Here is a 144,179-nt window from a genome sequence, read left to right as displayed (position 1 = left end):
CCTTCCTATCCTAATTTCTGCAAAGGGAATCATTTGTTTGTATCTACACTTTGGGTTGTACCTATTCAGTGTAAAAACAGAAGAAGAAAAGCTGTGAAAAGTGTTTGCAGTACAGACATTTTGGTGGTTTTATGGATTTGTTACCCAAAATCTAACAGAATAAAAAATACTATTCATCTGCAAGCTAAGGTAGTGGTGCATTAGGATTTGTGCATTAATTCTACAAACCTAAGAAAAAGCACTACACAAAATTATGTGATTTGATGGCAATATAGAATCACTATTGTGATTCTAGTGTGAGAATCTACAACCAATATTAACTTCCCCACTTTAGAGAGGTTCATTGTCAAGTACTAAAACAAAGACTCAGGTGCTTGTCTATGACAACATATAAGGGAGTTATTTTCTGCTTTGCTCAAAAAGCAAGACAGAGCCCCTGGTGCACTATAGAATCTTACTGCTCCATCATTAAGCAAAATGCACTCCACTGCATTGCAGGAAGAAGGCAGCAACATACTGCACACCCTTCTCCTGGTGCCATAATTAGACAGCAGAACAAAAATGCACATCAGAATCTGAGGGCATCGACTGAAAAATTTTAAGCTGTCAAGTGCTTTTGGCACAAGCTTTCCCCACCAAAGTTAACTTCCTCCTAAACTAGAAGAGCTCGAAGGCATAAAATAATACACACCATAATTAAGAGAGAAAGGTCAAAATTTGCAATTCTGCTACTTTGTTTTTATCATACTGTAAGTACAGAATAAAAATCAAGGCTGCGCTAGCCTGAAAAAATATATATTAAATCTAAAGGAGTTAACATCATAATACTTATGCTACATTCACATATTACACCAGCACAGGGAAATAAAGAATGATGTAAAGCAACACTAAGTTCTAGATTAATGGAATATATATAGAAATGATATATATATAGAAACTGAATATTTGACAGTGTAAATGGTGCCCTATTTCCAAATAAAGGATCTAACCTAAGTAAAAACTAAAGTATTGAATGTCCAGCTATAAACTGCTGTGTATCACAGAATTGTACCCTGGCAGCACCCTTCTAAAAGGACTGGAATTTGTGCTGTCCTTATTATGGTACAGCAGAACTAAGAGGGGAACTTATATTCTTCAAATATAGACATTTGCTTAAACAAGTGACTTCTTAGTATGAAGAAAGACACAGTGGTGATCTCTGGAAGCAGCTGCCTTCCCTTCTCCAGGAGGACTCAGACAGCACTTAGCTCTGCCTTCAACGGGTCAGTGCCTGCCTGAGCAGGCTTGGAGACAACATCCTGGAGCTCTCCTGTGCTTCAGATTCTCCATGAAGCATGTGAGCACCTGCTGTCTGCCAAACAATGAATTCCTTGTATCTGCACTGGGAAACCCAGAAAACTGTGAAGCAGAAAGCTGTATGGAGCGAGGGGAATTGTGCATTGCTCCACAGCAGGCAAGAGAACATTTTCAACCAAAAGTCAACTTCAGACTTTTATTTGGTTGTGGGCTTGTCATTCCTGCTCAGGAGGAAGTTATGCTGAAATCACAGCCCTGCCTTCTCCCAGATCATTGCTGTGGACAGCATATTCCTTCCAGGAAACGTGAGGGAAAGAATCCATGTGCACCTTAGGCCTTCCACTTCCATCAGAGCAGTAAATTGGCTCCAAGATAACGAGCTCATTACACAATATCTCCCTTTCCATACCCATCAGAGTCAGAAGGTACCAAACCTCCACAATATTCCTTAGAAGAGAACTGAAAGAGGGTTTGTTTTTCCCCTGCAGGAAAAGGGCACTAGCCTATTGGCAGGAGTTTTAGCCTGCACTGGAGCCAGCTATTATATACTGTTGAACTAATCTTACTTTCTTATGATATTGTCCACTGTAGAGCCCCAAGTCAGCATAAACAGGAAATGGGAAATTATACTTTCTGCAATGATCCTACATTTTAACAGCATTTCCTAGTAGCAGCAAATAGAGTTAGAGAAGAATTTGCTTAGAGAAGCAGGGACTGAAAAAACCTGCACACTTTTTCACCCCCATTTTCAGTGTCTGCAACTGAGCTAACGTTTCAGTGTATAATGCTGGCCCAGCACACCAATAAATTTTGTAGCTTGAGGGTAGATGATAACTTAGTGCCATAGCAGAAACTATTTGCAATACAGCTACTTCTTATTAACATCAATTAATATGCTATTTAAAACAAGCAATATACTTTACTTATAGTGCTGAAATAACTAAACCAAGTCATGGAAGGAGGCATTTTTCTTGCAAAGAAAATATCCCCAAGGAATTTTTAATTTCAGTCCTAATTTATGTGTCTATCATGATGAAAATACTTGAAAGAAGTTATTTTTCCATATATGAAGCCTATCAGCTGTCTATTACTGCCACAGTTTATGAGTTTTAATACTGCTATAGTTCATCAGGGAATAAAGTGTCTCAAAGATGGGAAGGGGACAGAGAACACTATATAATCAGTATTCTAAGTAAGTACCATTGTGTTAAATGGCCTTCTCACTCTCTTTGGTATAGAAAATTGAATTTGAAAAGCAAATACAGAGGCAGAGAGTAGCAAAAAATTGTTCTGCCTAGAATACAGAATGCAATCATATCCAATTAAAGTCAATAAATATCATTTGCTGGTGCAAGCCTAGGAAAGAACAATTTGTACAACAAATATTTTGATAAATAATTTTTTATATAAATTTACCTTTTTCCTTAGCTATTGATTACCATTAGAGAGCAGAAAATATTGACATGTGCATGAAACCATAACGAGCTAAAATCACGTTTCAGATAGAGTATCTCTGGTTTCTGTCCGTGCTTAGAATTAAACAGAAATGCTCAGGTTCTGCAATAGATTCTGTAACTGGCTCTGCCATGGAGCTGTCAAGGTTGACTAACCATCCAAGACATCATTCTCGTGTAATCTCCCTGAGAAGCTGTGACAGTGCAGAGATGCCAGGCTGTGAAGGGGATTTACCCAGGCAGGTTCTGCTGATTACCAGGCTTCTGGGCCACCCTGGCTTCAGATACAAGAAAACAAAATCACAGTAGAAACTTTAAATCACACCAGGTCATTGACAGAGATTGAGAGATCAAGTTTTCTTACTGCCAAAGTCCTGAGCTTTACTCCAGTTTCCCCCTTTGCACCAGTGCCTGGGGGCTGTTCATCCTCTCAGGATGAAGAGCCTTACAACTCAAAATTAAGGTCATAATGTACCATTTAATATTATATTCTTTGTACAGACAAATCCTCAGCCAATTCAAGTGGGGGAAAGAGAGAATCTTTACATTTTCTATTAAGACTAAGTTCACTACTAAGTACTTTGAGACTACTAAACTAAAAATGAGCAAATTGATACAAGTTCTAAGAATGAAAAAAAACACTACTGATAAGTTGAGAATAAATTTTTATAAAGATCTCATAAAAATCATTCTTATGTCTGTTTTATAAACATTTTGAAGAAGCATTATGAAAATTCATCCAAGAATGTTGTTTCAAAGCAAAGTAATATTTTAACTGTGAAAAAAAACCTTCCTTTTCTATTTTGTGTGACCAGATGAACAGCTAAAATGTCTAGCACCAAGCTAGTCTTTATAGGCTTGAAGAAAAAAAAAAAAATTAAAGAAAAAAAACACACACAAAAAAAATTTTTACAAAAACAACACAGAGGAAAAAAAAACAGAAGACAATACAGAAGTGGTGACTGTTAGAGGAACACACCACTATACTGTTTAAGGTAAATGTCAAAACCTGATTTACAGAAAACATTCCGTCAGTCTGATCCTCTCTATGAAGGACAATATTCTCCAGCCCTACACCTGGGTCCTTCCCCTCTTTCCAGCAGGCCTGTTGAAGAAGTTAGTCAAGGATTTTTGGCACCCTTTTGGAAAGGGACCTATCAGAACAACAGTGGCCTGCAATTAATTTCACAGATGAACTAAAGCACAACAGGTTCTCATCCTACACCTCTGCCAAAGAAAGCTTCCACCCCAACAAACGTTTTGGCTGAGCTAGAGAACATTCCTCCTGGATTATGCCGTGCTGGTTTTACAGCAACAGAGGCAGCTGAGGTATGACACTGCTTACAGAGAGGCTTGGGGTGGAAGGGACCTTTCCTACAACCCCCTGCAATAAGCAGGGACATCTGCAGAGAGCTCAGCTTGGTCAGAGACAAGTGACCCATTCCCAGCTGAAGTCACACATTCTGTAGTTCCACCCCTACCACACTGGTAAAGAATTGGTAGGGACATTTGTGCTGTTCTTCTAAGCAGACCCAATGAAATCTAAATCTATCCCTCCAGCTGACTGATGAGTCTATTTGGCAGGTCACAACATTTAAATAAAGGCTTGGTGGTTTAATCTGTGCTTCACTGTGAACTTTCAGAGATGCAGTAACCAAGGGATAACCCCAAGCATTCACAAACCCTTGGATAGTTTACCATTCTACTTAAATTAAATATTCATTTATTCAAGTCTTAAGCTTTAGGAAAGTTCTTATTAACAAGAACAAACAGTACAAATACAAAATTGTACTAAGAAGTACTGATATGATGGGGGCATTTACAGCTCTGTATCCCATTTAAAAATGACCATTTCATGACCAAACTCTGTGGTTTAGTTCTGTCTTGGAAAACAGGTTCAGTATTACACCTAGGTAAGGCAAATGTCTGCCAATACAAAAACATGAGTTTTCAGGAACACATTCATTTCACTGATGTGTATGGAATTACAGTTCTGTAAGAACACTTGAATTCAGGCTGATATAATTACAGGGTGGGAGGGAATATCTTATAAATACTGTAAAAAAATCATTGTTTATTTAAAAGTTTTACTTACTAATTCAGAAAATATGGACAATATTGTACACCTCAGGTGATCAGACACACCACATCCTACAGCAAAAGACAAATGAGGAATTGCTGAGTTGCTGTGGGCTTTGATACCCTGCAGTGGCACACAGAGCCTGGCTCAGTTCCTGCAATACAACAGACCTCTGACAGGTTACTGAATCTCACAGCAGGAGAGTAATTGGGGAATTGGCTAGCTAGAAAACAATTCCACTGTAGGGGAGGCAGGTGGAATAATGATAATTTAGCCCTTCTTTTGCTCTATCACGACAGAACTGAGTTCATTGCAAGAATTGTGCAAAGGCCAGAAAGACACACCCATGTACCCCTCAACAGCCCAAGGCTTTGGCACTCAAGACTCATGTAGAAGATGGAAGTTTAAGTAATGTCTGATTTGAGCCTTGAAACTTGAGCTTAGCTTATGACACATCTTAATTACTGAATTCTGGTTTCTTCTGGCTCTCCCTTTCCCTACACCAGCATCCCACCTTGATAGTGAGACACAGATTTGTTTCAACAAAGCAATGAGAAAACACCAGGAGAAACCTTCTGTAATCAGTCACTGTGCCTTTGCCTGGTTTGTACTCTCAGATGCCACAAGAGTACAAACAGAAAAAGATGCTCAACTTCTTGGTAGCATTATAAAATTTTAATTCTAAACACTGTAAATATAGACACAGTAGCTGTAATTAGGATGAGCCTATGTAGGATTTTCCAACTGAAGAAGTCAAATTCTTTGGTTCTTTTACAAAAAACATACAATTTAATGACAGCTTTGCTGGGCCCCATTAATTATCAGAAAGTAAAAAACATGATCCAAGAAGGTTTTCTAAATTATTTTTAAGCCTCAGCATCTGAGACTTCTCAAAAACATAAGGCCTCCCATTGAGTTCTTTTACAACTGTTTATTCAGCAACAGTCTTTTGGGATTTGAAAACTGGTTTCAGGACTGAGTTTTAAATTTTCGCCCCTTTACAAAATTATTTCCCACAATGTCACTTCGTCTCTGAGAGCCACAGTGCTCAGTAAGGAAATCCAAGTTCAACTCAGAATCTTTGTCTAATTCTTTGTCAAATACTGATTAAAGTACTCTTGATCCCCATACCTCTCATATTTAGAATTATGCTGTCCTTACCCATAAATAGACAGAGGCTGACCAAATCATGCTTCCTAAAGCTCCCCAGAGCTCCTCAGGGAGAACCCTGATATAAAACAGGCTGGTCACAGCCAGTAGAAGGGACATTGGCTTTAAAACTCAGTATGTCCTGAGGGAATATACAGGCTCTTAAAGGCCCAGGTTTTCAATTACTAGCTGCCCAATATCAAGTACCATTATTGTAAGCAGTGAATAAGCAGCATAAAATACAGTTATCAAATATATCTTATGCCCCAATATGGTTTCAAGGCCAAGCCTAGCAAAGGTCATACAAATGTGACATGTCAAAGTTCCTCCTTGGAAAGTAATGTCCTGGAAGTAGAAAACTGCACAGAAAGTTGTTTTGTGGTTTATTTGGGGGCTAGTTTAGGGTTTGGAGGTTTAGGTTCTCTTAGAAAATTTGTAAGGCATGCAGTATTGAACATCCTGGAAAGCCCAGCTTTCCAGGGAAATTTTCTCCTTTTTTCTTGGTAAAGAAAAAGAGAAAGTTGGTTCATCCTTTTGAAGAAGCCTCATAACTGTTCAAGTGATGAATTTATGTTTGGGGAAACCCAAACAATTTCCCAGAAAACAAAAGCTGAATGTGCACATGTGACACTGGCTCATCTCTTCTAATATTTTCTTTGTTTTCATAATTACACACCATTTTTCAAACAGCACAACATAATCTGAGCCTTTCTATATCCTTAGACAAGAGCAAAGTGTCTACTGCTGGGTACTGTGCTGCTTATTTGAGACAAACAGAATTCATTAGAACTGTTTAAACAAAAAGAACATGGAGATCATTTTTTTACCTACAGCTTACAGAAAACAAAAAGGATTAAAATTTGCAGCCTTTTGTCACCTACCTAATTTTGAAGCCAAGTTAACTGCATTTTAAATGAAGGTGGCTCTGCTTCTAGCTGCAAAAAAAAAAAAGCCACACTCTGTGACTCTTTATTAAATTATTAAAATAAATAGAAAGAAAAAGATCTCATACAAAGAATTTAACTTATTAAAAATGTTCTGGAGTATTATTATAATGTAAATGATATAAAAACACAGGATTTGGAAAAAATTACAAGATCTGACATCTTAATTTCTATTAAAAGGATATAATGTTATACCCTCTTATTGTTTAATTTTGTCTAGTCTTAATGTTTGATAGTGTAATATGCAACTTAAAATTTTCTTTTTCTCCATTTGAGGCAAGGCCTGACACCTGCATACTTGAAGGCTTCTGAGAAGCAGGCAATGGCCCAGGACTGCAGTGCCAAGGACATCCTAGGGAGAACTCAGAACAGTGAGGCTGTGCCAGGCAGGGATGCTTGGCAGAGCTGCCCATAATTCCATGATCATCATGCTCTTCAGCAGCCCCCCTGCACCTTTATCCTGCAGCCCTGGTTATTAAACAAAGGCTCTGAAGCAAATGGTAACTGTGATTCTTTCCACTTCCCATTCCAGGAGCACTCAACTGAGGAATTCAAGAGCTTCAATACCAGCACAAGCCATTTCACCTCAGCATCCCTGGGCTTCTGCAAGGCCTGGTCCTTCTCTCCCTTTCTCCCTGCCCTTGTTTCCTTCTAATGCTCCACAACCACGGCTCCTCATTCCCACCACAACACTCAATGGTCCTATTTCTCCAGCTCAGCTCCACCTTTTGTTTTTTGTCCTCATAACCCTGAGAAAGACCAGAGCCTTCAGGGGCATCTGCCTCCCTCTCAAATGGACAGAACAAAAGGAAATATGTTATACATAATAAAAGACTCACATTTACTTTTCATAACTGCCCCTTTGTTATTCTTCTTTCAATCCATTTGAAACTGATACATGTGAAATATTTAAATCAAGATGTTTATGGAAACAAATACAAATACGAGATCCTTCCATAACACAGAAATCAGTGTGAGAATAATTTCTGCAAATCAACTTAGCATGTGGCCTCCTCACATTACAACATCTGGAAAAAACCTCTTTTCTAAGCTCTTCTGAATTCCTGATCATTGTTAAATATTCCCCTTCCTCCCACCGTGCCCCTCTTGCCAGTCCTTAAAAATTCTATTTGCTAAATTTTCCTTTTCTATGGTCTGACAAACATTAGTCAAGGTGGATTATAAATTACTTTATTCCCTTCTTTTTTAAGAGACTTTTCTGCTGGCATTTGACTGATGTAATAATGTTGTTAGTCTTAAAGCTTTAAGCCTCTGGAAAATACTGTAAAAAGAAACATCAACCTAAAGTTGTATTTAATAAAAAATAAAAAAAGAAGGGACTATCTGAAGGGCTAAATTGAATGCTGAGATACATCTCATCCTCTGAGAAGCTACAAAGCTGGTGTCAATCAAACAAGAGAAGGCAGAATGGGAAAAATCCATCTAGAATGTTAATGAAAACACATCTACAGCAATGAGAAAATATGGCAACCACAATTATTGTCCAGCTCTGAAAGGAGCAAGTTTTCTCATGCTCACACTCCTGAGGATTAAGGTGCTGATGGGTTTGTCTGTGAAGTGCAGTCACTGCTGTGCCCTGCTAAAGTGGCAGTGCCTTTCTGCTGGATTTGCACTTATTAGCACTTAGCAGTAAATGGCCCAGGTGCTTAATCTTTGCCTTTCATTATGGTCTGTGTGATGTGACAAGAAGGAATGTTATCATAATTTAAAGACAACAAGGATTATGTGAATGATAGGGTCTTTGAAGGGCCTTGAGAAACCTCTTTATAATGAAAAAACTTCCACAGGCTCCTGAAATCTGCTCCTCCTATAGAGCCATCATCAAGATGGTAAGATACAGCATACTGGACTCATAAAGAGCTTGAGTTATAAATAATAGAAAAAATACATTGATTATCCTTCAGTTTATATGTTATGAAGGATGATTTTGTGTGTCAGTCCAAGAACTTTAGCCAGCTGTTCGAAACAGTGAAATCCAAATCTTTAGTTCTCACTCTTTAGAGCTTTAAACTCTATTAAAAATAGACCCACAGTGATTAGAAATTAACTCAAAATGCTTCAAATCACTCATTGTCATGTGGTAGTCAATTGAATTAGGTTCAGTTTTGAGTCCACTTTTGCTGTTTTACCCTGGAGCAATATTATTGCCAGTGGGGATGGCCCTGGTCTGCAGGTTTCTTGGGAAACCAGTCACTTCCAGAACCACACTCTGGGATGACTTGCAAATGTATTCTTGGCTTCTGAACTGGTCATGTCCCTCGTTTTCACTGAGAGCCCTCAAAAGTACAGATCCAAATTGGTAAAAACTCACTCAGTGCTCTTAACTTTACCAAATCAGGCAATTTTCCCACAGGAAAAAAAAAACATAATAGCTAAAACATAATAGAAGTCTAAAGCCTTACTGCTAAGTCTGGCAATTTTTGAAACTTGAGTAATTCCAGAGAACAAGGCAGAAAACAGGAGAGGAAGAAAGCAACCAAAAATTTTTGGAAGGCAAACAAATGGAGAATGAAGAAATAAAAATTTGATGCAGGCTACCATGATTCCTCAGCAAATTAATGGAAAAGCTTTGATAGATACATATTAAAAATAAATTAAGATGAATAATGACAGCCAACACAGCTTTATAGCCCCCTTTCTTGGTCAGACCTACCTTTTCTTCATGAGAACACAACATGAACATTCTTTTTATATATAATTAAATTACTGTAGCTACCCTAAAGTGCTTCACAACTCCCAGATAAAATTAGTGGGAGATGTAATGGTAATTTCTACTAAACTTCCAATAAAATCAAATTCACTTATTTCTGAGAGCGTGTTGGGGATTAGAGGGAGGTTAACCTAACAAAGAAAAAACAACTAATTACTAATACACCATCCCATAAGAGTATTTAGTCCATTAGTTAAATCTGAACAACTCTCCCACTATTGTACATTCAGTAGTCTTGATTCATTTCTTTCCTTTGCCAAGGAAAATTTTTACAAAATTTGTCAAAATTTGACAAAATTTGTCAACTTTGTCTTATTACTGGGAGGTCTTTCAGTAGTGTCTATGAGTCCATTTTCATTGTTTACTTTAGGAACTTTCTTTTCACATTTTATCACGCTGAGACTGATCTATGACTGATGAAAAAGAAAGTCTTTTGAAATTTTTAGTGAGCTTTTTTTCCTTATTCTATTTAAAAGGCATCACTCCACATCAAGTATGTGTGTAACACAGTATTCCAATGTCTCCCATATGGTTTTGTAATTAGCCTACTCCACCAGAATGAGCAAAATATACTGCAGGTTTTCAGTTGCTTAAGAATCTGCTGTCATCAGAAGTTAAGCTAAGCTCTGATTATCTCCTCTTTGCTAGCCAATAATGCTTATAAATTAAAATGGAAGCTGTATTTAAGATCTGATGAGACTTCTGGCTATTTGGTCCTTCCACTGAGAGTTTTATTTTCTAAATTTCCTTGACTCTTTTCAGCACATCATTCAGAGATTAATCAAGGAAATTTGGTAAGCAGAGTAGGAAAAAAAAAAGGTGGGGATCAAATTAACTGGTCAAAATATTTTCTTGCTGCAGAGTCCTTAAAACCTTTCTTAGGTAGTTGCAGTTATGTAAGTCATGACAAAACATTTTTTAGCAGTTCTCCAAGTTCAGCACAGATGTATCTTCTGCACTTGAAACTAACAACCATTAAACAGCAACAGGTCCAACACCAGACTCTGGGTTCTGACATTCCTGACATGCAAATGTGTGCGACTGTGGCTCAAACCCTGCACCAAGAACCTGGCAGACCACCACAACTCTAACAGGTCAAATCTGGAAATAAGAACCCAAATATTTGAAGATGTGGGAAAAACAAATCTAAGCTCATTGGTAGAATAAATATTTGTCTTTATAGAGATATGCAGCAGAACACCCTTATCATTAAACTTGTTATTCTATCACATAACAAGTTTACCCTAATTGAGAATTCCTTTGATACCAGGAATTGTTCTATATGGAAACAATTAAGCTACTAGCTGGAGTAATTTAAGGCAGTCCTGAGACTGATCTCAGCAGCATCAAGGACTACAATACTATTCTTGCTCAAAAGTACATTAAGTCTATTTGACATATTTGAAAGTTTAGCCCACAAATTACTTTTATATGCACCACGAATCTCCAAGAAGAAAAGAGGTAATTATTTTTGCCCAGGTCACTATACTGATAACTGTGTTTTATTAGTAGTAATAGACCACAATCATTTGTGATCTGTCCAAACAGCTTTTTAACTGAAAGGAGCAATGTTAGATGGGACACAAGGCTGCTCTATTGACTTCTGAATCTTTGCTTTCCTCTTACAGCTTCCAGAATCTATAGACAATGCATGGAATGAACTGGGGAAAAGACCATTGTAATGACTATAATATTTAATTTTTTTCCTCCAGTACTTGAGCAGATAAATTATGAGAGTTCTCACAGACAAGAAGGTATTTTACCCATAAAGGCATCAAAGCTTTCTGGAAAACAGAAAGTTCAGCATGAATTAAAATATTATTTGGAATTAGTCAAGCCTTTTACTAACTTTGAAAATTGCCTAAATAATTAGATACCATCTAGTAAATAAATAATGGATTAAAAGTACTGATTGTTTCCATCTTTTATGAAAGCACAATTATGATGGATCCACTTCTATCAGCTTTCTCACTCTCACCTCTAACACTCCAATATTTATTAGGCCAGCTCAAATTTCCAGCAGCACTGTTCCCTTCAGGCTGTCTCTGATGCTCAGCCTCAAGCTCACTGTCTCAGAGAAGGCAGGAACCATCTCAGAGAACTGAGAATTGCTGTGCAGTTAAGTCTCACACCAGTCTCTCTGTGTTTGTGCTTCAAGGGTCAGATGAACTCCTGGGCCTGTAAATGTTTTGGCATCTCCAAATACAACTGAACTTTGGTCCAAAAATAACATCCTTCCCCAAGCATTTGGACACTAATCTGTGAAGTCAAGTTGCCATCTCCTAAATAAATATATTGGCAATCCAAAGCTACCAAGAGAAAGAAGACAAGAAATAGCATTTCAGTCTTGAAGAGGGAGCTGGGCTCTAATTGCCACCCAGCTATTAAGTGATCTTGGTGCCAGATCATATGGTTTCCATATGTTTTCCCACAGTCAAGACAGTACAGTAATGCCAAACTTCTTTCCAAAAAGTGCTTTGAGAGCTGCTGATGAAAAAGGCGATATAAAAGCAAAATGTTTATTATTATTACAATTATATGAAAGTAAATATGGTCCCTTAAGATATATTTGTTTCCTTTTCAGGAATTTTAAATTCTTGCTGTCTACTGCCAAATCTATGCCACCTGGGTTTTGTTTTGTTGGTTAAGGAAGACTAGGTACAAGAGGATTTCAAACACATTATTGTGCAAGACAATTACACAATAAATGATAGGCACAGTATAGTGCCCAATTTATAAAGACCTAAATTTCTGACACTTCCAGGTAACATTAAGGAGGCTTGGCACAAGAAGAAACTATTTTTAACAAAGAGATGCTGTTGCTCAGAAAACAGAGTGCTTTCATTGCTGGAAGTCACACTCACAGCTCTTTCCACTGAAGTCCTATTGTAGCAGAACACACTCCCCCAAAACACCAACACCCCACTGGAGTGCTGGGAACCCTTCCCAGTGGCTCCAAAGAGGCAGCCAGCCATCACTCGCATGAGTTAAGCAGTGAATGCTTTTTAATGGGAAGATTAACCCCCTTGGACCAATTATTAGCACCATCTCACACAAGAAGCCATTTACAAAACCTTCTGCCTCTCCCAGAGAGCTGCCAAAAACAGCCACTGAGTCTGGGGGCCTAAATCAAGATGGGGGGCCTGGTACACAAGTGTGTTCAAAGCTTCCAAAACAAAGATTATTTGACAGTTTCTCTTTAGAGATTTTGATAATGTGTGAACATCTCAGCAAGAAAAAAGAGCTGTTTTAAATATATTCCACCAGTCACATTCTTCTCCTTCACCATTCTGCTGTAGCTGTGGTTTAACACAAGTTAGTTTGGGAGTCTAGCTCCAATCACCTTTGCTTTAGAGAAATCTAGAAAAAATACTAATTTTTCGAAGTCAAAAGTGCTATACAGATTTGAAATTACTAAGATGAGAATCCAGAGGGTTTGTTTTTTTCTATCAGATCAAAGAGAATGAAGTGAACACAATTCCAGTATGGAAATACAGAGAAAGTCTGAAAGGAAATAAAGAAGCAGCAACAAAACTGATGATTCCTAACTTCAGGAAATAAGATGTAAGGAAGGACTGAAAACAATCTAAAAGCTGAAGGGAAGAAAACCAACAGCTCTGTTCAACAATACTTTGTGAAATAACCAGAGAATTTAACACAGCTGGATTGTTTAGACAGCAAATCTATTGTTCAGTGCTAAATTCAGGGTAATTTAATCCCCAAACTGAACATGACTCTATTGTGGCAGCTGATGCATTTCAATTAACTCATTCATTTTTCTCCCTGAACAATAGTTTACAGGAAAGTGAAGATGTTAGTATCCTCTCAGCTCACCTCTGCTTCATGCAGTAAAAAAAGTGGCTGAATTATTCATTGATGATCCTCAAATCTCATGTCTAGAAAACCTCTTTATTCTCTAAGTTATTATTTCTTAGAATGTGTCAAAAAGCATAGCCACTAATTATAGATCTTCTTAAACCACATAAGCATATAGAGTGATGAACATGAAAATTTTAATTTAATCATCTCAGAAGGAAAATAATCTTAATTCCAAATGAGATCCCAAAAGGTCTTCCATTCATTTTCACAAGTATTTTCCTGCTAAGGGAAGAGACTATGTTCCTGGAGAATTTTCATCTAAATGCCCCCCCCCCACCTCCTCCTCGCAGATTAATAATCATTAAAAGGAACAAAAAATTGGGACATTTAACAAAACAGCAGCTAATGCTGCCCAGACAAAGCAAGGCCACATAAAATTTAGCAGAATGAGGATGGAGATACTGCCCTGAGACAATAAAATAACTGTTGCACTCTGAGGCAAATCTTAAGGTTTCCATCATGCAATGAAACGTGCCAAAACAAGAACGTGTGTGGCCCTATGAGCACGGAAGGCTGTGAGTCTGCTCTGCCCAATTCTTGGCAAGGTCGCTGTGCACAGGACTGAGTGACTGAGTTACTCTGGCTGTCCCACATCTGAGGACAGTCCCTTATCAGCAAGCTGTAAAGTATGAGTCAGTCTCTCCCTACAAAACACGAGTCAAAGGGAACTAAGCTGAAATGTAAATATCTCCATAAAATTTCATCTGCTGTAAAAGAACCTTGATTGGATCATAGAACACAAAGAAATTTCTGCAGTTTTTACATCCAAAAAAAAAAAAAAAGGCAAAACCATGTTAAGATGGCAGCACACTCAAAATGGTCCAGAAGTTTATGGATTCCCTTGGGATTGGTAAAACATTAATGCTTTGAAAGAGAAGAACACAGAGTGTGATGTCCTCAGGGATCAGCGCTTGTTTATACCATGTTAACAGGAAACATCTTGCTTATGCACAAGGACTGTAGTGGTGAATTAAGGAGTTTATTTCTTACTCATTTTAAAGTAAAGTCTTCAGAGCTGCCCTCAGCCAAGACTCGTGTGTTTCTGTCTTGGAAGGAGGAGGGAGAACAAGAAAAGAAGCAAGCAAGCACTGAGATGAGAGTCAGGCAACAAAAGATAAAACCTGCATTTTTGTACTGATGCCATTTTTTCAAGGGTTAATCTCAGCCGCTCACAGGATAACTGCCTCATTTTTGTGGTCTGAACATCCCTCCAGCTACAATGACACTCAATCCCTTATGAAAGCAGGAACGTTGGATCAGAAACTGCATTTGTAAAATGGATTAGCAGAGAGAATTTTAGGGGAAAATGCCAAATAAATGCCCTTATAATTGTTGCAGGCAACTACTTTCAATTCTTTGTACCATTATGTGAATCCCTTATCTCTGTAAAGACACTGACTACCTATGGCTGTTGCATCTCCAACTTTCTTAAAAGACACCCCCCAAACCTTTCAAAATCAGCTCAAGAGGAATGTGATTCTGGACACACCTGATGATCCAGGTCAAAGTGATATAAAAGTGAGGAGTCTCCACATCAACTTCCACATTCTGTAATGTGGGCTGAGTGGGTGATTCTTACAAATGCTGTTAAGACTTGAGAGTCACCAGAAGAACTTGGGCTGGAGAGTTGGCTGCAGGCTCACCTTCCTGCCACACTGCCCTGTGAAGAGGGCACAGTACACTAAGAGAACTTCTCTATAATCCTGCCACACAAAATGCTTAAAAGACATCTCATCCCTTTAACAGGAAGGCCTTCCATTAGAGTGCACAGGCACACACAAAATTGTGGCTGAAGGAATAATACCTAAGCTCCTACTGCTTCTCACCTTCTCTAACAGAAGTCCTAAGCTGATATTCCCTAGGCAAAGCATTGTGCCAAGGTCCAATGGTCATGTCCCTAGCCCACATGACCATTGGACCTTGGCACAATACCTTACAACAGTGAAACCGGCTGTTTCACAGTCCCACTTCCAGTACAGAGACAGGTGACATCTCATAGATGGTACTTTGCCCCTCACATTCATCCTCCATCATTCCTCTCATGCCTGAAGGCAGAACTACAGCTCTCCCACCCATTGCTCGTGTATGTGTCCCATTTCTTCAGAACACTTTTGTTTCCATTAAACTTCAAGCAACTTAGCAAGTCTTTGAACTCCTCCCACTGCTTTTCCACCCCTTCAGCAGAGCAGAAGAAACACAGTGTGCTCCACAAGTTTTAAACAGATTCATAAGAGAACTCTTGACTTGATGTGGTAGAAGTGCTCAGACTTACCAGCATTTCTTTCTTGCAGAAGAAACACACCCTTTCCTAAGCTACCTCAGTGAGATTCTGCCCAATGTACAATCATTTTTCAGAACAAAAAAATTATGTGTTTTCATTTAAAATGTTACCTTATAGGTCTTAGCAGCTCACTTAACTTCTGAATTGCAAACACATCACTTCTTTCACAGGAGAAGCTCCTCAGAGCTGTTTTGTGATGACTTTTGTGAGCAAGCAGCAGCACAACCTGCTGCTGTAAAACCAGGGCTAGGGCTTTGAGTTCATCTAAAATAACAAATCAAACAGAACTAGAGGATGCAGCAATAACAAAATCCAGAGATGTGATTACTGTGTGTTTGCAGTTTGCAGGACAGAAGATACAGAACTCAGCATGAGCACAGCTATGGCTGTCTCTATCCCATAGCTGAGCTCTCTTCCCATGCTACAGCTTTACTCATATCCACAGAAGTTTAAAAAAATAAAAGTCTGTGTCTCCACATCCAAGGATTTAGCCTAGTTATGGCACAATCTACTACTGCATCTCAGCTGAGGACAAACAATGCTATCATTGTAGCAGAAATAACACCTCAGTCCTGCAACCTGAAAATGCACATTCCAAAGCTGGTGTTGGACTCCAAGAGATGGGGAGGGGAGCAGATATAACAGTGGAAATGAGCACGTTCATGAAGCTTCTGCTATCTGTAGGAAAAGCTGAAATACCAGCCACAGTACTTCCGGAATTTTCTCCTACTGAAAGGACTCGTTTTGTTGTTGTGGAGTTTGGGTTGAATGGGTCATTTTCAGTTTGGGGTCTGGTTTTTTTTTTTTTTTTCAGAAAGCAGTATTCTCATGGTTGTTTCATATTCTGTTTTCTGAGTAATAATCTCATAAAAACATGCTGGATATCTGGTTAAAACAGTGCACTCAGTCATTTGCAAACACAGATCATTGCTGAAAAAGTCCAGGAGCAAATATTATTAATGGCACAAAGATTCATCAGAGTTCCCATTTCTCCAATGATTAAGAGGCAGATTTTGACTGTGGATGTGGAGGGTTTTGTTCTCTGAATAAAAATACAGAGGTTTTCTTCGAAACAACACAATGAAATGAAAACTAAGGAGATGAAGTGCTGAAATCTACAGAGCAGTAATTCCAGCTTTAGTCACTGACTGTGACTTGCAATCACAGCAGTTATTGGGAATGAAGCCATATTTTTGGATTCATATGTTTTCCAATCATGCTGTAGCTACATTGACCCCTGCAGAAATGGATGTGTGAGCACATGGGTAAGAAGAGTCCCAGTTTCTGAGACAGCTGCCTTATAAATCAGAATTACTTTTGAAGTGCTATATGAATGCACATAAAACTGACACTCACATGAAAACAAGGGCACCTTCTTATTAGAGAGAAAACGCACAGAGAAAAAGACAAAATCACAGGAAAAAAAAACTATAACTTTTTTCATTGGTCTAAGGCTTTAATTGAGGGGTTAGTAGATTTTAATTAACTTTTCTTTCCCCCATAATCTTTTATTGCCTTTGGTACCTGTTTCTTTTCTAAGTTCTAAATAGGAACAAAGGACCTAAAATAGCAGAGTATTCCCACCCCATTTAAGAGCAGTTCCATCCACTTCTGGAAAATGAAGTGATTTGCAAAGTTAACAGAAAGGGTGACTAATGCTAAACACCCAAGAGCTCAGTGCCTCAGGGAGCTGTCCATCTCTAATTGCTACCAAAACACATTCCTCCATGGCTAAGGGCATGAGAAACAGCAGCAATTCCCTTTCAGTTAAGTTCTATACAACCAGAAAATAGCTATATTTTTTTAAATAGTTACATTTTATTAAAATGCACATTCTTACTTTATTTTATATGGCTTAGATTGTAAAAAGAGTTGCTCAGAAATAAATCCTGCGGCTTGCATTTATAGAATCTCTAAACAGGCAGAATCTCTAAAGCAGAATTATATTTTAAGTAACTAAGAACCAGGTTTCAGAGACATTTTGGGTAGACCCTAATGCCTAATGACAGCAATTGATGTCTTGAAGGGGTATCTAACTTAAATGAGATCTACAGTCAGGAGTGTGAAACACTGAACTACTAAAAAGCCTGTTTCTCAGCTTTTTTTCAGGTAACTACATATTTTTACAATATGTCCCCAAATTACTGAAACTCCAGGTCCATTTAGAAACAAATGGAGTGTGATTCTTAGGAAGCTAAGCAGGCTTTTCTTTCCATTGTTAAACCAAGGCCTGAACCATTATTCCTGCTCTTCCAATCCTGTGGGCATTCATGTACTATTTCTTCATGGGTCTGCTTCAACAGTACAAGCATTTTGAAGTGTAAGCATTCTTTCATACCTAAGCATTTAAAATTTCATGCAAGACTAAATAACTGAAAATCTGCATTTAAACACAGTAAGTGAAATGTTTCTTTTAAGCTCAAAGAACCTAAATACCTTTCAGCTAGTGTTAGTCTCTTTTACTAGAGGGTCAGTCCCTTTTACTAGAGGGTCAAGTATAAATCTGGAACAATTCACTGGTATAGACTAATTTTGCATCTACAACTGTGTTATAGTATACTTTGCTGACTAAGTTGTAATAATAAATTGCAATAATCCAATAAAATGTTCCTTTCTGATACTGACAATCCCAAACACGAGTTAGCTGAAATCTTACTACACCTTTACATTCACCTTCCACAGTTTAGTTTTTTTTTTAATGGATGATAAGCAGAAAAATATAACTTATGTTTCACATCATTCAAAACACAGGAGGGAGGGAAGGAAAGAAGAAAATGCATTAATTGTTCCACCTTTGGATAATCACTTTGAAAACACTGAAATCCTAAATGTGAAATACCTCTCCTGATACTCAGTTTGGTCTCTAGGAGGACAGTGAAGAAGTACCACACCTTCCCCAGTAAATTCACTATATCACTGGGACTCTCAGCTAGCTGATCCTCAGGAAAGTTCTTGGCTGTGTTGCTGCCACGAGGCTACACGTAATTGTGTTAAGCTCTTTAATACAATTTCTGGCAACAGGACTCAAAGAGATCAATAGTGCTGCTTCCTAGGCTCTCAACCTGCTTTTAGTGATTTACAGTATCATCAATGGCCAATAAACCAAAATGCTGACGTGTCATCTCTTCCACATGAGATTTGTCTCTGTTTTCCTTTCACCCTATTGAGGAAAAAGTTTTATGAATGGAAAACATGGATTGTAAGTAATTCAACCTGTCAATCTCAAAGCAGGTAAGGAACAAAAAGGACACTCACTCCATATGAAATGTGTGCCACTTACATTACGAACTTCAAACACTAACAGGCATGGGTGTAACTCAATACCCCTCTGCCCATCCCATTAGTCCCACCTGACTGGGTGGTGATCATGGGCCATATTATTCTGTGTGTACAAGTATGAGAAAACAAAAACATATTAATAATACAAAAATGCATACACTACATTGTCTTAGAATTCAGTTTCATTTTTGCATTTGTATCATGACATCGAAATAGAAATATGATTTTTAAATATTAATTTTAAGAAGTGCAAAACATCACATGATGTAATTTGCAAAAAAATTAAGGATTTCTATGTAATCATACATTTCTAGACCATTTTAACAGAATTCTGCTGAGAGAATGTAAAGCCTGTGTGACATGAAAATACTTCTGGAACATTAAGTTCTCTGCAGAATTTTAGCTAATCAACTAACCAGGCAAGAATCTGACAAACAGGTTTGCTTTTAAAAAGCAATGATGGGAAATGTGAAAAAAAGAGTCATTTTCTACCATTCCTGTTCTGCCTGCAGTACTATTCTGCAAAGCAAGTCTGATGACATTTTACATGACAGCACTTAAACCCAGTGAAGGTTTCAGAACCCCTGTATGACCTGTTTATTCTTTACAAATATTTATCCAATAATAGGCGACTAGCTTTTAACAGTGCAGTAATAACACATCCACCACGTCTAATAAGGATGCACTTTGCTCTGCCAAGGGTCAGCTGTAAAGCTTGTTTTGGTGTCTGTGGCAGCTGCCAGGTATTAACCATCTTTCAGCATGTCTTATTTTGATTATTACAAAATCACTTTGGAAAAGGTTTATATATAACAGAAACAAACAAACAAAAAGTTCTGGCAGGAAAATAAGTATCCCTGCAGAAATATGAGTGGGTATAATGGAATCACTCCATGAACACAAGGTAGATGAGGTCTGTGTTTCTTGTATTTTTTTCCATAAGGCTGGAGTTTTGCTCGGATAAATGACACAGGGAGGGAGAAGAAACAGAATATCACACTGAAAGATAATAAAAGTAACCCAAATGTCCTGACTGTACCTGCAGCTGCTGGAGGATTTCTCTCAGAGAAGCTGAGATTACGTGTTGTAACTTGGACAAGCCTGCACCAGTTTGCTTTGTGTCTAACAAGAAAGATTTTTCATTCCTACAGCACATTTCTGCCTTTCCTTTCTGTCTTTGCAGGCTCTTCAGCAGAGACTGCAAGAAATAATGAATGCTCCCCCAATTTTTCTGGAAATGGGGAAGTTACTTATCCCAGAAGTTAAAAACTTTGCCTTAATCTTAAACAAAAACTAAGGATTGATTTTTTTCCACAATGGTAAACTCTGGCTTTATTCTGCTCCCACTGGAGAAGTTAATTTTCATTGTATTTACGCAAGGCTCAGTATAAATAAATACCTTTAAAATCCAGCCCCCTGATTAGGATAAAGAAATGAAAAGAAATGTGGGAAATGGAAGTAAATCTATGGAAGCAATACATGTGAATCAATAATGCCAACCAGTATTTATGGATCTCATTATCTCAACATGTGCTTTTTAGAATAATTTTAAATTACTATTAAAAATAGCCATAGGTACATTTAAAATTAATATTTTAGAGTTCAAATGGTCTGCATTTGCCAGTGCAGATATGCATTTGTTACACAGCTCTACTAACTAAAGGAACAAAAGGTACTGCAGAATATAATAGCATTCTGTGGAAGAAAAGATTTCTACAGGAAAATGATTCAATTATTCTAAATCAATTATTACAGGAACAGCTACATAGCTCTATATCAATCTCCTTATGTGTTTCTAATTCTTTTGTCTGCTACCTGTAGATATTTAATTGGAATTAATGTAGAAAAATATATCCCACTAGGAACAAGATTCAAATCATTTGGATCATTTATCTTTCTCTAACTTCTCTTTGTGAGATACACGAGAGACCAGTCAAAGCCATCACTTTGTGCAAGCAGCAGCAGTCAGCAACAAGTTTTAAACATAGCTCCAGGCTCCTCTGTGTGGGACAGCTGGATTGGCCACAGACATCATCACCTTCTGGAAGAAACCTGCACTAAGCATAGCAGCAGAGCTCTGTGTCCAACAAATTTGACAGCCATTATTTGATCAAGAGTCTTCAAAAAAATAACAAAGCCCTTTCCAAAAGGAAAGCAGGCTGTTCAACCCTGTCAGCAGGAGAAGTAAGGGCATTTTTCTTTAGCAGAATAGATGCAGACCATATGATGAAGAGGGATAAGGGACACCCCAGACATTAGAGTATTTCTGCCTCTGAAGCCAGCTTTGCAGGCTCCTGTCAGACTCACCAGCCACAGGGACATAACATGTTAACACAAAGTCTGTACTGAGAGAAATGAGAGCCTACTGTATCTGATAAGCATCTGCTAACAGACCACAAGAAGAGCATAACAGTAAGCACTTCCTCTTTCTTTTATCAGAAGAGATGGTCTCCATGCCTCTCCCTGACCCTCCACTTCTCTGGAATCATCAAAGGAGTTATGAAATTAATTTCAGAGACAGCTGCTTCTTGGCTAACATACCAAGGTCCTGCTCTACCTACCAGCCACATACAGCAGGTGGGATGGGGAAAAGAAAAAGATGGGAAAAAAGCTTTATAGAGCAACAGCTCATCCACTTCCATTTCTCTAGAGAGATCAAATTTTATTCCTATGGGTCCTTTTTTTCAGTCTCAAGGAGTGAAAAAGACGACTTGATATATCTCTGGCAGACCTCATGATGAAAAGGCTCTGTGAAATCCCTCTCAGATTTAGGGCGTTCCCAGAGGGCTGTGCAGCAGAAGTTACAAGGGTTTAACAAAGGAAACAGGGAAAGAGGGAAAGAAAGACAAGGAAAAGGAAGCACTAAGGAGATAAAGAAGCAGTTGAACCAAAGATAATGTTATTCATTTGCATGCTATGCTGGAAAATCTCAAATCTCAATCTTACTCTGATGTCCTGAGGTAAGAACAAAAAAAAAAAAAAAAAAAAAAAAAAACAAAGGAAGATCTTAGGTTGCATTGTTAACATAACTAGTAACACTGAAAAAAAGCCTGTGAGATGGGAGAGAACTACACACCAATATGTCTCAGTCAAGCTGTGTCAATGCAAAAAAATATTATATATGACTAGTTACCCCTAACAGAGTATTTCTAGTGGTCTCATTTGCCTTCTAAAAGGGCAGCTGACACTTCAAAACTAGCATCACCAGTGGAATCAACAGGATTGCAATCAAAGAGGCAGGTTTTGGATAGAGATTATGATAAAAGGAGAGCCTGGCTCTCCTTCTGATATCAATAAAGCCTTAATATTTTCCAGCCTGTGGCCCCCAATGCCCTGGTGTGCTTAACACTGATGCCACATGTTTGCTGGCACTGATGGCTGCATCCAGTGCACACACTTTCAGCCTATTTATTTTAATTTATGCTACAACACTTATTCTCAGAAGAACAAACTTAACAACTTCATTCGCACCACACTGAAGCAAACTTCCGTGAAACTAAAAAATACCACACTGGTGTTCATATTAATGAAGTTATGAAATATTTCATTAGCACATCCTGGAGTATGAATAATTTCTCACCAAATTTCACTTGGCAGCCTCCTTCTCTCATGTGGCCCATCAAGATAGCGCATTATCTTTCAGCTTCTAGAAAATGGGACTTGCAAAGGATGATTGAAGTGCCAGAGTTGTTTATTCTAGAGAGGGTAAAGGGGCTGTGTGACGATAACCTCCAAATGTGCAAAGGGCTGGTGAACAGACGGGAATGTGCTGCTTCCCATGTGTTTTGTGTATGAAACAGTAAGGAAAAGGATTAGACATAAGGCAAAGATTTCTAAACATAAGGACAGAACAGCACACTGCTTCAGAAGTTTATGTAGTCTCCACCATGGGTAATCTTTCAAGATTGCTTAGACAAACAACTGAAGCAGCAAACAGTTCAGTGGGGGTCTCCTTGGACTGCATTGTTTCCTAAGTTATCTTCTCATCAGTATTCCTGTAGAATTCATACAAGTTTGTCAGATATGGCAAAAAGTAGCACTAATGGATTATATATAATGATCACATTACATGAAGAAGTTGGAAATGCAAAAAGCAGAGAAATGCAGTCTTATAAAGATACAGAACCCCTCTGCACCGGCAAGATCAGGGACTGCATTTCTGGGTACACACACATACAAATACACTCTTCAAAGAGTAGGATTGCAGTGTTGTTCTCCCCTTCCAGGCCATCACTGAAACAGGAATTGCAGTCACTTCTCTTTCAGACCAGTGGGTTAACACCATCTGATTTTTAGTGGGGGCAGAGAAAAAGCCACAAAGGCTGCTTCTGAGAGAGGCTCCTCGAGACCTCTACTATGTCCAGCAGAGCTAATCCCTCAACGCTCTAGCAATTGACATATTGCCTAGCCCAATTAGAAAAGCTGGTAACTCCTCTATGGTAATGTATTTAAGAATGAAATAAAAAACATGGGAAGCTCTCTTTCTTGATGCCCTTGGAGGAGGATGGGGGGGAGGAAGAAACAAACCCATGAACACCAATTCTCTCCCAACTCAGAAAAAGGAAAGGGTGAAGACACGTGTGGAGAACAACATGGTGACCCTAAGATCAGTGCAAAGGAAGGAGGGGGAGGAGGAGGTGCTCTGAGTGCTGAAGCTGAGATTCTTCTGCAAGCCATGGTGAGGACTGTAATACAAAAACTATTTCCTTGTAATTCATAAAGTGTAGGGGGGATGCAGCATTCACTCACAGTCCATGAAAAGACAGTAGTCATGCTGGAGCATGTGGATGCTGAAAAGCTTTGATCTGGTGAGAGGCTTGAACAGAGAGAAAGAGAACCCTTGCTTTCAGAGATAGAGGAAGAGGACCCTTGCTTTTATACTAGAACAGCTCACTCCTAAAAACAAAACCCCATGAACTAATGGTCCACAAAAAAGCAGTTGTGGGAAAACTGCTTTGCCCATGGGAGGGACTTTAACATTGGAGCAGGTACCGGGCAGACTGCTACATGTGAAAATGAGAACCACGTTGGAAAAGTGCCACAGAAAACTGTCTCCCATTAAAAGATCCCTGACATAGCAAAAGAGACTCTTTTACATAAGTGAACTGACTAAAACCCCATGTTTTGTCTCCCTATGTTGTCAGTGGGAAGGAAAGAAGGGCTGGGGGTAGGGGAAGGAAGGTGCTCTAAAGGTTTCTTTTAGTTCTCATTATTCTTCTTTTAATTCTGTTAATCAAGTTTTCTTTAAACCTTTTAAGTTTTGAGCCTGTTTTGCCATTAAAGTGTTTCTTTCCAACCCTTACCTTAAGTCATGCATCCCAATAAAATATTTTCTTTCTGCTTAACTATAGCAGAAGAGAATGAGTGAATGATTTTTGAGAGTGCACTGGCATTTTGCCAGCATCAGCCCCCTGACAACTTCCCATGCATATCACACATTCATCACCAGCTTCTCCTCTGGCTCATCTTGGCCTGATTCAGGCAGGGGACAAAAACCCTTTAGTGTTACTCTACTGATACCCAAAGCATAGCACTGCACAGGAGGTGATAATACGGCTCATTTTTCTTCAAAGTGTCTGTTATTGCAGAGTTACAAAATTGTCAGGTATATGTGCATAACCACAGTCTTTATCTCCCTTTGAACCAGTCTAGGTTTGCATTTATTCTCCAAAAACATTTCACTTGACAAGGGGTGGGGGGAGAAGAGGTTGTATGCAAATTAAAATATTTCTAAGACTTTATTCTCTTCAGCACAAGAAAAAGTGGAAAAACCAGTCAGTTTCAGCCCACATCTTTATTTGATCCTACCTTCTTGTTTAACCTGAGTTATTGGAAAGAAATCCATATTGGAGTATAAAGGCTAACCAGGGATGCGTTCATTACCTCACAACTAAACTGCACAAATAATTGAAATTGACACCACATATCCCTACCCATTAGAAGCAGAAAAATTATCTTCATACTCTTTGGAGTCCACAACAAAGCAAAATACCCAAAGCCAGCAGCATCCAGTGGGATGGGCAGGCATCATCCTGCTGCGTCCTTTCGTCTCTCCTCTGGCTACAAAGTTTTAATGTAACCTCCATTTAATTATCACCTTTGTCTCCTCTGTATAAAGCAATGTCATGAACAGCTTTTATTGCTGGAGTTTACTTCCCTCGTGATAAGCTCTCAGCCAAGAGGCAAAGCAACCATCCGAGTTTGACTTCCCCTCTTCACCCCAGACTAATAGTACTATAACTACAGCCAGATCCAAACCTCTGTTAAAATTAAATCTACCCCTGTGCCCAATAAGTGCCTCCAGCAGGACAAAATAAATCTAGCTAACTATGAGTAATGAAATCATGCTGCAAGAAAATTGAAAATACCTGTCAGTCCACAAGATCAAGTGGTCTCTCTTTTGAACTAAATTCATATATAATCTATAGCCACAAGGATTTTTTTTGGCTCCCCTTCAAACCTACTTCAGCAGCAAAACAGACTATAGTATTTCTGCACCCACAAAAGCATTTTAAAGTCTTCTTTTAACCTTCAAACCACAGTTCAGAGATGTGTCTGACCTAACTCATTTCCTGCAGCTTGGCAAGTTTGAGATGCCCCACGCATTGAGCCCAACAAACACTCAGAGTTGCTGTGGCATCCATCCATCCACCCTCCCTGTTGTCAGAAGCAGCACCCCCTTGTATGGGCAGAGGAGAATCCTGACCACATCCACACTGCTCCCACTGATTGCTGGTTAACAATCAGGAATACCTCAGCTGCACAGGGAAACTGCTACAAGTGAGAGGAAAAATACTGAGCTTTCTAACATCACCCAACAGCTCCTGAATCAAATGAAACCTTTTCCACTGCTACAAAGGAGTTGATATGAAATGGCTCAAATACCTTCCATAATTGCAGTTTATTCTAACTAGAAAATTCACTGTAAAGCCACTCATGATTTAGAGGATATTTTATGTCACGTCATTGCAATAATTTTTACTATGGTGTTCATATAAATATATATGGGGAGAAAGTTGAACTCATTTTTTTACATTTAAAATGTGCCTTACTAGTAAGTTTCTACCCCAAGACGTGGAATGTTCATTTTCCTGGAAAACATGAGGTTAATCCAGCTCTAGAACAGAACACAAAAAAAGGAGAAAACAAAAGAGGAAAACAGCTCTCTGTGACATGCAACTACATGATGTGAATAAGTGAGATCTGGGTTACTTAAAACAGCACAGTACTGCCACTTTGACGCATTCACAAATCATGAGCCAGATCCCTAGGAATTCCAAACATGGCTTAAGAACCATGAATTTTACAAAATTAAAATAGTGTGGACTTCCTGTTATTTCCCTATGTGTACTCAAGCCATCATGATCACATTTCAAGCTACAATTCCCTTATGGCACTCTTGGCTAAAAGAAAGATTCCTCCTTTATTTTACTTTCACACTGAAAGTGAGATGTTTCTGCACTCACTCTAAGGGCTGGCACCATGGCACAGATGTGTTTGAGAACCGGAGGCTTGGGAGAAGACACCTCTTAGGCTTGAACCATGGGACTCACCTCTGCTGTCTGCAAAAAACCCAAAATAATGAATGAAACAAGACAGGAGTGTTGAAGGAGTAAATCCTTACAAGACTAATCAAGGTTTTTGTTCCTCTGCCAGTCATTGTGTTCAAGCATAACTTTGAATTGTGTAAAATTACTTCAGTACTAGGGTAGAACTGATAGAATAAGTAACTATGCCAGAGATACCAACAGAGGTTTTGTAGAGATCCCCAATGACTGATACCAGCTAAGGCCTATCAAACTCACTCTATCTTGTATCACTATAGGTTTCCTGGGAAAGATGTTACAAAGATCCCCAGAGGAAACGATGTGTGCATCTGCTCTGCTGATACCTCTTTGTTCCATGCACTCACACACAAATAGTTTAATGGCACAGAAGAGGTTAAAAAACAGCATATCTAAACCCCCAAAATTATTTCCATGAAGCTCAATTTTTCTTAGTTAGTAAGAAAATAAACTCTTAATCAAAATCAGCATGCCTGTGCTTTTAATTACATCCCCTAACTGTGAGAAGAGCAATTTAGCTTCATGCAATACAATATTAGACTGACCTTCAGAATCAAAATTATATTAAAATGTTATCAATTTTCAAAGACTAATTAAGGAGCACCAAGAAGGTACTCCTTGGTGTGTAAATAAATCTTCTTGCCTCTGAAAGCAGGCCAGTGATTCCCAAGGTGCACAGGCTTCATCCCCTCACTCACCTCTGAGTCTCTGCATTTGTCCCCTGCCCTTGCTTTAGCCCTGCCTGCTGCACTCCCACTGATGGGCCCCAGTCTGAGCTCAGCAGGTTCCTTTGCTCACCATTCCCAGCAGCAGCTCCAGAGAAACCCACATAGACAGCCCTTCTCCTGCTGTCCCAGAGCAGCAGACACAGAATATCCACAGAAGATCACCTGTGAGCCACCAGACCCCATGTTCTCCTGTCACTTTTATCAATCCATGTCACAGCACAAAGCTGATGGGAATTAAACAGCCCGTTCACAGCAGGAACTGTCTCACCCTGCCTGTTTCATTTAGGCCAGTGCACTTTGGGATACTTAGGGGTCACGAGCATGGGACAGAGTGCATTATTGCCACAAAGGAAAGAAGTGGTATTAGCTTTTCTGTAGGGGGAAATCTAATGCATAAGAGCTAAACCTGAGAACCTACACATTTCATGTACTTAAATCCAAAAGCCTGTGCATTTAATGTACCTAAAGATCACCAGTGACTCTTAAAGTTGCACAAGAACCAACCTAAATCAGAATCGGGGCCGATACTGCCATCAGGAGCCTCAACCCACTTCTGAATCTGTTGTTAACATCTCCCAAATAATGACATCAGCTGTGTGGGACATCACTTACACTTTGCTCAACATCTTCATTATAGAAATCTCATTTCTATAATGAAACATCAAGAAATGACATATCTACTGAGATAGTTTCTTCATCAGCAAAGGGCTGATTAGAATTTTTAATTGATTAAATACTTGCAGTTGACTACCATACTTCCATCCAGCCTTCAGAGATGATTCTTGGTTAAATCAGACATATTCTATATGCTTTCAAAACACAACCAGTTATATGTATTCCCTGACAGCTCAAAAGAAACGAATGCAGTTACTAAGTAATGGCTAGAACAGACACATAGCTAAAATATTTTGTGATGGAGAAAATAGTTGGATTTCTCCAGGACAGTCCCATCCCCTGAAGTCATTATCACATATGGACATTCTTGTTACACTGAGTGCCTGGTGTTTTCATGTTCTGTGAACATTTTATTCAACTGGCAACTACAAAACTAAACTATATCACCACCAACCTGGATAGGTGGCTTTAAATTCTCTTTCCTTTTCCTAGACCTGCTACAAGAGACTGTGAATGAGTTATCAACAGGCAGGATGAGATAGCACAGCTTGCAAAAAGTACCTCTTGAAGAGATGATGGCATTTCTGCTGTCCCAGACCATACCAAATTAAATCCATCACCCCTTGAAAACTGTACCCCAAAGCACCTTGCAACTCCAGCAGATGAGCCAGGACTGCACACAGCCAAGAGACATTGTTATGTGCATTAAATGTTTGTTGAGGGCAAGACTCGCAACCTGGGATAATGAATTAACTGTCAAGGGCACTGTCCAAATGCAAAAGATATGATGTAGGCCTGTAACAGCTGAGCTTCTAAAAACCAAACCTCAGAGTGGCTATGAGAAGCAAAAGGGAGCTAAATCCATGATGGCAGCAAAGCCCTGTGAAGACATTTCTAATAACATCCTCATTCCCCTTAAGCTGCCAGAAGCCAGGTGTATTTGAGGAACACAGAAAAAGTTCCAAAGCCAGATCCACTTAGGCCAGAGCACATGAAAACACACAGTGAATAAATTCAGTCACCTGAAGAAATAAACAAGGTATCATTATTATATATTTTTTTTGATCAAGAGATTTATTTTCACTTTATCTAAGTAGAATAGAGCAAAATCCCTTCCTTTCATCAGTTATTTCCGTCCATTTGCACAAGACATTCTAAAGCAGGCAGATATCATCACACAAGTAAAATGTGAGTAGTCCACATCAAGGAAAATACAGCTCTCCCATCTACTTATTGGAAGTTAGGGTCACACACTGATGGCCTGATTTTGCACCCAGACAAAAGCAACTGCTTTAACCCATGTAAACTGCTCCACAAACCAAGAAAATCAGACATTCCCCATTTCTCTTTTTTTTTTTCCCTCTTTCTCTCTTTAGGGAAGACTTCAGGTATTTATTTCCCTCTTCCTTGTCTTTTCATTTGTTTAATTCCTCAATTCCTTCACTTGGATTATGGTAACTGCACTGTGTTAAGAGAGCCCAAGTACAAGACTCAAAAGACCATTCCTCTTGTATGGACTTGATGTCTGCACACCTGAATCCTCTCCAGCTACTGAATTGTTCAAAGGATTTGTGACAGTAGGTATGGTTCTGCATGTGCCTAGAACCATTAGAAAAAAGCCCAATATACTATTTACAAACAAAGCATCCATGTTTTTCCTCAGAATTACAAGGATTCCTCTCATGGAAGTGCTGAGGTTGACTAAACTAGCACAGTTTATCAAATGGCAGCATCATAAACATGAAAGCTCTCCAGGCACTATATTTAGGCTCAACAAGCATCAGATTGTGATTAGCACAAGTCACCAAACCCCATCACAGTGGGAACATTGGTCGTACCCCATTCCAGATGTTATTAATGTTCCTGCTGCCAGTCAAGCCAAAGCTCCTCTCTGCTGAGGCTCAATCAGTTGATATGATTGAGCCTCAATCATATCAACTGATTGAGCCTCAGCAGATGTTCCAAAATATCTGTTGTTTTTAAAAAAAGGAACTTTGTGAAAACTACAGATGTTTTTCACCTTACTATTAAACAGCACTTGGCTGTAGAGTCCACTGTGTGTTCTTGTGGCCAGTGACCAGTTATGCTGCATGGGAAATTAACCCAAAAAATAATTACAGGATTTGCAGCAAGTAAAACAGATTTCAGATAGTCACAAATCTACCCATCCAGCCTATTCCATTCTCAGGTATAATAGCAAAAGGGATGGCCAAGGAACCAGAAAATACATATGCTGAATCTTTGGAACTCCTAAGTCACAGAAAAGGAGAGCCAAGGCAGCTCTCCTTACTGCATGATTACTGACTGAAATCTGTGCTCAGACTTCAGGGCTCCCTTCTACAAAAAAACCTTGTAGCTTTCATCTGGCAGGGCTGAAATCCCTTGTTTGGACTCAACATGCAAGGCTGACCTGCTTTGCATGGTCTCCAATGCCTTGGGTTTGCCCTGAACACTTCAGGAGCAGACTTTCTAACCAGGATCTGCAGTCTGACAGAAACTCTGTTCAGAATGTCTTGCCTTCCCCATATCACTAGATGGGAAGAAATCATGGAACAACCCACATGTGGAAAAGATTACTTTGATTATTAAAAAAAAAAGAAAAAAAATGCAGCAGAATTGCATCTTTGGCTGGTAGAAACAAATGTAATTCCATTAACTGGGTATTTTACCCTCCAGGAGATCTATAACTGTAAAAACTTCCACCAAATAATACCTCACCACAGACAGTGACGTTGCTCACAGATGCCTGTCACTGTCTTTTAATAAGAAGGCAATAAAAGGCAGAAAACCTGCCAACACTGAGGGTCTGAATCTGAAGGAGACAGAATGGGTTTTTCTTTAAACAATGAAAAATGTTGAGCTCTAACTTCAAAAAAATCACTTTATTGATGAAAGTTGGAAGACCAGATGTAGGCTGAATTTTATCCCTATCCTAGCACTACACAGGATAGTGGTATTTGCCTAGGTGCTTTCAGGTGTGTGATTTAAGAAATCCAGCTTAGGCACCCTGCATCACTGCACTCAAGGGAGAAAGGCAGGTGCTCCTGGAGACCAAGTCAGAACAGCTGATTTATAATCCCTGAAGGGGTAGAGGTTCCCCCTTCCTTTGCTTAGTCCAGCATTCTGAGAGCACAACTTCCACACGTAGAGAGCAAAACCACTCATCCTCTACCTCTTATTCCAAGACTCCTGAAGGAAGAAAACCAACTGGCTGGCTGTGCCAAGCACCCTGTCACTTGTAAGCACTCTAAGGAGCCTCTCAAGGGGCACTGATACTGGGATATTGAAAAGTAACCCACTGGAATTAGCAAAGACTTAATGACTCTGCCTATCTCTACTGCAGCTTTTGCCAAGCCTCATCTCTATGATATTTGCCCATCGTTTGAAGATGTGTTTTATCTCTCTGCTATTGATAGCAAAGCACAAAAAGTTATCACTAATCATTATTAATTATTTCTTCTAGGCAGTAATTTGAGAAAAGCTGCTAGCATGCAATTATTACATGCAGTTTTTAGACTTTAATACAGAATTGTAGCTCAGCCTAGGAGTTTAATTCATGAAAGATAACAGAATCCAGGAAGGAAAAACTTAGACAATCACTTGTGGCCTACAACAGGTGGAAGAAAAGGTATCAAAATACCCTCTCACCTTAGGCAGAACAGACAGGCCAACTTCCTCACCACTTTGGCAGAGCACAATGGAGGAATAGAGGCATAAAATGAATTTGAGTTTCTTTGTAAGGTTAAAACTACAAGAATTCACAAACACAGAATTTTAACTTGGATGGTAAAACAGGTTATGGTTAAAAATCTCCCAATAATTAAGACTGTTGGCCATTCATCTACACCCATTTTAGGCTTAGTACACTCTTCCCAATCCTTTTGGTCACATTGGTCAGGCACTACATGTTTGAACACTGGCAATATTTTCCTCTCAATGAAGCCATGAAGACACAGCGGAATTCATGTTGGACATCAGCCAGAGAAATTACCAGAATGAGGTACTAGTGTTTTGTGAAATGAAGACAAGAAGTATCTTATTTCCCTCCAAGAATATTGCATATCAGTCTAAAAACTTAGAGAATTAGGGCTTAGCAGTAGAGCAATCCAAATGAAACACATGATGCAGCTGGCTTTGTGATTTCAATTCTTGGCCAGAAGCTTTTTTTTTGCAAAATCAGCCATTTCTTGATAATTAAAAACCTTCAGCCAGTCATAGCAACAGATTACATAATCCAGGTGCTTGACATTCCTACAGGACTTCTTCTAAACCTTAGCAAAATACAATAAACGCATTTTTTTCTACCAGAACCCACTGTATATCTGCCTTCCAAAAGGAACTTACTGTTATTAGAGCTTAAGTTTGTCAGCAGCTGCATATTAAAAAATGCCTGTGTTAGAGACAAAATGGTTTTCATTTCTTATTCCCATCTGCACTGAAAGTAGAGGCTGTGCCAGTGGAGCAGAAGTCAGTGACTGGATGTGGTCTCCTCAGTCTTTGTGGCTAGACCCACGGAATGCACAAGCTGTTCTGACAAGTTCCATGCTAAAAGAAGGATTTAGCTTGTCTATATTAAGTACTTTATTTGCAGATGGAGGTGACAGGTAATAAGTTGCCCTCTCTCTCCAGTACTTTTCTGATTTAAGCTTTTTGTGTGAAGGAACCAATGTATGCATTGTACATATTCCCTGTGTTAGTCCGTGTCAGGTAGAAAGATATGCTGTGAAACAAAATGAGTTTTCTTGAAAAATAAAGAAGCATTTCCTAGGAACCTGCAGGTTACATAGTCCTGTCTATGCCTCTCTTTTTTCCCACTCCTCTTTTTTTCCTGCCTTTCTTTTCTAGCCTACTTCCCCTCTTTTTCCCCCCATCCTGTTTGCCGCTGTGTTGGTATGAGCAGGATTTAAGAAGGAAGAGTTCACTTGCACCCTTACAGCAAACCAGCCATAATCAGACACTTGCAATAGCAACAGCAATCCTCAGAAGCCAAAACTTGTCCAGCTCAGCCCCCTAGAGCCCTCACTACATCCAGGAGTGACTGACAGTCTGTGCCAGCTGCAGCACCCGGGCAGGCAGCAGAGCTGGGCTGGAAAGAGCCCACACGTTCCCACAAGAAAAGGTGTCCAAAAGGGTTGCCACACTCACTCTGGTGACACCAACCCCTGCCAGTCTTGTAACCTTCCCACCCACATCCTCAGCTTGCTCCTAAAAGTACTTCTGCCAAAACACTCCTGAGTACATACACTCTGCACCTCTTTCTGTCACAAATGTGGGCTTCAAAAATTAAACAGATTTAATCCTACTTCAAGAATTAAAACCCTTCTGGGGGGGTTCTCTCATTTTTGTTTGACTTTGCACTACCATGCACACTTCTGAGTTGTCTGCAATGTAATTAGTGGAAACTAATGCCAGACTGCCAAGTTCTCATGTCTTTAACAGAAAATGTGTATTGCTTAAAGCAAAAGAGTTGGGGGGGCAAGGGTGGGAGCAAAGACTGACATAGCTGCTCTGAAAAATCCTTTGCCTCCTTTTGCTTACCTGCCAGAGGTGAACTGAAGGGGCTCTGTGTTTCCTGTTGTATTTATGACTTCCCTAACACGGAAAGCACTCAAAGGAATGCAGCTCAGGGCTGTTTCAGGTGTTATTTATGCCACCAGCTATTTAAAGGAAATCAGAGGAGCGCGAGGCCCTGAACTCAGGTCTTGCAAGGTAAGAAATTTTCAGTTCTCTCTTAAATAACAGTAACCTCAAAGGACTTAGAACTCTATATTGTTCAAGTCAATGGGAGTTTCAACACTGAATTTTTTGCAAACAAGCCAAGGTCCTAGGAAGTAGTTAATTAACATGTCTCCTGGAAATCTGAAGATTTTCTCTCTCGTGAATTTAGGAGAAGTTTCTTGAATGATTCTCAGATTTCATGTCTGCATATCCAGTCTTTGGCAAGACTAGATCTTCACTACCATTGCATTTCTTTTTTGGCCAGACATTTGTCATTGTAAGCCTGGGATAGCTGTGCTTAGGAGTAAATATTGTGAGACTAGCAAATTCTCTGAAGAGAAAGCTTCCTTGAATAACTAGAAACAGCATTTTGTACTCTAGCTTTGTTTTTATAACTTAAGAATTAGGGTTTGGAAACCTGAATCAGAAGTGTTTGAGCTTGGATTTTCCCACCCTCTCTTTCAGTCCCAGGCAATATTCTTGCTTGGTTTGTGTTTTCTTTGGGTAAAACACTGGCCCTACTCAGTGGGAACACTACCATTTATTTCAGCAAGGCCAGCACTTCCTTTCCAGTCTCTTGGAAGCCTCTGTGGGGTACGTGCAAGCTTGCCTCAAACAACAATTATCTGTACTTCTCTCTGTAAATCATTGTGACTTCCCAGCAGTATTGAAACTGCAAATGTTTCTGCTTTGTGTCTCTCCTTAAGCTGTATTAATTAATTACCAACTGATAGAGGGTTGCAGGAAACTCTCATGAACTTCTGATGAAATAGAAGATATTCCTTTAAACAGCACTAAACAAACCATTGAGGCCTTCCAACAGCCATGACAACTGGAAAACAGCCTTTTTTCCAGACCACATGAGAAACTGAGAAGATTGCTTCCCACCCATGGTCAACTACTGTCTCTCACAGCAGCAAAGGTTTTAGAAAGGGAGCACCCGGGTCAGAGGCTGCGAGGTCACAGAGCACAAGCAGCCACACCAGAGACTTTGAGAGGGAGGCTGCACACACACAAACCCATGGAACCAGCCTCCACTTCCAGGGAACTAAAAGCCTGTTTTGCTGATCAAACCCAGAAAACAGAACAGTTTGAGACTGAAATGGATTTAAGTTGAGAACGTGGCTGGTTCAGTACAGCTAACTAGGCACAAAGTTGATAGTGTTACAATCTACCATAAAGGTGACTCACAGTGGAAAATAATTGCTCTATCCAAGTGTCCAAAGCATCAGGATAGCTATAAGCTGTGTCACATTTCACTTATTTAGGTAGCAGGGAAAAAAATAAGCCTACAATCATTGTTGTTGAATTCTGTTATCTACTGTGCCGTCATCCAAAAACACTTATCAGAAGTCATCCCTCAATTCAGTCACCCCAAAACAGGGTAGGCACTGAGCCTCCAATTTTGTTTGTCTCATCCTCAACCACAGTGTCCATCTATTCTCCCTTCCAAATTATAGTATTTTTGTAGCAAGTAACTTCTCCCCACTGAAAAGGGGATACACAGCCCCTTATTTTTACAAGCAATTACCTTATTCAGTGGCATTTTCATAGGGCTCAGTGCAATTAAATTTACAGTTCAAGGTGATCTCTGAACTGTCAGGTTCAGTTTAGCTCCTGCTTCTTGACTAGGTACACAAAATGCAAGAGGATGTTAAAACTTTTCAAAACTTCTCCTCTCCCCTTTGCAAAATATTTTACCTCCTTAAATTAGTTCTACACTAACAAGACAGGCTTGAAGTCTGAAACTCAGTCACAAAGTTGAAAAATCAGACATCACTGAAAAACCAAACAGAGAAAAAAAATAAAAATAATACATACATATCAGTGAAAAAAAAAGTTGCAAGTCCGCTTTTATGGCAGAGGAACAATATTCTCTATGTGAAAAAAGCTCCGGATCTTTGTACCAAAAGCAAAAGCAGTGAATTGGACACTATCAAGTTCAGAACCATCGATGCCAGAAAATGTTGAATCCAAGTTACAATTTAGGCATAAAAACTTGCAGATGTTGATGGGATTCAAAAAAAAAAAATTACAGGTGGAAGAAATTTCCTCTGAAATTTTGTTTCTACTCCAAAGAAGTAGCTTTCATAAAACATCCACTTCTCCTGTACCACAGGCACTTCTACCACCCAGGCAAAGGCTGCAAAAGATAACCAGATCTCTCTCACCTATCCACACATTTTCTGCGAATTTCTAGTTCGTACGTCTACAATATATTGTAAAGGAAAAAATGTGAGATGCTAACAAGCTGAAATTCTGAAATACAGACTTTTAAATACTCTAGGAAAAATATCATTTTAGTGTTCATATACTCCAAAGCCCTCCTTTCCAAATATCATTTAAATTCCAAACACCAGTAGTGGCTGTGGGAGAAGTTCTTCAGTATTGGAAAGCAGTTATTTTTTCTGAAAAGCCATGGAAAATGACACATCCATATGATACATATATGTGTGATGTGAATACATGCTTTTTCACAGGTTTGAAGCAGCATACACTGAAGCGTCACAGAGTACAACATTCCCTAGCACTGACTGTGAATATCATATAACAGCTTTTCAAAATCTGTCTGGACAAAACTCTGGAGAATTAACTGCACAGAGCAATCCTGCTTTGGCACATGTGTTCAAATGAGCCCTCATAGTCCCCTTCCATCTGTAATTTCTAGGATTTTGCAACTGTTTAGGGATTCTAGATTCATAAATTCCTTGGCCAAATTGGCAACAGGCTGCAACAATTTCCCTCCCTTAAATCAGCTGCAGACCACAGACCCCTCTGGGAGAAGTACAGGGGAATTAGTGTACCTGAGAACTAACCCCATAAGAGGATAAGGTGCAGAGTCCAGGTCTTCAGACACTTCCCATATCCCTCCAGTGATGCCAGCACAGGAACGTGGGTGTGACAGCAAGGTTTGGGTTCAGCATGTCAGTCAGTGCTTCAACACAAATGTTTTGACTCTCCAAAAACAAAAGCATTTTACAAAGAAAGGAAGTGGTGTTTCTACAATATAAACTCAGACACAGTTATTGTGCTGCACTGATACATTAATTGACCATTATTCATGAAATACTTATCTAACATAACTGAAGGATCTAATTTGTTTTATGACAACTTTTATGCCAATAAAAGCCGGGCTTTCAGAAGTGCAAAGGAAATTAAAACATTCAACAGAAGTCATTATAGAATTATGATCATCCTTAAGGTTAACTCTTTGCTGTGTAGACTTCTGCTCATCTGACAAAAGGGACATTAGAAAGGAAAACTCAGCACCTTAATGCAGAAGGTTTTCCCCAGCCCTAATGCCCGAGAGGGGAAGTTTGACATTGCTTACAGGTCACAGGGGATTGTTGAAGTCCTTCTTTGTCCCATTCTCTCTCCAAAACAATCTACTCACAACAGGTCCCACATTAACACGTGCTGTGTGTCAGGGACAAAGAGCACTTCTGTGGGGTCCGCAGTTGCAGCAGGCTCTCCCCAAATCCCCACCTTGGGGCTCTGTGCCTAACTCCATTCACATTAATATCACTTCATGAGCAGAAACTTCACCCCCAAGTACTTCACTCAATCTCCTCAGGGCTTCATTACTTCAGGGTCCAGAGCATATGTCATCAATTATATTGGAGCAAGCAAGCACCAACCACAACAACTTTCAATTAACTTCTCTTCACAGCTGCTTGCACAATGGCCTCTGGAACCAGGGTAAGCAAAGCCTGTGCCAGGTTTTAGAGGGCCTTTCAACTAGGAAGCAGAAGAACTATCAGTTTCATTAATCATCAGCAGTAAGTTTGGTTCATTTTGGCTTAAATACATTTCATACATTCCCTCTTCAGTCTATCTACATAATAAAGAAATGTAAGACTATAGAGGCTGATGGATCAAACCAGTCCAAAACACAGTAGATGCCCACAGAACAGAAAAAGGGAAAACATGCAATGAAATATCCTCTAACACTCACAGAAAATTGTGCAGTAAGGACTCTCCAGTCTGAGGCATTTCCTTTGCATTTGGTTTTTCCTTCGTAAATGATGTGAATCTCCTTTTTAAACCATGTAAGTTTTTTCATAGTCACTTAATCTTTCAGTATGGAAGGCCACAGTTTAACATCACATTATGGGAATAACTCACACTGTTTGCTTTCAACTTCTCACTTCAGTTATATAAGTTCCTGTTAGTATCAGCTACTCAATTTAAGTCACAGCACAGAAACTGATCTATTCAGGCATACTGAAATTATAGAAAAGTGACTTCTGTTCCTTAGTTAAAGAAGAAAAACCAAAACAAAACCATACATACAAATTGGGTGCCTACACAAAATCAAACAGGCAGGAGGCACTTGTGATATGGAAAAAATCACAGTATGGTAATTAAATTATATCACAGTATAGTACATGTCCTTGGCACATGGGTGTAGGCAGTAAAACACTAGAGTGTAAAGGGTGCAGACAAGTTATTTCCTTTCCCTACGACATTTTGATGCCATAAAATAAAATTAAAGGTACTTTGCCATTGCTGTAAATACCAAGGAGAGAAACAAACAGTAAGATTAGTAGAAGAATCATCTTCAGAACTATTGTATCACTTGAACACAACTGCAATATTCTATATTCCAAACATTAGGAGGGAACAGAATTTGAATCGAAATTAAATACATCAAGATGACAAAAAAAACTGTCTCAAGAGAGCCCACAGTTTGTTGCTTAGAATGAGGATAGAAAGGTGTCCTACACATGTATCCATCAGATCTTAGTGTTTTTCCTGGAGCTTAAATAAAAAAGCCCGAGACAGTGAATAAAATTAGAACACAACCAGAAAAACATGCAAATGCAGGATCTCTTAGCTAGCCCACCATGCAATGCAGCCCACCTAATAAATTTTAGCTTAATACTTTTGTATATGATGATATGGGTTATTGGTCATGGGGTATTAACACAATGATGCCTGCAAATGGGAATTTTACGATCTCTTAAAATGCACTTGTCACTTCACTTGGTCCAATTCATTGTTCCTTGCTGTTATGGATAATTATGGGTGCTGACTTATATTAGGCAAAATTACAATTGATGTGAGCAGGGATTTTGATCAAAATGAGCCCTGTTCTGTTTTATTTCATATAAATTGGTGCTAGACTTATTTAAAAGGAAAAAGTAGCCCAAACAAACCAACCCAAAACTTAAACACCTGTTCCCATTCCTGGTCCCAAAGAATTCACATCAGGAGCAATGTTTTCAGTAACTGTCAGTGAGTTTTGGGTTCAGCCCTGCACTTGCTACTGAGCAATGCTAACAGACAAAAGCAAAGGAGCCAAATTTTTTTATTCAAGGATGTTCTCCTGAAATCTGAGGTCACTGCTTACTTAAGATATCTACTGGTATGAAGTCATTACACAAATACTGTGAGACTGCAGTAGTCTGCACCAGCTTCAGTTAGAGCCTAGCTGTTCTAATACTTTCTGTTTGTTGTGGAAAACTCTGCTTGAGCCTAATTTGCCACTAGATTTGGCCTTGGAGTTCAGAGCACGTGTCCACCACCAACCCACCCCCTTGGTAACCCAAGCACCCTGTGTTGGAGGTAACACATGCACTGCATGTGGCTCAAGCTGCTAGCCAGCAGGAGGATGAATGTATTTACTCACACTCCCTCAAAAGTTATCTTCTAGAATCTGTTTTTTATGTCGCTTGGTAGTCTTCCAAGTGCAAAGGATTAAAACACCAGGAAGTGCTATCTTCCCATTTTCAATTCCTTTTTAAAATGTGGTTTTTTGTGATGCCATCGGATATCAGTAGCAATGCTTGGCAACATTACATATTGCTGTTTAATTGCCTTAAAAACTATTTCCCTGGTAGCATCATTAATAATACTAAGTCTAAATTGGATTAAGCACTACACTGCTATAAAGTTAATTCACTGTGATACTAATGAAATGTCATGTGAGGCTTCCTGTAAATCCAGCTAAACAGTCACTGCCAAGGGTCATTAAATCAATGGCACATTCAGCTATTCTGCTTAGAAAGTATTGTTTTAATTGCTAGCAGGTGATTTTCATTAATGCAAGCATCTTCCATTTTACTGACTTTTTAGGTCTGATGGCAATAGAGCCTTTTGTAGTCCAATAATGACAATACTTTTCCATTTCTAGGAAAGAAATGAAGTTCACTCAAGAAAGTGGTTGAACAGGAATGGCAAAATTTCAATCAGAATATTCCACTACATATTTATAAAACACCCAAGCAAAAGACCTGCTCTGCTGCTCAAGCAGGTCAGCAGGTCTTGGCATGAACATCATCAGAAGCAATGTGAAATGTTACAGATCTGCAGCTCCCACAGGAGATTTCCCATTGGACAGCCAAGTTTGAAAACTCTCAGCACCAGCTTACTCAGGTAGAAAACAGCAATAACACTTCCCTGCCTTTGTGAAATATTTCTAATTCACTGGGGGAAGGAGTGCAACTGACGCTAGAAGTGCTGGACTCAAACACTGCTAAAAATGTCTGCTAAGTGGTTAAAAGTATGCCATAATCTTGACCTGCATATCACACTCTTTTCAGTTTATTTTTTTATATTCTGAGAGGGGACTGTCTTTAAATTCAGTTTTGTCCATGATTCCCACTGTGTTTTTGCTGCTTTCTTATTTTTCCAAAATTATAAGCATGTGAAAAACAGTCTTTCCAGAGTATCCTCTGGCTCTGAGCTTTGTTCATAGCAACAATTCAGAATCTGAAGATCTTGGCTCTAATCTTCAACAGATTCTCAGATTGCAAACAATTGGGGCAGGGGTGAGAAGAAAAACTGCTGACTTAAACAGAGAGAAAAGGTAAACAGGAATGCCCAGAGAAACTCAAGACAAACACACACACACCTACACAGCAGCTGTTACACTTTTCAGATATAAAAGAGATGATACAGGCCAATTTACTGCACAGAAGTCGGGAAAAGTGGGCTTAAACACAAAGGTGAAGTGGTTTCACCCATTTCTGAGACTGCTGGACATTACACAGTTCCCACTACTAAAGCTCTCTCTCAGCAGCTTCCAATTACCTTAATAGCAGGCACAGAATGATGCAGTTAAAGGGCTTCTTGAGAGAGTCACCTTGCATCTGTCCCAAGAAAATTGTGCACACCTGTAAATCAGCATTGGTTGGTCCAGATAGCCTGACAGCCTTCAGTTCCAGCAGCCTCTTTTGAATGTCCAGGAATGGAACATTTTCCAGAATCTCAGCATTGCTTACTCCTGTGCTAGTTAGAGCTTCTGGACCTGGTCTCTCTCTCTCTCTGCACAGTAGTCTGGGCAAGGCAAGACAGCTTTTGGAACACAGTCATGCTCTGCAGCATCTGCATGAACTTGGGGAGGTCTGAGGCTTAGGGAGCCCCTCTTTCCAACCAGCTATAATGGAAACAGCCAAAGCTTGCTGTGGTACAAGGAAAACCATTGCACAAAAATCTGAGTTCTGATCTCTGTTCAGCCACGTACACCTTCAGATCTAAGGGAGACAATAAATAATGGAGTGTAGAATTTAAGAATGTACTCATCACTGCCACAGCACATGTGGCAGTTGAGAGGGCCACGACACAGAGTATCACCACACCATTTCAGAAATCTTCAACCCAAACTGAGTAACACCTTACCTGATCAGAAGGCTTCAGGCATCTGCCCATACAGAGTAACATCAAGCCACACCAGAAGGCTGCAAGCATCTGCCCTCCTTGTTCCTTAGCCCAGCCTTTTATCCCCTCCTGTTGATGCACTGCACCTGTGTGCCCCTCATTGCTAATGCACTGCACCTGTGTGCCCTCTGCTCCCTTTGGTGGTTGGTCAGTGCCCCTGGGCACTCCATGGCTCATTGCTGTCAGTGCTGCTCACCTGCTTCTCACAGCTGTAACCAATTGGGGATGAGGTTTGGCCACAGCCCCACTCCCAATTATCACAAACTGTGTGCCTACACATCACCACTTACTTATTTTGATCCATGTATTCTATATTTTTTGGTTCTACATTGCATAAAAGGGTCTAAGTCAGTTTGAGTATCTTACAATGATTGGTGGAAGGAAGGAGAATTTTACCCCATTTCAGTGAAACTACAAAATCCACATCTCTAACAGGGAGGCCAACAGGGCAGAAGTCTTACTACCACTAAATTTCAACTGTAAATGCTCCTTTCTTCTTAACAGCTCTTCTGTATAATAATTTTCATCTAACTCAAGGCAAGAATAGAGCATCATTTCAAAGAGACTCGATTCAGGGTCATTTTCAGTAAAGACATCACTTTAAATCTTGCTAATCTGACACATAAAATCATTGCTAAAAATCTCCCTTTTGTCTCTAAGATATTCTTCAGCAATGCTTACTCTACCTGGCAGCATTCTTTCTCTTCTCTATGACCCTGCCTACCCAAAGTACAGGTAATGCAAACAAGCTGTAAATCAGAAAGATTTACCAGTCAGATCTCATCTGTGGTTTGTAGCCAGATTTCCCAGTGGGAGGTCAGAGCCATTGGGCAATTCTTAGGAGCAGGTAAAATATCCTTGAACCACCTGTGGAGGATTTACAATTAAGAACCAATATCTTCTCCAGTGAAAACTAACTCTTCTATTAAGCAACAGGACACAAACCTTGCTTCCTAGCCTCACATTCACTTATCAACTTTTAGGGATATTTTAATTTTACACATAATACTTGATTTTTAATATTTTTAGAGATTTCCCTACAAAGATGCAGATTAGCCCAGAACACCATAGTCTGAAATCCTCTCACACCTTCTTTTTTTTTGATAATAGAAGTCCTTCTGTTTAAACATTTGCCCTCTAATTTTATAACCAACTGATGGAGGTCACAGGTTTCCTACAGCTGAAGTCCAGTTTGTGTCAAGTACAGCAAAAATATTTCAGGGGCTGCTGTGGCTGTTTTTACAATTACTGCAAGCTCTCTGCTGGCCTGTGGATGTTTAGTTTGTCTTCTGAGCAGTCAGCATAACCTCTTGTTATAAAGAGGGCAAACTGAATGACAAGGAAGTCAAGGACACTATAAAGGAGACTGAAAACAAGCTGCTTGGCGCTGATTTTGACACCAATACTCCTGGAAGCAGAGGGTGGCTGTAGTGCAAATGTAATATCTTTGCCTTAGCTTTCACTTTATGGAGCTGTTAGGTTTAGCTCATGCTTATAAAAGACAATGCACAAGCTGATTCTCTTTATCGATTTGTATACATATATATATGCTTGCTCACACTAGGAAAGTTAATTCATAAGATTCTAACCACTCAATTTCAGCCCAGTTCTTTAATCTAAAAATCCAGATGAGCTGAGTTTCCTTCTGATGGAACCTATACAATGGCAGTGATGTTCCTATTCTCTCATTCTTTTGACAATGTACATTTAGACCAGACTTAAAAAGCAGTTGGAGCACTCAGAATAAACACATCTATTTGTGTCCTGTGCTGCCTCTTCTTCATTTCTCAATAGTATTCTTTTATCATGACTGGCTTATCAAACATCAACTCCACGTCTCTCCAGAAAATTAAAGGCTGTATATCAAATAATAAACTACTCCACTGTCATCATAAACTACAAGGAGTCAGTTGTTCAGGATGTCATCCAGCCTCTGACCAGAGGCAAGATGAAAGCTGAACTCTGACCTGAAGGAGTGATTGAGAATATACTGTTTGTCACTGTCTAAAGAAACGTAAAACTCCTCCACTGGCATCCAGACTTTCTAAATTTAGTTCCATGCTGAAGTCCTGAGATTAGTGAAACCTTTCAAAGAGGAGATGATAGTGCTTTGTGTTTTATCCAAGGACAAAGCTTAATCATGTTCCTCCCTATGGGACCTTACAGCACACTTCTAAAATAATAAAATTCCGGCTGTGTAAATTTGGACAGGAGACAGTAATTTAGATTTTTTGCTCGTATAAATGGGATCAGCAACCTAAGTGTGTCAGTTCAGGAATTCAGCCTGCTAAAGCACTCCATCACAATATCTGGCAGTTTACCTTCAGATAATTATGGTGCTCTCTCTATGTGTTTTCAAATGCTGACCTTCTGTACATTTCACACATTTCATATGACGCAGGAGGAGCTGAAGTTATGAAAACGTTTGAGTCAGAACTGAAAGCTTGGTGCTGCTGCTGCAAATGACTGGCAATACCTGTCAGCCCGTGTTGGGCTTTGACATAATTTCCAAATGCCCTACCAAGAAAATGAAAATGCAGCGCCTCCTCTAAAACAGCAATTCTTGGCAGTCTCTCTTCCCTGACTTTCTTCATTTTCCCCTCCCCAGCACATGCTAGGAATGAGGCAGTGTGGTGCTCTCCACCCCAAATTTGATTACCTTTTCAGAGGGGAGCCTGCAAGCACTCTACACCAAAGCTTGTCCTCTTAGCACCTGCCTCTGATCTGTTTCTTGCACCTCCATCTCTGAAATGACTGGTGTTAACTTTTAGCTTGGGATCCACTGCTGTAAAATGTGGAGTTCAAGTCAGAGATGGAAGTTCAATGTAGTTGTTGCTTTTCCTCCCACACAGACAAGGTCTAAGTCAATGGTGAAACAGCAAGACTTAAGGATTCAGGAGCGTGATATTTATTCATCTGCCCCATCCCAGCTTGGATATGGGGCTTCAGCCCTCATAATTGAATGTAAATGGAAACCTGAACTCTCTTCAAAAATCCTGGACACACAGCTTTAGAGGGCATCTTCTCTGTGAGGCAGTCTATGTGAAGCTTCCCAAAGAGAAATTTCATTTACTTTTTTTTCTTCCTAACTGAGTCCAGTGTTTTCAGCTCAACCCAGAAACTAGGAAACATGTATATTAAAAAAATTTAAACTATGTAAATTTTAAGGCATTAAGCCCATTATAACTGAGTATTAATGCTTGCTTCCCCTTCTCTTTCACTGCCTGCTTATTTGAGTGCATACTGCTGACACTGCAATGTCAGCATGGGCAGCACTGACTCACAGCAGTGTCACAGTAAGAAACCCTACAAAATACACACCTTTCTGTACATTTATGCCAGGAGGACTATCACTGTGTGTCCCTGTGACACTGCAGGGGTCAGTCAATATGCATGAACTTGAAGAACTACAGTCCCCAAATATCTAATGTTATGAACCAAACAAATGGCCCAAGGTCAGAGACAAAGTCACTTCACAGTGAAACGGAGGGTAAAGAGTACTGACTAAATTCTTTGAGCTGACCACCCAACCACACTTCATTTCACATCCTTCTCAGGAGTCATTACATATCTCTTCAAGTGCAGCATAAAATTTGCTGCATTCAGTGCCTAGTTTTTATTCTCAGACCATATTTATCAAGTCTGTAAACCAAGCTTTGTTGACACTTCCCTCTCCCACAAAAGAAACCAAAAAAAGGAAAGGATGTCTTTTCCCCCATAAGACATTAAGTACTTATACACATTACTAATTTAAAACAGGGGTTTTTTGGTTGGGTGTTTTTTTTTTTAATCAGAGCAATAAAAAATTATCTTGCCAGATTTAAGTTTGTGTTTGGAACTCCAAAATCAGCTTGGTGAACTCTTTAAAGATATTTCTGATAGAAAAAGCCATTGCAGTGATATAACACTGTATGTAGGAAACTACTTCATTGCCTAGCAATTCCCAGCTGCTTCACCATTAAGGTTTTAAATGTCATTTCTCTCTGTATGACAAGCTCAGCAAAATCCACAAGCAACAAAACTGAGTCAGTTCAAAGTGACTTACACTGTGAAATGTTTCTAGTTTTCTACATACATGCAGAATTACAATATTTTTCTTTCTCTCCTTGCAGTTTTAATTACAACACTAAACTGTTTTATAAAAAAAAAGAACAACAAATAAACAAAAATTTAGATTATGTGCTTCACAGTTTATTGTAGTGCAATTGCACCTAGATGACGGGAGCTGATATTCCCTCTGGCAACAGTTTAACCATAATAGGGAAAGAAGGAGTGTATATTTACTTTACTGACTTGGAGGCTGCTGACTAAATCAAAGCCTCAGTATTGACCAGGCACTATTTGCTAATTCCAGGCTTCAGCAGTGAGACCATAACCCTGCACATCACAGAGCTGACTGCTCTAAAAGGCAAAAGAGTCTAAGTTATGAGGTACTAAACCTCACAGACCACAGCACACACCTCCAGTGCAAGCCCAAAAGACCAATACCTTCCTATCTCCCTGTTTTCACCCTGATGTCCTATTCCTCATACCAGCACCATCCTATTATTTCATGACACAGCTTGTATCCAGTGCAAATTTCATATCCACCACTCCTCACTTCCCCATGTGGCTCAAAAGAGCAGTAGATGTTGCATAAAGCCACAAAGGAAAAGAAAAAATATTAACATAGTCAGGGTTTGGAATCCAAGTTGCTGCTTCTCATCAATAAAGTAACACCATTAGCAGTCAATTTTAGTATCCTCCTTTTTGCCCCTGTGTGGGGGGAGTAACAGTGTTGTACCAGCACAGAATGTGCAGATGGATAAATATAGGAATGAGAAGAATTTCATCCTATGAAGAGAGGTGCTCAGAGCTAACTGTCTGAAACTGAGGGATGACTTCCTGATGAAAGATAGAGCCCCCCAGTCCAAGCAGTATGTTTATTTATAAATGTGCCCTGAGTTTTCATAAAAAATCATTAATGGATCTACATGATCAAGAAAATAACACTAGAGCAGGACAGACATTTGCAATGATCAATTCATCAGGCATTGTTAGCCACTTCTGTGCAAACACTCTCCCTTTTTAAAGACAGACTGACCCAATTAATGTTAAAACAGCATTTCAGTTTTCTAAGTACCCATGCCTGGGTTGCTGTGTTACCACATGTACTGCTTTTTTGTACATGACATGCAACTGGTTAGATAATTTGTTCTCTAGATCTGTATGACATTTGTACATGACCATTCCCACAGGCAAGAAATAGAACGGGACCAAAAAAAATTATCCAAGGAAAGAAGCAATCCTCATGCAAGCACATATCCACAAATACATCTCTGAAGAAAGCACATACTTATGCATCAAAAAGCAGGATGCAGCTACCAGTAAGGGAATTATCTTCCTCTTACATGCCCATGTCAAAGGAAAACACTGTTCTGCAGCCACAGTCAATGACCATAGATGCTCTAGAGCTGCAGTGACAGTGACTGAATGTCCATGGGGTAGCGCCCAAATCAAATCCATGATATTTACCAGCAGTGCCCAAAACTTATACAGTAGTCAAAAAGGGAATATTGCTCTGAAACCAGTCTTTCCCATGCCAGACAGGAAGCAAGAGGCAGGAGCTTTGAGCAGGAGACCTCAAACAGCTCAATCTCCTGAAATCCCTTAAAACGCACAATTAAAATATTTCTGTCACCTTCAAATTCCCATTCCCTTTAAAAAGTTAACTAACCCAAATAAATGGAGACCAAGGCTATACTGGCATCATGCATTCAATTGGAAAACAAGTATTTTTAATTAAGAGGAAATTGCTTTCAGACAAAATTAAGGGGGGATGACAAAAGCAGAGAAGGAGAAAGAAGAGGAATGAGGAAAGATGCCCTAATAGCTCTCCTGTACTGGGAACATATATCCTCACTAACAGATTTCCTGCTCTTCAAGAAAAAGCTACTTTGATTCATTTAATTACTAACAAAGCATGAATATGACCACAATATTTTTACTCCTACATGTCCCTGCCATAATTACAAACCCACCAGGTTTACTGACCTTAGCAAGAAGGATATTGAAAGGATGGGACAAAAGCCTTCTTATTTTATCGCTTTTGCTCTAGTACATTATAGTAAATTACAGCAAGGTACTATTTGTAAAAGCTTCACAGCAGAAACCAAGAATATCTGTTGATGCCTCAGTTTATCTTTATACCCATGAAATAGTTTCTATTTAGTATGTTGCTACAAATTCCAACAATTGTAGTGTTTGTCCTAGGCATCATATCACATCACTTACAGGTTTGCTAGTAAGCTCCTGACACTTCTGTGCTAACCTTCAGCAGTGCTGCTAACCCTACAAATCTCTAATGTTTAGCTATATTATTCACAACTTTTAAAGAAAGGATTGACTTTGGGGAAATAGGACAGCAAACAAAAGCCTGGTTTTCCCTGCAGAGAAAATAAAGTCCAGTAAAAAGCATTTGGGCTCCCCATTCAATATGTTCAATATGCAAGGTACCAAACTGCATCCCACTTGTCTTGTAACTCATCCATTTTTGTGGGCTGCTGCCCTTTGTAAAGGCTCATGGCTGGTCTACAAAGTGTATTTGAGCCCTGAAGGTGTGAGCTACTCCTGACCTTCCACAGCTGACATGGGAGCAGAGCTGTCTCTCTTCTCTTAGTCACACACAAATTCTCCTACAGAAGCATACACATATTACACCTCTTTTCGCAGCATGAAAACATTCCTAAAAAATAATTTTCTTACTCTAGTAAGAAAGTATTCCATATTTTGCTAGCAAAACCTTGATCACCAACATTTTATAGAGACAGAGCTCTCATGTGGCAGTGGATAAGGCCTGCTATACTTCTGTATCCTTTAGTACAGCTTTTCATGCTGTAAACCAGACTTAGACCATTCCTGTATCTTAGGTTAAGAGAAACCGAGACTATCCATAAATGCTCTGTCCTAGCCTTCAGCTTATTGACAAAGAGCTAGAAAACCACTCCAAGTAACCCAAAACACACTTTCAGAGGGCTTCACTGCCAAGTCCGGAAAACAGAAAAATACCATTCAACAGTATTAAAATAGAAACAGTTGAAATTTCTTTTTGCTTCTGGTTTGAGTCATACCAGACTGTGCCCTAGAGTAGCAGGTCACAGGAAGAGGTTCATTCATTGGTATTCAAAAAACACAACAGGACAGGAATGAGAGATCAATGCTGGGAACCTGCTTACCAGCAGGGAAGAAACAGATTTATTCTACTATTTTCTTTACCTTTATTCCAGTGGTATCCCAGCAGCTCCAACACTGCTCTTGAAATTCCTCCATCTTGGTGTTCCCCTGATATCCTGTGGCCTACAGAAAGAAGGTGCCATTAAAGGGTGGGGTAGGGTGGGTGAGAACTATCTCATTAGCTGCAAAGCCAGCAGTTAGAGATAATAAGGCACCAAACAGCAGTAATTAGCAATAATAGCAAGCACCTTGTTTCTACCCTTGCTGTTTCTTTAGCCACAACCACCTCCTGTGAGGAGAATTGAGGACAAGCAGCTGAGGGGCGGGGATTGAGGATTTAACAGTAAGGCCAGTAGAGCAAACACTGTAAGTCTTATTGTCCTCTTCCCTCACATTTGTAGAAAGCAACCAAAGGATCTATTTATTGAAAAATCAGACCCAGATGTGGGAAGACCCCTGGCAACCAGAAACCCAATGCTTGCTTTTGCAGAGATTCCAGGAACATCTCTCAGCCCCCTTAAGATCTAAATTTTGTTTCAGCTGGTTCCTTAAGGCCAGGTCCTCGGCACACATAAATCATTCCAAGCTCCAGTGAATTCCTTGTAAAATCACCAACAACAGAGAAGCCGGCCTCTTTTACCTCTCCTTGCAATCCCAAGTGTTTGTTTCCTTTTCATCCAGCAGTTGTGCTGCTGAATGCTAATGAGATGAGAGGTGATTCATTCCCAATCAACCATCACCAGAATAATTAGCATGAGCATCTAACCTTCACTCCCCCTGCTTTTTCAGGTACTACACATCCTCTGCTCTCCACAGATACTGGGATACTGTGTGGAGCATTTCAGCTGTATCCCAGCTGTAATTATTTTCTCAAGTATTCAAGGCATTTTGAAGAATCACAACCACCCCTTAGTGTTCTGATGGAAATGAAGTTGTTATTTTTCTATGTAATTATTTCATCATATTTATTACTTAAACCATCTCTAAGAACAAAAGCTACACAGCAAAAGCAAAGCTTCATTTCACCAGGTGCTCTCCTGACAGTTTGAGGAAAGCTATTTAGGGGGGAAAAAAAGACAGAAAAAAAAACGCTTTTCTTTTAACATCACTGCTCTGACAACCACAAAGGCTGCCTGACATTCTTGATAGCTCTATTTATGATGTTACATTATCCTGCAACTGTGAGGAATGCTGTTTCTACTAACCAGGCTTAGGTCTAAATAGAGCTGTGAGACAAACTCTCTTTTTCCAGCCATGCAACCTCCTGGAGAGTGAACAAAAATGGCATCAGAAACTACTGAATGCTTGCAAAGATGGAAAGAGTTAGTGTCCCCCTTGGTCCCCCACCTGGGGCCCAGTATGTCTCAGGGAGCCTCAGACTGAAAAGTTTCGCTGGTGGGGAAACAGCAAATTTATCACCTAGCTGTGAACAGCTGCAACATACACCACATGAAGAAAGCCATTTCAGCATCTTGGATCCTTTCTTTTATATTACTTCAAGTAGAGGAGACATCCTAGGACATCCATGATGAATTGTGGCCTCTTGGAACTTTAAGACAGAAAAAGTAAGGCAGTAGATTCCAGAACAAGAGAATCAGAGCCTATAAAACCCCAGGTGGCCAGCTATCTGCAGTTACCAGATTTGCTCTTTTAGGCTTTTTTCCACCCTCACACCCCTATCAAATCACAAAATCATGCACAGAAACTTTAGAAGGAGGTTCAGATTTTCTCAGTGTCCACATTCCCACATTTAACTTCTCAAAAAATACAGAGAGGCTGGATGGAGTTCCATCCTACAAACAATACAATAATATTTGGTGTTTGTTAAGGACTTGTCATAAATAAAATATTTACAAACAACATCACAACCATTTTCACTATTTTTCAAATGGAAAAAATGAGCTAAGGGACTTCATAGCAGAGGGAGCTGGAACCAGATATTCCATGTTCCTGCTTGATCATGTTGCCAAATGAATCCCAGCAGAGATAACTTTTTGTTAGTCTCTAGGGTATAAGAAGTTCTGTTAGGAAATAGGCTGGATAAATAGAGCAAGTGAAAAGGACTATGATTTTAAATTCTCTAACTTTTTTTTGGCTACATTTTTTTGTGAACTGGTTTTTTTGGCCACATTCTTTAACTGGTTTAAATCAATTTGCTAGGGTTTTTAGTCCAATTTCTTAATAGAAAATATACAGAATAGAACTGGTCTGATTGTGCCCTCTCTTGCCTAAAATATTCTTTGAGTTTTCTTGTTAGTTTAACCCAAATAGAAAAGGTGTGGAAGTTTCAAAGGTAACTTTATTCCCACAGATCTTAAGACTGGTCCCAGACAGGGCAGAGCTGGAACCAGATTAGTCCTGTCACTCAAAGACCCTAAAATATGGCAGCAGGCAGAAATTACAGAAGAAAGATGACAAAAACATTTTAAAATCTATTTTTGATGTTCATTTGTTAATTTATTGTCAATTTCCTGTTGTCACTGTATGCATGAGTTTACATTTCAGATCACTGGACAATTTGAACACTGAGAGCCTGTCTAAAAGCACAGCAGGTTCTCAGTTCAGAGCTATGTTTCCAAGCACATTAAAATCCATGTAGATGTGCAGCAGTAAAAATAACAGCTTTTAACAGCTATTAACTGGGTTTCTGGATGATGATGATAATTATTAAACAACTAGTTCATCAAATTAAAATAATTTATTTATCAGATCAGAAATTTCCAAATAAGTGAACTTTTAAAACCTTTTCTGTTTGGTAGTTACAAGACAACTTACTGCCAAATTTTCACAATTTTTATTCCGTTACATTCAGAACTTCAGTGACGAAACCTCCAGTGTATTATAAACATTTGGACTTAAATTGACAAGAATTTCCAAAATTATCCCAGAAACCCAACCTTGTCATGGGCTGTATCACAAGAGTGGCCAGCAGGGCATGGGAGGGGATTCTCCCCCTCCCTTGTGAGACCCCACCTGAAGTGCTGCATCCCAAGATATGAAGCCCTACTGATCTGTGGGAGATGATCCAGAGAAGGCCACAAAGATGAGGCAGAGAGCTGGGGCACCTCTGCATTGGAGAAAGGCTGAGAGAGATGGCATTGCTCAGCCTGGAGAAGAGAAGGCTCCAGGGAGGCCTTAGAGCAGCTCCCAGTGCCCCAAGGGTTCTACGAGAGAGGAGAGGACTTCTGACTTGGGCATGTAGTGACAGGACAAGAGAGAATGGACCCACACTGACAGAGAACTGGTTTAGATTAGATATAAGGAAGAAATCCTACTCTGTGAGGGTGCTGAGGCCCTGGCACAGGCACCCCAGAGAAGCTGTGGCTGCCCCATCCCTAGGAGTGTCCAAGGCCAGGTTGGATGGGGCTTTGAGCAATCTGGGATAGAGGAAGATGTCCCTGCACATAAAAAGGGGGTTGGAACAAAATGATCTTCAAGGTCCCTTCCAACCCAAACCATTTTACAATTCTGTCATTTCTGTGGAAATCTTGTGAAGCAGTCAATTTTTCAGTTTCAAAAGCCAAAGACACTCAGTCTAATACCATCATCTGAGGCTGAGGTTGTGTGCTCTGGTATATTTTGCAGTACTGATACAGGCAAGCTATTAGCTATTTAGACAGTTGAGATCCCTCAGCAGTTCTGTTACAAGATGAAAAGTGGAATACAAATGCAATGGTGAGTTCACACACTGAGAGGTAAAAACATGGTTTGTAGAAAGCACTTTTGGCTGGTTCTTTCTTCTGGAGTGAAGTCACAGACACTCTCTTTGTCTGGTTACTACTATTCCAGAGGAAGTGCCAGAAAATGAGTTGTTCAGCTATGCCAGCCAAATAGCTTGAAAATTCACTCCAGGAATTGATCCTCTATTGACAAGGGAATGAACTGTATTACATAATGGGATAGATCCTGCTCACTCTGACTTTGGATTAACAGCAGTGTTGCTGAGATAAAAATGTGACCCCAAGGACCATTTCCAGCTCTCCTTCTCATGATCCATTTTCTTGCAACAGAGCCATAAGGTGATGAAGACATAACCTTATGAGAACACAGGTTATGGCATATCTGAAAGAGGAGCTCCTAGAGACAATGAGGAAAGTTTTTATTCAAACACATGGGCCTTCATTAGAAACAGACAAGGAGAAATTACTGTCAAGCTATTTGCTTTATAATGTGCTCCATTGTCTCTCAGAAATAAAGACTCCACTTTTCCACACTCGCTTGTGCAATTTAGCCATTATCATATTGTACTTGTTGGAATGTCAATTTAAGAATCTAAAATTCTTATTTTTCAATTTTTTTTTTTTTAAATCACGGAGAAACAAATTTTCTGTCTCTTGTTCAGTTTCTCTTTCCCCTTTATTTGCAATTGTTCAATTTCACCATAACTCCAGTTTTTTGTCTCAGTCCCTGGAAATTCCCTGCTCCTGAAGATTATCTTGTCCTGCCATCTAGCGAGCCCTGAGCAGGATAACACACTCCTCACTGAGCCTAGAGACAGCTGAAGAGCTAAAACACGGGGTGGGGGGCTTGAAAATCTTTTTCTCCTATATACATTTGTTCTTTCACCAAACCTACAGATAAACTTTGTAGATTAATGTATCTTTTCCCTAAACAGCAAAACCTATTATTGTAATTCACTGTTTGATTTTGAAGAGGTTTAACAGGTTCCAACTCATGATAGGCAGTAATTTAAGTGCTACCCACCAATATACGTATTATAGGAGATGTTTTGTTACAGGCAGGAGTGTCCCCTTTCAGTAGAAATGTTCCCGGGATGAGGAAATGGGGAGAAAGATTCTGTTGTGCCACTGTAATGAAACTGCCAGGATAATGTTTTGGTAGGTACCAGGCCGCATCAATATTAACAAGAAAAGCTTTTGAGGATAAAAAATATTTCCTGTAACCAGCTGAGCTTCCCTTTGGTTAATAAAACAGATTTCAGTTTCATTTGGACTGGGTGTCCACTGGTTTTACTGTGTTAGATGACTGTGCTATACACACAACCCACCAATAAGTATTTCTTAATATGCTTACTGTAGATCCAAAGCCCATTGCAGTCAATGAAAAGACTTTAAATGGCTTCAAACTGGCTTTAGTCCAAGTCCTTATTCAGTAAGGAATTCTTAATTGAAAATTAAAAGATGCAAGTAAAAAAAAAAAAAAAAAAAAAAAAATTAGGCCTGAAAAGGGGAGAGTATTTTTCAACCAAAGCACTATTCAGGTATGTGTGTTAGGATTAGATTGGAATTAAAACCCTATGAATAAGATTGTCACTCACAGGAAGCAGGGTCAGCCCACAGCTTAAAACAAATACTAACAGGGTGAAATAACCAGTTAGTGCTACTATTGTGAAACCTTCTTTAAACAACACAAAGTACCTAAGAAAACACAACAGAAAAAAAAAAAAAACATAAACCAGTGAACTCATCAGTCCAATCTTTCATTATTACCATTTGTTTGGATGACAGGTGGAAAACAAACAATACTCTCAAATCAAAAGATTTGGTCATTTCACAGTTGCATTGCCAAGTTAGCATAATGCCTTTGGAGTCTGCCATAAAAAACTGGCTCACTTCAAAGTATTTTCTGCCTCGAAAAAGATTTTATAAGCAAATTCTGATTTTCACTTGCTACAAATGGCATAAAGGTTTTTATCTACATGGATATATATTTTCCTGAGTCCTAAGGGACATGATGTAAAAATGTGTACTTGAAATGTACTTCTAAGCTACTCTCATAAATGTAATATACTTAAAGTGACTGCCACAGTTCAGTGCAGTGCAAAAACATAAAGCAGAAGTAAACATCCATTTACATGGCAGTAAAGTGTCCTATATTACACCTATTACAAGCCATTCAGAAAAGCAAGTTTAATCTCAAATCACCTTCCATGTAGTTGTGCTCTTTGTAATAATGCAACATACAACCAGGAGTAAAAATTATTCTATTCAGCTACAGCCAGTAATGAATGGGGCTATTTTCTTTCTCCTGTTTGAGTTTATGAATTTTAACATCATGTTCCTTCATAATGACATCCAAGACAGACCCCACTGAAAATTTTCCTGCATCGAGGAGTTCTGGTTCATTCAAAGCACAGATGATGGCTAAAATACCTGAGTTTCCTATGATCATGTTCTAGATACACTTGTCTACCTGTCTCTCCACTAGTAAGGGCTGAACTTCTTGCTTAGTTTACATTTTGACAAAAAGGTTGGAATCCAAATGATGTTCATTTCTTAAAATTGCACCAAGCCCAGCTGGAATGAGGAGAGAGAGAGGTTTAGCATTCTGGAGAGAAAAAGACTGCAAAAGAAATCTCAGCCTGCAATTAGATATCAGCTACTCCAGCTCAGGCAGGGTATAATCCTCCCCATGCAGGTCATAAATCTCAAGAAAATCAAGTCTCATCAGCTCAGCTGTTGACATGAACTGTTTTGCCTGCACTCTTGCTTGTTGCGTTAACAAGTCTTTCACACTTTGGACATTCCAGCTTATTCCATGGCAACACTTGGGTGCAGCTGCCTGAAGCAGAGGCACTGGGGCAGGCTCAGCACCTGGGATGTGTGTGCAAACCCCAGCCAAGATCTGAATCAAGCACTAACTACTGCTATTACCACTGCTACCACTGCTTCAGGAGCAATTACTTGTCGTAGATTGCACATCTATCCACAGAAAATCTCTGCGCCCCATCAGCCAGCAGCTGTGCCTTTAGACACTACATTTGACTCTGGGGAGTAGATGGAGCACAGTGGGAACAGATGCAGGCAGGATCTTTCCAGAAACAAATTTCTGCTTGCTCCAAGTGGAAAGTATTAAACTTATAACTTTGCAGAAAAACTAAACCAAGACTTTCCTGAACTTCCAAAGCACAAGGATTTTTCCTCAAGTTTAACTGCTAAAGAGGTTGGACATGGATGTCAGAGATCACCTCAAACACAGACACAAACAGATAGTGTTTTGCCTATCAAGATTAATCTTGAATGTGGTATTGCATAATTTAATTAAGAATTTTAGTATTCAGGTATTTATTCATGTACTGGGGATTTGCTTTGTTTCCATGCATTTGCTGAAGAGTCTCAGATCTAGTCAGAGAGATGTATGTTTTCAAGGTGTTTAATTTCTAGGATTTAGCCATTTATTTCTTCAAGGGAAATCCCAGTTTTAGTGAATTCACTGAGGAAACATCCTCATACTTCAAACTATCAAATAAACAAAAAAGAAAAGTGTCTTGATAGGAAAAATAAATCTAGCTAAAAAAGATCTTGCATATAGGCAAATTTCCAAACATATTTTAGATATAGGAAATCAATAAATGGGAAAAAGTCTAATTTGGAAAATAATTTTCTCATAAGGTAAAAATAAAGATGTATTCATTTTATCACTCTGCCTTCACTTTCTTGCAGAGGGCAAGAGAGAAACACTTGTCTCCTGTCTCCTTTGAAATTTAACATCATGTAATGTCAGGACCATGCCAAGGTGAAATTTGGCATGAATAGTGCAACAGATCAATCATTTTCTCAAAATGAAATAACATTTTCTCTGTTTTTTCTCTATTTCAGTATTAATATCAAGAAGTCTAAATATATGAAGGATATGCTTCGGGGCACTGTCACAAATTACGTAAGTTCTGTTGCAAACAAATTTTTATTTATTTTATACTTCCTTTTATGTGTGTGTGTATTATATCCACACACTTATATATATTCTTTCAAACAAGCTAGAAAATAGTCAGTAATTCTGTAGTTCGGACCAGGAAAGCATGATTACATAGACATAAAAATTCTATTGCAACATCTGAGGTTTTTTTCAACATTGTCAACATTATCAACAACAGCAAAAGACCTTCTGAAACTCCCTGATCCACACTCACATCTTCATACCTGTCTGCTGACAAGTGGCACAGAGCATATAAAAATTTAGCCAGGGATTCCTGGCAGGTTAAGTCCTATGAGAAGCATCCCAGATCGATTTCAGGACAACATGACAGAAACCAAGGCATGTACAGAGGTATCAGAAATTACTGTGTCTGGCATATCTGGAGAATACAGAAAAATAAGTGTAAATCACAATATTTCTAGGAGGAAGGAACAGGACGAACAAAACCATCTGAATTTTAACCAAGCACAAATGCTGGGTTCTATTTCTTCCCACATACAGAACACAAGACTGATCAGATCTGATAACAGAGAGCAAAGAAGGAATCTTCTTCCTCACAAGCCCTGCAGCAGGAAGGCACAGCTCCAGCCCTGGTATCCTTCTAGAAGAGCTGCCAAAAATCCTGCTCTGACCCAGCTGCATCCACACTGAGTGTGGCTGTGCTCTTCAGATGAGCACCAGACTTGTGCTGAAGAACATTTTAGCCTGGGGTTCCACTGTGGTTTCACAATCTGCCCCAAAGATGAGGGGACACTTCTAAAAGATGTTTTGCTGCCAGATTGTTTAGATAAAAGAGGTCCTTTGTGCAGCGCTGGAGCTGCTGTGGGTATTAAAATTTTCTGAACATGCTGTTGTAATAATTCCAACTTGCTGGTACCAGGAACTTCTGCCTTGTAAAGATCAAGGCACTGCTGACTGGTGATACCATGTCTTTAAAGACAACCCACTTCACTGAGTTCAGAATCAAGTCTTCATTGTCCAGGCAGTCACAGTTCTGCATTTCAGATATGGGATACTCTGTACCCTGCCTCTGGCAAATTTTTGAAGCTTTTTTTTTTTTGCCAAAATGTTAAAAAAGCTCAAAACAAAACAAAATCAACAATGAAAAAAGCATACAACAATAAAAAACCCTGTATATTTCAATCCAGTAAGTGGCTGAAAAACCCTGCATCACCTGACAAAAGCACAAGACAGAGTGTGGAATGCATCCTCAAAGCAGAAAGAGCTGCTGACACAGCACATGAAGTCACTGCTGCCAGAAGAGATCCTGGCCAGACTCCCACTGAGAAGCTGAGAGAGCTCCAGTTTCAGTCTGATTGCTCATAGCAGGAATATAATCAGGGTGGTTCAAGAAAGGTAAATGGAGTCACCTGCATATCAGATCAACATAGAGATCACACTCAACACTTGCTCTCCTGTCCCCACCCAGTACTGTGAAACACTCCACAATATCATGCTCTCAGGTTGTCTCCTGGCCACACTTCCTCCCATTTGGCATTACAAAGGAGTGAACTTTACCTAGGAACTGGAATTTAAATAAGACACAACCATACTCTAAGTCCAGTGAAGCACCATGATGGACCTGAGCCTGCAGCTCCACTAGGATTACATTAGGTCAGTGTGTTTGCAGGTGTTTCAATGCACAATCAAAGCAAGGAAAGGAGTGAAGTGAATTGTAAAATAATTTTTTACAGGTCAACATATTGATACCTCAAATCAGAGGCTTCCATGCAGTGACAGATTTCACCCAACCAGCTGCACATATCAGGAAATATAAACACTGAGCACTTATCCTTTCTGTTCTACCAACACACTACAGCTCCTGTGCCATTACTCTGCATTCCTGAAAATGCAGTCTAAGACCTGAGCAGCCTGCAAGAGATTCCTAACCTCACTGCCTGGAAGCTGGACAGCAGCACAAGGGAGGTGATTCTTCCCTTTTTCTCTGCCCTCATGAGACCTTGCCCTGCAGCATCCAGTTCTGGTGTCCTCAGCACAGGAAATACATGGACCTGTTTGAGCAGGTCAGAGGAGGCCACAAATATGATCAGAGGGCTGGAGCACCTCTCCTGTGAGAACAGGCTGAGAGCGTTGGGGCTGTTCAGCCTGCAGAAGAGAAGGCTCTGGAGAGACCTCCTTGAAGATTTCAGGGGGCTTATAAGAAAGATGAGGGAACCATTTTTAGCAGGTCTGTTGCAACAGGACAAAGGATAATGTTTTAAAATGAAAGAGGAGGATTCAGACTAAGTATAAGGAAGTTTTTTACAATGAGGATGGAACACTGGAACACACAGAGAAGTGCCAGGTGCCCTATTCAAGGCCAGGCTGAATGAAGCTCTGAGCCATCTGACCTGGCTGAAGATGTCCCTGCTCATTGCAGGATCACTGGACTAAATAGCCTCTAAAGAACCCTTCCAATCCAAACCCTTCTACTATTATAGTTTAGAATTCTATTAGGCTTTTCATGTTTCATGTGTTCTTGATTATTCTCTAACATATAATCTACAAAACCAGTTTGAATGCTGGCAAGCAGGCACAAAAATGCTCCTTTGGTTGAGACATAGAAGGTCTAAGTGGGCAGAAGGGAACAGCAGGAGTGTTCCTACAATGTTCACTCAGAACATGCCATAACAGATGGCTGTCAAGATGTTTCTTGATAAACAAAACAAACATCTTCATCAGACTGGCCTTACATGTGATTTCCACATAGGTTTTCACATTTCTTTCCTTTTATTTTTTCTCAAAAGTAAAGCTTAACTAGAGGACAAAATCCCTTTGACTTCACAACAAAGTGAAGTCCATCAGAGCTTGGAACCAGAGTAGTGCACACTGTAATTGAACAAAACAGCTGAGTCTTCCACTAAAATGCAAACTACAATGTCTCTGCTGGCCCATAAAGCACTGAAATGACTTCCTGAACCACGTCCATGTTCCAATGTGTTTTCAAATATGTGAGTTTGCAACTACTACTTCAGGAAGATGCCTCCTAAAGCCACAGTCAAGAGCTCTGAGTCAGCAGTTTGATCAGCAGCTTGCAAGAACAATAAGCAGAGAGAGAACCCTGCACAGCCATGACACTCATACAAGGAAAGTGATGGGCTTTAGGCTGAACCAAACAGCTGGCAGCTTCTCCACTAAGCAGTTTGGCTTCAGGGAAAACAATCAAAACCAGAGTCCCAAAAGAAAACAGAACTGTGCAAGTTCTGCTTTACTATCTTATTTTAGAAGCCAACATTATAATTTTAATAGTTCTGTTGAGGAAAGAAGGTAAGAAGCCTTGAAGCTATAAAATATGGTATTCTCATGTTTGTTGCAGTGCAAAACCTGCTCAAATGGGACACTATTGGTAAGGTTTTTAAAAAGACTGGGACATCAGGCCCTCCTGAGCTCATCAGTTGCAAGCCACTATGCACAGTGCACATTCTCCACTGGTTGCATCTTTAGCTTTGTTTTGTTTGAAATTCTTATGTTACCACATTATCTATAGCCTTAGACAGCTTCTTGGCCCAGGCTCTGAGACTTTTGGAGGGTCAGGGTAGAGCAGTAGAGCTCTCTATGATTTCATGACAGACCACAATAAACACTGCATGGCTCCCTGCTGGTTCTGTTTACACACTCTTTTAAAAATGCATAACAGCTCCCGTATGCTCTGCTGCCTGTGCTGCCAAAGGTGTGGCTGGTGTCATCCCACAGAGGCCAGGAATCCCAGCTGGGACCTCTGAAGTGCTCTTTCCCATGCTGGCAGAGACTGTCACAACTGGAAGTGCAGCACAACAATATAGGATTACAAAATACGTGTTTTGTGGTTGATTATTCTAATATAATTCCAAATTAAAAACAGGCTGAAAGCCTGGATCCATTGAGATTGCTAAAGGTTTTTGTCAGGCTCTGAGAAGGACCAGGCTTTCACAGATAGCATTACTTTAATTCACCAATGCAAAAGGATATCTACTCTATAGGGAATCAATACCATGGAAGATTTAAGACAGCAGTAATTTGAAAATCCCGTGTAGCAGTATCTCATGCCCTTCCTAGTCTGAAAATGTGTTGCTGGTTGGTTATTGTCATAGCCATACCCTTTAGGCTAGGACTGGGCTCCTCACAGAATGGCTTTTGGCACACAACTCAGAATGGCTAATGTCAGCAGAAATGGCCCCTCACCCCTAATGAAAACAACAAAATGCCAGAACACTCTGACAGAAAAACACCCCTGCAGCATGGATGAGAAAGTGTAGCAATTGTCATTCAGAGTCATTCAGAAGCGCCACAGGAATGAGAAATAAGTCACACCTGAGAATGCTCAGGAGCTGTGCTGCCATAGCAACTCTGCTGTGAGGAACTTGGAGGGAACCAGCTGCTCCCTGCTCCTCTGCTGATGGATGGGCATTCCCAAAAGGATCATGGGTGTCCATTTTCCCCATCCTACACACTCAGCAAGGCTTTCCACTAAGGCCACTTCTGGCAGAGGGTTGTGCTGATCTGGGCAATTGTCCAGCAGGGAGCAGAGTGAGGAGGATCAATCAGCATGGAGAAAGGAAGAATCAGGGCAAACATTAATAAAAATTAGCTGCTGAAGGAGAGAGCTGCAGCCAGAGCAGCTCTAGACCAACTAGATCAAAGGCATACATTACTGAAACAGCAAAAGGAGGCTTGGCTTTGCCAGAAAGGGCTCTGAGTGTGAACAGCCTGGAACACTGCTTGGAACAGCCTAGAACACACCACACTGTGCCAGGGAAGAGGGAACCACCGTGGAGCAAGATATTTCAGTTGTAACACTAAATGACCACTTGCCATGAAAGGTTTATTTGATAGTTCATAGATGTGAGCTCAGTTAATAACACACAGGTTTGCAGTTCTAGCACTGCCACAGCTATTAGAGGCAGAGCTAATAAAAAGATGGAAAGAATCATTCTTGTGGCAGGTTTTGATTCTTTAAATTTTTGTGAAGTTCACTTGTAACCAGAAAAAGGAAAAGCCCATTTAAACATGAAAACTTAGCTGTTTGATTCAGAAAAATGAAGATGTACCACGTATGTCTTACTGCAAGAATGAACTCAGAAAAACAACAAAATTCAATGGCACCTGGGCTGACAGTAATTTTTATGGAAGATCAGACTTTAAGAACCTGCAGATAGTGACTTGAGGGGGGAGGAAATCAATGCAGCTGGGATGTAATTACAGGGATGAAAGACATCTAGAGATTCCCAAAGGGATGGGGGCCCATTCTGCTGCATCAATATACCAACATACGCAAACCCCAGGTGAAAGGGTCCCAGCTCAGGCTGGCTGGAGCAGTGCAGGGGGAAAAGAAAAATTAAAGCCCAAAGTAATGGCAACAAAATGGGATTTGCTTGAGGTTGTAGGACTAAGCAAAAGCAATATTCCTATTCTCTTTTCCACACACATACTTGCCGGAAGCTGGTTGTATATACCTAGAATCAACTCCTGATAAAAAAAAAAATATTATTAAAAATTATACTTTTTCACCATTGAGCCTTCAAAGGGATACAAAACCAGGCAACAATGTTAAGTATTCTCAGATACTGTTATATTACCTGTCTGCCCTTTGAAAGAACATACTAAAATATTTCACCATTTTTAATGTCATGCAGGGTGCTCAAATTCTAACAGGTTTCTCTGAGAGGCCATTTTAATGACTGAAAATCATGGAAGAGTTACTACTTACTGCCTTTCTTTGTGTTCTAAGAATTAATTGGGTGGGGGTGTCTTGCCCATTTTCAAATGCTCCTTTTCTGATTTATACTATTTGACTCCCTTGTTTCAGGAGATTTTTTGAATATTGGATCTCATCAACTTTGTGTGTTCAAATCTGTAATTCTAATCAAACTTTTGTAAAGGTAGATGTTAACTTTTACAATAGCTATAAACTAGGACAGGAGAAAAAATATATTTAAAAAAAAAGAGATGAAAATACAAGAAGAAAGAGCACCTCAAGCATTTCTGGAGGATGTGTGCATTTCCACACTTTGCTTCTCTTCATTTGATACCTTTCTTCATGCAGTAAGAACAACTGCTGATTACAGTCAATTCTCCTTTGTGCAGTTTCGTGGAACAAGGCTACCCAACATCAGATGTCTCTTCCATTTTATCTGAGTTTTTTTCTACACACTTGGGACTAATTTCTGGGTGGGTTTTTGGGGATTTTTTGGGGGGGTTGGTTTGGGTTTTTTTTTCTTTTGTGGCTGACAGCTCAGAATTCAAAGCAGAGCCATTCCTGGGTGGTAAAGTGGAACTCACACTTGAAAGGAAGACTCACCAAAAGATTACAACCTCGTCAAGCAGGGGAGCTATCAGAAATCCTGTGTAAGCTTGAAAGATGCTTACAGGCCACACACAGCTCCTGTTTAGAAACAAACAAACAAACACACAAACAAACAGCATTTTCTCCAACACGGAATAAAAGGTAAAGAACACGGGAAGGGGTTTTCTTAACCACTGGGTCTCCTGAAGCAATACTGTCATCTGCAGGTCTGGTAACTTCACTGATGAAAATTAATCACTCTTCAGCTTTCAGACTTGTTTCTTTGTTTTGTTGTGGGGTTATTTGTTTGGTTTGGGGTGGGGGTTACTTCATTAGCAGAAATTATGTCAATACTTACAGTTAGGGCCTCCAACCATTTCCCATACTTCAATTTCATTTTCACATCAGTTTCTGAACCTCTTTGAGGAATATTTTCTGCTCTTATTGTGACACATTTGCTTTGTTTGAAGTATCCAGATTGAGTTCAATGCTTACTGCATAATTTACAAACTCCTCCATGGAGGCTGACAGACAACACTGACTTGCTTTTGCACTCCTCTCATCCAGTGGCTCCATATTTAGGACCTGTGAATCTTGCCAGTTTATCCCAAAGCTTGTAAAAGATGGGAAGAAAAGAAACTCATTCATGGAAGAGTTTTACTTCTTTTTCAGAGCTTATTTAAAGTACAATAGTTACACACATCACCCTCAAGCCTCACTCTAGAATCAGAGTATATTTTTCAGCTCCTTTCTTTCCAACAAGATATTCACATCTACATATTATGATGTTACTTTTCTATGTGAGATCCAACAAAAAAGCAGAAATTGCTTTCAGAAACATTCTTAAGGAACATTCCTTTTCTGGATACTTCCACCAAATATGTCTTTCTTCACACAAGTCTCATAAAGGAATTCCATTAAATATTGTCTACAGATGTATGGGAAACTCCCAAAAATGCTGCATGAAAGGACCATAGATCCTCTGCATGAATCAAAGATGGAATTTGTCTGACAGGCCCAATTTTTACTCTTACAATTCAGTCTCACAATGTTGCAGAAACCCCAACATACTTTTCCCTGTCTGAATCAACCTCAATGTGACTGGTACAAGTTAAGCTTCTGTAAAACACAGTGACAAACAACCAGATGAACCAACTGGTCTATGAGTAATGTCCAGTTTTTCAACCCACCCGATGCCACTGCTCATTTGTAGGGCACTCACCCAGACTAAACTGAGAAGCCTTCACCAACCAACCACCCCGGCTCTTGTGTCACCCAACAGCTGAAAGACATGAGAATGGGGAAAAAAAAAATTAAAAAAAAAAAAAGAAAAATTAAAAAAAAAAAGGTTGGAAAAGCCTTGAAAGGAAATAATAAAGCATCAACATCCTTCATTTCTTTGATTGTTGTATTTCACTTGAAAGCAAGTCTGTATGGAGTCTAGCTCCTCAGCACACAAGGATCAGCAGGCCTGAAGTTAAAAAGAAGAAAATAATTTATTCTACTGCATACTGGGATAGCACTTCCACTTGGGATGGTAGTAAGTCATCTGCTCTCTAGCTGACTGTGCATATCCTTTTGTGTTGAAAACTTTAATCAGAATACTTTATTTTTTAATAATATTTGCATTTATTTTCAGCACTGTTTCCTTTTCTTTTATGCACTTCTCTGGGCCCTAGAGAAAGTGCTACCAGGCATGATATACCCTTGAGATTTGTGTTTAGATATGACCAGCCACCTTTTTCATGGCCAAGGGACTGCAGGAAGGCCACTTTGGGAATCGAGGTGCATTAGACAGACTTGCAACATCTGCAGCCACCAACTTCCAGGTCAGCCTCCAGCAGACAGTGTTGAGCAAGTAGGGAGCAGAGCCAGAATATCCAGTCCATGCTCCCCCCAGAAATCTCCAGGTACCTCTAATTCCTATGATACTACACCTGGATTTCCAAGCTCTTTCCTCCCCAGAAGAGTAGGAAAAAAAGAGATATTCTTGTCCAGAAACCTTCCCACTTGCAAGGGTAGGAGAGGTGAGAATAGCCCAAGTTTCACAGCTGATATTCAGCTGCAGTCAAGTACTGGTAGGAGCAGTTACAGAATCCAGAAAACACTCTATCAAATGGGAACAACACAGAAAGAAGCAAGGAAATAGAAGCTTTTAAACATTATTTGCTTTTCCCAAGGACCACAGAGGTTTGTAATAAGGCAGATCTACCAGTCCTCTTGAACCATGCTACCCCACAGACAGGTTACAACTCAAAGAAGTAGCAGTCTTGACAGTGTGACTAAAACCCATTTGTGTTTAGAGGCTAGTTTGGCAAGGAAAAAAAATGGCAACTTAGTCTTCTAAACCCTGCAAGGTTTCAGATGTAAACAATATTTTTTTTCTGAGGGAGACCTGGAAAAACATTGCTCTTATAGTAGAAAGTTTTTCCATTTCAGCTTCAGAATGGTTCTTGGATTCATAATTATTCTAAATTCCTTCCAGGGATGGACATTTACAGAGCAGAAGGACTGGATGTAATTAGTGCTGATGCAACACCTTGGTTATTAAAGGATCCAGCAGTTGACTGTGCTGCTATTTCTTGACAAGTATGGATTAACTACAGCACACAGCATTTTGTCCCCTATACCCCACATGAATTTTAGACCCCCACAAGTTGTGTCTGAAGCTGTAGAAAAATCCATCGTGAAACTCATCCATCAGATACAAATTGTTACTCAACTCCAGTAAAATAAATTTGCTTTAAAACAAGCATTTTCTTTGTTTGCCTGCATCAGTCTTTGTGCAAAAAAGACAATATGAGAGTAATTGCAAGCCTTGGAAGATCAAACAGAAATCTATTTTACAGTAACTTCCAGAACATCTAAGCTTTGATGGAACGAAGAATCAGCCTAGGCCTTGTCTAAAAATACAAGCCCAGTCATCTTTGTCCCTCGGTGTACTCATGAAGTCAGATTTATCAGCTGAAGTTTGGAATTTTAAAGGCTGAATGAGAAATCCCTTACAATTGAGAAGACCCTCCAAAAGACAGATGCACTGAAGCTTTTGAACATTATACTGGTACTCTGGTGTGAAGGCATTTTTAAGCTGCTTCTTCTGACAGACAGTACAAGTGGGCCAGGTCAAAAGTCCACTGTCTACTAGGGGAAAACTCTTTGAATTTACTTCAGTAGAATTAGGAAACCTAGCTTGGTTTTTGGGTTTTTTTTCCTTTTATTTTTAAATATCCTCACAGACAACTATGAATTGTTTCACTATTTACAGGAACATGCATATAACCTGAAGAAATCTCTTGACCAAAACTCTCAGTAGCCCTTCAGAAAGTCAGGTCAATAATCAGTATTCATCAAGGAAGAGATATAACAACAACAACAACAACAACAAAAAAAAAAAAAAAAAAAAAAAAAAAAAAAAAAAAAATTCACCACCTGAAAACTTTCCACACATTAGAAAATACTCTTTAAGAAATAATCTTCTTCCTTCTGCAATTTTCCCAACAGGTATCCAATTGTTTTTTAAGAAATTACTCTGCTCTGGTGACACAGCAGGCATGACTTTCAGATGAGTTCCAATCCTCCTTGTTTTTAATGACTCTCTAGCAATATGCATTCCTCCACATCAGCTTGTCCCTGTGGCCACTAAGCCAAAATGTAAATGTTAAGGTCGGTCATATTTACATGTCACCACTTATGCTAATCACAATCACAGTACCTCACTCTTTAAGGGGTGTTATCAATCATCTTGAATATGATTAAGCAATAAAATGAGCAAACAGCTCACAAGGTGATCTCCCCTACTCCTCAGTCAATTAATGCTGCCTTGTACTCCATCTGTTTGGAGAAATGCTTCCTATTGAGTATTCCATGCCTCCCCTCAGCACACAAAGAAGTAAACATGAATTGCACCATTTTATCATTATTCTCAATAGCACAGACATGCACCTCCAGCAAGCTGCAGTTCCCTGAGTGTGTGTTTTCCCAGATGTAGTCCAGATGCCTCCTCAATGCATATGGCAGGAAATTCTTAGCAATCTTTTCTGTTTCCCGTATATTATTGGTTTATAATTGCTGCTATCCATCATAATTTTTTTTTTTAGCTACTGACTACTGCCCTGCTCTGCAGGTGTGTAGGAGAAACACAAGTCTAGCACATGAGCTCCTTCTGTCTTGGTGGGCAGCAGAATAGGCAGTCTTTAGTGTTAGTTAAAGAAAGCCTTTTTGGCAAAATCTAAGATGAACAAGATTAACATAATATTGCACAGAGACCAGAAGAGAAATCCAGAGTACCTAAAAGACAATTGGGCTGTTTTCTTGACAACTGAGTTTATTTGACTGCTGTTTGGCTGGAGTTGTGCTATCCAAAGCTCGTACCCAGGGCCTGACAGGGAATAACTGCACAGCACAAAGCCGCTGCACAGATACACATCCCAGCTCCAGGAGAGCACACTTGTCTGTGGTACAACACACAGATTTCATTTCTGCTCCCAGCAGCAGGCTGTCTGTGTCAACAGGGTGCTGTGCTCTGACTAACTAGCCTGGCTCTAGGGATGACTCAAGGATTCTCAGCTGATACTGCAGAATGATATCTGTCCCCAGAGAACAAGGCTGGGTTATTCTTATGGCTGCAAGGGGCAGGGAGAAAGAGAAGGAGGACAGAGGTACTGTACAAGTACACCCTGAATGTAGAGTCCTGGAAGCAAGGCTGGGCAGCATTGGAGTTGGGAAACAGAGGCAGAGTTTACTAATAAACCCACCACAGCTTGTGAAATAGAGGGTGATGTGCTGAGTTGGATGTTCCCAGCAGAGTACACTGAATGTTGTCCTAATTTACCTTGGGCCCACTTGCTTTGACTGTTCTGACCCTGCAGTTTCTAACACTGCTTTGTCCTAGAGCACACAGAACAGACACATCATGCAAGTTATAACATGTGCCATGATCAGCCTTGAGCTACTGGAGTCCTCAGGTTATTCTATGACCTGCAAAGTTTCCCATGATTTCTGCTGAGCTTTGCTCTGAATTGGTAAAATCAGTGTGTTTCTTGTGCTTGGAACCTGAAAAAACATCTCAGATAACAATTTTACTGTGGTCTCTGGAATGTTTCACTAAATACCCCACCAATCACTAAAACTTGTAACTGTGGATTAAGGGGCAGTTCTTCCAGTTTTAACTGATCACAAAAGGCATGGAAGTCTCACCAGGTTATTCTAAAATTGTCAGTAACTGACACTGCTAAGCACAACAGGCCAGCCCCACTAAAACATGACAGAGAAATAGTCAGAAAATAATTGGCAACAATACACAGTAAGACATCCACTTCTCTCTGATTTTGTATTTTGTATAAAATCCTAAACTGGCTCCAGCAGATAGCTCTGGCTTACTATCTGGGGAAAAATGTACATCATAAGGGTTTGGAGTGTTGAAGTTTATATTCCTTTTCTCCATCACTTAACTCTAAACTTTGGGTGCTCTAAAGCACCCTATTGACTTGTAATTGTGTCTGTACCCCTTATGAAGCCTTCTCAGGCAACAGATTGGATAAAGATCTGAGTGAGGACATGGGACCATTATCAACCTTGCCAGGACCTTTAACCTGGCATGAGCACAAAGCTTTGGATGACTAGTGAAGATGTACTGATTATTCACCAGTGCCTCTAACATCTTCCATCCCCACCATCAGATCAGCAAGGACAACCACTCTGCACTGATTTTTTTCTAATCTATTTCAGCTATTTACAGACACTTCAGAAAGTCACAGTAGGTATACCATGTGTTTTTTTAAGTTGGAAAGAAATCTTAGAGTTTATTAAAATAAAATTCCTATCCTTTCTACTTAGAAGTGTATTAAGAACTGCACCAAAACAAATCACCTTCACTACCATATCTCAAGTGTGACCTCTACAGCACTTCCATAATTCAAGCCACACATCTCCCTGGAGCACAGTTTTGCTCACTGTACTTATTCAGAGCCAAGATCAGACATTTATTGGTCACCAGCTCCTTGATGAAATTATTAAATCCTACTTTATATCCTGACAATGCAACGTTCAGTAAAATAGCATGGAGTTCTTTTTCACGTGGATTATTTTGAAGACTATTAATCCAGTAAAATTAAAAGAGACTAAAGCAAAAATCATCTCACTCTGTAGAAAATCAAGCCCTGAAAGCTTCACAATCCTCAACAGAAACATTGAACCTCTTAGTTTGTCTCTGAGTAGTGCAGATGTGGATGTCTGTACTCATGCACAGGGTGGAAAGGAAGGAGTTCTGTTTCATAAAGCTCTTGGCAGAACACAGTAAATTCATGTAGTAGATGAATGGAATTTTTAGGAATATATATCAAAAATAATTTTCTTGAAAGAGAATTCTTATAGTTTGGATTTATTTGCACACTACTGTTTGCTTTAAAAATGCAGCAACCTCTACAGCTCTGCTGCCTACCAGAACAATATCTGCAGAAAATAGGCCTTTATGAATGACCACTGTCATAGTTTATGTTTTTACTGATATTGATTGGTTTCAGCAATCAGATAGGATGGCTTCAGTACCCAAAAATATCATTTATTCTGGCAAAATAATGCTCATGAATTACAAAGAGAAATAAATTGATTGACTGCAAATCTTTATGTGGATGTGTTTGTTACAATGAATTTGCTCCACATTGAGTTAACAAAGGAACATTCTCTCTTTGGGGGATCAGAGAGTAAGAATCACTTAAATCCTGCTCCTACATGCCTAAAAGATAATGAAGACAGCCAGTAGTCCCTCACCAGCACATATCCCTTGCCCTTGCTGGTTTATACTGTCACACAGGACTTGCTGCATGACAGCAGTCCAAGAAAGCTCCACCCTCCTCTTTTGCCCCATGGTGAACTCTGTTTCGGTTCGGAAAAAAAAAAAATTAAAAATCACAGTAAGTAAGAAGCATCTTTGTCTATAGATTCACACACTCTTTTAAGGTAGCACTGCCCTAACAAAAAGCAGATTTACTCGACAGCTGCCTCTTTCTGTCCCTAACAACCTCATTTCTCATCCCAGCAAAAGCATTTGTGGAGCACCATGGCAAAACAGATTATGTAGCAGATGGAGAATAAAATCTGACCGGTCAAAAATAGCACTTAATTTTAATTCAGACTAGTTTCCAGTAGTAAATTCCAGCTAAGACTCCATAAGAAGTGACAGCCACAGTCTTCCAGCCAAAACATACAATGACAACATAGACAGTTCTTACCAGCATTTCCCATGAGTTAAGGCTTTCTAAGGGAAAGAAGTAGACAAGGAATAGGGAAAAAAACTATGCTGATTCTCACTGTTCATTAGAGTGGTCCCAGTTCCCTCTACTGCAATCTAAGTAATCTTCCTAAAGCTGTACTGAAGAGATCACTTCCAGCTCCATGCTCTGAGGATGCTGTACCTCATGACCTGGGAGGTTTACAGTGTCTAATCTAAGGGAACTGATTTCAGTGCCAGATTAGGAGCTTACATCTCTCAAACTGTTCCTTAGACTTCCAAAGTTACTTCAGGAAACACACATATATGAGTACACCACAAGCTCTGGATGGTCAGCAACCAAATGCCATAGGTGGGCTCTCAACCCAGGCTGCAAAGTAAGATCATAAGTAATATGCTTGCACATCCATCCAAGTTAAGATGCACAGAACAGAGACAATACATGGCCTCAAAAACCTCTCTGAACAACCCCAGAAGAACAGCCAGCTTCTTCAGAGGCCATTTCAAAGCACTACTAGATTTGCCCTGCCAGATGGGTGTCACTTAGAAGTTTCCCTGAAGCCTTTCTCTGCTGTCTTTCTCCTTTCCTCAACTGCTCAGCAATGTTCTCCTGGTCATGCCACTCTAATGTTTGCCAGCCTGGCTGTAAATGCCCTTATCTTTTGAGTCCTTTATTTAATCTTTATATCCTCTCAGTCTCTTTTCCTCCTTTTAGCTCCTTGGAACATTTCTGTATACCCTAAAATGCATTTGGTTCTGCCTGCCTGCCCAATCTCCCATCTATCAGCTCACACATTCTTTAATTCAGCTGCACATTCCCTCATCATTCATCAGTCCATTTACACATTCTTCTATCTGTCCTCACGTTCTCCCTCTTTCTCCCTCTCTCTTCTTCTCACTTGCTCTTCTGTCACCTCTCTCATTTTTACAGAGCTCTCCTGCCTGTCTCCTGTGGGCCCTGCAGGCCTGGCTCTCCCAGAGTACCAAACAGTGTGTTATTGTATACCATCCTGCACTCAAAACTGCCATCAAGCATTTCACAGCTCATCAGACCTGCACACCCGAGCATGTTTTATACATTCAGTGGTCCTGATTCTGATTTCATTCACTTTACAGTAAATAAAGTCAATGCTAGTGGGAATATACAGGTGTAAAATTAGTTTAAGTAAGATGAAAAAGAACTCTCATTTTCTACTAATAACATAACTATTAAAGGGCTAGAAGGGAAGTTAGATAAGTCAAAATCCAGCCGCTGATCTTTTGAGGAGACCAAAAGACCATGGAAGATTGGAGAACTGTTGTTTTCTTAGCAGAAGTGTGACAAAGAAACACTCCCTGAGCTCATGGTATTTAGTCCCAGAGATTGTAATACAATGGAACATGTCTTTCTGAGCACAAAAGGCATGAGAAAGAAACACTAAAACAGGTACAAAATACAGTACAAATACAACTGGCTCCACAGAGGTGCCTCTCAAGGTTCACATGCAAGCACTCCAAGTAATGGAAGTAACAGGCAGAAACAGAGCTTGTAGCAATCAGGAAAATCCATGGAAGCAAGTGAAAAACAAAAGCAACACGTACTACTTCAGTTGTCTGCACAGACCCTGCTCTGTTAACAGACAAGCCATGGAAATGTGGGCAGATTCTCCCAACACTCACAGATCAGAGCTCCTGCAATGCAGCTGACATCCACAAGATATGAGAGACCAGATGAAGATTTTATTTGGTCCTAAGGAAACAGATCTGAAATGGGCCCATCTAATGGTCATCAACAAAGAGATAGCCACTGAATTCCATTATAACCAATAAAACTAATCAGGGACAAGAATATTCACTGGAAAGATGCAAAGAAAAGAGAGATTCTGTGTGCCACCCTCAGACAGAAGGAGGAAGAAAGATCTTTCGAGGGAGATGCTAGAGGTGTGGCTGGAGAGAAAAAAGGACAATCATCAGACAAAGGGGACTGGTGACAAAATCCAAGGAGGAAGAGAATGCAATGCCAACATCCAGAGAATAACAACACACAGGAGAAGAAATGAGAGATTGAAAAACCAGAACATAGTCTTAGTCTAAGGATGATCAAGGAATAATATGAGAGAAAGGCATTGAGAACACATTAAGTTCTATCTCCCAAATGTAGAAAAGAAAAAAACCCTCAAACTACCAAGAAACAAAAAACTGCTCATTAAAAAACACAGAAAATGCCACATGATGACAGAAAAAAATAGATAGGCCCAGAGCCAACACTACACAATCACTTATGATCAGGTTAAGAAAAGAGACATGAAAGGACATTACAGATTAAACTCCAAACACTGACCATAACATTATGCAGAAATTCTCCCATTTTACTAATCTCAACAGTTTCACTGAACTGAGCAGAGTTTGGTGAGACAAAAGAATGAAATTCAAGTGGTTCTTTCATAAAGAATAGAGAAAGGAAAGCCATCAATTCCAGAAACACTGAATGGGGAAAATCAAGATCTGACAGAAAACACTCAAGAAGGCAGCCATTATCACAAAAGAAGAAATAACATTATTTTGCTTTCCCAAATAGCTACCACATCTTGGAGAGCTTGAAATGCAGTTAAGTGGAACCCAGTGGAGGCTACAGAGAGGAAGAGAGGGCAGTGGAGGTTATTTGAACCCAGGAATATGCATCTTAACTGACACAGAATCATGTTCAGCAAATGTTTTAGAGGTAATGGAATGCAGATTTAAAGATTATAGAAGAATTAAGGGGCAAATGAGTTCAAAGAGACCTCATTGACCCTGCCATTCATTCCTAACCTCTGAAATACTGCCAGCATATGATGAAAGCAGCAACATAGGCCTTGCCATAGCCTTGTTTATTAACTAATTATTTAAGGCCACAATCATAATGAGAACTACACAAACAGCATTGAGAACATATTGTCATTCACCAGATTAAGTTACAGTTACAGAAAACTATTTTTGTGGCTTATTTCCCCCCATCCAAACTTCTATAGTATTATGATGATGTGTCAATGGCTTAAAAGCACCTTTAGCAAGTTGGTACAAGGCTCAGCTTTCTCTGATAATCAGCAGCCTGAATGAGCCCAAAATGATGCTTTTGATTCAGTTCTGGGCCCTTCCCTTCTCCAGAGCATTCACATCATTTTCATCTCTTTGCCTTCTCCAGAGGAGACTACCCACAGTGTGCAGAGACGGGCAAGATGGGGAAGAAGGGGTTTAAGATGTAATTTGCATTTCCAGGTGGGAGTTTTCTGGGCCTGCATTTGTCCTGCATTAGTTTCCTAAGCCTGCACTTGCCTAATGCAGTTCAACATTTGAATAACAGAAATTGATGGATTTTGAAGTAGCTGCAACCACTTGGAAGTAAAAAAATCCCAAACAAATAATTCAAATCAACCCCAAAACGACATATATCCACTCATACCTTTGTTCAACATGCATGAGTGTTTAACAAAGCAAATCTGAGGCTGGCTAAGGGACAGTAGCAACATGAATATTAAAAACATTGCATCAGTTACCATTTATTTTACTGAGGAACGCTCATGTTCTGAATATACTACAGAATAAACAGAAATAGCAGTATTGCAAAGCCAGTGATGGGCATAGCCACAGAGATGGACAGGTTTCTAAAGACAGGTGAAAACAACCAGAGGTGCCCACACCCATCTCTCCAGTGCAGCTCTTCCCTACCACAGTGCCAGACAGGGCTGCACGAGGGCCCATGGAGTGGGAGTCACTTCTGCCTCAGGATCCCTGCGGCTCAGTTGGCACACACAGCATGGCAGGAACTGGGCCATGGCCTTGGGACCTCTGAGGGAAAAAGCCACAGCACAAAGCAAAGAAGCTTCAACCCAAACAGGGAGGAAACTAATGCACACTGGAAGAAATGGAGAGAAAAGTAATAAACTTTCTGAGAGACAAAGGGGCACTGCTAGAGGCATTTGCAGTCCACAAAACAACTGAAATGAGTTAAACTAAGCATAGAAGCGAGGATCTACCTACTGCCACTATGACAGAACTGGGAAGGGATGGGGAGTGAGGAGTTTATTTAAACTCTCTGGTTTACATCCTGACACAGACATTATGAATTTTGTGTATTTATACATTATCCTGGCTTATGTTGCAACAGAACCCGTTTGTTGTTAGCTAAAGCCTTTGAGAAAGGATCATGACAGAAGGTTCTGGCATCTTTCTCACAAAACTTTTACCAACTTGGGCTCTTGTCACTTCTCTTTACAACACGAAAGATGTCTGCAAGCCTCCTCCATAAGGTCTATGGCATTTCAATTTTCTACAAATTTTCTATAACTGATGTCTTATTTTAAGTGTTTCTCTCTGTTGTATTTCACGGCAGAGGCTAAAGTTGGGGGGGGGGGGCACTTTCCTAGAATTATGTTTGAAAACCACTCTCAGATTTCTTCTGCTGCATGTGACAGATGAAATAATGGAGATGAAAGGAGTGTATGGAAATTTTGACTAATGAGGAGAACATGAAATGGAGTTAGCCTCTGGAAATACCTTAAAGCAACAAGTCTATATATTACCCTGTGCTCTTTCCTGTTTACACACAGTTTTTATACAGGATTCACCACCTAAGCATTTAAACACATCATTTCCACATCATTTTTGTAGGGCACATCTCACTTTACTTGTCTGTACACACCTTGGACATGGAAGCATTCTAAAAACAGAGTCTGGGCAGGGTTTCTGAAGAGAAGTACAAATTGTTCCATTGGGCCTCACTGGGACACTCTCTCAGGGTAAGCAGAGCATGGCTTCCAACACCTCTCTGCAAGAGACACAGGCACTTGCCTTGAGACACTCAGCATGCACAAAGCATGGCCAGAAATAAACCTCCCACAGATTTAATTAGAGGCTGGTGGTTAAACTCTCATTTCCCTATTGTCTTCCTGACCAATGGCTGAAATCAGGCATGGACAAAAAGAGCTTGAAACTGGCTTCAGGTGACAATTAACAAACTCTCACTCTGCCATCTCTCTGCTCGGCTAAAGAGGCATTTCAGCAACATAAATCTATCCAGCTCTCAGGCTCTGTTTATCACAATGCTTTAAAGCTACTCAAATCACCTTGGGAAGAAGGCATATTAAAAAAAGATTAAAACAAAAATAAAGTATAGGTATTTTCTGAGAGCTGCATCTTTTGTGCACAATGAAAAGAATTTGGTCTCCTACAAGTTGCCAATGCAGCAGTTTAAAATAAATGTTTGTGTTATTAAATTCATATATGAGGCTAAAACTTCTGGACTGGAATTCAAAATTTTAACCTGAAGTGGTACAATACTATTTACTGTATTTCTGACATCTCATTTTCAGTGGTTGTTGACAAACTCAGTTTTTGTTCTCCCTAAAAGTCAGACCTCTCAGGTGCCAGAACACCTTGGCTAGCCAAAGTCCTCTGCTCCTTTCTATACTCTACATCCAAGAACATCCTAAATTTCACATTTCTACTCGCACAGGCCAGTTCTTACATGACTATCAGCATGAGAAATAAGCCAAGGAGGAAGTTAACAATCCTCTGAAAAGAAACAAAACTTTCGTAAGTTCTTGCTCACATTTTTGGTAGAGACTTAGTGGAATAGCTAAAATTTTCTCACCAAAACAGAAGGTCCTTCAGGAGAATCAGTAAAAATAGGGACTGTTTGAGAGGGACAAGCAGCTTCTCACTCCATTGCTTCACTCTCTTAACTGACTTCCAGAATTTCTCTCATAGTGACTGTTCTTGTAGGCTACCATAATGTGCATCTCTGTCACTGGAAGAGAGCACTGCACTGTGCACCCTGGGCTGCCATGATTAGACATCAAACTTCCACGTCTGGACACTTGTGCTGTAACACTGAATCCCTACCACACCACCCAAGAATACAGAGCCAAAATTATACAAAAATACTAAGCATGCAGACAGTGACAGAGAGCAGTCACAATGTGAGTGTAATACAACACCAGCTGGTCTCTGTGAGCATTTTTTTCATTTATTCTATTGCAAAGTTTGTATTTTTGCCACAGACTTGGGGATGGCATGCCAGTTGTACTGAATTTCCAGCTGCCACAGCCCAAGCCAGGGCTGTTGCATGTCAGAGTTTAGAATTAAATATGCAGAATGCAGAGAACAGTCACAATACCTCCTTTATGATGCTAATGAAAACATAAAAAATGAAATTAAAAAGCCCTCATCTAAAGTAAAAATAGCAGTCACTGCCATTGAGACTGTATGAGGCAAAATGAGAACTACATTTCAGCAAAACTGCACATGCTCTTGTAGCCAGACAAGAAAAACCTTCTCTTTTGCTCAGTGGGATATTAAGCTTTATAGCTGTACTTCTTATTTTTAGATAGTTCTTTGAATGTATAGCTTCTGACTTCCCTAATTTCTTTTGTATGTAGTAAGTTTGGATATTTTTTAATTTTTTTTTTTAAGAGCTGCACTGTCATAAATCAGTCCAGTCTTTGGAGGTCTTAAAAATGTTACAGTTATGACCAATATTCATAAATACTTTTATTATCCCTTCTAGGCTTTGTGGAATGCCTTGCCATTCCCATCTCTGACTGGGCACAGTAACCACCATGTCTCTGGGCGTGTGCAAGCACACACACACATACACACACACTCACACAGTCTCTCACTGCAGGCTGTTCAGCCCAGGAGAGCCTGAGCACACTCCTGGCGTGCAGTAAGTGCCAGCAGTGCTATGGTGTGACACAAAGCAGGACAGGAATCCCGGGCCCATTTCCCACAGGGAAGTGCCAGAGCTGCTAAAGATGGATTCTGTGTTGCTGTGACCCCACCTGCACACAAAAGTCCCTCCTCCCTCCAGAGGAGCAGGGCTAATGAGCAGAGAGAGAGAGACATCATCACACTTCCCATCACTATGAGGATCTTTCAGCTCCACCAGCCCAAGGAATGAACATGAGCCTGATCCACAGCCAAGGAGCCAAGCAGGGGGCTGAGGGAATGACCTCTTGGCTTAAGGTGCAGATGATAATTGCTGGGTCTGTTTGTAGCTGAGAAAGAGGACCCGAACCACTGCAGTACACAGGATTTGCAAGTGGTACTCAGGAGACTGGAACCAAGTCCCTGCAGGAAATTTCAGGGAGCACAGCCAAGAATTGGCTTTTCTCAAATGTCATCTTTTCCACTGGACACATGTAAGCACAGGAATGTGTGTGATACCACTGCAAGGTGAGTCTCTCAGCTACACATTCGATTAAATGTTAAGCTTCAGACAGAAAACAGGCCCATGCCACAAAACCACATCTAGTTCTAATCCTTTTACTGCTACTAAACTAGACATTTCCCCAGTTTTCCATCAAGTTCAGTTGGTTCTAAGGAATGCTTTGCAGCTGTGGAAAGTATCTGAAAGAATTAGCTGTTGTTTTTAGCAATCTCAGATGGAACATTCCACATGTGGTCCTTTGGGACTGCCACACAGCAAAGGCTGGGAAAGCCAAAACACAAAAGGAAAGTCCGTGGGGGGCTATGTACATGCTCACACAGGATGCAAGGTGTGTTGGCTGTTTCAAAGTTCAGGGAGGGCAAGGATCAGGTCTAGCAAACAGAGCTAAAATCAGCTGGAGAAAAACCCAAACACTACATACAGCATTTGGAGAAACAGCTGAACCCCAGCTGCCAAGGACACAATGCACAAATTGAACACCACACACACACTACCATCAGCTATCCCCTTAAAGTCAAAGAGCTGAGGACCTGAGCCTGGATTTGATTGCTACCACAATTCATGAGACAAGTCAGGACTAGTGCTTTGATTCAGGTCTAACAACACCAATTTAAGTTACTTCCATGACATCTGAGCACCAGAGGACCAAAGTCTTGAGATTATTTATTCTAATGAAGTGAGTCAATGGAGTAGAGACGACTTCCTTGGACTTATGTGTATTCCCCCAAAATCAACATTTACCACAGCAAAAAATTAACTGCAAATTCTGCTGAGGAGGCATGAGACTCTTCTAATTATATTGAGAATGCTCTTGCAATATAATATTGATTATATTAAGCCTCCTATGATTCAAAGAGTGTTAGTATATATAAGACTATCTATAGAAGAATTACATAGAATCAGGGGAAAAAGTATGAGATTAGGGTTCCCAAACTTTGCTGTATTTGCAATTCATGCTGTGTTTGCTGTCAAGCTGTCATTTTACATTAGGAGTTAATTTTCCTGCTATTGATCCTCTCTCTGCTTATTCTTTTTCTCCTTCTTCCGCTGCCAGGGTTTTGGAAAACAATAACAACTAAAACTATAACAAAGAACCTGAAGTCCCAAACAAATTTTGCACACATTCGTTCCATAAGCATCTGCCAGCCTGACTTCTACAGCCCCATGCAAATTTCCATTAAAGTTGCCATGCATTTGAATAATGAATCACTTTAGAGAGAAAAGAGGGAAAGAGGCACAGTGCATTCACGTGGAAGAGGAGCTAAAATCAAATAAAGGTATAAACACAGCATAGGTGTTTATAACATTGTAGTTGCTGTAAATAAACTGAAACTTGTTTCTGAAAACAAAATCTAACTAGGACAGAAATATGGCCCACAAATTAGGTGTTGCATTTTGGTAAGGAATGAATGAAATACCCCATATAAGACAGACAGTTACAGAAACAGAAAAGGAAAAAGGATTGTGATAGGTACAATTCCCCCAGGACATTTGAACTATATTCTACGCTCAACAGCAGGATTTGTCAATAGTAATGAGCCTGAAAGTGAAAGAGACATATGTGGAGTCTTTCTCCTTTTCTAACACATTATTCTTTTTTAACACATTATTCTTTCCATTCTTTTTTTATTTACTCTCTTTGCATTTCTCCAAGCTGGTTTTGGCTGAGAGACACAGCATGGGAAAAAGCAGAGCAAAGTGTGTGTAAGCCTAAGTGTAAGATCTTTCTGGCATGCAGTGATGGGACACCCTCTCCTGGAGAAAGAGACACACTTCCTCTGCTCCAGCAGTGAAAGAATAGGAAATTAGTGATATTCCTGGGATCTGGAGACAAACTACCACAACAAATTTTGATATCATGACAATAAGTAGGAATGCTTCCTTTTGATATACACAAGATTCTTCTCTGGACTGACAAAGACACTGTCAGATGCAACACCCTTCAGAAAAATCACTCATACACATTTAATTATTAACAGCTATATTAGAAACATAAAGAGAGGAACCTCTAGATTAAATTTGTCAGGACTTTTTACTCAGATTCAGATCCTCCACAAGGGGGATCCCAGTGGTGGACTGACTCCCTGCATCACAAAATACATCCCTTTGAACCAGGCAGAACATCACCATTGAGGTGGTTATCTCCAAAAGGTAAAAATTCAAAGAGCTCATATGGAAACAAAGGGCCATCTTGCTTTGCTAAAAGTCCAAGTTCTACACATTTCCTTCACTGGCTTCTTTAAGATGCCATCGTTTCACATCATTATAGATTATGGCAGTTCTCACTATTCCACTCATATTTGCTTAGGATGTCATTTGCAAAATTTATAGAAGAAATTATGAAACTTCTCATAAAACTATCAGAAATTAAGAAACTTGGAGGCATTCCTCCAAGAGACAAAATATTAATCAGCATGCTACTGCCTATGGATGAATAAGAAAGCAGGGAATAAAGCAGTGATTTGTGGTTCCAGTGAGCAGGCTACAGGTGACAGTGTGGTAAGTTCCTGACTGCCTGTAGCCTTTAAAAATGAAAGACCTTTACAGGTACAGGGCTCCCAAATGAGCATCCTGGATTCCAACATGGCATATTCACACTGGCAGCAATAACTCAGACACCACAGTGGGGATTCATTTTCCCCCCTGAGGTGGCTGGCAGCTCTGCTGTGTGCAGAAAGCAGGACAGCTTCTGAGCTGGACACTGCTGACTTGTATCTTAATTAGATGCAAAGAGAGAGAAAACCACAGGTCAGTGTGGTCATTGATGTGAATTTTGCATTTCATTTGACATTGCTAACATTGCTTTCATTTGCAGAGCCTCTAACCACAGTCTCCTGTGCTATGACAAGTTTGTAATAAATTACAAATGATCAAACTGCAGGTACTTCTCTCAGTTTGCAGCCCAATTTAGAAAACATCAGTGGAAGAACAGCAGCAGCACATGGCTCAGGCTATGCCTGATCAAAGGGGAATTATTCCTCACAGCTCCAGGAGCATTCAGGCACTGTTTACCTCAAGGCAGGAATGAATAGCAAGGATAAGGCACTGAAGCCCCTAGGAAGTTCTCACAGCCTAAAAAAGTCTGCAGAGAAAATTTCTAAGATGCACTAAGCACAAAGGTTCTCAGTGCCCAAGGCAAACTGGAAAATATTCCTTCCATCAAGTTACTTAACATTAAATTATCACCTGCAGGCTCAGGCTGCCATTTCACACTCAGTCACATCCCACAGTGTCAGGAGTTCTCCCCAGATCATTTACTCTTCCCCTCCCCATCCCAACACACACAGTGGTTTCTCATACAAGCATTAGCAGAATATGAATTACCTCTAGGAAGGAGTGAGACTTATATTCATATATAACATACATTAAAGGCCTGATTAAATTCAGCCACAGCCTTCCAGTCACTTCAAACAGTTCTACATTCAATTATAGTTTGGAATTTATAAAGAAAAAGAAAATTCTCAGCATTTCCTGGTGTTATATGTATACACTGATCTAGTGCATTTATGTTTTAAGTTTTGGCAAAATCCACAAGTAAGCATAACAATTTAGCACCCCCAGAAAGTTAAATAATTAGCCAGGTTCATAAAAATATCTTCAAATAGTATCTCATTTCTGCTGTGCATTTTATCCAGAGGAATCTTGAACAGACTCTGAAATATGCAACAAAGCACAGTATAAATTATACAAATTATATTATCATTTCCCTCTCAGATGAGCTCTAGCACCTGTTTGACACTGAGCAACATCACTGCACAGCAGGCTGCAGCTGGAAGCAGAGCAGTTTTTATATAGAAGCTGCAGGTGGAGTTCAGACTCAATATAATTACAGAGTCTGGAATTTCATCAGAATCCTAAGGATGACATTCCTTTCACTGCTTCTTGTGAAAGTCAGTAAAACTTTAATTATTTAAAAGGTTTTCCTCCAGCCATTCTTATTTTGGATTGACATTTCCTCACTTGACTCTCAGTTTCAGTGATCAGTAAAATCACAAAGGAATTGTGCTCTGGTAGAGCTTCCCAACAGGTATTGCATGTTGGAATGAGATCAGGATTTTCAAAGAGGGTGCAGGGGAGCCTTTCCAAAGTGTGGTTCACATCTGTGAAGGGGCCATGCTCATTACTAATAACACCCACCAGGGAGATGCACGTATCATTTCTTAATGCAAATAACATGGGAACATTTCCAGCCAATTCATCTGAAATTGCTTCTCTTGGCATCAAGAAAGCAGAGTGCCATGGCAAAAAAATAATTTGGAACTTACCTCCCTGCCCTCCCTTCAGAAACCTCTCCCTTCAGGCCAGCTCTGTGGGAGTATAAGCAGAACCTGGAAATGGTGCCTGTTGATGCAAAGTGTCTACTGATGGAAAACAACAAAGAAAAAAGTAGGCTCAGGATTTTAGAAGCCTGTTGTCTGTGCATTTTTATCTTACCTCTGATCAACTTCAGTGTCTTCAGAACAGTCTTTAACTTCCCCTAGAGAATCTCTCTCCTCTGCTGGTCATGTATTTTCACAAAATCTGTAGAGCTTGGTGACTTCTATATTCTTGACAAATGTTGTTGAAATCCACCCAGGTTCAAAATTTACCAAGGGGAGACCTCTCCCCAAACCAGTGCCAGGTTACAAAAACCCTTCTCTCCTGTGCTAAGGTGCTCCCAAGCAGACCAGATTCAGCCGAGTGCCAGATTAAAGAACCAAAGCTTTGTGCTCTTTTCTCCCACACATCCAACAAATCATTGATTTACAGAGCTGGCCCACCAGGGTAACAGCAGATATTGGCATTCTGTCAGCCTGAGAAAACTCTTCAATAGAGAAGACATCTGCTGAGAGTGTTTGCTAAGGACACTTGACTCTCTTCCACTGGCAAAGTCATTTTCAGAAGGAGTCAACAACCAACAACATCTCTGTCCAGATGAACTCGACAAATTCCAGAAGTTTTGGTAGAAACTGGAATGATAAATGCTGTAACAAGCTTTAAATTTTAGATCAATATTTAACAGGACTGTAATCTCCTCTCACAGGAAAGTGTTCTCATTAAAAATACTCCATTCCATACAGGGAACCTTGCTGGAAAATCACATAAAGAAATTTTGAAAATTCACATTTAGGAGGGCCTGAGGAAAGAGAACAGTGCACACAGAGCAAAGTGTTCTATTCAATCCCATGTCTGACTTGGCAGATTTGACATCTGAGTGTAAATAAGAAACAATGAAAAAAGCTTTATGAGAAACCCCTGTAAGATATTGTATTTATATGCAGGCACACAAACAAATGCACATGAACTCATAGGCATCCTTTGGATTCTGGAAAAGCCAAACTTTGCAACAAGATTAAATAAGAAGTTAAAAATCATAAGTTTATAAGATTTCTAAAGAGAGTGGCTCAGAGATGCAATCAGCCCTTCTCAATTCTGTGTCTGGACAATAATTGAATTTTCCATCCCCCCCTCCCCCCCCATCTCAATATTTTGGAGTTGCCTGAGTGGTCACTGATTTTAAAATATATCAGCTTCTTTAGAAAGAGAAAATTGGGAGGGGAGGGGATGGGAACAAAGGAAGTAATGAAAGGTAACAGATTAAGATGATACAGATTTTTCCCTGAGGAGGCTCTTGGCAGGAAGCCAGCAATGAAATCTACATTTGCACACCCCAGTGGGAGCTGAAAGAACCCTCAGCCCTGCCAAACTATGTGGCTTCATTTGGATGGATGAAAAGGCTTTAGATCACTTGCTGTAGATTGGGAGAAATGCACAGCTTCCAAACACCCAAATCCATGAGCTGTTTGCCAGGAGGCTGCCACTGTACATGCCAGAAGTAGTGGACATTAGGGAATTATTTCCATACAACCAAAGAAAATTAAAGGATGAGAGAGACTTGGAAGTCACCTCTTCATCTCCTCACTACAAAACAAAATAAATGCTCAGGGAGGTGCTCATATCTCCTGTTCCTAAAGACACGGAAGGTCTGTGACTTCAAACCTCTCCCAGCAGCTCATCCCACTATTCTGCTAGGCTTACTCCCACAATTTCTTTCTTAAATGCCCAATTTGAGTATTTTTAACTATAATTACTTCTAGCCCTAACCACGAGGAAGAAGAGAATCAAATCCTTTTTTTTTTCTTTCATAGTAACCATATTTGCATTTGATTGAACCCTTCTCCCCTTCCTGATTTCTCTGTGTAATCTCCCTCCAGGTTGTTCAACCACAGTTTTGAGCTTTCTCACTGTTCTGGATGTTCAAAAGAGGGCATGCACTTGAGACAGGTCCTTCACCAGTTCTGAGGGAGAGGGAGGATAGCTCCATGCATTCTCTGGGCCACAGCACTTCCTTAGTGCAGCATCCTTTCCTTCCTTGGATCTCCCTCCTGCAGTCCCAGGCAGCAGCATCCCTTGGCTCTGGTTCTCTCTCACACAACCCTCAGGAACACAGCCCCATCCAGGCTCTGAGAAAGACCCCCCTTCCTCCCCTGTCAATGCTGTTGCTAAATAGTTGTATTTTGTCTTAATTAGTACAGCCTGCAGGGCACTTATTCTTTGAGTTATTCTGAGAGTTATTTCTAATAAATATAGATGAGAGGAACCTTCAAAGGTTGCACCAGGTGTTTTAACACCATTTCCTACTGGCGAAATAATATGTTTCAATGTGCTCAAGAGCTCCAAGAGGGCAAAGAATTGTGACTGCTTCTGTGATAAATTGAAAGCTTAAGAGAATGAGGATGAAACATGTTTCATACTCAACCCATATTCATTATTTAAAAGCACACAGGATTAAAAAAACATGACCTGGATTCTGTACTGATGAAATGATGCCATTTAAAAAAGAAACTAAAGCAAATACTACATTTCCTATTCCATAGCAATAAGTAAATTGCTCATAGTGTGTTTAGAGTTAGAGGTGTGCACAATGAACCATTTACTAATCTATCATTTTCCATCCACAAATTAACCAACACAGGATTACAGAACAGTCTATCATCAATCTAACTTCATATTCTCAGTGCTACATCCAGAAATATTCAAAGGGATTTCATAACATATTTCAGTTTTGAGTTTGCATGCAAAATGTTCCATGCACCTGCTGTTACCAGTGGCTAATATTTGACATTCTGGATTTTTCTTATTTCATTCACATACTTTCAGTATTTATGTTCTCTGATCAGACAGAGTCCACGCCCAACATATAACTACCACAATATCTTCACAACAGCCAAAGGTGGATGAAATCTATACCATATTTATAGGGAAATAAACATCTGTGCAACAAGTATGACTGTCAAGTATGCCAGTGCTGATTTACTCCCTCTATAGACACATGAGAGCATAAATACAGGAAATTTAAAAAGCATTTGAAGCTGGGGTACAACATCAGCGCAGGGCATGAACTGAACCTGCATCCAAATTTTCTGGATGAAGCAGGAGGCTGCTTAGGGTGGCATTCCAGTTATTTGGAGGAAATACTTTGTGGGTATTTGCTGGAGGGAGAGGAGATCCTGTCTCCAGGGAAAGCCCTGGCTCGCACATTTCATCGGGCTGTGCTGCTGCTCAGATGCTCACACACACACAGACACACACAGGGCTGCGCGGAGGGGAACGTGTGCCTCAGCCGCGCTCACAGGGCCGCACCCCACCGTTCCTCAGCTACCACCACTTACACACGATCCACTTCGGAATGTGCCCTTTACAGCCATTTCCATACCTCCAAATCAACTCCCGGGTGACCGCAGTTTTCCTGCTGGTCACGTTTTTGGGGAGCCGTGCGGATCCCTGCAGCGCGGCCCGTCCCGGGCCCGTCTCCAGGAGACGCTCCCCAGGAGAAGCAGGGCCGGCCCGGGGGTCCCTCCGTGCAGCTTCACTCCGTCCTGATTTCACAGCACGTTCCCCGCTTTGGGGACCACATCCCGGCAGTCCGTACCCGAACCGAGCCGCAGGAGCGGGCAGGACATGGTCCCGGTCCCCTCCTCCGGCATCCCGGGGCTGCTCCGGCTCACCGGAGCATCCTCGGCATCCTCCTCCTCCTCCTCCTCCTCCTCAGCGCCGCACGGCCCGGCCGGCTCCTGCAGCCCCGTGTGCCCCTCACAGCCCCGCGTCCCCTTCACAGCTCCCCGTGTGCCCCCCACAGCCCCCCACAGCCCCGTGTGCCCCCCCCAGCTCCTCACAGCCCTGCGTGCCCCCCACAGCCCCCTCACAGCCCCGTGTGCCCCCTCACAGCCCCCTCACAGCCCCGTGTGCCCCCCACAGCCCCCCACAGCCCCGTGTGCCCCCCACAGCCCCGTGTGCCCCTCACAGCCCCGCGTCCCCTTCACAGCTCCCCGTGTGCCCCCCCAGCTCCTCACAGCCCCGTGTGCCCCCCACAGCCCCCTCACAGCCCTGCGTGCCCCCCACAGCCCCCTCACAGCCCCGTGTGCCCCCCACAGCCCCCTCACAGCCCTGCGTGCCCCCCACAGCCCCCTCACAGCCCTGCGTGCCCCTCACAGCCCCCTCACAGCCCCCTCACAGCCCCGTGTGCCCCCCACAGCCCCCTCACAGCCCTGCGTGCCCCCCACAGCCCCCTCACAGCCCCATGTGCCCCCTCACAGCCCCCTCACAGCCCCCTCACAGCCCCGTGTGCCCACTCACAGCCCCCTCACAGCCCCCTCACAGCCCCCTCACAGCCCCTCACAGCCCTGTGTGCCCCCTCACAGCCCCCTCACAGCCCCCTCACAGCCGCAGGTATGAGAGAACCTTGCAGGTGGAATTGCAGAATTGAGAATCTGGACCGCTCTTAGAAAATTCAAGTTTTTTCATCCAATGAAGGAGTTGATGGTAAAAGGGTCTCTTTCCCTGACAAAAAACGAGGTGTACCATTTGCATTGTCATCTGATGTTGAGGAAGTAACACTGTGACCCCTAATTAAAATTGAAACCATCAATGACGGCCAAGGTCAGCAAACTGCTGTTAAAACCGTGTGTGTGCCGAGTCACTGGCAAGGCCCCAGGCAGCGTTCTTCAGTGTTGCTCCACAAACATCAGAGTGGAGCAGCAGTGAAAAGGCCAACAGCTCCAGAGCAGGAGCAAACCTGCGGGATTTAACCTGCAGCAGGGAGGCGATGGGGCAGTGGGGAAGATGCAGGGCTGGAGCCACAGGCACTGCAGCGCCCCACAGCTCCAGCAGCTCCAGCGAAGGGCCCAAAGAGCCCCCACGGAGCTATCGAGGACACAGAAGGGCTGCTTTCGATTTTTAGGAAGTTTTCCTCCTGGCAAAGCAGGCCAAGTGAAGGTCTGTGTCCCAGCAAAGCGCTTTACGAAAATTACGGATGGCAAGCAGTCAGTCCTTTGTGAAAAGGGGAAATTCAGTCAAATCCGGGGGTTTCACAGGGACACATGGGTCCTGCTGTGACAATTACCTTCCATTCTCTGCCAATCAGAATAAGCACTGCCAGGAGCAGCCCAGATGCACAACAAGGCCTCAGAGCTAATGAGCCCCTGTCTAGCTGTGTTTAAGCTGGCTGCCTCCTCCTTGTAAACACCACTTCAGAGCAGCACGGCCTGCTTTCAGTCTCCTTTTAAAAGCAAAAGTATTTTTATCACTCTTCAACAAGATGCAGCGCTCTTTCTTACTAAAGCCCCAATTACCAGATTGCAGACTGAAGTTAAATATTAACAGGTAAAACTCTCCCTATACCTACTTACCTCTGGGTTCACAGCTAAAGGGTTAGGAACACAGCTGAGAGCACACTAATTGCTGACAAATGTCATATTACACTAGTCCTACTACATAGCCATGGACATCATTTAATCCCCCTTGGAAGAGGTTTAAGCAAAAAGACACCTCTCTGGTGCTTGAGATAGGACTCAAGCCATTATTGTTGTCCACTTGACAGCTAAAAATGACAGTAGCTATTAATCATCCTTCAAGATATGTTTATGCATGCATGAGCAAAGCAGAAAAGCACTGCAGCCTGTTACTTACAAAGGTTTGGTTGTTGAAGTTGTTTATTTTTTTTTAAGGCACTGAATTGGTTAAAAGCTTGTTATAACTGACATTGCTAAAGAAGAACATTCACTATGCAATCAGTTCAAAAAGGAAAATGAAATTAGCAACCAGTTGATCAATATTGATTCGTCAGGAACCAGACTTGATTCCATCTCTGTTACCACTTTTGGGGGCAGACAGACTTTTAAGAAGATGAAACAGTATTACAATCATCCCTCTCATCATCTAAATCTGCAGAATCCCTTCTTAGGTCACTGCTTCTGATGACAAAATTGTCATCAGAACAATGACAATTTCTACAATGTCCGGCCAGGAGCAGGACAGCACTCAATGTGTCCGGTACCTGGTCCTGGACTCTTTAACTTCAGCCACTGCTGCCTACACCCCAGCAGTCACACACACACCCTGCAGACACCCTGCAGCTGCCCCTAGACATTCCTTCAGTCCTGCAGCTGGCCATTGGTCCTCAGACTCCTGGTTAGGAACAGCTTCAAACCACTGCCTCTGTACCTGCTCCAGGAAAGGTGGATGCAAGAAGCCACATTCTCTATTTTTCATCTTTTATCCTATGTGTTTCTGTTTTGTAAGGACCTACAGCAACAACTTCTGCTCAAACTTTCCCCTCCCACATCTTCCCGTGACCATTCTACAATGGCATCTGTAAGGCTGTGTCCTGGGGTGATGTTAGGGCACTGCATCCCCTACCGTGGGCTTTATCCCCACACACAGGTCCTGTCACTTAAGGCTCAGAGGGGGAAGCCAGGGGAATTCCTCAGCATGCACTTTGTGTTCAGTTCTCACAGATCCCCAGCTCTCTGCTGTGCAGCCAGGAGAGTTGTGTCTTTGTTTTTAGCTGGCTCTTGCTTGTTAGTTGAGGCACAAAGTTTTCCTGGGGTTGTGGCTTCTTCTTCAGGAACTGTTCAGCTCTGCTCCGGTCCAAAATCCAGGCCAGCACCGGCTGCAGGGACATCCCAGCTCTGGACTCCAGGAGAAGCCGAGCAGGACTCTAAGATACCAGCTTTCTGCACAGTGTGAAGGCTTACTACCTAACATCATTCATTCTTTTTATCCCGTGCCTGAGTGCACTCTGCTTGTTAAATAACAGGGGTTTTTTTTTTTCACTTTCCTCCAAGAAATTCCTTTCAAACCTGTGGGGAGGGGCTGCCCAAACCTACCTTTCTTTAGAGGACACGTTCATTTTAGGACATTGCCTTCTAATATGTCTCAAACTGAAACAGGCTGCCAAACAGATTTTTTTTTTTTTTTACCCTGACAAAAAGACTTTTTAGAATGCAAACTGGACTGCTTTACATTTCAAATGCAATCACTTTCACCCTACATTTTTACTTTCAACAGAAGAAAAAAATAATTATTATTTTGGTCAGGGGAGCCTAAAGGAATAGATTAAGTGTAATTCTCAATCACTTTTGAAAATAGCTCTCCAGGACATTTGGAAACAACAAGCTTAGTGGTGTTTGATTTCAGTTTGAAGGAAATTTACGAAGTTCAGATTCTGTCACATCTCAACTGCTCGAATAAGGTCACAGTACTAGCACAGCTACTTTCATGTGAAAAAGGGGGAAGGAACAAAACTGCAAGGCAAGCAAACTGAGACCAAACCAGAAAAGTGACAGGAAAAAATAATAGTCTGTCTTATACTTTCATATAGAACAGACTTTACTAATTTAAAAAATAACTCTGCTGAAAAATGTAGGGCTGATTTTAGTACACAGGCTAGCAAAGCTGTAGAATACCTGCAGAATCCACCTGTGCTCAACATGACTCACTTCAAAATTACCACCACAGCTGTCGTTACTCCTTCTTCATCCCAAGAGTTTGAGCATCTCACATAGACAGCTGTTCACTTAAACCGCGGGTTTCTCAGACTGCAGGATGAAATCCACCTACAGGTCACCTGGTTTTAACTCTTCCTTTCCCGGTGTAATTCCCGCAATCCGAGCTGCAGCGCAGGGAGCCGCCACGCGAGGGCGCCGCAGCCCCGCCGCGCTCCCGCATCTCCCGGGCATCCCGCTCCCGGCTCCCTGCGGCTCCGGGAATTGGCCTTTAGAGCCCTTCCCTCCCTTTTTCATGCACAAATACACGGCAGCTCAGGCCAAGCCATTTGGCACTCACAGTGTGCAAGGAGCGTTTGGAACGAAAGCTGTTACGGCTTCCTAGAAATGGAACAAACAGAGGGGAGGAGTGGGCAGGGAGAGACGGGACATGGGCACGGCGCTGGAAAATGAGCTGGATCGGGTGAGGAAGCACCGCACGGATTTCATTCACAGTACAAGTACTCAACATGTTTAAACATCGGTTTCTGAATACCGTGTTTAGAACACAACAAAACAGCCCACTCCTACATCGGTTTCAAGCCAAGAGTAAGATCTCAAGCAGCATTCCTCAAAGTAGCAGCTTTCAGTCCTGCTCTACCACTTGATTAAACTGTGCAACTGCTCAAGCCAGTGTGTCCCAGTTAGTACAGCTAATTCATCAGTGCACCCCTACAGAAAGGCTATTTATCAATTCCAGGATAAGTAATTCCCACCAATTCCTCTTTTCATTGCTCAGGTAGTCACATTTGTTACCTTAGTCCAAATATAAATCCACTTGAAATTACAAATTGAATCATAAATTAGGTCAAACTTCAAAATGTCACGATTAATCGACTTCAGTGATGAAGTTTGCTTATCACTTTATTTCCATAGCCAGGTCCAAGGTTTGTGAGAGTGATCTCAGCCCTGCAGCTCTTTCCTTTAGCTCTTCTGGTAGCACTGGAGATGGATCAAGTCCTTCATTGCTGCAGATCCTCTGTGTGTACAGCTCACAGGAGAATAATATATCTTAATGAACTGTGCATACACAGAAGAATAATTAGCTTTTGCCCTTTTAAAAAAAAAAAAATTTATATTAAAGATTTGGTTCTGCCCACCCAGTGACCCTCAAACATACAGGTGAGCAGATACTGACAACCTGAAGCTGCAACTGAAATTTAGTTCCAAATTTCCTTAAATTCCCCAATCCAGGTTTCTTGTCACTGCCCTGACCACAGTGGAGGCTTTTTTGGCTCAGCTATTAGTGCTCTTTTTCACACCAGGACAAGAGGGATGGAGATGGAGCTGCTGGAGAGTCCCCACTGACAGCCAAGATGATCCTGACATGAGGGTAGAGCTGGGTCTGGTTAGCCCAGAGAAGAGAAGGCTCAAGGAAATCTCATCATACCTGAAGGGAACTCTAAGAGACATCTTCACAGTGTTCCCCAGAGACAGGAGAAGAGGCAGTAGGGGCACAATCACAGGAGGCCCCACCTCAACATAAAGGAAAAGTTATGGGCCTTCACTACTTGTACTGGGCAAAAGCTCCCCTTCACATAATTTCTACAGTCAGCTCAGATTCTCTCTTCCTGTTTGGCCTCCAGCACACAAGCAGATCCAGTCTCTTAGACAGAAAGGTTATCACTCCAATGTGGTGCAAAACCCCCAAATATTCTACCAGTATTTCTAGTTCAGTGTTCATGAAATGTTTACTTGCTCCTGCCCAGACTGGGGCCCAGGACAGATTAAGTGCAGAAATCAGAAATGCAACAAGCAGCTTAACAGTATCCACCTTGTTCCTGCACACAGCTAAGGAAGTCACAATAAGCATAACACACAAAAACACAAAGAGACCCCAGAATTTTATTTAAAGAAACATGTTCAAATGCAGCATTGAAAACAGAAAGAGTGGAATGCCAAGAGTCAGAGAACTTATGCTGAGTTATGTTTTCTTTGACAAACTAGCACCATTGAATCACAACTCACAGACTAATTTATTTCTAGAGGTTACAAAACCTCCATCATTATAAAACTTCTAGGAATTCTATTAAAAATTGGTTCTCAATTTACTACTCCTACAGAGATGAAAGCAGTTTGAAATTTTCATATCTACATTGTTCAAATTACCCATAAGAGACAGTTTATTCTTAAGTCTAAACATCCTGATCAAGGAAAAAAAATGTCTAAAAAGTGACCTTCACAAGTCTTTACAAACTAAACAAGTAAGAAAGATCTACTGTGTTATAAATATACACAGTACAATATGTACGAGTCTGGTCTTACAAAATAAGAGCTTCCTAGTCCATAAAAATACTAACTCAACTACAAAGTTTTCTCAGTATTTAGTCAAGCTGTCCCAAGCAGTCACCATAGCAAATTCCTAAAATACTGATTTGTACCATAGCATAACAGCTTGAACGTGTTCACAATGGGAAAGAGCCCAACACTTCACCATAAAACTGATTTCTAAGCCTTATTTCCCACTCAGGTTTAGTGGTACTGTTAGTGTTTGCTACCTATTTTAATGTCACAAGGCCTTCACATGTTTCTAGACTGTGTTTGAACTATTCAAAGTGCTGAAAGTGCAATCAGAGAGTAGAGTTTTGTATCCCTTTTCCAGTACACCCTTCTCTGGCACTGGCAACAACAGCCAAGGGTTTCTAGGTCTGTGAGGTGCAGAAGGCACACACTCATTTGTACATGCTCAAGAAGTATTCACACACACACACACATGCACTTTGCTTTAAGGACCATAATATTCTAATATTATGGCTTCCTCTGAGTAAAGAAATTCAAAAATTCCTTTAAAATGCCTTAATGCAGACACCTGGAATTCATAATGACCCTGACATGAAGTGCTTAAAATGACTGTGAGATGGTGTTAGAAAAAAATGGAGTTTTGGCTTTAAACTTAGGCTATCCATGTATTGCTCTGGAACAGAGAAACACAAAGCCTATGCTCTCTCACCCTATCAAGCAAGGGCCAGGTTACATTCACCACATGGTTTATCACAACAGTTAGTTAACAGCATTTGTGAGCATACACACACACACACATAACCCTTGGCATTTGTTCTTCTACTGAAGGCCATCTGCAGCCTGAATGAAAACAAAACTATTTGAAGAATGTTTCAAGCATTACCCTTCTGTACTTACACATGAAAATACAAGAAGTAAGAAAACTGAACTGTGCCTCTGCCAGAAAACAGATCACTGACATAAGTTAACACTGCTCCATTCTTCCTCCCTTCTCTACAGTGCTCTCCTACGACATGCATCATAGTAGCTTGTACTGTTAAAAATTAAGAACATATCCCTCTTGACAAAGTTGACAAGTTTTTCTAGTGGGCACATTGGCTTGCTGGAACGTTTATAATGATCCTTGCAAAAGGAGGTCTGGAATGTGACATCAGCACCGTTGTACAGGATGCGGATAAAGTGTTCTTTGGGCCTCTTCCCATCCTGCCACAGCTCAAAAACTAATCTGGCAGCAAATCTGGGAAATCTGGCCTCTGTAATGCCCAAGGCACTAAGAACAGGTGACAAGGTGACATCATGTGCAGAGTAGAGGACAAACACTTCCTCCTTCTTGCCTTCTGCAATACGCTGCAGCCTATTGACAGTCTGGTTGAGGAGAGGATGAGTAGCCAACAGTGCATACAAGAAGTAAAGTTTCTTTTCCTGTCTTTCTCTCTCATCCTCCAACTGGTGTCTCTTGATCACTTTGAAGTGTTCCATACCAATGCAGCCAGCTTTGGTACATGGAAATGAGACATTATGACAGAAATAGCACAAGAGAGAATCTATTGGGTTAGAAGCTCTCAGCTGCCTGGTGGGAATGCCCACAATCTTTGCCATATCCACGTAGATCTTCTCCAAATTGCTGTTTTTCACCCGTAAGCTGTACTGCCTGCGCTGCTCCTCCTCTAGGTAGTGGTTTCTCATGGGACAGTCACAGCTTCCTGAGCAGAAAATGGTGCTCCACTGGTGCCTCATGTTAATTTTCTTCCAGTCAAAATCTGGCAGAAAGGTGTAGAGCAGGGCCAGTGCGCTCTGCAGGGTTCGGCTCTTCCCCGTGGTCTCCAGGTAGAGCTGCTTGGCTGTCCAGTCACTGGGGAGCAGTTTGTGTTTGTTGATGTAAATTTCTCGGAGCAGCTGTCCATTTCTCAGGTGTTGTACAACCCCTGAATTATGACAGAAATTACAACACGTGATTAGAATCTGCAGTTATGCAAAAAAATATTACAGCTAGTAGCCTTATTGATAAACTTACAAAACTGAACTCCACTTATGATGACTGTTAAGATACCTGTCTGAAACATGAGAAATTTGCTATTCTTCCCTATCTCTCAGATTCTAGGAACTAACCTGAAATAAAGAAAAGAAATTGGTTCCAAAAAGTTTGTTTAAAACCTCCATGATTTAATATTAATTCTTTGGACTAAGACACAGAATGAATGGGTCTAACATGACTATAAAAGTAAGGTGTCTTTGAAGACTGCACCTTGGTCAGGTTTTCAGGCCTGCAGAGAATGCCATGCCCCTGAAAATTTATGGCAGCCAATAAAACCACCAGCAGTCAGGACACAAATACACAAAATGTAAATTAGTGTGTAAACTCACAAAACAATCGTGAGGTGTAGCAATTGCATCAAGCTTCCTTCTCCATCCTCCTTCAGGGAGCATTTAAATTGCTTGATAATTTATGCTAAAGCTCTGCCTTTATCCAGCTGTTTCTCATGTGCCAAAACCTCTACCCCAAAATCCACATTTCTTGCACAGCAGCAAAGCAATAGGCCTGAACCCTTTATGCACTAGAACACCTCTGTACACCTTGCTGCAAGCCACAGGAGTCCCCAGATGCCAGGTGAGTGACACAATCCAAGTGTTTGTGCAATTTCAGTGGTGTCCTGCCTTGCTTCCTCCTGATATCACTTTGCAAGACTTGACAGCGGCCAAGGATTCCTTCCAAAGGGATCCCAGATCACACAAGGATTTGACAGGCACCAGATGTATAAAGCATTTCCATAACACAAGCACCAGGTTTGTCTGCTACATCAGCATGTCTTGTAGGAGACACAGGGCCCCTTGGAATCCCAACCCTGTCTGTAACAGAGCACCAGATCTTCCTCAGGAGGGGCTGAGCAGTGCTGTTTGTCTCAAGGGTAACAGAGGAGCTCTGAGGTGTGAAGCAACATAAAAGGTGCTCTGACTTGCTACAAAGGAATTTAAAAGAGATGCCAAGATTGACCAGTGTGTAACAGGATTGCCAAGCTATAGTACAAAGCATGGCTTCTACCAACTGATGCCACTTTTACAGTTGAGTTACACATCCCAGCATAGCTGAGGATACGACCAACATGATAAGCTTCCATAAAAAAGCATTTATGTCAATATAAGGAGAATCAGAAGATCCCTTTTCAAGCAGACTGTGTTTAACAGAGCAGCTAAGCGAACTCACCTGTCTGTGTAAGCTCTCCCATTTCACACAGGGAATGACTAGGGAAGTGAGGCAGGCTGCTCAGAGAACCATCCATTTGGGCTGCAGACCCTTTGGACATATGCTTAATGAAGGCTTCAAGCTGAGGATGAGAAGGTTTCCTAGAGATACAAACCAAAATGTGAAAACTTCTAAAAGCATATGGGAAAGCAGCTCAAGAGAGTCAAGTATTCCAAGTATGTCAGATCAGAAATTTCTGATGATGTGAAGTTATTTCCCACTGGGACAACATCTGCTCTTACTCAGGACTTTTGCAAGTATGGAAAAGAAATCTAACTACTTACTATCTACCAAAGAACTACAGAAAGAAAGAACTATGTCTTGTCATGTTAAAATTATGATACCTTTCACTAAGTTATTTTAGAGCAATTTCTGGGGGTTGCTTTGAATTCAGTCACTAATACTGTTATGAATTAAAATGAAAAAGAAAATATATTAAAAATCCTTTAAAATCCCTCCAAACCTCTCTCTTTTCTGAAGTACCAATGCTCTTTAATAGCACAGCCAAAACCAGTCACAACCCAAAGGGGTTCAAATACAGTACTTTAAGGAGATGATCTTGAAGGAATTCTCAGATATTGTAATATGCAATGCTGACCACAATCTCAGCTTTTATTTCTACTTCCTTCAGCCTCAAATCAAATAGCACATGTAGCCTTGATTACGTGGAACTGGAAAGCAGCACCCCGTGGCCCCACTAAAACTGGAATCATTGTCTGGGGTACTGTACTTTTATCCAGGAAGAAAGAGGCCAACACTGCTGGACAAATACACAAGTAAGATACTCTGCCATGGAAGTAATGAGTGCAGCTGGAAGAGATATTCACTAAAATAGCCAAGTTAACTCACTGAAAGAGTTCAAGTCAGTGAAAGAATGCTTATATCTCCCACACTGCATTGGAAATTTCAAATACACCAGGGATTCAGCTCACTGTGGTACTGCTGCACAGAAAGCTACAGGTACAAAAAAATCCCACAAGGTAACCCAAAGGTAACCTGAACCTTTAAAAATAAATCTGTGATCACATTGTGATCACATGTGATCACATTCCTACAGCAGAAATGCATTACACAAGTAAGGACTTCCTTGTTTAATGTCAGCAGTTACCAAAGGTTACACAGTCACCTCTCTAATTTTGTGCAGAACTGCATCAGAAACTGCCTAGCAACACAGCTCTGCTCCAGATGGTTCTTGTCTTGATAGGATGTTCAGCTTGAATACAGTTATTTTCATGTTGCTTAAAAAATACACATATAAAATAAATTTTGTCAGGGATCTCTTACAGAACTCTGGGATTTGTGTTTACTGCTCACATTTACACTTGTTAGAAGGATAAACTATTTTTGATATAAAAATCTCAGATCTTAAAAAGAAACTTGACTTGCACACCAGAGGGAGCAGTAACACCACTAAAGCAGGATGAGAGTCTGGAATAGAAGTTTGCTGGGACAAAGACATCCATGCTCACTTAGAAGAGCCAACTGAGAAACTCTCACACATGAGAGGACCTCTTGCAGAGCTCTGCTCACAGCCTGCATATACAGGAGGGCTCAGAAGAATCAGTGTCTGTCAACAGAAAGATAGCTCATATCATTTCATAAAACTTCAATTTTCCAGTATCTAATTTCTCTTCATTTTTTTCTTCAGGGAAAAAAAAATAATCCTGGAAGGAAAATGTTAATAATATGCCACAACTGCCAGTAGGAAAAAAATGCAAAATGAGACAAAAAGCATAATGAGATAAAAAGTCAGACTAACATTTTTCATTTTACTTCAAATTAAAGGAAAACCAGCCACTTAATGATATTCTAAATCCACAGCTTCTTCTGTATATTGTAATTTTAACAGGGCAACTGAAGATCAATATTTGCAAAGCAGAGAAAGGAACAAAGCCTGGTCTCTGTTTTTCAAGCAGTGGAGGCTTCCTTTGGTACAATCATACATTAGAAGCCTTCTCCAGCTCCAGATGAACATTTTCAACAGAACATTTTGTACATTGCACTATTTTCACAGCCCAGCAGTGAAATCTAAAAATGGAAGAATTAAGTTGAGAAAATTAAATTGCACCCATTAGCAAATGGCTTTTTATGCTTATTACAGAGGTAGCAGGCTGAATCACAAATTTTCTGAATTTTGAACTTTATAAAACTCTACACATGAATAAACTGACAATCAAAATTTTCCTTAAACTCTGTTCCTTTAATTAATAAGTTCTGCAAATACACGTGAAAGAAAACTAACAGAACTGCTTTATCCATTCTGCTTCTTTTGCTGCTTTGCTTACAAAAGCCTGAATGAATTCTAATGGAATCAAATCTGTGCTGATAAAACTGCCAGCAATCACTTGTGGGAAGAAATAAAGAGAAGAAAGAAAAGTATTTATCTGTACTTTGCAAAAGGATTTTTCTGAAAAAATGGCAGGCAAAATAAATTAACTTTCAAGATAAAATTACAAAAGGGATGATAATTGATGATTTTATATTCCAGTGTATTAATAATATTAGACATGGAAATGCAAGTTACTTAACTCTGGATTACACTGGATTTAAAGTGAGCACAAGATAAGCCCAAGCCTGCAGAAGTGCATTATGAAATATGACTTTTGGACATCTTTCTGAATAGAAATTCAAAGCTTACTTCTTGTTAAACAGATATCCCTGTACAACTGGGCCAACAAACACCTATTTTTCTCAGCAGCAGGACCTGCAGCAGCACTCAGGCTCCCAGCTGACAAAGCATTCCCCCTCCCACCCCAAGACTGGGCTTTTATTTAGAATATGAATCCTTCTGTTGAATTGGCCAATTTACAGATGCTGCAGGAGATGGAGTATCCAGGCAACACGGCTGGGGCTGCTGGGGCTGCTGGAGCAGGAAGCAAAGGAAATTGCTCAGTTGTGCAGTTGAAAAGACTGAATTATCCTTAAAATTTTATTTCCATAAGAGTGATCAGAAAATAAAAATTAACTGAAGAGCTATCCTTCTGTAATTTTCCTGGCCTTACAATGGCAAGCTACCACATTTGCAAAAGGTAGGAGTATTAAAAACATTTCAAATTTTGTCAGAAAACAGAACAGCCTTTCATTTAAACCCACTAACAACAGCCACACTTCCCAATTTTAGCATTTGGTTCGCTTATTTAAAATCTGTTAATCTGCCTTTTAATGATTTTATTTGTGTACAATAGAATAAATTTTATCTGTAACAAAATTGAGGATGCTTCTTTTCCCTCAAATAATTAATTCAGTTGATCCTTTTGTTATTTACAACCTAAGCACTGGGATAATGGATCCCAGATTGAATACTCTGGTTTTCATGCACTAGCATTAAAATGGACCAACATTTAAATCCTTAATCAACACTTAAATATCATATTTGCAAAGGTCTTAAAATGCTTTAATATCACCTTTTATTGCTACCCTGTAACCACTGTCCATGGGAAGAAATATTGCACAGCTATTTGAACTATATTACATATTTCTGCCAGGAACAGACCTGGCATCCTTCAATAATTCCTCAAAGAAAAAGGAAATTTTAATACAAAAATTAATGGCAAAAGCTGAGAGGAGCAGGCTTCTCAGAAGCAGTTGCACAGCCCTCAGTGCATCACTGAGTGAGTAAACATGACCCCACCAGGCTTCAGACACACAAATAGGACTTTTCTGTAATCATACAAGATTCTGCCTGCAAACTATCCCAAGAGTGAGTCCTTTTCTCTTTAGTTAAAATGCAAAAATAATTTTAGAACTTCCAAGCAAAAATAACATGTGTTTTCTGTGAAGTTCAAGTAGGCAAAAAAAAGTGTGAGATCAAAGGACTACTACAGTGTGTGCTTTTCACAAAACAAATGAATGGAAAAAGCCACTAAACCTGACAATAGATCACTAGTCTACAGAAGAGATCCTAAGGCAGTGGTAGTACAGCTGGGGATTATTTATTCATAGAGGTCTCACAGCTTGTACATTTTTATACAAACTCCTCAGTGCTCCCCTGGCAGGGGGAATGAGAGGATCTGTGAGGTCCCTTCCAGCCCAAACCATTCCACGGCTCTGTAATTCCATCTCCTCCACTGCTGTCTGACTCTTTAAAGCCAGCAGAGGCCTCAGGAGACCTTTCTTCACCTGACTTTGGTCTGGATCCTACTCTGACCTCACTACAAGTCAGATCCACACCCCCTTCAGCTCACAGTACGATGCTTGTCTCATCTCCCACCTCCCAGCTTGTTTTTGTGGCAGTTTCAAAACATGTGCATATTGAACCTAAAATTTCAGTATTTGTTGCTAAGCTTCTTATGATTACCATCAACACCTCTCAAAATGTCTTCAAGTATATGCTAATTAACCCAGCTTACTATCAAATTATAGCAGTCTTCTGAAATCATTTTAGCATCTTCCAAAAAGCGTTTCTTCTCTCTCACACACAAACTCAGCAAAGAAACACTGCATATTTTTTTACTTCTGACACTATAAATGTGAGCTACATAAGGAAAAAAAATGTGTGGGATTAATTTCTTTCCCCCATAAGCAAATACTACAATGAACAGATTTTCATAACATCATTCAAGTAACTTTCTTGAGGAAAAAAGTATGTGTTATTTGGTTCCCCTTTGGAAATCTGTATCCAGAACAATAAAAATTATAACAACAATATTAATTGAAGTTTTAGATGGAAGAAATCTCCAAAGCATTTAATCCATTTGCTTATATTCATTCCACACTTATATGTCACAATCCATAATTCACAAAACCCAAGTGTGACCTCAAGGCTATTTTGCATATCCATTAGAAGTCCACGGGGCTGTGGCATAATCTGCTTAATTAATGAATTCCATCAGCTGAATGCCAAGTCAAATAAAGAGCAGCCTGCATATGAGCAGCTTGCTTATCTGATGTTGTAAGTCCAGAAAGCTTAAACAAGCCAGACTTTCCATCAGACATCTCAGCTCAACTGCACAGCAGCAAGAAAGCCTCAGTTCAAAGGCAGTGATTACAGACCCTGTCACACTCCCCATATAAACACATTTACAATCAAGCTCCAAATTTACATCACAAAGGAATATAAGCCTGACAGCCAAACACAGCAAATAACTTCCTGATGCTGAAGTAATGAACGTTCCACTCAAAACAATGGCTTCATTCTAGCTTTATTCAGTAAGGTCAGCTTTAACACATCTGGACAGAATGGTGCAGAGCCAACTCCTTTAATCTGTCTGCTGCCCTAAATTCAGAGAGGAGATGCTCTTTTATATAAATTTTGCTCTCGAGGAGACAAGGCCTTTCAGTGGCTGTGAGTGGTAAGGGATGTGTCATTTACACAGTGATGCTCTAATGCTCACACATCAGTGAGAGCCACGGGTGCTCCCCTCTGGCCTCCCCAGAGCCTGGCTGTGCCCTCTCAACTGCTCCACTTGGTCATTCTGTGTCAAAGCCACGCTGCTTCCTTGCCTTTTATGGAGAGTTTGTCTGGCTCCAGGGCCTTCATGTGGTTCTCCTTGCCTGAAACTGAACTGGAAACAGCTATAAAAGCTTTTCTGACAAATACAAAACTGAGGTCCCAGGTGGCACACTAATACTGAGAAACACAGCTACTCATCTAACACTGTCACTTGCTGTTAACATCGTTTCAATAAAGCTTTCTCACATACATTCTAACATGACAGATATTAAGAAAGATCAGAAGATCAGAGCCTTTAGGAACTCCAATAGAAATCTGGATCATATTTCTCTACTTAGTATTTCATGCTGAATATAATCTCACCACTTACAGGCAGGTCACTAAAAATGCTATCATAGCTATTAGCAAACAATTCATTTTCCATCTTCTTCAAAAAATTAATTTTTTATTAAAACAGCTCCCACTCCACTCTGTGACAGAGATACTGAAGTTTGGTCTCTCTGCAGTCTCAGGAAGGCACATCTCATTTCAGGAAGCTACTCAGTTTGCAGTGGGCACAGAGTGCTTCTGGGCTTAGGGACCTCTCAAGGAAATCCAACTTCTCCTGAAGGATGTTGGACCAGACCCCTGGATGACCCCTCTTGACAAAACAGGCATTTTGGCAGAAGCTGAAGTGTGAACACAGAAAAGCAGCAGCCAATGTCTGCCCTCTTGGGCTGCCCCGGAACACTGCTGGCTCGTGCCCAGCTGTTTATCCACCAGAACCCCCAACTCCTCTGCAGGGTTACTCTCAGTGACTCCTCCCAGTCTGTACCCATATCTGGGATTGCCCTGAGACAGGTGAACCTCTTGAACTTCCTGACCCTCTTGAGTTTCCCATGGATCCGTTTCTCAAGCTGGACACAAATTTCCTGTCACCGCAAACTGGCTGAGTGTGCACTCAATTCCACTGCCCATGTTGGTAATGAAGGGATTGAAGAGCACCTGTCCCAGAGCCCTGAGGGACACCACTCACCACTGGCCTCCATGGACACAGAGCCACTGATCACCTCTGCATCCATTCAGCCAATTCCTCATCCACTGAGCAGTCCACCCTTCCAATCCACATCTCTCCAGCTGGAGTTAAGGATGCCATGAGGGACCACCCTGAAAGCCTTGCAGGACTCCAGGTAGTAGTGACACTGGTCACTGTTCCCTTGACCACTGTCTCACTCACCCCATCATAGAAGGCCAGACTGGTCAGGCACATTTGCCCTGAGTAAAGCTGTGCTGCCTGTCCTGGATCATCTCCTTGTCTTGCCCTTGCCTAAAAATTCCTTCCATGAAGATCTGCTCCATGATCCTCCCAGGCACCAGGTGAAATGTATTTGCAGCGTGGCATTAACACCTCCAGCACAACAGAGTAAAGCCATTTGTGAGTCAAGAAATAATGTTCTTGCTCTTCTGGTGTGGAATTAAAGACAGAGGAAATTCCATGCCGTTCTGGAAAAAGGTATTTATGGTCCATCTACACTGCTCTGTGCACTTACTGTGCTTCTTTTCCTGAGTAATGGACACAGGAACACAACACACAGCCCTCAGCCATTGAAATCTCCACTCCTGACACTGCTGAGGGGACAGCAGCACGAAGGGGTAGATTTGCCCAGAGCTTTTGCTAACAAATCTTGGTATTCTTCTTTTAGTTTTAAGTATTCAGTAGGTTTACTGCTAAGTCGTCTGCTGAAAAATCATCATCATCCTACTGAAAAGTGTAATCAAACAAGCCATGGCAAAGGTTGGGAAATTACATCATCACTGGGCTTTTCTACTGCTGTACACTATAATTCACCTGTATCAGTGGGTAGAATCTAAACAAAAAAGGTGGATTTTGCCACAAAGAGCAATTCAGATCATATCTGCAGCTCAGAGTGATTCAGGTGTGAAAAGAGTTTTCAGCAACCTACAAAGACATGATGTTAGACAAAAGCACTATACTGAAGCAGAAAGGAAAATGATGTTTTAGAGGCAGTTAGACACAAATAACTAACTTGTGACAGATTAAATAGAGAGAGGTAAGTACAGGAAAGGGGTAGTTGTCATGTAGCAAACAGTTGCACTTTCTGTTAACTTGTGTTTTAATAGTTGAATGTACAACTCCTATTTTTTCCTGAATTTTGACATAAATCATTGAGAAAAAATTCTGATAGCCTATATTTCTGAAGAGTAAAATAAAAAATAAATATAAATATGGATAAATAAATACAAATATCTGATGGTAGTGCTGAACTGCCTGAGAGCTTTCTGTTTTCAGCTGAAGGGTAGCGTGAAGGGAAGAGATCATATCACACTTAAATTTTCAAAATGTAGAAACTTACCTAAGAGGAATGGCAACTTAAATATCCAACTAAATAGCTTTTGCTTTTTAAAGAAATATGAAGAACTTACTCTGGTCTGAACTGGTAACCTGCAATAGCTTTTGTTTCAAAGAAAATACTGTGCACTGCTGATCCAGGGGTTGTTTTTTCAAACCATGGCAATACACAATGGTCAGAAGACACAACGTACTTCAGGCTGCACAAATTGTTTCCTGAAGAGGAAAAAAATTATTCTCAAGCAAAAAAAGAGCTTAGTAAAGACAAACTTCAAGAATTTTACCTGCTGGGCACCAACATGCAGTCAATGTCAGGTCTCTTTGTCTTGGGAATGGCATACAGAGGGTACCTATCGCCGTGTCGAATCAGCACTTGAACTGACACCAGCTTAAAATAATGAGGGGCATGGCCTAAAGTGAAGAAAGGGAAAACAAGGAAAAAGAAATTACCTATATCCACTTTCTTTAATATAAAAAAAAATGTAGGTATCATGAGCTTGATAGCGTTGGTATTGAAATTAAAGAAAACACCCCTAGAAAATTACTATTTACCAACCTAAGAAATATTTCACTTCAGATTGCAAGACAAGTTATACAAGACTGAGGCTCCTAGCATATCTCCACAGCACATCTGAAGTCCACCAACCACACAAAACACTACTCAAGCACTGAACTCTGTCAACACAATAAGGTCATTCCACTTTCATAATGCCTCTCTTCAGGTCCCCACCATAATGATGGACTTTGCAGCATGTCTAATCTGGATCTTTCTGACATACTAGTTTGTGATTTATTTGATAACCATTAGTAGGATATGCTAATGAAGGGCTTCATTCAAACTTGGTGCAGCTGCTGTGGAGCAAAGAATGCAAATATGCCTTCTAGCTGACCATGTCTAATGGCTTGTAATTCCAAAATAATTACTTCTGTGGGGTTTTTCTTCCTGAATTCCACGTCAACTGTTTGAAATGCAGCTGATGTGTAACAAGAATTACGATTCAAATATTAAATATCTATACCCCTCCCAACCCTTTCAGTTTTAGACCTATAGCTGACTATTGGCTGGACAGAACAATTTCCAAAAATCAAGACAACTAAGAGGATGCAAAGGGAAGGGAAGGGAAGAGCAGCAGCAGGTTTTGAATGATTTAATGTAACTCAGTGACCCGCTGGCATTTGCTCCACCTTCTCCAAGCAGCAATGAACTGACAGTGCACAGAGTTCCCATTTCCAGTCACAGCACAGAGAAACAAGCAGCTGAGCTGAGGTGTGCCCTCCCCCAGCCCAGCTCACCTTCCATGCTGCGCTCGGCGATGCTGGGGACATTGCAGTACACCTGAGCTTCATAAACCGGGTCTATGGCAGGAGGCTCCGTCAGCAAATCAGGCATTATTCTCTTCCTGCTCTTGGGATTCAAGCCATCCTCCCTCACAGGGTTTACTGGGATTAAATGCACTGAAAGATACAAAACATACACCACGCACCTTCAGGAGACTTTAGGGACATAGAGGATTATGATTTTATCATTATTTTTAAGTAATTATGCACAAAGATTATGGCTTCATGAAAGGATGTCTCTCAACAGTATGCAACAACTTCACTTTGATTTTTTGTTCCTGATCTACACAGCCCAGAAGAGCTCTGTGACTAAGTCAATACTAGGCTAAGACTTCAGGAACAGACCCAGATGTAGAACAACTCTGAGTTTTGCACTCTTCTTGAAGCTGCTTTTTCTCTCAGTCTCTCAGCATGAATCACAGAAAAAGTGCCACAAGAGGTCTGGCTGTCCCTCATCATTTTTATTTAAAAATTGACATTGAAGGACATCAGCAAAAGACACAGCACAGTTAAGATGAGGGTAGTACAAACCACCGGGAAAACAAAGTAGTCAAGATTAAAGGACTGGATTATTCATCATTTTCCTCACTAATCCCTGCCCTTACATTGGCACCTTGTCAACCTTAAACAGTCTCTCTTATTTAAAATAAAATTTAAAGCACAGAAAATACATTTCTTTGAATGAAACTGAGACTACCCAAAAAATATGAAATACAAAAAAATGCACTAAACACATACAAAGGAGAAGCTAACAGAAATACCACCACTAAGTCTTCTGACATGTAGATCAAAGTTGAAGCATACCTAAAGGTAAGGCCAGAGTAGTAATGACCCTGCCTTAATGTGAGAGCATCAGTGAGTCTTAATGAGTCTTACCAGACTGCACTTGTAATAACAAATACCTCTATTCTAGTCTGTTTTCTGGAATTTTAATCAGAAGCTTTAGAGGTGAAAAAGAGGAGGAAACATGTTCATATTTTTAGCCCCTTAGTCTTCTATCTTGAGACCAAAAAAAAAAAAAAAGAAGAGGAGACAAAAAATTTCAAAGCAAAACTTTACTAATTCTTCTGTGTCAGTTCCTCAGCTCCATCTTGACTCCCAGTTCCAATTTCAGAGGTGAATTTGTTCCACAATAAATAGTTGTTCAGACCAGGAAAACCAATGAAGACAGCAAACCAAAGCAAAACACACAAAGATTTTATGAACACATAGCCAATAATAAACACAGGCTTCATTCTTACACTACAATACATTACACTTCAAATATTTTATGTGGTTACTCTTTGTCTGCCAAAACCAGAACCCAAGCATTTTCCACAGCCTTGCTAGTGCTGTTGACAAGGCCAATACCTGCCAAGTGCAGCGACTTGAAACTTTTCACTAAGCTGTTTCAGATTTTGCTTTCAGCTGTGTTTGCTGAGAATATTAAACTGCAATTTTGACTTTGGACACTTTAATTGTGGAGCTCAGCTGCCATTTCAACCTTTATCTACCAGATTCATTTTTTAACTCCTTACTTAGACTCACGTGGTTGTGAGACAATGCAAACCCCTGCCTAAGACACTGGCAGTGACACAGAGCCTTGGCAATACCTACCAGAGGCTGGGGACTCTGGCCTGTGCAGTCCATTTGTACTTGGGGTCTAAATCTCAAGCCCAAGAATGTCATAGAACAGTGACTGGACTCTGCAAATAAACAGCACTACAGACAGCAGCTGGCCACAGCACAGATTACAGGTGCATTCTATCGGCCAAGTTTCCAAGCCAGAAAAGGTTACAGCAACAACTCCAGCTTTCTGCAGCAATTCTCTCGAGAACCCACAAACAACACAGCTACTGCTCCCTAAGGTCACACACACAGAGCTGGCTCAAGTACCCAGGAGGTCTGGTAGCTCAAGTCAGCTTAGACACAGGAGTGTTTCAGCAGACAGGGGAAACCATACCCCAAGAGCAAAAACTCCGAATCAGCTCTGATCCTAAATTTTGGTTGGGAGACTTAAAAGCAGAATAACGATCCTAATTTTTTCATCTAAGGCAATTTTAACCACAAAAGCCCTGAAGAGATCCCACTTTTGTACTGAGACTATTAAGGGTAGAAGCCAACAGATGAATACATCAGCTTTTAAAATCAAGTGCCTATGACTCCTGAGGCCAAATACCTTGCTTGCAGAAAGCAAGTCTCATTTCTAATCAAACTACCTGAATAAATACCATAACACTGCCAGACAAATTCAAGAATAAGGAAAAGCACTATATCTTACAGAGAAGCATCTACTCTTTAAAATATTAAATATAAAACTGAAGATTAAGAATAACATTGAATACTAAGATAACATTGAATATTAAAATAACACCTGCAGGACTGCCAGAATACATGACTGCCATTTAAAAAGCAACTGAAAGAACATTTTTAAAGGTGACTCTCAAGTCAGTACGACTCAGGAATATTTTGTGGAGTGGAAGTGGACTCAGAGATTAGAAATATCAATAGCTCATGACACAGTGGGTAAAACTTGTCGTGATTGTACAGTGAATATGCTTGGCTTATACAAGGGAGAAGCAAAGACACATGATAAGCAGTATTTGCTTTTAACACACTGGAAATAACATATATTGGATGAAAATAATAGCAATCAATCAAATTACTTACTCAAACACATGGGCCATCTATTTAATGCAGCTAAATAGAAAAAGGAATTACATGAACTGGGCACCAGTCTCTGCAGTCTCCTAAAAATCTCCACCAGGTGCATATAGATGAAAATAACAAGTATTTCAGAGCTGGGGCTATGAGGATAGGAGGGATGAGGACAACAGGGAAGAATGACAACACAGGACCAAGGAGAGATGAATCCCAGCTGGAGCTGCCTTCCCATAGCTCAGCACAGTCAGCCTGAAGATCCCACCCAGCCACACTGGTGCTCCTCAGCCCTTGTTAAAGCTCCTCAGAAGCTGGAACACTCCTGCAGTTTCAGAGCTTTGGGATGAGGATCCCAAGTAACACATCCTCCCTCTGTATTTCTGGCTGCTGAAACAACAGAGTACATTGAATATTTTTAATATTCAATTTTACTCTTAGTTGCTTCTCAATTATTTCCTCATCTCCTACCATTCCCTGGGCATTGTTAGTGCCTCTTGTATTTATGATGTTCTCTCCTTTCTCCCTCCCTTCTCATTTCAAGTACTTGGCCTTCATGCCCCCTTGCTGTGCTCATTCATCACTCTTATCCACTCCTGCTTCACACTCTCATCCTCTCCAGCTCCCTTTGCACACAAGGCTCCATTTGGTCCTTCACTTGTGTACTCCCTGTCCCACACAGAGCAGCTCTCTAAAGCTCTTTGAAGAAGAGCTGACAGTCTCTGTATCCAAGTACTTCCCTGCTGAAATCCTCCCCTGCAGTGTCAGTGGCACCTCTGTCTCCCCCATGGGTTTTCTGGTCCATTTGTAAAGGACAAAAGTACAAACAGTATTGAACTGATACAGCTCAGAGAGGACAGGAAAAAAAAAAATAAAATTAAACTTTAAAAAGCCCCTTACATGAGGCTGAAATGTGTTCTTTTTTCCCTACCCAGCTCTGCTCTTCCAGCTGCAAATCATTACAAGGTCAGAATACTACTACACAGTTTTCACACTGTTTTTTACAGCTTAGCAATATTTTATGTGAATTTCTCTGTTAGTTCAAATGCACTTGCCTACAACAGAAGTCTGCCAGTGTGCACATAGTCACACTTAAATCTATGATTAAGAGAGGTTTTGAGCAGGATTTTTCCACTGCTGTGCCTTTCAAAGCTCATGTTTCACTAGGACAGGAATACAACAATGTAAACCAGAAATGTAACAGATGATTTTGATGTGCATTTAGCACAACCAGAGCAGTTAATAAAATAGATCTGAAACATATTTCATCATCTAACTGGGACCTTTGCCAACACTGAAACAATAAAGTATATGGACATGTTATTACAGAGCTAGCTTGACAACAGAAAGGGAAAGAAAACATTTTTATTTCCCAATATCCATAAACTTATTATTTTAACTAAAGAAGCTACATAAAAACTACTTTGAGACAATAATTTTGAAAAAGTTATAGTTAGGGGGGAAAAGTAGTAAGTTACAGAAAAAATAAAAAGAAAGAGCTCAAAGCAACTCTTCCCTGGGTCCCACCAGGCTAAAATTGTTTGAAACACAAAGTAAAACTAAACACATGGGCTGGTATCAGGCAGAGAAGTAAGACCTGATGGAACAGTCAAACAGCAGCTGCTGCCTTGAGAGACAGAGAGGCTCTGGTCACACAGGATTGCACTTAAATACTGCTGTAGAATCACTCCTTCAATAACTCCTGCAGCTCCAAACTCAGATTATTTTTTTTAAGCCAACACAATTCTAAAGAAATAAAATCCAAATTCTGATACTAAGTTTAATTAGAAAAAACCCTCCAGGAACCTTTACTTTAAATCACAGAACCTGAAGACCACATTCTAAAATGAACTCAACAGCTTGACTGAGAAATGTGTTTAAGAACAAACCCAGTGGCATCTCAAACACTGTGAGTATGGTTTTATTTCCAGGGTACACTAATAAGGACCAATTTAAAGAGCAAAAAGTTAATTGCATGACTTCCATACTCCCACCCCCCCACCAAGTTCCTGAATGCCACCAAATATATAAACCCCCAAATATCAGACAAGTCGTTTCCAAGCAAGAGAAACTCAGAAGTGCTTTCAGAGGAATGGTAACAATTCCTACACAGCAACTAATCCCCTCTGGAAAAATGGCAAGTTTACCAAATCAGCTATTGTGCTCAGAAGCCCAAGCAGGGAGCCAGATACGCATTAGGGCTACAAAACTGACATGAATTTGACAGAATTCAGTACAGCAGAAAACCAAATACACAAAGTACAATTCATGTAGAAAGAACACCAAATTAAACACTAAATCACTTCATTATCAATTTCTCTCCCTCTTGCAGTCCTACTTTTAGCTTGACATACAAACAGCAACGCTGTTTACCAAGAACATTTATCCATGAAAAAGAATCAAGAATATTTACCTAAAATCACAAAGACAGGCAATAAAACCAGTTTCCATTGCTGTTTTCCCTCGTAGCTCCAAACAGCCTGAGAAGCAGCAGCACAAGTAGCCATGTTAGTCTCCATTTTCTGACTTAACAGAGAGCTGAAGTTTTCATCTTTTATACTACAGAAGGTTCTTTCAGGCCCATGCAAACACACTATTTAAAACAGTCCAACAGAAATGCAGCCACACAGCAGAAATGAAAAACAGCAAGCCCACTGTAGGGAACCTTCTGCTGATGTGTAAAGAAAAGCAAACGCACACGTTAGAGAGCACAAAAAGTCATTTATCCACTTCCACCTTTCCCCCCACCCCTTCTGCTCCTACCAGGGCAGTAACAAGGCTGCCTAGCACAGAGCAGAACACTCAGGCTTCTGAAAGTCTGGTCATGAATGTGGGCTTCACAGATTGACAGGCTCACTAAGGTTGGAAAAGGCTTCTGAGATCACCGAATCCAATTGTTAAGGCAGCACCGCTGTCTTCACCACTGAAACCTGGCCCCAAATGGCACATCCACACATTTTCCCTCCTATCAGTCTGCAGCTCCCCTGGCACAACTGCAGGCAATTTCCTCTTGTCCTGTTGCTTGATGGGACTGGGAGAAGAGACTGACTGGCACCTGGCTACAGCCTCCTTTCAGGAGGCTGTAGAGAGAGAGGAGGTCCCTCTGAGCTTCTTTTTGTCCAGGTTAAAGACCCCAGCTCTTCTTCTAGCTGCTCTCTCCCTGAAAAAATGGAAACTAGAACAGGAGTGCTGTACAGAAGAAGAACCCAAAAGAGACAGGAATTCTTGAAGACAGATGAGGTGGGGGGGAAAGGTGAAGAAACAATCTGGAAAAAAATCTGAAAAACAATCTGGAAAAAGCAGCTAAGGCACACATGGGCTGAAGAGCACATCCTGCAACACTGAAGGCACACTGCCAGTGGAGAAATGAAGCAACCTGAGCACAGAGCTCTGACATCCTGTGACCCTGGGTATGACCCTGCAAGTCCCAGGTCTGATCCCGGCAAACCCCCAGGTGTGGTCCCAGAAAACCCCACCCTCACCCCCCAGGATCAGTTTTAGAGCTCTGCCTTGGACTGCAAATGCACATTTGGGTATTAATGAAGTTCAAACGTGCCTGTGTGGCACACAACCCACCTTTCTCATTTTCTGCTTTTGCATTGCTAAATAAAGGCTCTGACTGGCTCAAAGGTAAGATCTGTATTAACAGCAAGGGCCTTCATCCATAATGCATTAGGTCACAGTCACTAATGTGCTGGATGTGAATGGTGAGTAATCACACAAACAAAAAGAGCCTCACCCTGGTCAAACTATCAAGTACTATTCAAAAAAATAACCATAAAGGTCTTTTGAAAGGCTAAGCCTGTGAACACAAGTTTCTAACTTTAGATTAGGTATTTATACAAAATATAAATGGAGCTGCTAAACTTTTACTGTCCTAAATTTTCACTGGCTTTTCGTTTATTAGAACGTGAAGCTTAATTAACAACAAAAAAAAAAAAAAAAAAAAAAAAAAAACAACCAGTAATTTTTATTTTAAATCAAACCTCTTGCCCTACAGAACTTGAAGAGGAATCTTTTTTTATGTAGCACCTGTCCACACTGAACCTACAAAGAAGTGACAATCATCATGTCTTTTCAGTCTCAATCCCTTAACTACTTTTTTCACCACAACTCTGCTTCCCCAAGCATTTGCCCTTCCATTTTCTCCACTCTTGCTGTGTGTCCTGCCTGCTGAGGAGCAAGGGGAGGAGGAGTCCCTCAAGCACAGATGTGCTCAAGGGCAGCCAAGCCCTCTCTGGACTACAGAACAGGCTCTGAGCTTGAAGGTTTTCTTCCCACAGTGCTGCTAAATTCCCTGAGCACAATTACAAAGGAGAGAAAAAAAAAGAGTGAAGGGAGCTATGGGGGAGGTGGGAATAGAGAGAAAGACAGTGGGGAATGGAGGAGGGCACACATTTAAATTTAACCTGGAATAGCAACCATGAAATGCTCTGCTTTAACAAACCCCTGAGAAGACAAAGAAGGCTCCTTGGAGTGCAATTTCTCCCCAATATTTCAACCTGACACTTGCGTGCATTCTAAGGTGACACAAGTACAACCTTCAGAGTGCAGCTGTGGCAGGGCAGCAGAGGGGAGCCCTTCCCTCCTCACACACCTGAAATCCTACCTGTCCAAACTCTGAACATGGGTGATCCAACACAGGCATCAGCCTCAGCAGGGAACAGGGCAGGAGCTCCCAAACTCACAGCATTGACTAAGCAGCCAAATGGGAGCAAGCAGAGACTCAGATCCCCTCTGAGCTTCCAACAGTTTGCAAACACTCAGCACCAGGGGTGAGTTATGGGCTGACATGTGCCCAGACACATACACCTATTTAACCCACTCAGTTTTGTGACTGCTGCTGCTGTTTTTCCCCTCTGTAAAAGAAATCACAGGAATTTAGAGACTTTTCAAGCAGTCTTACAGCACAGTTCTATTGCCAGCAGCCTACATGTCACGTTCTAGGACAAACTTTAAAAAAATACTCACAACGAGTATTTAGGTGTAGCAAGCAAGTAGCAGATATCATTGAATAAATAGTCTTTTCATGGCAGTGTTTCTAATCAAAAGTGCTGAAAAATGCTTGCCACAGCAGCCTTGAACACCTGCACTTCATACTGCAGAGCCACACTTCTGCCATGGCCTTCAGCACAGCATATTTTGACACCAGAAATTAAAATCCACTAGAACAGTTCTATCGATCCTATCAAATAAACATGGACATCTCCCTTCCTACAGCAAAAAAACCAATTACTTTGGAAGACCATGAGGAATGCTGCAGAATTGTGAAACAGAGCATCATATTTCAAATTCTTACAGAGAAATTTTAAGCCGTCATGAGAAATTGATTAAATTCACATAGCTGGGTGGATGAGGAGGATGTGTGTCCATTTCAGGGCACTCATCTTTGTTGGGTAAATTTCTGCATTATTTGAGTCAATATCAGAAAAATGCTGCTTTCAAAATTCTGTTAAGTGCTATGTTTATATTTCCTCTTGTAGTTCCTCAAACTACATCTTCAGTTTCACAGCGACAACACAGAAGTAACAGTCCCATTTCCTCCCCCAATTCCTTCTGTGATTTAATCAAGAAAAGAGGTGGATTTCCCTTTTCTTTTAGCCTTGCACACTCAGTCACCACAGAGCCTGAAGCACCAGGTCCCTTCCTGCCCTTCTCCACCTGGAGAACTCAGCTACAGCCATTCTCCATCCAAAACATGCTGGAGATGGGAGCAGGGCAGCCAACACGAGGAACCACTCTCCTCCAGCTGCAAAAATACCCACAGGCTATTTCCCACAGGGGAAATTTGAAATAAAAATGCTGTTTCTCTGTTTAAAGTGTAGGAAATGTAAGTTTTCTGAAGCATCCTCTATTTCATAGAATCACTGACAGAAAATGGGAACTCAGGGAATCTAGGAGGCTGCAGATGGAGCTCAGCTAACCCACTGGAAGTCAGATCTGATGAAGGGGGAAGGAGTGTGAGCTCTAGAGTATTTAGATTTTGAATGTTTTGAAGAAAATCACAGACATTAGGACATAAGGAAAAAAAACCTTAAAGAGTTAACACTGCTCTCCTGCCACACACAAACAAAATGGAAGCCTACACACACCCCAGCATGAGTTCTCACCACAGTCCCTGCTTTCTCCCCAGAACAATAATACAATTGCAGCTACAACTTGTAACTACATCTTTGTTTTTCTAATCAATCCTGGTGTCATTTTTTTACATGAAAGGCAACTAAAACCTTATTCTTCAGTCTAATGCCACCTGAGTTTTCAGCCTTCTTAGTTTTCAGATCCCTAAAGTTTTCCACTGGAGATGCAAATGTTCCTGTGGACAACTGAGAGCTGCTATAAATAGGCTGCTCTCCTCAGCTGCTTTTCACAGAGCTGGACAGAAATAGCCAACCCTCCTACCCCTTTCCTGGAGTGGGGCAAAGCCTACTTGTCTGCCTATTTTCTGGTTCACAAGCTGTGAACCTTCTTTGAAGGTTTTCCTCATTTTGGAGCAATTGCCCAAAGCAGCCCTTGCCCATGGAGCCACAGCTCACAGGTACTGACCTTATTCTATATCAGAGTCAGGGCAAAAAAGCAGATTTCAGTACTTGTGTGTTCATGTTCAAAGGTAAAATAGAACAACTACACACAACCACCATGCCTGGTGGCTTACCAGCTTTAAACAGTAGCACTGCAGAGAACAGGTTTCTTATTTCCAGCTGCATTAGTTGCATGGCTAGCAGATTTTTTTTTACAAGATCACAATCCAATTTACAAGAGGAAAATAAATATGTTAAGAAAATCCCTTTTGCACCAAACACAACATGGCAGGCCTTGTACTCTTGTGTTTGAGACCTAATTTAAGCAGATACATTAAATTGCATTTATTAAGTGCAGATGTGGCTCTGAAAAGAGCTTTATCGTTTTAGGGGTTTCCCCCGCCCCCCATTGTTTTTCACTGGACAACTCAGAAGGGCATATGGCACTGCTTAAACAGCTTCCAGGATTTTCAGCCTGACAGCAATAACACAGCAATGCTGACTGCAAATCTGAGCCTTTTCAAGCTCTAGAGATGACAATCATTTTCCACTTCTCCTCCCAAAGTGAAAAATTACTTGCTGTATTTTATCATATTTACCTACTACTCTGAAACTCTACATGCAATGTTCACCACCAAAGAGATTTATATTTTCATCAATTTAATATACTAATTTTTTTAAATAAATACACATGCATGCTAAAGCTTTTCCTTCCCAGCATGTCACTAATTACTCCATGCTTGGCTCTGCACTCGGTCTGGGGGGAGTGGGGGAGGTTCCTATGGGACACCCAGACAAGCAGATGGATTTGCTGCTCTATAAACACATTGCTCAAGTCACATCTTGCTCCTTCTCCAGGTTGTTCAGTGACAAGATGCAAAAGGAGCCCAGCAGTGCTTGCAATGACACAGTTATGTCAGTCCTGGGCCACCACAGACTCACTGGGACTCCCCAGTGAGAAGGGCAATAAACCACTGAGCTCTGGTGAAGTCCCTGCTATTGCTGAGAGCTGCCACATCTCATCATGCTGTGAGAAGACTTCATCTGTGCCAAATCAGTGTCCTGAGGGCCACCAAACAAGGCTTAAATGCACAGAGGCTGAACAGGGGGGAATTATGGCCTGAGCAGGATTTTTATAAATACAGTAGATCCAGCCACTGCTGCTTGTCCAACAAGATTCACAAGCACTGCAGGAAGATTTTAAAGCACTGTCCTGCTTCTGTCTACTGAACTCAGCACCAGCTAAATGAACTAATCCAACTGAATTGTCCTGGAACAGATTTTCAAAACAGCTTTTATCAGCTGTGTTCAGAAACAGTTGGCAACTCTTCCCATTTCCATAGTATTGTCCCAAAATAAAGATCAACTGCTCTACACTGATACACACTGCACTGAGTGCCTCTGCCATCCTTTTCCAGGGGTGGGGACCTTGGCTTTTAGTTTAGGGTTTGTTTGGTTTTTGTTTTTTCTTTCCTTTTGTCCCGTATGACTCCCACAAATGCTGGAGTGGGAAGCTGTGCAGCAGCGATTGCAACATGACTGGAAAAAGGATGCTGGGCAGATTTCACACATGAACTGAACACCAACATAGCAGCCAAGAAGATTCAGCACAGCAGAAGAACACATAGCAAAAAGTATTTTCTCAGGAACACAGGCTACAAATCCTTCAGGCTTCAGTGATCCTTTCATCTACAGCAGCTGAGCATGATACAAAAATACACCCCATAAAGCAGAGTCCAAGATGGTTCAAGAGTTGCTCCTGTTCTCTTACCCAGCAATCTATTACGGACATGAGCTCTCCACAGCTGAAGCCCTGTGAGTGCTCCCTGCACACAGGGCAAGCATGCACTACTCCTTTCTATCATCCTAGATGCCTCTTTTTCCTTAGGGCTCTCCCCAAACTCAAAATGGAGAGAGTCTCCTCAGACTCATCCCAAAATACTCACAGTGTCTTTTGACATTCAAGTCAAGTGTCATTAGGATGTGTACTAGACCATCCAGCTGTTGGAATGGGAATCCCAAAATACACAGGGAAAACAAAGAAATAAAGAGACTTAAAACCACACCTTAGCTCTGCCCACCACATCTTCACAAGTACTGCTCCCCTGATGTCAAAACACCAAGGCAGCAGCTTTTGGGTTGCAACAAACTACATCAGCTCACTGGTACAAGCACCTTCTGATCCCCTCTCCTGACCTGCTGCCTGCAGCATCCCTGCCTCACACCTGGCTGGAGGCAGAGATCAAAGCTCTGCCAGCCCAAGGCAGGGGGCACCAACTGCCCCATATGTTAATGGCATCAGCCAGACACAACCCCCAGACATCTGGCACTTCTCTGCAGCACTGTCCTTCCAACATAAAAAGCCTTACAAATTCAAATCAATATTTTCACTACTGCATTAAATTAGCACTTTTCTGTTTCACATTTAATCCCAACTGCTTTCTGTCCACAAAGTGACCTGCTCAGGGAAGTGATCTCAACACCATATGCCACTGCTTACCCAAGCCAAGCCAGCTCACTTGTTTGTCCTTGTCAACACCAGGCCAAGGCACAGAAAGCTGCCATGGATTTGCCAGCAGCAAACCTCAAAACATTTAATACAGTAGAAGCTGACAGATTTTTGTGCTGGGGAAACCTTCCTTGACAGTCATTAATCTCAGGTATTCAGTACAGTGCTCTCTGGATCAGAGAATTATTGGTATCTTTGGGACTCTTGCCATTAAACAGCTTAGGGGAAGACAGTGAATCTTATTTCTTGTCTTCATTCAGCATTCATGTGCACAGTTGGTAAACCCAAAATTACACCACATATGTCTCCAGCTCTTTTAATCCAGCCATCTCACAAAAGTAATGAAGAGAGATCACTTCCATTTTACAAGACTTCATATTTCACTGCAGCAAGTCCACAAAAGCCCCAGTCTTTTAAATACAAACTACTTAGACCCTGCCTCATTGAAAATAAACCACAATGCCATTTAGTAGTACAAGCACTGCTTTTCTCTCAGAGAGTGAGCTTTGAAAAGCCAGAAGGGAACTAATTTTGGGACCAGAGATTACTCTTATTAGAAAAAACAAAAGGCAATAAAAAACTGCCTCTAGGCATTAAAATCTTCAAAATCAGTACAGTTTGAGACATTTTATTAATCACAGAAACACCACATGCCCAAGAACACACAATAAATTTTTCTAAAATCTTTACAGTCAAGTGACAAGACACTTTGGATAAAGTCAGTCACTGTATCATTTCAGCAATGATATTCCTGCAAAAGCACAGATAAAAGAACAAAACTGCCTGAAAGACAACTCACAAGAGAAAAATTAAAAGGACTAAGGAGAAACATGGACAACTGTATGAAGCATATTAAGCATCTCTCTTTCAGATACACACAGTGGAACCAGCACATCCCTAAACCCCAATGGTTTTCATTTGCAGCAGCACAGTGGGGATCAAGGAAAGAACAAAGGACAGCTCAGAGAAACAAACCTATCATCAAACATGAAGTTTAAGTAGCCCTCCATGCTTTTCAGAGTACTGCACATGGCCTAGAAAGAGGGAAAGCACAACTGCATTATACCCAGTGACATTAAGGTCCTGGTACTGTCCTGTTGGAATTCTGCTCACTGAACAAGGAGAGAAGGCAAATTTGGGTCAGAACATTCTCTGATGAAGATGCAGAACCCAAATCTCAAACAAGGGAAGCAAATTATTAAAGTATGATGAACTCATTTGCAATTAATAGATAACATTGTCCTAAAAGCTTTGGTAAAAGTAAAGTAACAGAGATAAAGCTAATAAAGTGTGAATGATTGTGAATTCTCAGAAAACTGTTCAAAAATCAGAGTGGCCAGCAAAAGATTAACAAAAGGCTCCTACTAAAACAGAGTGACAGGGTGCACATACAATTTTAAAAACAATGTTTCAGTTGTTAAAACACAGTTTAGCCCAGTATATAAATAACATATGGAAAAATCCTAGGAATAATTTTATTTGATTTAAAAGACAAACATGCCATTCTAAACATGCCTGCAGTGACCTGTAAGGCAGCCAGACTCTGCTTTCAAGAGCTGTGAAAAAGGAATTGCAGAGAACTGGTTTAATGACAAAACAGAATTTGTTAATATATGAATAAATAAATCACCTGACCTACCACTACAGAATCATCTGTAGCCTTCAAACATGTGCCTTAACACTTCATATTAATTCTGCTAAAATACAGTCCAGCTAACCACCATGGATTAAGTCAGAACATGTAGTTAAATAAGAATTATGAAGTTCTGCAGCCTGGCAAGTAACTTCTGCTGGTCAAGTCCTGTCTCAAGTGATTTAAACTGACCTATATTTAAAGCAACTACTTTGAAATGATTGCTCTATTTTTGCAGGAGAAAGTAAGACTGCTCCAGAGTATCATTCTCAAGCATTCATCATGTCTCCTTTCCCTTCAGGGGCTCATTTTGTGGACTCATGCATTATAGCACCACTTTTGAAAAATCACAATACAGTTACGTAAAACTCCAGTTACAAACATAAAAAGGACCCTTAACAAAAATCTCTGTAGTTATAGTCAGTTTTCTTCATTTGCTACTAAAATATACAGAGCCTTGGATTTATTATTTGTGGGTCGTTTTTCCCTTTAATCTTAAATTCAGATTAAATTAGCACTTCTAAAAAACAAAACCCAGAGAGACTTCTCATGAGTGGAAAATTTGCCATGCTTATGAGCTTGAAGGCAAAATTCATGAAGGGAGATATCTGTGCTCCTTTTAATTTCATATGCTGGTGACACATGACAAAAACAAGTTCTCTACATCAAGAATTCTAAAGCTGTGGGTTTTTAAATATAGTTACTTGTACACACCAGCAAAATGCAATACCCACCTGAGCAGCCACTGCCCCAGGGCTCTGGCTCCCAGCAGGGGCTGCAAGAAGCCCTGGTGAGGATCCCAGGCTAAACCCCAAACACCTCAGTGCTGAATGTGATGTCCACACTGTCCTCATCAAGTAAGAGCTGCTGGCAAAGCTCAAGCCAACAAAATAAAACTCTTCTGCTTTTCTGTGTGGAAAATCCCAATTTCTGTTTCCTGTGACTCATCTTTGAAACCAAAACCTCCAGTGCAAAACCAAATGACAGAAAGTAGAGGGAAATTATCACTGGAACAGCAAAATGTCACTTCCAGACATGCTGATACACCAACACCCCAGCATGACCCACTGAGGCAGAGAAAGTATTTTTTAAAAACCCCCCTAAGCCCATAAAACAGCTCTCCACACTCTACAAGGGAACCAGCAGCTGGGGCAGTGGCCAATACCCTAAAAAGCAGTGGCAGTCACCAAAACCCTTTTTTATCAAAAGGATAAAGCCACTGATCAAAGTATGTAGGAAAACAAACTTTAAACCAGAAGAGAAGCTCCATGGGCAAGAGCTGCCTGAGAGCCTGAGCCCTCAGAAGGACAGTCTGGAATGGATGTCAGCCACAGGGTTACAAAAAACAACCCTGTAAAAAGGGATGCTTTCCCACCATCATTTTAGCCCTCTTCTCTTTACTGTTACTTTTTTCCTTAGGCTTTCAGTAAATAGAAAAAAAAATTAAAACAAAAAGTATTTGCTTCATGGAAAAATTAATTTATATGTCTTTGGTTACAGAGTAAAAAAAGCATTGTCAATCAAATTTTACAGAATGTACACATGGCTTCCTAACAGCTTTTAAATTGCCCTTCCATTTGGTTTATTCAAGGAAACTCATGGATAAATTTTTGAAAGCCACCTTGAGGCCTCTGCTGCCAGTCACAGATGTTTCTGATGTATGTAATGAAAGGCCTGGGTTTGCCCAGTAATTGGGTTCTCAGGTACCAATCTTTGGAGGAAAAAGAAAGCTGCTCTTCAGCCCTACTTGAAAACTCCTGTTCCTGAGCTGACCTAAGGGCTAACCAATGCAATGAACATGGACAGGGTCCTAAATTCTGTCTCACCTCCTTAGTCTGAGGCTGCAGGACCACAGCTGGGTTCTGACACATCCTTTGGATGCAGGTGCACTGCCATCCTCTGTCCCTGAACTGCAAGAGCTGCCCCCAGGCACTGCATTTCCCTTCCCTCTGCACTGCCCTAGGCAGCCACACAGCACAGAGCAGCAAGAAACACCTCAGCCACTGCAACCTCTTCTTCTGGCATCAAAAGAATGAAGTACCCCTACATATATCCTCTGTGTTTGTACAGAAGGAAACTGCCCAGTTTTAGTCAACAGCATTATAGATAATATTTACAGAGACAAAATACACAGTCTAGAGCAGCTCATCTTTCCATTCTGCAGTTTTTCTGACAAAGTGAAACACTGAAAACTCTAGATAAAAACAACATAATTACATTTTAGAACAGCCTTAACTGACAAGTCTATCAGAACCAGCTCTCCTTTTGTCTCTAATGCTGAAGTTTTAAATTGTTTTACAACCATAACCATTTACATAAACAAAGAGGAGAAAAATAAAAACACATGTGGACTAATAAACACTATAAGAAAAATACTTCTCCACTCTTTTCTGTAGATCTGGCCCCAAACATAAAACAAGAGGGAAACAATGACAATTCCTAATAAAACTTTAATCTGCCAGTCATATTTGGTTTGGAAGTCAACCAGTTTCCCAATCCAATGGGCTTCCCAAACAAAAATGTTCCATTGATATAATTATCCATTAGAGACATCAGAGTATTTTTCTCTGATGCCAGCACTGAAACATTTCTTTCCTGTTAACTTTTAACACTGTCATTTTCCTACACCATTTAAAAATTCAAACTTGTACAAAACCCAGTGGCATTTGCCATTCAAGGGAGGTTCCCTCTATTGCTGGTTGTTCCAGGTTTAACTCTGTACAATGCATTAATAGCAAAACTGAATTTGAGGGCACATTTGGCCCCAGCCTTTTGTTTTGAAGTCCAGGCCACACAGTTACATTAAAGATGCCTAGAACTGCTAAGGCTTGTACCTTTTCAGCAAGTATAAACTCCTTGTTAAAAGTCTTCTATGTGCCTACAAGAAATGGTAACCAAATCTGACAAAACTATGAACAGGTATTAAAATATCCTAGTAAATTTTCAAATGTGTCTCAAATGCATTTCTCCCATCATGCACCAGGAATTTTCAGGAAAAATAAAAAAATGTGGCATTATTTATTGCAATAAATACACAGAGCTTGAAAACAGTAGGACTTCCTGAAGCCAGTTCCCTTATCCTACTGCTCCCTGTGACATTTCCAGGAAAGCAGAGAGCCCCAGGGGCAGACAAAGCTCAAAGCAGACCCTGGGCCTTTTGCTCCTGTTCAAGGACATAAAGAGCAGAACCAGCCAAGTGCCCCATTGCCCAAAATGTACAGGACAGAGGACCCTGGCAGGAAGGAGTGTGTCTCACAGGATCCACAGCAGCACATCACCTTGAAGAACGACTGGTACAGTTTAAAAAGAGTCTCCAGCTGTGCAGCAATCTGCTTACATGTCTCCTTCTAGCCAGGATAAGGAGATGAAGAAGATGCAGCTGGCATTTGATGCAGCCAGCCAAGCCAGCACACACATGTGACAAACACAAACCAGCTGCTCCAAGAGCTGCCTGCCCCACCCCTGGGACAGAGCTGAGGGCAGCTTCTGCCTGGGTCCTGGCCAGCTGCTCCATGTCCATCCTCTGAAACTGCTGGAGGGAGAGAACACCTCTAGCTCTCAGAGCTGTTGAGAGAGCCTTTGGGGGAAGCTTTCTCCATGATCTACCCTGTGAGCTGAGCTGTTAGTATCCACAGAAAGCACCAGCCTTGTGGTGAAAACAGCACAGGAAAGCAGAATACAGAACTCAGAAACCACAAGAGAAAGGGAGCAAGAAAACCAAACATCCCAACAGGGGACAGAGTTTTCTATCAATCCTGGGCTCATCCCCAGCCACCAAGACTGAAGATTCTGAGGTCCCACCCTGCTTGTTTTCCCCAGCATTTTTCTCCTTGTGTCTGAACTCAAGATGTGACAACTATTAGCTCTGAAACAACTGCCTCAGGAGTTTGTCTGCCAAGCAAGGACAGACTTACTGGGACTGCTCACATGACCAGCCACCACCTCCACCTCATGGTGGCTGCAGAAGTCACTGCTCACAAAGCAGGCTTTTCCCAGCACAGCACATTAAAGTCAACCAGCATCCTTTTCTGTCTGACTGGGTGGCAAACTGCTGCAAGCAATTCCTGAACCCTCACAGCTGAAGGAGGAGCCAGACTGTGACCTTGTCAGCCATCCCAGCGTGGGCTGTTTGTAATATTGAGTCAGAACCTACAGAAAAACAGCTGAGCTTGCCCTTTACTACTCCCTTTGCTCCAGAGTCAGCTACAATTCACAAGTCTGGCTTCAAATGCCACAGCTCCACATGTGGATAAGAGGGATAAAGTATCAAGCATTTACAGGAGTTATGCTCTGCTCTAAAGCAGAAGTTTGAAAATAGAAGATATGTACCACTTGTATAAGTATACATTTAGTGGTACTGTTTGCTTTTATAAACAAATTTATCACAGAAAGGAACAGACATTTTCAGCATTTCATGCTTAGAAAAGCAGTAGCATATTTTAAAATTACCAGCCCTCCTCCACAAAGCTGTGCACTGCTTGCTAACAGAGATTCACAATCCCACAACAGCATAAAACATTCATTTCCACTCCAAATGCTTCAAGAGGTACCTCCCTTCTAACAAAACAAATCAGTGGCTTGGGCATTTTCCTGAGTCATTTTAATACCATGAACATAAACCATATTATCAATCATTCAGGCTGGAAAAGACCTCTAAGATCAACACCAGCCATTAACCCAGCACCACCGTGTTCACCACCAAACCATGACCCCAGGTGCCACATCTGCCTGTCTTTGAAATCCCTCCAGGGATGGTGGCTCCACCACTGCCCTGAGCAGGCTGCTCAATGCCAATCCACCCTTCTGGTGAAGACATTTTTCCTAATACTCCATATAAACCTTCCCTGGCACAACTTGAGACTATTTCCTCTTGTCCTGGGAGAAGAGACTGATCTCCACCTTGTACAACCTCCCTTTGGGTAGCTGTAGAGAGTGATAAAATCCTCCTGAGCCCCCTTTTCTCCAGGCTAAACACTCCCAGCTCCCTCAGCCACTCCTCATCAGACTTGTGCTCCAGACCCTGCACCAGCTCCACTGGGGAATTGCTCCAGACCTCAGGGTCTGTCTTGTCATGAGGGGCCTGTAGCAGAATGTTCTGCCTAAGTGGGGGTAGAACAACTCAAATTTTACCCTATTTGCAAAGAAGTTTTAAGTGCTGGATGGAGAAGGAGGGGTTCATGCTAATTTTGATGTTGAAGAAAGCTGAGACCAGCCAGACTCACCAACCCCAAAGTTCAGCATTCTGAGGATGTGAAAAAACAGTGTTTCCTGACAAACAGGCACTGATGAGGCTGTGGCAAAGTTCCTGATAAAGCAACAACAAGTGCCAGCACTGATAACTCACCTGAAGCTGCAGGCTGCCCAGCTGGCACAGCTCACCTAGCAGCACAAGGTGATCCAAGAGGATTTTGGTTTTGCTGTGTAGATGAATTAGTCCAAACTTGCTCCAAGTTTGGACTAACTGCTCTACATCCCGAAGCTGTCAGAAGTTCAAGTATCAGGCCACCTGAATGTCTTGGCTCCCAGTGGACTATACTGCAGCTCTCATGATGGAAAGGTCTCTGTATCAGTGCTGGTATTGGCACTGAGCTCCACCTTGGCTGCCTGCTGCAGCTTCCATGCTTTTTAAAGCACTTCTCAAACATCCTTATCTCTAGCAGAAATGTTATGTTCTAATTAAGCAGAAAATCATTTTATCTTTAGATGAAATGTGATTCACTCTCCTAAATGCCTACCTCCTCATCTCTAAATAAAACTCATTTAGTTAACAATTCAGTTTCATGTTTCAGCTGCAGCTCCTCCAGGACCTTCACCCTATGCACAATTCATAACCAACCCTACAGCATCAAGGGCAGAGCTCTAACGAGCCTAAAGGGCAAAAGAAGCTGCAATCAGACCCCTGGCTGGTGCCCAGAGGAAGCTGAAAAAGCAATTCAGAGCCACAGGTCCCTTTATGACATGCAGATGAGTTTAAGCACACTAAAATAACAACAGAAAACCACATGTTTCTTTCATCTTCTCTCCCTCCCTTTTTTTAAGTTGTCTGTCATGTGTAAAAGACACATTCTAATTCTAATATCATCTTTTGGGGTTTGGGGGTTTTTACACTGCAGAAAAAAGCATGGCCCAGAAGGACTGTGCTCAGTAAAACACAATGAAAGATGACAACAGCAACAAAGAATGTTATCCTACCCTATGGACTGTACTTTTACTTGCCTTCTAACAGCAGCTCACTACAGTGCTGTGCATTAATTAGTACAGACCACATTATCACAGAACATGGCTTTACCTATAAATGTTCTCTCTGCTGCAGCAGGTGATGATCAGGCACAGGGCACAGTGCCCATCTGCCACCTGCACTGCCCTGCCTTCAGCACCACCTCCTGCTCAGCCACCAGGGCCCTCTGCACTGCCCCATCTGAAGCACAACACCGTTTCACAACTTTAACACTGTTTTACAACAATTTATCTGCTCTTGAACAAACCACCCGCTTCTGATGAACCAATCCAACTGGCTGAAGTTCCCTGATGGGAGGGTACAAATCAGGAGAAGTTCCAGCACTCAAACCCCTCACAGCAGTTTCCTAAATCCCATCTGTCTGATGCAATGTGAAATAGGAATTGCAGCAGTTTGCTCTCCAATGTCATTTGCCTACTTTCATGGAAGGATTCAATCACACTCAATTACTTAACTGCACTACAAAATGCAGATTTTTTTTTTTTTTTTGTTTAAATACAGTAGCCTGATTTGAACTCTCTAGATTGTACAGATTCCTACACAGCACACAAAACAATGTTTCTTACTTTTTTGGAAAACGAGCAAACAAAAATTCTTACAAACAAACAAAAAACCCCAAAATAAACCCCAAGTATTTCAATAAAGAAAGAATGCTTAAACAACATGTAACCATGGCCATTTTTAAAGACACCTATGGAGCACCATATGTGGAAAACAAACATGAGGACACTTACAGAACTGCAGACTGAGGCTCAGAAAGGCTAACAAGGCTGCCAAGGCCAGCAAGAACAGAAAGCGGTTTCGGAAAAGCATTATTATTCACTCTGCTCACTCTTCATGGCTTCATCTTCAGGTATCTGTGGTTCCTGCAAACAACAAAATAGAGGCAAACATGTATTTCAGATGTGGAAGCATCAGTTATTCTATAAAAGCAAGCACACAAGGCAATTCAAATTGGCAACAACAGAATGGAGAAGTTGCCTTCACTCTAACAATAGGATTAACCCTATTTCCACAACAAAACTTTCTGGTAAATAAAAAATATTTCTGTTTTCCATAAAATTAGCTTGCTCCTGCTAACACAGGGTTAATACTCACATTCACAATTCTTAAGGTAATAAAGAGTAAGAAAAGCAATCAGTGCCACTACACAGTAAAAAAAAATTAATAAAGCCTCAGCAGTTGTTACACATTGCAAAAAAAAATTACAAAAAAAAAAAAACAAGCCCTCTCCTGAAAACATCCAAACACACTTTTCCTTGCAAAATTACATTCTGAAGAGTACAGAATTTACCCAAGTGCCCTGTTTTCACAGATGTAAGCTCTCCTGTGGAAAACTGCTCTAAATAAGGATGAGAGGGGGTTGCTCTCCCCCCCTTACATGCCTTTTTTTTTTCTTTTTTAAACAACCAGCTGCTCATATGTGCAAGAGATGGCTCCTCCTAGCACTGACAGTGTGCTGCAGGAAATTGGTTAGTTTTGAAAGAAATCTTCTGAGATTCCCAGACCCTTTGAACTGAGTTCTGTTTATGACAGAACATTCAAACCTGTTGACAGAAAGTAATTTTTTTCCCCTCCACCATTTCTTTTTGCCTCAGAACTTATTTCCTCATACAAAGAGGCCTCTCTTTATTTTTCCTGCTTTTGAGAATGACAAGTCTTACATACACATGTAATTAATATACATTTGCTTACCAAAACTCTTCTGCACTCCACAAACTAACCATCTTAAATTTTAATATCTGAGAGCTGATAAAACCACAACCTCAAAATTCTGATTTTTTTCCTACACCATTCCCTTCCCCTCCAATTAATTTTCTTACTGGTATTTAAAAAGGTCTCAGGAATCACTGAACTTATTTTATCCAGGGGGGCTGATATTGAAAAGAGTTGTGTGATTGCAGTAAGTGAAATCCATTACACACATACATTTTGCAGGACTGAGGTCTTTCCATCTCATTTTACTTGGACAACTACCTTTACAGCTTTTGGAAACCGTGCAAAAATGGAAAGATCTGGAGATTCTGAGAAGCAAGAAACCAGAGTCATTACAGCATTTTTCCCAAAGGCTACCAGCACCATAAATGGCAAGTGCAAGCAGTAATAAAAATAAAGTAAAAAGAGAGGGAGGGGGAAAGTTGTAGGAACAATTTTAACAGTTCTCAATTTCAAAAAAATCATAGCTCATCCTGGAACATCCTAGTGAAGGGCAGGCAGAAGCAAAACTGAACTACACACTGCAATTCAACAAAGCTGTGAAGGATAGAAGGTAAAAGGATTAGTGTATGTCAAACACCAGGAGAGAATAAAGCAGTTCAACCAAACAGATGGGACAACAGAAGGAACCACAGGAAAAAGCAAAAAATAGACTTGGCAGGAAGGAGAAGGTAAAATCTTTTAAAAAGCTCTCAGGAACGAGAGGTCTTGGGCACAGTCTACACAGATTAATACTGTTGTTGCACCAGAAATAAAGCTGCCACAAAAAAGAAAAAAATTAAAGACTGAAAAATAGGAGATCTTACACACTTCATATTAGCAAAATGTTTTCCTGAGTAAGCTTAATGAGCTTGAGCCTTAATTGCAAGATCAGAAGCTTTAAAACATTGAGTGTGAAAGGCATCATTCAAGAAATTACAAAGTGGAAAGATTTTTCTTTTGAATACACTTTGGCTTGCTAACAAATTAAAAGTTGCTCTGTTGTGACTTATGAGGCATAGGAACAGCTCCTGCTGAGAAGCTGTTAATTAAAAGCTTGTCAACACCATTTGCCATCAGCTCCTCCTCGGCAAGAAGCTGCAGGGAAGCAGGAGAAGGTGTGTGACAGTCCTGGAGCCTCTGCCCCTCCAGGCTGGCACACCAGGAGTTCAATAAACATCGTGGGCACTCACTGAAGGGAGCCTTGGTAAACCAAAAAAGATAAAACAAAGCATGGAGGGGGGAGAAATAAAAGCAAACCAACCTTATCTTCCCACAAAGCTATTCTCACATGCAGGTCAAACAAAGCAACAAACCACAGAGCAGAACACATCTGGGTGTCCAGGACAGACCATCACAGAGCAGGAGCACTGCAGAGCATCCCCTGCTCACCTGACATTCGGGCACTGCTGATCTTCATCTGTGCACCCAGACAGAGTGCAGCGCCTGCCCAGCCTCCACATCTCCACACCATGAAGGGATGACTCCCCCAACAGCCAGGGCCATCCCAGCAGCAGCTGACAGCCCCACCTGGCTGCAGGAACGTGGCTCAGAGCCAAGGGAGCACTCACTGCTTTGGGAGGGCACTGAGCACCACAGCCAGGTGGCACTGGTGCCAGGAGCAGCAGCTTCTGCCCAAAATGCAGTGATGGATGCTCATCTCTGAGACAGGGAGGTTTAGACTGGATATTAGGAAAAATTTCTTCACAGGCTGCCCAGGGCAGTGGTGGAGGGATTTAACAGACCTGTGGATGTGGGGCTCAGGGACAGGGTTTGCTGGTGGCTTTGGCAGTGCTGGGGGAACAGTTGGACTTGACCTTTTCCAACCTAAACAATTCCACAATTCTGTTTCTATGAATGCAGTACTTGATAAAGATGAGCTTTACAACTCCAGACATTTCAGTCACACTAATTTTAAATGTGACACACTTAAACAGTTTAGAAAATCATAAGGATAGTCATTAATGAAGCATCCTACATTGAAATGCAGGTAAGTAAAAGGCTCCTTCTCAGTCACCTTCTGCAGCATACCCACCTACATACCTATCCACAGAATGGAACTTTTCCTTTTAAACACAATCCAAAATCTCAACTCATCACAACATGCCAGAATGACTCACAGCACTTAGAGCACTCTCAGTATTTACCTAATCTCACCCAAGTGCTTGTGTAAGGTGTTATTGCATGCTCACACCAAGGTAAAAACAGCCTTATGGTTGAAGGCCAGGCCAGGGAGTCAGGAAAAATTAGTAACCACCCAGAAATGCTGGGAGAGAGGCAGGCAGCCTGGAGCCCAGGCAAGGCAGAGCAGCTGGCAGCACTAACCTACATTCTGCTCAGCACTGGAGGGGCACTGCCAGCCAGGGCATCACACAGAACCTCCCCCTGGCAGCACCAGCAACTCAGCAAACCAGAGACAAGGCATCTCCTGACTGGCCACACTTCTTTTGTTTAAGTCAGGCCCTGAAAATAACTTCACATCAATGCTTTCAGAGCACTTGTGATATTATATGAGACACTAAACCAGCACTGCCAAACTCCTGTGCCAATTGACTGATGCTGTTACATCCTCTAAATCACCAGCATCATCTATAATACAAACCTACTCTCCAGCATGAAGCATAAGCACAGAATGATACTGACTCACCATGACAGCTTAAATGAATTTACTTGATTAAAACAGCATGTCTCCATAAATAATCAATAGTACTCCTCAAAGTCTGCCTCAATAAAATTACTGTATTTATCTGATGTGCTGCATCAAAATGACATTGTCTACTGAAACATAAGAGGGCAAAAGTGGTCACAATGAAAAAACAGCAAAGACAAATGGAGACTTTGCTCCAAAAGGAAGGCAGTGCTCAGTCTGTACATAACTATGTGCCAAAGACAGAGAAAAGTGTATTTTGGAGCAAGCTCATAGAGTGTAGGAGGGAGAACAAAAAGCCCACAGACAATATAAGGTTGATTTGGAGTAACATTCATAGATAGTTTTAGAAAAGGTCACAGAATAACACAGGGACCCACCCATTAGTCTGATATCTCTACACTGCATAAGAGATTTTACCTATCATTTCTTTTTGATGTATCTTTTGCCTTTCATTTGCGTCTGTAGGCTTACTTTTTGACAAAGCCTGTTTTGAAGGCATCTGAAATAAAGGTGACAGCTCCTGATACAGTTACAATGAAAAGTTCTGCCTTGACTTTCACTTTAACTCATGATGCTCCACCAATCACTCCCCAGCCACTGGGCAGCAGCCCACCAGGCACACTTTTCATCTGCTCCCAAGTCCAGCCCCCAGACAACTTCAGACAGTGAGCTCATACTCTTGAATTAGCAACTGCAGAAAATAGTTGTGTCAGCAAATGGCAGAAGTCAGCCCTTTTCTTTGGCACTTAAGTGATTTGCACTTTTTTCCTGCAGGAATGCAAAGCACTGGCTGGGATTTTCTGGTCATGACCACATGGACCAGAGCTATAAAGACCCGTGGCAAGAACCAGAACAGAGTGGAAATTGGAACATGCAGCAGAACCAATTCCCTGGTCAGCATGACCTGCTTGGTTACTGATGCTTGTAATTGTCAGGGTGAGGAAACCCTCACAAAAGCCCTGCAGTCACTGTAGCAGCAGCAATGTAAATTGAACATATGATCCCTGCAACACTGAGAGTGCATTTTGCACAGCATCACAAAGTAACACAGCATCTGTGATACTGTTCAGCACAATTCTCCATTTTCCCATTGGAAAAAAACAAGAAACATACTCTTTTTTTTAATAGCATTTAAGCAAAATAGGTCATAACACTTGGTGCAAAAAAATGCATTTCTAAAAAGAGGAAAACTGGCTCATCATTGAAAATATTAAATAAAACCTGCTCAGTATTGTTATTCGTGTTAGCCCTCCCACCCCATGAGTTAAACTGGAAGTCAGTAACCATAGGGGACACAAAACTCAACTAAAAGTACAAACAGCAGCCTCATGAAACAAAAACAAAAAACCACAAATACGAAAAAACCCCAACACCTAAGTGAAGATAAAATAAGCCCAGATAAAAAGGCAATTTGTACCACTCCACAAGGAAAGCATGCAAACAGCAAGAAGCAGTGCCTGTCCAACAGAGCATGGCTACATGTTAATATGTAAAAATTAATAGTTATAAGATAATTTTGTTTTTTAATTATTTAACATTCTACCAACAAGTATCTGATTTAAAAATGAAAACAGCTAAGACACTGAAGTTTAATGTATTTTATCACATGAAAACATCCAAATGCAAACTTTTCTTGTCTTTGCAAGTTTCCTCCTTACCTAGGCAGTTCTAAAATCCCCACAGTGGCACAGCTGGTCCTGCACAGTGCAAAGCTACTGCAGTGGCCCAGCAGTACTGCCCAGCCTTTCAAGTGAGCAGTGGGAGCTCCCACTTCACACAAGGCAAGGGCATCAAACAGATCTGACTTGAACAATTCTGCCCCTCTGTACAGCACTCACCTTCCCTGTGCAGCAGATTTAACCCTGAATTTATTAAGCCTGATGAGTGCTGAGCACACAGAAGTGATGAAGGCACCTCCAGCCAGGCTGAACATTGGCACACCTTAAAGATAATCCACTGCTCTCAAAATACAAGGTTCTCTTGACTCCAAAATCTGAGCTTTTAAACTTCAAGGTGCACAAGCAGACAAACTGGTGAACATTTTAAACACCTCTTTCTCCTAAGCAGCTTTCAAGTTTGAGCAAGACTCTCGTAAAGTTTTACACTGGAAAGGCTGGAAAAGTCACCTTCAGCTTGCATCCTTCAGAGGGCTGTTTCCTTCTTCTCATTTCTGTCCTACTCAGTCACCACTGGGAGCTGCCTTCTCTCAAATACCAGAGCAAAACAAGTGTCTGCATAGTTTGGGTTTGCATTTGATTTTGCCAGTCTAAGTCTTTTCGAATGTATTTGTTTTACTGAACTTAGAACCCACCAGTCTATGAATCTCCTGAAACTGGCCAATCAATGGAGTCACACAGAGACATCTATATTCAAATTTTGTGCATTAATGTTACAGTTAATGCAGTGCAACATTAGAACACTGTAACGATTCTTTATGAGTTTCACAGCATTGGAAGTTGACTTATTCTGCAGCCAGAAATCTCTCAGTTTCTGGAATTTCCTTACGTTTACATCATTTTCTGATGAAATGACGCCCACATTATCTTGAACAAACATAACTGAGTTTAAAAAAAAAAGGCATGGGAACTGTTAAAAAAGCATGCAAAGATCATTAAGTGTTGGATTTTATGTGGTTTTTTCACCCTTGCACAACAAAGCACTTAGGTGTGTCATCTTACCTCCCTGTACTCTGAACACTAATCATCTTGCAAAGAAACACTTTAAAACAAAATCCTTCTGAAAACTCAAACAAGTACTTTTGGAAGAAATACCACAATTGTGAGTTGTAAATACCCTTATAAACACCTGAATACCAAAACAGGGGGGTTTTTTTAGGACCAAGCACAATAATTTCTGACATGAAGTCACTAAAGGAGATCAGTACTGCAGTTTCTACATAATCAATGGTTCCTAGAACTATTAATAAGAAAAATATAAGTAAACACATGAAGTAATTTAGAGATGAAAACCATAGTTTCAAAATATAAGGTACTATAAATATCTGATTCTTTGGGGAGGAAGTCATTGCCCCAAAACACTCTCTTCCTTCTCCTATTCCTAGAATTATCAGTATATGGGAGAGAAGTTCTCAACAGTTGCAATTCAAATACTACTTCCACATCCTGCACATCCTTTCACTAAAAATAAATAAATAAAACCACTCTAAATTCAGTCTCCTTTTCTGCCAGAACACTTTCACTTAGAGGCTCAGCTTGGAGCCAGCTTGCTGCCTTTGTGCCCAGGCTCTGGCAGCACCCTGACAGCAAAGGCATTTTTGCTCCTACCAGCTTCACTGGCCTGTTTACACAGAATATCCAGTGTTGCCATCAGCCAGGACACAGGGATGACATGCCCCTGCCTGGAGGAACCTAACAAAAGTCTAAATTAGCTCTGACAGTAAACAAAGGGAAAAGGCAGGGCTGCACATAGAAACAATTATGGAATGTTTATTCCAAGCTGTCTGCACACCCCTTTATGTTCTGCTTTCTCACAGATTTAGACATCTGTTTAGACCAGAGGACAAAACAGTGGTCAGCAGCAAAATTCAGGCTTACCAGCTCACCCATCCTCTCCTTTTTGATTCATACTTTCAGTCACTGATGCTATCATTTCATTCTGGGGGCTCAGAGCCCAGGTAGGAACCTCCATGCCTGAGCTCTGCTCCACAGCATGGCAAACACTCAGGAAAGCTCCACAGAGCAGCCACAGGAACCTCTGAACTCCTCCAGCAGAGATGTCTGCTCGGCACAGCCAATGCTGCTCTCAGGGCTCTGAGTGCAGCACAATCCCTGAAGATGGATGTGGGTTTGAATCTGAAGCTGCATTTTGGACAGAACAAGATACAGCATGAACTGCTTCCCTCAACCACAGAGAGGTTTCTCTGGTGTGTTTCAGTCTACCAATAAAATCTAATCTATAATAAAATCTGTCAAATTACAAAGCTTTCAACAGAGTTCAAATAACAATGGATCACAAGCCATTCCCCTGTTTAAAAGTCAGACTTCATGGCATACCCAAATCTTAACTATTGAAGAGACCACTGCAGCTCCTTTGCTGGCTTAAAACCTCTTCCCTTACTTTCATATTCCTTTCATGAATTGTTGGAAGTCCCCATGCTTTAGCCTTTGGTTTTCCAGCTATGACTTTATAGGTCTCACACGGTTTACTCATTTGAACAGCAAATGTTCATGCAATATTTCCAGGAGTAGGTGTCCCTGACTTCAGTGTCTTTGGTCCACATAAACCCTTAGCTCAAGAGATTCTTCAGTTCAGACAAACTTTTCAGTAAGTGTTTTGATCTGGCTTTGATTACCTCCTTTTGGTTGGAAATAAGATCAATGTCCTACACTGCTGTGTAGAAATCTTAAAAAACTTCAAGTCAACACCGACCCATCAGTCCAGCACATCACTTTGGAGGCTCTGCTTGAACCAAATTTTAATATCCAGGAAAATCTGTGAGAAGCCCAGCTCTCTGTTATGCACTTCAGCAATGTCCCCATATTCCTATTCCTTTTCCTATGCAATACTAGATCACACAGCCTCTGAACTGCAGAGAAAGTAAAAACAAAAGCAAAGGAAGTTCTTTTACTTCCTTAAAGGAAGCTGAGCAACTCATTTTAACAGTATTATGAAACTTGAAGGAAACCTTATGATTGTGATGGCTCCAGGCCAGAACTGAATATTAACTGGCAGCAAAACCATTCTAGAACATAAAGATAATTAAATAATTCTTAAAAAACAGCATCAGAATGTAATTATTTTAAACTTACCATTTTAAAACCATATACCATATGCTCATAACTATAAGCATAGATCCTAATCACCCCCAGATCACAGCCAGTGGCTGATCAGATAACATCACAGCTCCAAAAAGCACACAAAGGCAAAGCACTTAACATGCTTAAATCATTAAATGATTTCTGGGGTTTGTTTTTAAGGTAAGGTTTTACTCTTTACAGTTTCCATTGTTTGAACAACTCCATCTCCTGCTATAACACTCCCCTGTGTCTGTGTTTCCTCTGAGCAGGAATCTGCCTCCCTCTGCCCCAGTGTCAGGGACTGTGTCCTGAGGCAAATACCTTCTTCTGGCACTAACTTTGAAAGTAAACATTGCAGGGATGCACTCAAAGCTAGTGGTGATCAACCAGGGAAGTCAAGTTGAATAAACAGATCAGTGAAGAAAGCTCATAAACACAGAAAAATGCTTATTTTCCCACACTGAGTCAAATTTATCCCATGTAATGTTCAAGATGGTGCTAGTAATTAAGGACAGTATTTTTCACTGCTTTTCAGCTCTTCCACTCAGGTTAGACTGGGATTTCAGAATGTGATCTGAGTTCCCAAATCTGTACTTTTTTAATTTCAAATGACCTTGTACTGGGTCAGGTTATACATTCATACTCTGCTGGTGGAGGTTACACACCCACAGTCCTCAGGGGCCCACACAGGTTCATTTGCTCACAGTATCCAAACTGAATGGATTTGGGGACACTTTCTCTCTTCAGCCACTCTCCATCCTGTCTTGTGTCCCATCCTCACCTGGTCCTTCACACTCACCCTCTGGAGAACTGCCACAATTTGAACCCAGTGTCCCAGCCATTCCCCCACAGCTGTCAGGGGGAAATGCACCATTCACCACTCTCACCCTAAAATGCATAATTTTACATCTGCTGATTTGGCCACCACTGAGAGTTTTCCAGGTAGTAAAACACCATTTTACTAAATTAGCTTAATTAGAGATGCGAAAAGAGGCAGTGCAACAACCTGGTAAGTGTTGCAAGAGGGATGGAAGGGATGACATTGATTTTTACCCATCACATTTCTACTCTACCCTATCCTTGTGCTCAAGCTATATTTTGACCCTCAACCCAAAAGATTTTTCTTCTGCCTATAGCCTTACATGAGTTCTGTTCCATCCTGGTCAGGTCATCCAAAACTTCCATATTCAACCACTTCCATAAAATTACAGGGCAGATACACACTTCTGTTCCAAATGGAAAACTTGTGCTTCTCCACACATTCTACTATTACCCACTGCAACTCATACTGGAGAGGAAAAAAAAAAGATTAAACATACTTTATTCAGCAGTTTTGTCATCTTCCTGCAATCTAACCCCAGAATTACACAGATGCATTAGCACACAGTCAGCATTTTCTGCTGCCCTTTCCTCCCCACAGCACTCTGCACAGCTGCCAACTTGCCTGGCTGCTTGAGAGCTGAATGGGGAATAACACAGGCAACAAACTGGAAAAGTGCCATGCTGCTGGCAAAAGGGCATGCCTGGCTCTTCCCTGGATCCTCATGGCAGCAGCACAAACTAACCACTAGGAACACATCATCTCACAGAGAGAGACAGCTGAACACACAGGTGCAGACAGGAGAGTTATTGCTTCAAAAGGAAAAATAAAAATAGGTTTAGGTAAACAGTGCTGGCATTAAACATCATGTCCCAGCATTTCCTTGGAAAGGCCCTTTGGCTACAGTTCTGCTGCTTTATTTGCTAAGCTGGTTTTACATTTTATCAGCCCACAGAAACTCCCCAGGAAGGTACCCAAAGGTCTTCAGAGAAACACAAAGCTGTGTTCAGACTCAGGAGCAATCAACAAACCAACATCACAACCACAGAGCAGGGAAGGAGAACAATGAGAAATGCAGGGCAAAGTGCAAGAACCAGTGCTAGCATCACTGTCCTTTTAACAGTGATTAACCACTGGGGGTACCAGCTGTGTGTCTGCAGGGTCCCCATCAGCACTGCCAGCACCAGCAAGGCACAGCACAGCACCCTCCACTGCCCAGGGAACGGGGACATTCATCAGTGCACACACTGACACACAGCTGTGCTGGCTGTGGTTTTATTTTCACAGGGGAAACCATGAACGTGACAATGTGGGGGGAAACTGACTTCATTCTCGTGCATGCTGAAGTTTTGGGTGGCTGTAGAAACTATGAATGGATCAGCTGAAAATCAGCCCCTGATTAGCATTTCCAGACAGCCATTCTGGAAGTGTTCACCATGTGGCACAAACAAATAAGCCTAATTATTTCAGCTTCCAAAAATCAGTTAAGAAATATGCCAGCTGCCTAGCTTTTCAAAACCCAGTTTACTTCTCTAATCAATATGAAATAGCCTGTCAATCTTGCTCTGAATCCTCTGCCTGTCAACAGAACCACTTAGAGCCTAATCACACACTTACCATCTATCTTTGTAGCCCTCCTGGCAAATGTTTCTATTATCAGCTTGCACAATGCAAAAAAAAACAAAACAAAACAAAACAAAAAAAACTCTTTCTTGCTGCTTAGGATAAACCATTACATTGATGATTCAGGCATTATCTGTTTTTTCAAAAAGAATTGTAAATGCCATTTGTCACAGTACACCTTCCCACTCTTATCTTTCTTCACTGAACAAGAAAATGCCTCACCCAGCTGTAATCAGAGAACATCTAATATTTTCAAGATAAACAAGAACATGAATTTTGAATTCTAACCTAAACCCAATGGAACAAAACAAGCCATGTGCTCCTACACTGACTTAAGTCAAGACTCATATATCCTCCCCTACAAATTTTAGACAGTAAAATTTCCCAAATTCTTCTGCCCTAAATAGTGTGCAAAGCTAAATGCTTGCTTCAGGGATTCACCAAAGTGCAGCCTGATTTTAACAGAATATGAAACATGTCACAGTCTGTACAGCATTCCTAGTATCATCCTGGAAAACTGCTACAGAAACCTTCAGTCATCATCAGCCTTTGCACAGCTTTATGATCAACTGTTTCCAATCCTGTTTCTGTGTAACTTATGCCATACACTGGCCTGCATTTCCATTCCCTGTTACAGAAAGCATTTTCAAAAGCTTGTAAAAGAAAATAAGAAAATATGCATTTTGAAGCACAATATTTTATCAGTACTACAATATTTTAATACAAGTCCATTAAAATTACCATGATACTCAAACCCATGCAAGTAAAAATTTTGCTTGAAACCTACACTTAAGTCTCCTCCCAAGCATTTGACATTTCCTCTCTTTTTGCTCCAAAATTTAAGTTTTCTTTTTTGCATATAATTTACCACCCAAGCCAGAGTTTTTTTAAATACACCCTTCTGAATGTGAACCAAAGCTCACTTACTGCCTCCCTCTCCCAGGGAATCAAGATTAAAGGCTATGTTCAAACACTTCCCAAACGTGATGCACTGCTGGGACAGCTTTGACCCAAACTACATTCTTTGTCCAATATTTGGACCACTGAGGTTCTTTTTAAGCAGCTCTTTTCTCACCCTCGAGGCTGCTGTCTGGCAGCATTTGTGTGTGTGCTGCCCCAGTGCCTGTCAGGCTGCCACAATACCTTTCCCTGCACATAATTGGTAACGATCTACCAGTAACTTCCAAAACTTTTCTGCATTCCCTATAACAAACTCCATCTTCTTTAGTCTACTCACATCATCTTCACCAAATTATTCTCTAAATAGCCAAAGCAATAGCTGAGTGCTTTGTGCACACTCCCAAGCTCCTTGAGAGAGCAACTTCATCCCTTTGGTAGGGGCAGGCTTGAAGACTCTGCCCTCTTGAACAGTTAAAGGATCAGCACCTCCTCTGTGGCATCCATCATAAACCAAAAATCTAAATAATAAAGCATATGTCAGTAGGTGGCTTAACATTTAATTCCTATGCTCATGTGATGTATGCTTGTGAGCAACACATCTCACAGTGGTTTCCCACCTAATTAATTGCCAACATGCTATTGTTGGCCAAAAGATAAAATTGTGGGGAGATGACGAGAATATGCAACTAGAACTGACCATAAATCCAGATAAAAGCCACACTTAGAACCACATGAATCCAGCATTGGTTTTTTGGGCAATAACATGCAGACACACTTAAGATACAAAGCCTTTACATGTAAAAGACTTTGTTCTTCTCTTTTTAATATTTGCAGCTTCATCAGAAAAAGCATCCAAAAGTCTAGTTTCAAATTTCTCCTATGAGACAGTGAAAATAAAAAAGGACATACATAAGAAAGCTCACAGGACACTCTAGGTTTTGTTTGTCTAAGGAGGTTATGATAAGTCTGTAAAAATACACATCTCCTTGTAAAACCACTGGAGGAAGCAGACTTCATGGGGGACAGTGATTTTGCACACCATGAAGCATTGCTTTTTGTGTTTCTTCACTCCAAGATGCCCACCTCTAAAACTACACCAAAAAAAAAAAAAAAAGCAGCTCAGAAGACAAAAGAAAGCTGTTAGAGAAAATGAAGTTCCCTATCACGAAAATTAAACTATTTTAAAAAGTTAAAGTTTTTTACAAGTTTAAACAAGTTTTTAACAAGTTAAAGCCTGCAGCCTAACCTGAGGCACACCTCTACAGAGGCACAGACACAGCCTCAGTTACACTAAAGCCATTTTACAGAACTGCTGTTGTCAGACCTTCCTATGACACCTCTGTCCCTCAACACTTCCTTTGCCCCAAAACAGGGAGCTTGTTCAGTATGGACTGAATCTTCTAAAAGTAGTATTTCAGCACTACTGAGTTTACATAACACAATCAAGATACTACAATTAAAAGCCATTAGAGAGGAGCATATGTGTTTGAACCATGTGCACTGCTTGTAGTTACCTTTTTGAGAAGATTAAAATTAAGCAGCTTTTGCTTTTCATCTCACTCACACCCTCCCACTACAAATGCTGTCTGAGCTAATCCTCCTTCTAGAGACGTCAAAACAGGGCAGAAGTATTACAGCTACTTACTGCCAAAATGTGCTGGTTTAATATCCCATTACTATTGTAATACTGGCACAATAACTTATTATATGTGACAGCTTTTGCAGTTAGTCAAAGATAGAGCCACTTATTCAGAACTGGCTTTTTCATCACATAAAAATATCTTTGTAAAATTTGTAGAAGAGAAAATTTAAGATCTGTACTCAGATGCCTATCTGAGACTATGATGCCAGACAAAATAAAAGCCATATAAAGTCATTACACATGCTTTTCCCACCCTGTAATTTCAAAGACTTTATGTAAAGTGATCAGTCCAGAAATTCAGGTTACAGTATTTACAAATGCACTGTTTGCTCCTTACTTCCCGGCATTTTAAGACACACTTTCACAGAGTTGTTTCGGTTTTTTTTTAGGGCCGCACTCTGCACAAAGGCCAAGACAATGTCCACCTCAGAACACACTTCCAATGAGAAGCCCATGCTTGTCAAAACGCCCAGGGTTTATATTCGGGAACCTGCAGCACAGAAACTCAGTAAGAAGTCTGTTTAAGACCCTAGAAATATCTAGGATAAGTACGTGCGATGCAAAGGATGCTGTGGGACACGCTAAAGACAAGAGGTGTCAGGAAACAGGTGGATCCACGAAGTTACTCCACTCCGGCCACAGTATATCCGCCGACAATGCCTGGCAAGTCCCGGTACCCGGAGCAGCGCCGGTACCCGGAGCAGCGCCGGTCCAGCCCCGCTGCCGCTCGCTGCCAGCCGAGGCGGGCACACGCGGGGACTCGCAGGGAAACGAGCCCTGCCAGCCCCAGCCCTGCACCGCTCGCACACACCGGCACCGGCTCGCACACACCGGCTCACACACGGCTCGCTCCTAGCGGGTCCCGCACAGCCCGGGCCGGGCCCGCGCTCCCGTCCGGGGCAGGGCTGCAGGGCTGACCCGCCCCGAAGCCCCGCCGGCCGAGCCCCCGCCCGCCAGGCCGGCCCGGCCGAGGCTCCTCGCCCGCAGCGCTCCCGCCACCCCTCCCGGAGCCGGGCACGGGCCGCACCCCTGCTGTCCCCGGGCTTCGGCAGCGACCGCTCCGCCGAGCCCCTACCGGGGCAGCGGAGCACCGCGGACGCGGCAGCGGCGTACCGGGGCACCAGGCACAGCGCTCCCCGGCGGCGAGCCCCAGGCCGTGTCCCACCTGCCCGAGGGGGCCCAGCCCCGCCCGCAGCCGCCCCTTACCTGCCTGGCCGCGCTCGGCACCTCCTCCCGGGCCCGGAGCTGGAGCCGCCGGAGCCGCCGGAGCCGCCACGCCACGGCCGCGGCTCCGCGCCCGCCGAGCGCCCGGCCCACCCTGGCACCGCCCCCCCGGCCACGCCGCCCGCCCGCGCCCCCTGGCGGCCGCCGCCGCCCCGCCACCGCCCGGGCAGCTCCGCACGGCACGGCCGGGACGGGACGGGACACGGGACGGTCCCACAGACGACGTGGGACGGGGTGCCCGCTGCCCCCCGCCGCATACTCGGCCCGCCCGCCAAGGAGCCGAGAAGTATCAGCCCTCTGAAGCCGCCTTCTGTCACAGCCACAGCGGCAGAGAGCAGCGACAGGCTCCGGGGCCAACAGCGGGCACCCAACCCGGGTTCCCCACGCCCCAACCCTGGTTTTCAACTTCCCGCTGCTTTTAGCTTGCAGCGTTGGAGAGGATGGCTGTCGGTTCCCCGGAGATGCAGCTGGGCGCGGTGGGTACTGCCGCTGACTCCGCTGGCGCGTTCTTCTGATATCTGACTCACTGGGAGTACAGCTGGAAGCTGTCACGGCCCTTTGGAAGAAATGCCACAAATTTCAGTACAAAGATATGACAAACATTTCTCCTGCGCAGTTGATAAAAGTGAATTCATTCCATACCTTGCACAGTAGTCACCAGGATTTGCTCCAGACAAAGCAGTTCCCAGCTAACCAGCCTGTCCCCTCTCAGGAGCCAATTCTGCTCCACTAGCAGAAGTGCTTGTTCAATCCTGCAAGCTGATCACCTTTCAAATACACCAATTTTTCATGTATCCCTAAACCAGACCCTAAAATCAATTCTGCAGATTTGGGGAATGCCCAAATTCCCTTTACACACCTACTCTGGCATGAGGATGCAGAGTCTATGTGAATGCTAGGTGATCAAAAGTGATAGGAAAGATGTGTGCTAATGTCTTTACTAACAATTCGATGGTTGAAGGAATGGGTGTTAACATCTTTGGAATGGGTCTTAATGTCTCTGCCAGCTTCAAAAAGCAGGTTTCTTACCGGGCTCAGACACCTTGACTCCTGGAAGAGACAAGGGGCTGCACAAGGGTGAACTTTGGGGTAAAATGCCAGGTTCAAGGTGGGAATATGGGGTAAGTGGTTTGGAAAGACTGAACCTTCCTAGCAGCTCAGCCGATGGGGAAAGGAAGAGAGAGAGACACACGGCTGGGGGTTCAGGATAAAAGGGAGGCTGCAACCTTGAAAACCTCGAGAGAGAAACTGCATGGAGGTGTGCCCCAGCAGATCTCTCTCTTTATTTGAATAAATACTCCTCTATATGAAAAGGACACTGCCTTTTTTTCTGAAAAAAACCTATGCACTGTCACTAAAAATGTGGCACCAGCGTCTTTAGCTGCAGTAAGGAGGCACCTTTAAGAATGTCTGTGGTTCTCACACTCCCATGGTTCCACCTGCAGCCCTGGATACTTCTGCCAGCTTCCAACTGTGCTGTCACACTGCTCTGCCAGATCAGCAGACACACTTATCTCTGTGGCCTCTACTCTTGGGTCACAGTGACTGGTGATCACAGCCCTGCCAATAGCAGCACAGAGACAAGTTTTCTTTTTTTGATGTTGCACATCCACAGAGCCAACATATCCAGGAAAAAGATTGGGCATGGTTTCCTGGCGAAACTTGTACTTTTGCATGACTGGTATGATTTCACCTGGAAGTGCTGAAGTTCTCCAACTTTCTCTTTGGGATAAGAAGTAGGAATTAATCTAGTTTTAGCCAACAGACTGCAGAGCAGTGTGGTAAGGGGTTGTGCAGCTGCAGAGCAGAATGGAGCCTTTACCTGCTGCTGCTCTCCAAAAGCCATCCCCAGAGCTGCTCAGCAGCCTCCAAACAACTGCTGCACATCAAATGCAGGCACAGCTGTTCTTCCCTGCTACCAGCATCACATCAGATTAGAGCTAATTGATCACAATAATTTTCTTATTTTGTATAAAACCAGTGTCAGCCATCTGAAAAAGAATGGCTGGTAGAGGAGTGGAAGACAAGCTATGGGCCCCGAGATGTGGACAGTGAGTTCTGACTGCAATTCACCAGATCACTTTAGAGCATGTTAGGATAGCAAAATGCCCAACCATAGCACAAAGAAATCTGACCTTCCCCTACCCAGAAAGCAGAAGACATACCTTATAGAACAATTATCTCTGCATGGAAACAGTGATTTGTCGTGATGGCAAATGTTTGCTAGGGCAGTCGCATTTCCACATCCCTCCCGAAATAAGTGCAGTTCAAAAAGGATTTAGGATTCAGAAACTGTCCATTGGAGATCCTTGGGAGAAGGATTAGTTAGGGGTTAGTTCATAACTGTCCTGCAGACAAATTCTAACACACATAGTACACTATCAATTCAATTTCCAGCACAAAATAATTCATTTTTCTATTTAATCCAACAGCTAATACTTCTGCAAGAAAGGAGAATCAGGGAATAAGCCCAAAGACTTTATCCAAAATACCAGCTAGATCCCACCTACTTCTTGATAGGTAGGTTTACAGCCAGTTTTGTGCATAAAGAAAGGTTTGGGGCACTTCTAAGCTATTGTATCTTTGAACTGTGTGAGAGTATTTTATATGAAGTAATATTTGCATGCACTTGTTTCACTTCTAGGTTTATTTCTTCACTAGCAGTTTCAGACCCTCTAAGTCTGTGGGTGGGGTTTTTTCTTCTTTTAGGAACAGAGGAGTTTCAGTGATCTGAAGCATTCTTTTCAGTTCCATTGTTTGACTTGGGCTGGATTTCTCAGCTACACGCCTGGATGCTTCAGAGAGTCCTCACTCTCCATCTAGTAAAAGGTGTCATTCTTAGCAAGCACTATTTTCATTTTGCTAATTACTGACTGAGATGCTTTGTGTTTCAGTCCTACTGCTTTTGAGTATATTACAGAAAATGCCAGGTCTGGAAAGAAACCCCTTTGAAAACAGTTATGTATGCCTCTTTTCACCACCACATACCTGAGGTCTGATGTCACCTCTTTCAGCTGCTTTGTGCACGTTCCTGTGTCATTCCAGGTGTCATGTGGTGTATCTGTCCAATGCCTGACAAAGTTACCCCTGATTTTATAGCTTTGAGTGCCTTGGTGGCTCATGTATATTTCAGAACTATATTCCTGTAACTTACTAGGATGAAAATATCATTCCCCATTAAATTACCAGACTCTAAGTCTCACTGGATCTTTTGGAATCTTTTAATAATGTTGTAACTGTTGATTTGGATATAGTGCCACAGCCACTCACAGAGATTTCTGTAACCCTTCTGTTGCATTAAAGGAGCTTCTGTTTTCCTTAGAGGCTATTATCTTATTCATCAGCATTTCTACATATATGGCTTTACAGCATTTAAATTATCTCTGCAAGGAGTCACTCAATCCAACCCTCAAAGGTGCTATTTTGCAGAATATCATGATCATGTTAAATGTTATGTTTTCATCTCTTGCTATCAGGATTTAGTTCCTGATAATATCATCACACTCAGCCTCATCAGTTTCAGCAGTAATCAAGCAATCAGTAATTAAAGTACATACTACGAATATTACCACATAGCTCGTTATTTTCCTCTACTCTTTCATGGGTTGATTAAATCTCAAATAATAATTACAAATTCTACATTGTTTCTAGGTGAAGAAAGATACAGAAAAACATGCCTTATCGGGCTGTACATGCCAATATTGCCCTTTCTTTTGGATAGCATTATAGGAAACTCCATTTATTTTTCAGAGGGAACAGAAGAATGCTATTTGATCATGACTCTGTGTCCTGGAGGATATAATACCCCTTCATTTGGAAAATTACTGATTTATATTCAGGACTTCTGAGCAAATGTAACTTGGACAGTTAGTCTGGCCTATTAATTCCTCCTCTTCTTTTTTTTTCCCACATCCCACTGCCATGAAGCTGGATGCAGATCAACCACTGGATTAAAATACAGGCCTCTGCTCCCAGCAGGTCCATGTTTTATCCCAGCAGGAGCCACAAGAGTATTGCCAGTGCGTGGCAGAATGGCAAAGAGCAGAGAAGTCACCCAACAGCACTGCAGGCAGCTACAAAGTTAGTTTTGCACTCATGGGACAGAATCACCACACGGCAATGTTGCCCATCACATTGCAGCTGTACTTTTTCTAAGTGTTCAGAGAGATGTATTTTGAAGAAAAGAGCTTGTTGGCATTTCTTTATGGAGAAATTGCTGCAAGCAGCAGTAACCACAAATTTAATTTGAAGTTAACCACAAATTTAAGTCAAAACTTTTGAAAGAGAAAGTATGTGGGACCACACTTGGGGAGGAATGTATGTAGTAGAAATAGGCTTTAAAGTACACTAATAAAACACTTATATAGTGCATTTCTTATTTCTCCCCAGCAGAAAACCAAGTGCCATTTCCCACTTTGCAGCTGTTCAGCTGTAATCTTCATAGCCCAATTTCTCCAGCATGGACTTGCTAGCATGAGACACAGTAGGGGAACCATAGCTCTCCTTCTGCTCAGTGTCTCTGGAGAAAAAGCTTAAGTGGCTTCTTTATTTTGGCATAACACCTTATGACACATCATACTTCAGTTCTGATCAAAGGGCTCCTGTTCTTAACTCACACTTCAAAGGAGTTTTAAATGAGATCCTACACTCATTTAAGAGCATAAACAAGTGACTCAAACTCTAGCTTTTGCTACTATCTAAGATCTCTTTTAATGAGTATCTCTTGCATTGATAATGAGTAATTGTATTCATAGACTTTTAGCCAGGTGTTATTCTGAATGCCTATCTAGGTTTGAACAGTACATATAATGAGGTGTGACAGACAGCTTTTGGGACAGCCTTAGGCCAAAATTAAATGTTAAGGAACTTTCCTCTTAGAAACCCTGCTTTGTCTCTCCAAATAGTAGAGCTATGGGATGGAAACCAACTTGGAGAGAGCACCCTCCTTTGCCTCTCTGATAGGTGCACTATTTGGCCAGCTTACTATTTCACCTATTTAAAGCTCCATTTAGTAATTTTCCACTAGAATTAGCTTCTGAAAAGAAACTCAACAAAAGGTTCAGCATAGTCCTCTGAAGCACAGGTCTCAGATTGTCTGAATATGTATCATTGCTTTTATTTGCATTTCAAACAATAAAAGATAAAAGTACAAGTGCCCAAAAAGGCAGCAGGTGCATAGAAAAAGCCTCAAAAACAACGCTTAAAATAACTGCATGCATACACAGCTACTCTCCAGTGTCATTTATGATCCCAAACAGCTCCTTCTGTCTCCCTGGAATAAGGCAAGCCATTCTTCCAGCACTTAATTGGTTCTAGGGGTAACCAAGTCCAGCTGCTCTGTCTGGCAAAGCAGCACAGCTGCCTTCTCTCAGTCCAGAGGAGCCGAGGAGAGAGGGAAAAGGGAAAAGTACCACCACTTCAAGGGCTCCATTCCCAGGGTCTCACATACCTGACTAGCATCCAGATCAGAATTTTAAACAGATCCTTTAGGAGCAGCAATCAGCTTCCTAGGCAACCAGAGTGGCCACATTGCTGGCTGCTAACACGAAGATAGGAGGAAGGGAAGAGGGTGTGAAAATACATATATATGTACACACACACACACACATATATATATATATGTATGTATATATATAAAAGATTGCCCTTATACGCTTACAGGAGGGTTTCCTAGTTCATAAATATTCTTGCTGCAAGCTGTGATTTTAGTTAAATTCAGACTCAACTTGCCAAAGATGTAGGCAGTAAAGTTATTCAGAGTGACAGCTCTTAGCCCTTCTGTTGCTGGGTGAGTTAGGATCAGATGGTGATATGCCAGCAAAACTGGCTTTAGTGTCTGAATGCTTCCTAGCTTCTGAGGAATCCCCAGGTATCTTGCTGGGGAAGAATTCTGACCCTTCTGGCGGTACAAAACTGAAGAGTTGTCCATAAAGTTAGGAAAATTTTAAGCACATGATATTATTTCCCTGTTGTATTTAGTTCTCAAGGAAACTGCTAACTTAAAAAGTAAAACTGGGGAAAGCCACCTGGAAAAATAGT

At 41.1% G+C, this 144,179-nt stretch overlaps 2 protein-coding genes across 2 annotated transcripts; one reads left to right on the top strand and one right to left on the bottom strand.

Annotated features, from left to right (window-relative positions):
* The first annotated feature begins 84,597 nt into the window (after window positions 1-84,597).
* LOC132331995 (basic proline-rich protein-like) lies at window positions 84,598-88,968 on the top strand. The gene is made up of 2 exons (XM_059855985.1): window positions 84,598-85,032; window positions 88,861-88,968. The coding sequence occupies exons 1-2, from the start codon at window positions 84,598-84,600 to the stop codon at window positions 88,966-88,968; spliced, it is 543 nt and encodes a 180-aa protein (XP_059711968.1).
* A 1,589-nt stretch (window positions 88,969-90,557) lies between these two features.
* Window positions 90,558-138,206, bottom strand: PXYLP1 (2-phosphoxylose phosphatase 1). Its single transcript, XM_059855252.1, has 6 exons — window positions 138,123-138,206; window positions 123,564-123,695; window positions 103,250-103,411; window positions 102,241-102,367; window positions 94,176-94,315; window positions 90,558-92,898 (listed from the first exon to the last, which is right to left on the bottom strand). Exons 2-6 carry the CDS (start codon window positions 123,640-123,642, stop codon window positions 91,967-91,969), a joined length of 1,440 nt encoding a protein of 479 aa, XP_059711235.1. The 5' UTR covers window positions 123,643-123,695; window positions 138,123-138,206; the 3' UTR covers window positions 90,558-91,966.
* Between the last annotated feature and the right edge of the window lie 5,973 nt (window positions 138,207-144,179).

This window comes from Haemorhous mexicanus, chromosome 10, assembly GCF_027477595.1.
Source record: "Haemorhous mexicanus isolate bHaeMex1 chromosome 10, bHaeMex1.pri, whole genome shotgun sequence".
Classification (NCBI taxonomy): Eukaryota; Metazoa; Chordata; class Aves; order Passeriformes; family Fringillidae; genus Haemorhous; species Haemorhous mexicanus.
The sequence above is the reverse complement of the archived record's forward strand: the minus strand, read 5'-3'. Positions and strand labels throughout refer to the sequence as shown.

Bases quoted from the DNA above. Each gene is read 5' to 3' on its own strand.
- LOC132331995 (XM_059855985.1), top strand. From the start codon at position 84,598: ATGTGCCCTTTACAGCCATTTCCATACCTCCAAATCAACTCCCGGGTG. The intron at 85,033-88,860 runs GTGTGCCCCCCA...CCGCAATCCGAG, and splicing joins CGTCCCCTTCACAGCTCCCC to CTGCAGCGCAGGGAGCCGCC.
- PXYLP1 (XM_059855252.1), bottom strand. From the start codon at position 123,642: ATGCTTTTCCGAAACCGCTTTCTGTTCTTGCTGGCCTTGGCAGCCTTG. The intron at 103,412-123,563 runs GTAAGTGTCCTC...TGTATCTTTCAG, and splicing joins GAGCCTCAGTCTGCAGTTCT to TGCATTTAATCCCAGTAAAC. The intron at 102,368-103,249 runs GTGAGCTGGGCT...TCTTCACTTTAG, and splicing joins CGCCGAGCGCAGCATGGAAG to GCCATGCCCCTCATTATTTT.